Consider the following 117733-nt stretch of genomic DNA (forward strand, 5'->3'; position numbering starts at 1 on the left):
AGAGAATGGGCCCAAACATTGAGAAGATTCCCAAATCCCAGGTGAAATTGTTTACCAAGAACTTCTTGACTCTGAGTTCAGTTCATCACTTCAAGATGGGCCTGGTCCACCCTGGCCCTGGCCTCAAACCCCAGGGGCCCTTGTATCTGAGAAGAGTCTAGAGTGAAATGAAAAGGTGCACGAGTACAAACAGAAGTACGAAGTATAGCAATATTTTGCGGCCCAAGAGCAACGGCAACCCAGAGAGGGGGCGGGAGTGTGCTTCAGGAGCAGCACTTTGTTGTTCAAGTCTTAGGGTGGTACCAAGGCCCGCTTTCCACCAGCAGTTAGGACAACCTCCTGCCCCAAGAAACCTCATGACAAAGAAAACCATACCTGGAACCACAGGAGGTGTTGTGCTGAAGGTCATTCTAAGGTCTTAGAAGCTCACAAGGAAGAAAATGGAGGTGTCTCAAAGGAGAGACCTGGCACTACAGCCACCAGACCACTATTGCCTCATTTCTTAGTGAAAATGGGGAGACAAAAATTTCAGAGCATGTAGGCAGTCACATGCAAAGAAACAGGGACTGGATATCACTAAAGAATGAAAAAAAAAAGGGCAGAGGAAATGGCAAACAACCTTGATTAGAAGTCTGAGGATGACTGCATTTTGAATTAATCATCACATTATAGGTGAATCATACAGACCTGATTGGGCACTGAGATCAAGATTCACATTTCATACAGAAGGTATGGGACCCAGAACACTGTGATCATTTTGTTTGCTTTTGAGACAGAATTCTGGCTGCATTGCCCAGACTGGCCTCCAGTTCGTGATCCTCCTGCCTCAGCCACTCAGTAGCTGGACAGGTCTCCACACCACTGCTCAGTAAGATCATCTTATTTATGAAGTTATTAAAAATATATGTGGATAAAGAAACACTAATGGAACTGATCCCCAAGAATTTTGTCCCGTAATTGAGAAGTCTTATTTAATTGTTCATAACACAAATTAAGGCCCATGAAAGATATTACAGCTATATGTTATTCTATTTTACTGGTGTACCAAATTTCCCATTCTCCCTTGCTAAGGACAGCCCAATGACTAAATGAAATGTTATCATAAGTGATATATGTAATTTTCTTTCTATTGGTACTGAGGAATGAACCCAGGGGTACTTTAGCACTCACTTACATCCCCAGTCCTCTTTTTTTAATTTTTAAATTTTTATTTGTAGATGGACACCTTTATTTTATTTATTTTTATGCGGTGCTGAGGAGTGAATCCAGTGCCTTACACATGCTAGGCAAGTGCTCTACCACTGAGCTACAACCCCAGCCCTATATTTTATTTTGAGACAGGGTCTCACTGAGTTGCTGAGGGCCTAAGTTGCTGAGGTGCCCTTGAACTTGTAGTCCTCTTGTCTCAACCTCCGAGTTGCTGGAATTAAAGATATGCACCACCATACCTAGCTGTAAGTTCTTAAGTAATTTCCAGTCTTCTCTGTTGATAGCCATGTTTATACCCACGTTTAAACCCATGTGTATGGCAGCACATTTCACGATAGCCAAATTATGGAATGAGCTTAAGTGTCTGTCAGTGAATGACTAGATAAAGAAAATGTGATATAACTAAAAAGAATAAAAGAAAAAAGAAAAAAAGAAAATGTGGTATACATAAAGAATTAAATTGTGTCATTTGCAGGAAAACCAAACTCAAAATGTGGAGTCATATGTTCTCTCTTATGTGGAAGCTAGAAATGAAAAAGGAAAAGCGTATGTACGTGTGAAGGGAGATTTCATGAAAATCAAAGGCAGATCAGTTCAGAAAAGGAGGACTAGGGGAAGGAGGAGAGGAAAAGGCAAAATACTGGGGAATGATATTGGCTAAATTATATTGTTATCATCATGTGCATGTGCCATTATGTAACAGCAAATTCCACCATTATGTATAAAAATATGGAAAAATCTTTTAATAAAGCCTAATAACTAGATGGACAACTTGACTGGATGTGAAATCCTTGGTCCTCTTGATAATCTCAATTATTCGGGTTATTAGTTCTAGAGCCTCTCAAATTCAGTTGTAATTTCTTCAGTATTCTTAATTGCTTCTTTTTCCATTTAACTTGTAAACAAAAATATTGTGAAAAATGTTAGACTGTCAAAATCTCGATATTGATTATGACTGCAGTGACTAAGTTAATTTAGGCATACATCTTTTAATCCAGTTACTGTGTGTCTTCATTCTTGTATGGGACCCACCATCTGAAGTGAATTTGTCTCTACCCCCTGCTTCTACTGTAATGGCCTCATACCATTTCCCTGCCACAGTTTTCTTTCGCCACTCCCCAAATATTTTATAAAATATTAATATAACTACCATTAAGTACTGCTAGGAATTAAAGTGTATTATGATTCCATGCAACAGCTCTAAGTCAAAGGTAGAATCATCCCCTTTTCCATTTGGGAAAAAATGATTTCAGAAAGGATGGTAATTGACCCATTACAGTTCTAGGTATTTAAGCTGGCACGAAAGGAAATTAATAAGTCATGGTGCGTACAGAATAGGGCGCTGTAAACATTAAAATGATAATGGGAAAGCTAACGAGGCTTACAAAGCTCTTAGGCTTTATAAAAGCCTTAGAATTTATAAAAAATCTCAAATAGGGAAGAAGTCTTCAAATTGTCAACTGTGGTTGCCTCTGGGAATTGATTATATGTGAACTTCTTTTTGAAGAAAATGGTGAATGTGAGAACACCACAGACATGACAGAGGCATAGTAAGGAGATAGCTGACAAAAGCAAACATCATCTACTCTTTATTTTTTATTATGAAATAAATAGACACAGAGAATTAGAAACCACCCATAAACCCACAACCAGCTTTCTCAAATTTTAATAACTATTTGCTTATTTTAAAAAGAAATACATAAAGAGATTTCCCACTGCATCCTTTCCCCAATTTCATTTTTCTTCCATCCTAGAGATCACCTGTTCCAGGTTGGATGATTATTTCCATGAATGCATTTACATTCTTCCTATATTTAGTCATGAAAAATATAAGTAACATTGATTTACATATTTTCAAGCTTTGTATAAATATGTCATACTCTATCATACAAAATACTCTCTACTTCAATTTCATTAATACTATTTTTGAGATTTATCCATTTTAACTTGCATTGTAACTTCTATTCAGTGTAATGATTATTTGCTTTTGGTTTTTCATTCTCACAAACAATGCTTCAGAGGGCCTTCATGGGTACCTCCCTGAGACATGAGGAGATAGAGGAAATGCTGGGTCAAAGATTAAATCCTCATCTTTACTAGATAATGCCAATTTTGGTTAAATACAAGCACTTCCAATAGCATTGTATGAATGCTCCTAAAGCTTTACATCTTTCCAGTAATTGACACTGTGATTTAAAACAGTTCATTGTGGTTCCATTTTGCAAGTCCCTTACTAGTAATGACGTATAAAGTCAATTTTCCTAATGCTCCCAAAATCCTTTCTCTGGTGTGAATCATCATTAACATATGCAAAGTTTTTAAAAATATATTAGATTCAATAATTTGCTTGCTGTTCTTAAGAATTTACACTTCAGGGCTGGGGTTGTGGCTCAGGGGTAGAGCACTCGCCTAGCATGTGTGAGGCACTGTGTTCGATTCTCAGCACCACATAAATAAAATAAAAATAAAAAGGTCCACTGACAACTAAACAAATGATATTAAAAAATTATAAAAATAAAAAAAAGAATTTACACTTCAGCCAGGTGCAGTGGCGCACAGCTGTAATCCCCGACTAGGGAGGCTGAGGCAAGAAGATTCAGAGTTCAAAGCCAGCCTCAGCAATTTAGTGAGGCCTTAAGCAAATTAGTGAGATGTGTTTCAAAATAAAAAATAAAAAGGGCTGGGGATATGGCTCAGTGGTTACCTGGATTCAATCTCAGTACAAAAAAGAAAGAAAGAAAGAAAGAAAAAAGGGTTTATATTTCATAAGTAAATTTCAGAACAACTTGTAAAATTAAAGGGCTAATGGGTCCATTGAGGAATTCTAGCTGGAATTGCAATGAATTCATGAATTAGGAAGAACAGCTAACTTTGTTAGGTTGAGTCTTTTCAGTCTAGGCTATATTTTCTTGTTATTCTTCAGTTTTCTGGGATTAGAAAATCTATTGTTTTATATTTAAGTAGTAATATAACTGTCTCAGCCTCTGGAATTTAACTCCATTGAGCACATGATTTTCACATTGTTCAATGTTGTCTTCTCATGCCTCAAATAGTATCTAGCAAATACTAGCTACTCCATACTCACTCAATGAAAACATATATATCTATATTGGCCTATTGTTTTCCTCATTTGATTACCTTTCAAATTTGATTCCAATTTTGAAATCCACTGGATAAAAACTTAAAAACTTTACATTTTTTTGTGTTGTATAAGACAATTTATATGTTTTTAAAATTACCTGAATTCACCCATACAATCAGTTGGTTTGGTGCTTTTTTAATGGCACCTATGAATTTTTTTAAAGAATTAATTGTAATCATTTCTATTATTTCCTAGACCTAAATTTAAGTTTTGTATTCTTTCCAGTGAATCCTTATTTTATTTTAGTGTTTATACAAGTCATTCTCTTTAGAAACTTTCTAAAACTGGTTATAATAATTCTACTACCTGTGTCTATATTGATTATTCACTTGGAGTACAAAGACTCCCTTATGTTCTAAAATTTTTATGTTTTTCCAACTTTGATCTGATGTTTTCCGGGGATACTGTCTACCTTGTCCACTAATGAATATTGTTTTCAGTGTGGGATTGAATGAGTTAACATATGAGTTACGTATAACAAAGCCTCTTGCATAATAGGCACCCAATACATATTAGGTTATCTGCTATAGTTGACATACTATGTGAAGTACTTTACATGCAAATTCCTCATTTAATAAGCATCAATTTACAACAGACAATTTCATTTAATGCTCACATTTTTACAATATAGTATCTTTTATCATCCCTATTTAAAGAATGAAAGAAAAAATCCTGAGGTTTAGATAAGTCAAACAAGTTGTTCAAAGTCACACAATGCCATTAGTAGTGATTTTCCAAAATCTAAGTTCTTAGTCCTCGGAAGTACCTAGTGCCTAGAAGAGACTGGACTAAAATAAGGCTGCGTGGTATGTAAGAACCAGATAATGGAGAGTCTCACTGACAATTTAAAAGGCTGTGGATATTAGTTTAAGAACAATAGCTAGTAAAAAAACTGTTTTAACTAGAACTATGTTAATTCTTAAAACTTTAAAACATCAATTTGGGTGCATTATGGAAAATGGATTTAAGGGTAGCAAAAGGGAATACTGGAATACCCATTAGAAAGCTGTGACACTGATCTATGTGAGATGAACCCTAGACTTAAGGTAACAACATTAAAAAGTTCCAGAACTATTTAGGAGATTGGATTTATAAGACTTGGTGATTGGTTGGATTGGGTGGTGAGAGGGATTCCCCAATGTGAATTCTCTGATGATGAGCAAGGTGTGCATGCTGCCTGAAGGTTTTCTTGCATTCTTTACATTCATAGGGTCTCTCTCCGGTATGAATTCTTTGATGCTGGGCAAGGGATCCACAGTAACTAAAAGCCTTTCCGCAAACATTACATTCATAAGGTTTTTCTCCAGTATGAACTCTCTGATGTTGAGTAAGGGATGAGTCATTGCTAAAAGCCTTCCCACATTTAATACATTCATAGGGTTTCTCTCCAGTATGAACTCTTTGATGTTGAGCAAGGTAGGCAATCTGGCTGAATGCTTTCCTACATTCCTGACATTTATAAGGTTTTTCTCCTGTATGAATTCTCTGATGTTGAGCAAGGTGTGAATTCTGACTGAAGGCTTTCCCACATTCCTTACATTCATAAGGTCTCTCTCCAGTATGTATTCTCTGATGTACAGTAAGGTATGCACGAAGGCTAAATGCTTTTCCACAAACATTACATTCATAAGGTTTCTCTCCAGTATGAACTCTCTGGTGTTGAGCAATGGATGACCTATTGCTAAATGCTTTTCCACATTCAATACATTCATAAGGTTTCTCTCCAGTGTGAACTCTCTGATGTTGAGCAAGATAGGCAAACTGGCTGAAGGCTTTCCTACATACCTTACATTCGTAAGGTTTTTCTCCAGTATGAACTCTCAGATGTTGAACTAGATGTGCATTCTGACTGAAAGCTTTTCTACATTCCTTACATTCATAGGGTTTTTCTCCAGTATGAATCCTGTGATGTTGAACAAGGTTTGATCTCTGGCTGAAGGCTTTCCCACATTCCACACATTTATAGGGTTTCTCTCCAGTATGAATTCTTTGATGAAGAGTAAGGGATGAGCTCTGGCTAAAGACTTTTTCACAATCATTACATTTCAAAAGTTTCTTCTCTGCATAGACATTCTTGGGTTTAATACTCACCAAATTGTTTCTTAAGCTTTTCTTGCATGTTTCATGTTTATACACTTTCTCCTCTTTGGGGATTATTTGTTGTGTATGAAGCAGTGTGTCCTGATGGAAACTTCCCCAAGATTTGTTATGTTCTTCTTTTCCCTCATCAACAAGGGCTTCTTCATAAGGGATTGTCTCTTTCTTCAAACATGCCTTCTGATTTTCTGATTGTCTTTCGAAAGGGCCCTCACATTTCCAATCTTCTCTCAAACTGGAGTACTCAAGGCCAAAGCTTGTAAGTTTTTCTATTATATTCTGGGATGACTGTTCTTCAAAAAGTTCCTGCTTTGGCATTAATTCTTCAGTCTCACACATAGATTCCCAGCCTGAAAAAGTTATAATAAGAAAAAGAGTCTCTTCTATTCTGTGTCAGAAAGATCATTTATTAAATTACATTTATAAAGCTACCCATGTAAGCTGGGCATGGTGGCACATGTCTGTAATCCCAGTGACTTGGGAGACTGAGGCAGGAGGATTGTCAGTTCGAAGCCAACCTCAGGAACTTAGTGAGGCCCTAAGCAACTTACTTAGACCCTATAGAAAAATAAAAAAATAAAAAAGGGCTGGGGAATTCTTGGTATTAAAATAAAGTTAATCATGTGAATTTCATTGCAAATAAATCCAAAGGAACATTGACTTTCATAGTTTTGAAGTTGGCAAGAACCGAAATTGAAATGGATCATTTAGAAACCTATGGAGGAATGATTAGAATTATAAGAAAATAAGTAAGGTAAATCTCAGGGTGAGAAGAAATTATATGGATATGGTTGGACTCAGATATAATTTTAGGCCTACTTTAAGAATACAGATATTGAAATGGTCTCCATTCTTATAGCTGTTTCATTTAAGAACATTCATTGAATAAATATTTAGGTTGTACCAGATACTGTCCTACATGCTTTTTCAATGCCATAAAAAATAAAGATCCTTACCTTCATGGACTTTATTCTCTTAGAAAAGTCCGAAAATAAATAAGCAAATTTTATTGTACATTAGAAGATACAAAATATTCAGGAAGAGGAAAACAGGGTAAGTAAGGGAAATCAGGAGTGCTGGTGAAGTCAAAGGTAAGAATCATTAATTAGTTAGCTGTGTGTGGTGGTGCATGCCTGTAATCCCAGCAATTTAAGAGGCTGAGGCAGGAGGATGGCAAGTTCAAGGTCAGACTGGGCAATTTAGTGAGACCCTGACTTGAAATAAAAAATAAAAAGGGGTAGGGATGTGGCTCCGTGGTAAAGCATACCTATGCTCACTACATAGTACAAAAAAAAAAAAAAAAAAAGTAATTCATAAATTAACATTCAAGCAAAGATTTGAAGGAAGTGAAGAAGTTAGTCACCTAACTATAGGTGCAGAAGAGAGCTGGTTTGAAAAGGTTCAAAAGTAGAAGCATGCCTGGAGTATTTAGTAAACAGTGAGAAGGACTATTCCTTTTCACACTAGAAATATGGCTAGAAAGGACTGAGTAGTAGGAGATGAAGTTAGGAGGCAAAAGGTGACCAGGTTATTTAAGTTTTATAGACCTTTTAAGGAATTTGGCTTTTGCTCTGTATAGATGGAGTGATCTGAGTACAGGCTGCTGTATTATGAAATTACTCTAAGGTAGGAAGCAAGGGGAAAGGTAAGGAGACCTATTACAGTAATCCTGGTGAGAGATGATAGTCATTCAGCCCAGGGAGACATCAGTGGAGGTTTGGAGAGGTGGTAAGATCCTAGGTATATTTTATAGGTATATCCAAGAGGATATCCTGACAGGATATGGAATGTGATAGAAAGACATGAATCAAGCATGATTTCAAAGTTTATGGTCTGAGCACTGGAAGCTATCAATAATGATAGAGGAGGATGATGGGTATTGCAGGTTTGGGCAAAAAGGTATGGAAGATCTGGAGTTCAGTTTTAAACATATTTAAGGTATCCTTTAGAGTGGGCAAGTGGACACATGATGCTGGAACTTAAGAGGTAATTGTGGACTAGGATTTAAAATTGGAAGTTGTCAGCATATAGAGAGTATTTAAAGATATCATATATCTGAAAAAATAAGTGTAGCTAAAGAGAAAAGAACACTCCCAACATTAAAATATATGGCAAAAGAGAATAAGTTAGTCAAAGAGAAGTGGCAAATGTAAATAAAAAGGAGTCAGGACTGCAATAATACCACATGATATTAAAGGTTATAATACAAACCAACTTGTTTCATGATTACTCTGAATAAGAATCAAATATACTATTACATAAAAAACAAGGTATTAAGATATATTAGGCAAGGAATGTCCAAAAATAATTAATAGTAATAAAAATAAAGTAGCTATTAAAAAGAATTTTGTTTATGTGGTGGTTGAAAAAAAACCCACGAGTGATTTTTAAAAAGAGGGCACATAATAGAACATAGGAGCTATGGGAGAGGTTATTGTTTATGCATCTACATTTTTATTAAATAAAAATATAAAAAATATATTTTGGGGCTGGGATATAGCTCAGTGGCAAAGTATCAGCCTCGTATTTGCAAAGCCCTGGGTTTGACCCCCAGTTCCAAAAAAAGATTTAAAAGAAGAACCCCACCAAAAAAAAAAAAAAAAAAGGATTAAAAATTGTATATTCCAGTGGTAGAGCACTTGCCTTGCATATATGAGGCACTGGGTTTGATTCTTAGCACCACATAAAAATGAGTAAATAAAGTATTATGTCCACCTACAACTAAAAATATTAAAATAAAAATATTAAAAGAAAGAAAGATACTTTTAACATTGACAACCACCATCACCAAATGGGGAAAATGCCCCAGAAATAAACTACATGAAATGAGCAAAATCAAGTCAGACGAGAGTGGTGCATGCCTGCAATCCCAGCAACTCAGGAGGCTGAGGTGGAAGGAACAAGACCCTGTCTCAAAATAACAAAAAGTAAAAAGGGCTGGGGAATGTGGCTCAGTGGTAAAGCACATCTTAGTTAAATCCCCTGTACCAAAAGAAAAAAATACTTGAAAAAATAAAAGGCCTGGTGGGGTGCAGGCCAGTGGTAGAGTGCTTGCCTCACATGCACGAGGCCCTTGGGTTCAATAACCAGGTCTGTGCAGGAGTAGAGGGGAAAGAAAGAAAAAACAAAAACAATGAAACCAAGAATTCATGCTTTAAAAAGATCAGCAAAACTGATAAGCCTTTAGCTAAAATGACTATTAAAAAAAAAAAAAAGAAAGAAAGAGAGAAGACCTAATTAAAATCAGGAATAGTGACATTACTGTCACTTTTACAGACAAAATTACAAGAAGGCACAATGAATGGCTGTACATCAACAAACTGGGTAACTTGAATGAAGTGGACAAATACTTGGAAGCACACAACTCAAAGTCATAACAATAGGAAATCTGAAGAACACTACAATAAATAAGGAGACTGAGTCAATAATTTAAAACTTCCCAACAAAGAAAAGGCCAGGATCAGATGGCTTACCTGAAGACTTCTATCAATATTCAAAGAAGAAATAACATCAATACTCTTCAAACAGAAAATTGAAGAGCAAACATATCTAAACTCATTTATGAGGCCAGCATTATCTTGATACCAAGGCCAAACATATTATTAAGAAAACCATAAATCGATATCTCATAAGAATACTGACACAAAAATCCTCAACAAAATGCTGCCAAACAGACTTCAACTGCATACTGAAAGAATCACACAATATGACAAAGTTTGAGTCATTCCTGAAACATAAGGAAGATTCAACATATGAAGACCGATCAATACAAAACATCACAATAACAGAATGAAAGAAATCACATGCACATCTCAATTAATGCAGAAAAACAGCTGACAAAATTCAACAACGCTTTGTATCCTTTCAACTTTTCATGGTAAAAATTCTCAACAAACTAAAACTACAGGAAAACTTCTGAAACATAATAAAATTGTACAGGTATAAAAATCCCACAGCAAAGATCACATTCAATGAAGAAAGACTGAAAGTTTTTTAAAAAATATTTGCTAGATGTCAACAGACCTTTATTTTATTCATTTACTTATATGTGGTGCTGAGAATAGAACCCAGTGCTTCACACATACTAGGCAAGCACTCTACCACTGAGCCACAACCCCAGCCCAAGACTGAAAGTTTTCTTCCAAGATCAGAAACAAGGCAAGGATGTCTCCTATGCCCTTTCTACTAAGTCACAGTATTTGAAGTCCTAGCTGAAGCAATGAGGAAAGATATAGAAATTAAAAGCACCCAAATTGGTAAAGAAGTAAAATTATCCTCACAGATGTCATGATCTTATATGTAGAAACCCTAAAAATTCTACAAAAAAACTAGAGCCAATAAAAGAATTCAGCAGGGCTTGAGGTATAGCTCAGTGTCAGGACGCAAAACAAACACACAAAAATCAGGTGCATTTCATACATTAATAATGAATACTCTGAAAAGAAAATTAGGAAATAAGGAATAAATTTAAAGTGGTGAAATACTTATACACTGAAAATTATATAACACTGCTGTAAGAAATTAAAGATACCAATATATGGAAAGATATCCTCTGTTCATTCATTGTAAGATTTAATATTAAGATGTCAAAACTTCCCAAAGTGATTATATGTTCAATGCAATTCATATTAAAATCCCAATAATCTTCTTCCAGAAATAGAAAGTCTGATTTTGAAATTTATATGGCACCTCAAAGGATTATGAATAGCCACAACAATTTTGAAAAAGAAAAATGTTGGAGTTCTTGCATTTCCTGATTTCAAAATTTACTACAAAAGTACAGTAACTAAAACAGTATACTCCTGGCATAAAGACAGACACACAAACCAATGAAATAGAACAGGAAACACACAAGTAAACCCTCATATATGTGGTTGAATTATTTTCCACAAGAGTGCCAAGATCATTCAATGAAAAAGGACACTTTTCAATAAATGGTTCTGGGAAAATTGGGTATCTACATGAAAAATAATGAAGATGGGCTCTTATCTTACATGGTATACAAAATTGAACTCAAAATGAAAAAAGAAGACCTAAACTACAAAACTTGCAGAAAGAGGTGAAAAGATTCATAACATCAGATTTGGCAATAATTTCTTAGTTATAACACTAAAAGCAAGACAACAAAAGAATACCTAAACAAACTGGACTTCAAATTTAAAACTTTTGAGAGTGAAAAAGCAAGTAACAGAATCAAAGAAAATATTTGCAAATCATTTATCAGATAAGATATTAATATTCAGAATATATAAAGAACTCCTACAACTCAACAACGAAAACCCAATCCAAAAACAGACAAAGGACTTGAATAGCCATTTCTCCAAAGATATACAAATGGCCAACAAACAAGCACATGAAAATATGTTCAACATCACTAATCACTAGGTAAATGCAAATGAAAACCGTAATATGCTACCTCACATTCATTAGGATGGCCACTATTAAAACAAAATGAAACAAAACCAGAAAGTTGGTGAGGATGTGGAGAAAAACACCTGTGCATCGCTGGTAAGAATGCACAATGGTGCAGCCACTATGGAAAACAGTATGAAAGTATGAAAATTTCTTAAAAAATTAAAAGTAGAATTGTTGCTGCCTGCGGCAACAATTGCACAGGTATTTATCGAAGGTGGACTGAAATAAACTACTTTTCCTATATTCACTAATTTATAGAGGAAGAGAGACTTTGCTTAAAGGAAGTTTTAGAGAAAGACAGGCTTCTACGCTTATCAGAGATCTATTTCTTCTTAGAGTTCTACTGCTTCTTCTTAGAGGTGCGTCCTGCATCCTGTGAACTAAAGGGTGCCACCTAGAGGTGTGTTCTCAGTTCTCCGCTCTATGATCTGCCTTCTGCCGCGGCCTACTGCTTCTTACTGCTAGCTGCTTCTCTTCTCTGCTAGCTGCTGCTCTCCTCTGCTAGCTGCTGTTTCTCCTAGCTGCTTCTTCTTACTGCTGCTAATTGCCTTCCACCTACTGCCCGCTTATATTCCCTCCAGGAGGCAGAGGGCGGGGCCACGCCAGTTGAGATCAGGCGAGGAGCCAGCTGCCCTATCACGGCAAAGGTCAAAAAGAGCAGGCACAAGCAGGAGCACTGGGAACACCTGTGCACCCGTTGTGTGCATGGACTTAATTGAATATGGCCAATGATAAATCACCTGGGTGTGCTTATGTTAATCAACCTCCTCACTGCCGATGTGATCAAAACAACCTTCAGCTGGCTGCCAGGCGCCATTCCAGCGCAGCCCACATAGCACGGCCCCCAACATAGAATACCATATGATCTAACAGTTCTACTTCTGGGTATGTGCCCCAAAGAATCTAAAACAGAGAACTGCATTATTCACAATAGCTAAAAGGTGGAAGCAACCAAAGTATCCAACAATGGGTCAATAGAAAAACAACGTGGTATACACATAAAATGGACTTTAATTCAGACTTAAAAGGGGAAAAATGGGCTGGGGATATAGCTCAGTTGGTGGAGGGCTTGCCTCGCATGCACAAGGCCCTGGGTTCAATCTCCACCACCGCAAAATAAATAAATAAATAAATAAATAAATAAATAAATAAAAGGGTAAAAATTCTGACATATGCTACTACATGAATGAATCTTTAAAACCTTATGTTAAATAAGACAGTCACAACAAGATAAATATCATATGATTCCACTTATATGAGGTACTTTGAGAAGTCCAGCAAAAAAGCAGGTTAGTTACAATGACAAGACTGCCTAGTTCATAAAAGGCTTACAATGCTGCACAAATTACAGAAAATATAGTTTTAGATGCATTTTCAAGCTGGCAAGATGCAGGTCAAAACGACTCCATGAGGTACTTTCAAGTAAGGAAGAATTGAAGCTAGGAGCATCAATTTACCTTGAGTTGGAAGGTCTTAAGCACATTTAACTGGAGTTTTTGCTGTTGTTTTGTGGTACTGGGTGTGGAACCCAAGGCCTTGCACATGCTAGGCAAGAGCGCTACACCCTCAGCTCTTTTTGATACAGGGTCATGCTAAGTTGCCCCAATTGTCCTTGAACGTGCAATCCTCCTGCCTCAGCCTTGTGAGTAGCTGGGATTATTGTGAGAACTCTAGTAATGGCTTAAATGGAAATTTAGGAAAAGAAGAATGGCACTATGTAAAGAAATAACAGCCAATGATTACCCAGAGTTCATAAAAATAATGAGAAAGGTCAGACACAAAAATCATACTAAATCTCAAATTCAGCAGTTAAAATGAAATTTATATCAAGAGGACCATGTGCATTAGCATGTGTGAGGCCCTGGGTTTTATCCACAGCATCGAGAAAACAACGAATTTATATCTAGATACAACACTGAAAATACAATAACAAGGGAAAAAAGAAAGATCTCAAAAATAGTAAGGAAGAATATATTAATGAGAGCTGATTTCTTAATATCAACAACAAAAGTCAGAAATGTACGGAAAGATATTTTTAAAGAGATGACATAAATATCTGTCAATTTGTTCTTGTATGCAAGACAGAAAAATCAACATACAAAACAAATGAACGTGGGCTGGGATTGTGGCTTCATGGTAGAGTGCTTGCCTACATGCATGGGGCACAGGGTTCGAATCCCAGCACCATATATCAATCAATCAATAAATAAAATAAAGGTCCATCAACAAGTAAAAAAATATAAAAACAAAAACAAAAAAAACCCCACAAATGAACAAAGCAATAACAATAGCAAGAGAATTAATATGAATAGTATACCTCTAAAATATTTATAAAGAATTTGCCTTGGCAAAAATTTCTGGCATAGAATGATTGAAAAAAATGACAAACATATATCTAAACAACACAACAAAATATAACTTTATAGAACAAAATCAATTGTAAGATTAAAAGAAAGCTTGGTATGGTGGTGCATGCCTGAAATCTGATCGGCTTAGGACTCTGCACCAAGAGAACTGCAAGTTCAAAGCCAGCCTCAGCAACTTAGCAAGACTCTAAGAAACTGAGCAAGACTCTGTCTCAAAATAAAATATGAAAAGGGCTGGTGACGTGGCTCAGTGGTTAAGAGCCTCTGGGTTTAAGCCCAGGTACTCCCCGCTCCAAAAAAAAAAAAAAAAAAAAAAAGATTAAAAGAAAATAAGGAAGAACTGAAATGAGGATAATGAAGTTAATAAAGTGTAAGGCTCTTGCATTTTTAAGGAAAGAAAATAGAAGGCTTAATTTCAGATTTTGTTAGAGTGATTATAAATGTTAAATTTTCTAAGGAAATCAGTACTAAATAGAAATATCATTTTCAAATTAGCAGATGGAGAAAAGTCAAGAAACAAGAAAAAACTGAAAAAGCACCAATTGATAAGCAAAAATAAGATGGTGAAAATAAAAACTGTTGGTAATACTAAAAAATTTGACTGATCATTTATTTCAAAGACAAAGATTATCAGATTGGACTAAAAAGAACATTGATCTATATACTGTTTACAAGATAAACACGTAAAAATAAGAGCAAAGAAGTAAAAAAAAACTATCAAGTAAATTTTAACAAAAGAAGACTAATACTGCTCTAATAACAAACAAAATTTTTTTTTGCTTAATTAGATCATCACTAGATTTAAGGATCATCACTAAATTTAACAATAAAGAAAAATTCACCAGAAAGATGAAATGATTCCAAAAATACATGACAAAATTAAATACCTTCAAAATATAAAGAACCAGTTGTCAGACTTACATATTTACTATATAATTAGCACCAAAGTAGAAACTTTTTTCAATAATTACCACCAAAGTAGAAATTTTTAATATATCTCTTTCAGAAACATTGCTTAAGCAGATAAAAAAAATCATTAAGGACACAGATTTGACCAGAGCAGCTAATGAGATTAATCAAATGAACATATATCAAAAACTATGCTCAGCTGTGGTAGTGTATGCCTGTAATCCCAGTGACTTGGGAGGCTGAGACAGAAGGATCACAAGTTCAAGGCCAGCTCTCAGCAATTTAGTGAGGCCATAAGCAACTTAGTAAGACCCTGTTTCAAAATAAAAGAATAAAAAGGACTGGGGATATGATTCAGTGGTAAAGTCCCTGGGTTCAATCCCCAGTACCAAAACAAACAAAAAATGTTAGGGATAACGAACAGAAATATACATTATTTAGAATATTTACCTAAATTAGCCCCTAAGACATAAAGTAAGTCTCAAAAATTTCAAAGAACACATATTGAACAGACCACATTCTCTAACCACAATGCAATTAAGTCAATACCAAATAACTTAAAACTCCAAATAACTTATGGATCAAGAAGAAATCAATGAGAATTAGAAGATGCTTAGCTAAACATAATGAAAAAATATTACATTATCAAAACACATGCACTATGTTGCTCATATAGCCTTAAATACTTATTATAGAAATGAAAAGCCTCAAAAACCATGAATCATCTACTTTAAAAGTTAAAAATAAAAGGGCTTAGTGGTAGAGTGCTTGTATAGCATGTGCTAGGCCCTTGGTTTGAAGCCTACCCAACTGGGGCAGGGGGAAGACATTAGAATAAATAAATAGAAGGGAAATTCAATAAAGCAGAGAAACGTGAAATTTAAAAAGATAAATTACAGAGAATTAGAGAAGAAAAATATGTCTGAAAACACAAGCAAAAAGATAAACCCCTGTGAGCCCTCTTCTACCTATTTGGAAGGAGAAAGGGGTCAAAATGACATATCCTGTCAACTTTAGATAAGAGAAAATGATGAACAATTTTATTCAATAAATTTTGTGACTCAGTGATGGAGTGCTTGCCTAGAATGTGTGAGGCACTGAGTTTGATTCTCAGCACAATATAAATAAATAAAAATAAATAAATAAAGGTTCATCAACAACTAAAAAAATGCTTAAAAATAAATAAATAAATTTGAAAACTGTAAATTCTTAGAAAAAATCATAATTTACAGTAGGAGAAATAGAAAACCTAAAATATAACAAGTTGAATTATTAGTTTAAATTATTTTCACAAAGATTAACCAAATTCTACCAAACAATCAAAAGACAATTTTGAGGGGTTGGGGCTGTAGCTCAGTGGCAGAGCGCTTGCCTAGCACATGTGAGGCACTGGGTTTGATTCTTAGCATCACATAAAATAAATAAAATATAGGTATTCTGCCCATCTACAACTACAAAAAAATTTAAAAATTTTTTTTGATTTTGTACAAATTCTTCTAAAAAAGAATTCATGAAAGTAGTACCACCTTGATTCCAAAATCTAACAAGAATATATGAGGGGAAAAATAAAGGAGTAATTATAAAAATAGCCATGAAACACCTAAACAAAACTCTGGCAAAAAACAACTATCAATAAATGAAAAGCATATTAAGATGAGTTCAGGGCGTTTCAAGATGGCAGACTAGAGGGTGGCTGCATTTCATGTTGCTCCAGGACTCAGGATTCAAAAGAGGAGATATTGAGAGACTTGGGACCAACTCAAAGCAGCCGGGTCAGTCTCTCCCGTTAGGGAGGCATCCCGGATGGGATGGTGGTCCCGGAACGCAGGGAACTTTGTGAAGTAGAGCTGCCGGCGAGACACCCCTCCCCCCGCTGGAGCAGTGAACTCGGACAACTGGGAGCATCGTAGAGGAGGCCGCACAGCACAGCGCTGGGACTCGGAGCAACCACTGGGGCTCCGGTGGCTGCCCAGGGGAGGAGCGGCGAGGAGAGCTGTGTGGACTCAGAACACCGGGGCCTGCCCTGAGGAGGAGGAGGAGGAGCGTGGCTGCTTGGATTCGGAGTGGCTATACCAGAGCTACAGGCAGTTGCCAGAGGAGGAGCTGCGCGGCAAGCTGTTTGGACTCAGAGCGACTGCTTCTGAATACCGGGCCTGCCCTGAGTAGGAGGAGGAGGAGGAGCGCGGCCGCTTGGATTCGGAGTGACTATACCAGAGCTATAGGCGGTTGCCAGAGGAGGAGCTGCGTGGCGAGCTGTTTGGACTCAGACCGCTTCTGAACACCGGGGCCTGCCGGGAAGAGTAGTAGAGGAGGAGGAGGAGCGCGGCGGGTCGTTTGGACTCCCAGTGACTGCATTAGAGCTCCAGGTGGCTGCTCAGAGGAGGAGGCAATTGGTGAGTTGTTTGGACTTAAAGTGACCGCTCCTGAACACAGGGGGGCTGCCTGGAGGAGGAGCGCGGTGGGTCACTTGGTCTCGAGTGGCCGCACCAGAGCTCCGGGCGGCCGCCCAGAGGAGGCGTGCAGTGGGTCACGTGGATTCAGAGCTACTTAGAGTGACTGCTCCTGAACACCGGGGGGGTTACCTGGAGGAGGAGGAGGAACGGGGTGAGTCACTTCGACTCAGAGTGATTGCCCAGGGCTACGGGCAGTTGGTGGGAGGAGGAGGCAGGCAGTGAGTTGCTTGGACTCCTAGTGACCGCACTGGAACACTGGGTGGCTGTCTGGAGGAAGAGGCGTGCGGCGGGTCTCTGGGACGCACAGCGATTGTACGGGGGGGCCCCAGGTGGCTGCTCAGAGGAGGGGCCGCATAGCCAGGCGATTAGGTGCAGAGCAGGGTCCCAGGATCTAGGAGGCTTCTTGGTGGAAGAGCCGCACAGAGACACACTTAGGGGCGGAGCGAAAGTTCCAGGACTGCGGGCAGATTCTCTGAGGAGGGGCAGCCCAAGGAGATTCATCTGCGAAGGGTGAGGCTCCCAGGCCCAGGAGGTAGGGCCGGGCCCCTGGGAACTTTGCAGAGGAAGGCAGCCCAGCCCAGGTGGTAGCTGTAAATTGAGGGGAACCTCTAGGAGGGGAACTGACCAGCGAGACCTCCCCACCGGTGAGTCTTCCCTGCCGGGTGAGGTTTCCCCACAAGGACGGTAAAACCAGAGACACAGGCCCAAACAGGCCTTGCCTTAGCCCGCAGCCTAGTTCCCCTTTGGATGACCATTGGTTAACAAGTGGAGGCACCTCTGCCCACTAGCAGGGAATATACCCCACCTGAAGGCCACCACTCCTAGAGAGGCAGCTTCCTTGAGGAGCACCGCAGTATCAACTTCCTCCAAGACTTCAGCCTACTGAAGGCTAAGAGGGGATATATATAGAAATCTTCAGGGACATTGTAAGTCAACAGAGGAAATCTGCAATATCTCAGCGGTCCACTGATACCTGAACAATATGAGAAAACAAGGAAAGAAAATGCCGCAAACAAATCTAGATGTTACATCAATAAAACCCAATGACAGCATGGCAGAAGAAATGACAGAAAAGGAGTTCAGAATGTACATAATTAAAATGATCAGGGAAGCAAATGATGAGATGAAAGAGCAAATGCATGCAATGAATGATGAGATGAAAGAGCAAATGCAGGCATTGAATGATCGCACCAATCGACAGTAAAAAGAGCAAACACAGGAAGCAAAAGATCATTTCAATAAAGAGTTAGAGATATTGAAAAAAAAACAAACAGAAATCCTTGACATGAAGGAAACAATAAACCAAATTAAGAACTCCATAGAAAGCATATCCAGTAGGATAGAACACCTGGAAGACAGAACCTCAGACATTGAAGACAAAATATTTAACCTTGAGAACAAAGTTGAACAAACAGAGAAGATGGTAAGAAATCATGAACAGAATCTACAAGAACTATGGGATATCATGAAAAGGTCAAATTTAAGAATTATTGGGATTGAGGAAGGCCTAGAGAAACAAACCAAAGGAATGAACAATCTATTCAATGAAATAATATCAGAAAATTTCCCATATCTGAAGACTGAAATGGAAAATCAAGTTCAAGAGGCTTATAGGACTCCAAATACACAAAATTACAACAGACCCACACCAAGGCACATTATAATGAAAATACCTAACATACAAAATAAAGACAGAATTTTAAAGGCTGTGAGAGAAATGAACCAAATTACATTCAGGGGGAAACCAATACGGATATCAGCAGATATTTCAATGCAGACCCTAAAAGCTAGAAGGGCCTGGAACAATATTTTTCAAGCCCTGAAAGAAAATGGATGCCAACCAAGAATCTTATACCCAGCAAAACTTACCTTCAAATTTGACGATGAAATAAAATACTTCCATGATAAACAAAAGCTAAAAGAATTTACAAACAGAAAGCCAGCATTACAGAACATTCTCAGCAAAATATTCCATGAGGAAGAGATGAAAAACAAAGAAGCAAATCAGCAAAGGGAGGAATTATCCTAAAGGAATTGTCAAATAAAGGAGGAACCAAGTTGTGTCAAATAAATAAATAAATAAAAATTTAAAAATGAACCAAATGACCGAGAAACCAAATCATATCTCAATAATAACCCTGAATGTTAATGGCCTGAATTCATCAATCAAAAGACATAGACTGGCAGATTGGATCAAAAAGAAAGATCCAACAATATGTTGCCTGCAAGAGACTCACCTCATAGAAAAAGATACCCATAGACTAAAAGTGAAAGGATGGGGAAAAACATACCATGCACATGGACTCAGCAAAAAAGCTGGAGTATCCATCCTCATTTCCGATAATGTGGACTTCAAGCCAAAGTTAGTCAGAAGGGATAAAGATGGACATTTCATACTGCTTAAGGGAAGCATAAATCAGCAAGATATAACAATCATAAACATCTATGCCCCAAACAGTGGCTCATCCATGTATGTCAAACAAATCCTTCTCAATTTCAGAAACCAAATAGACCATAACACAATAATACTAGGTGATTTTAACACGCCTCTCTCACCACTGGACAGATCTTCCAGACAAAAATTGAACAAAGAAACCATAGATCTCAATAACACAATCAATAATTTAAACTTACGGACATTTATAGAATATACCATCCAACCAAGAGCGAATACACTTTCTTCTCAGCAGCACATGGATCCTTCTCTAAAATAGACCATATATTATGCCACAAAGCTAATGTTAGCAAATACAAGAAGATAGAGACACTACCATGTATTCTATCAGATCATAATGGATTGAAGTTAGAAATAAATGAAAGAGTAAAACACAGAAACTATTCCAACATCTGGAGATTAAACAATATGCTATTATATGATGAATGGATAACCGAAGATATTAGGAAGGAAATTAAAAAATTCTTAGAGGTAAATGAGAACAAAGAAACATCATATCAAAATCTCTGGGACACTATGAAAGCTGTACTTAGAGGGAAATTTATTTCATGGAGCGCATTTAATAAAAGAAGTAAAACTCAACAAATAAACGACCTAACACTACAGCTCAAAGCCCTAGAAAAAGAAGAACAGACCAGCACCAAAAGCAGTAGAAGACAGGAAATAGTTAAACTCAGAGCTGAAATCAATGAAATTGAAACAAAAGAAACAATACAAAAAATTGAAAAAATAAATAGTTGGTTCTTTGGAAAAATAAACAAAATTGATAAGCCTTTAGCCACACAAACAAAGAGAAGACGAGAGAAAACCCAAATCACTAAAATTCGGAATGAACAAGGAAATATCACAACAGACAGGATTGAAATACAAAACATAATTAGAAGCTATTTTGAAAATCTATACTCCAACAAATAGAAAATTTCGAAGACATCAACAGGTTTCTAGATGCATATGAATTGCCTAAACTGAATGAGGAGGATATACACAATTTAAATAGACCAATCTCAAGTTCTGAAATAGAAGAAGTCATCAAAAGCCTACCAACAAAGAAAAGTCCGGGACCAGATGGGTTCTCAGCCAAGTTCTACAAAACCTTTAAAGAAAAGCTCATTCCAATACTTCTCAAAGTATTCCATAAAATAGAAGAGGAGGGAACCCTCCCAAACTCATTCTATGAAGCCAATATCACACTGATACCTAAACCAGACAGAGACTCATCAAGGAAAGAAAATTTCAGACCATATCCTTAATGAACATCGACACACAAAATTCTCAACAAAATTTTAGCAAATCGCATAGAAAACATATTAAAAAGATAGTGCACCATGATCAAGTGGGCTTCATCCCAGGGATGCAAGGTTGGTTCAACATCAGGAAATCAATAAACGTAATTCACCATATTAATAGACTTAAAGTCAAGAATCACATGATTATTTCAACAGATGCAGAAAAAGCATTTGATAAATACAGCACCCCTTCATGCTCAAAACACTAGAAAAAATAGGGATAGTGGGAACATTCCTTAACATTGTAAAGGCCATTTATGTTAAGCCCACGGCTAATATCATTCTAAATGGTGAAAAACTGAAGCATTCCCCCTAAAACTGGAACAAGACAGGGATGCCCTCTTCACCACTTCTATTCAATATCGTTCTTGAGACTCTAGCCAGAGCAATTAGACAACCAAAGAAATTAAAAGGGATACCGAATTGGAAAAGAGGAACTCAAACTATCCCTCTTCACTGATGACAGATTATATATTAGAGGAACCTGGAAATTCCACCAGAAAAACTCTTAGAAATCATAAGTGAATTCAGTAAAGTAGCAGGTCACAAGATCAATGCTCATAATATCCAACGCATTTTATACAATAAGTGATGAATCTTCAGGAAGAGAAATTAGGAAAACTACCCCATTCACAATAGCCTCGAAAAAAATAAATACTTGGAATCATCTCATAAAAGAGGTGAAAGACTCTACAAACGAGAACTACAGAACACTAACGAAAGAAATTAAAGAACACATTAGAAGATGGAAAGATCTTCCATGGTCTTGGATAGGAAGAATTAATATTGTCAAAATGGCATACTACCTAAGTGCTATACAAAATTCAATGCAATTCCAATTAAAATCCCAATGACGTACCTTACAGAAATAGAGCAAGCAATTATGAAATTCATCTGGAAGAATAAGAAACCCAGAATAGCTAAGCAATCCTTAGCAGAAGAGTGAACAGGGGGTATTGCAATACCAGATCTTCAACTCTACTACAAAGCAATAGTAACAAAAACGGCATGGTATTGGTACCAAACTAGAAAGGTAGAGCAATGGTACAGAACAGAGGACACGGACACAAACCCAATAAATACAATTTTCTCATAGTAGACAAAGGTGCCAAAAATATGCAATGGAGAAAAGATAGCCTCTTCAACAAATGGTGCTGGGAGAATTGGAAATCCATATGCAACAGAATGAAACTAAACCCATATCTCTCACCATGCACGAAACTAAACTCAAAATGGATTAAGGACCTCGGAATCAGACCAGAGACCCTGCAGATGATAGAAGAAAAAGTAGGTCCAGATCTTCAACATGTTGGCTTAGGACCAGACTTCCTTAATAGGACTCCCATAGCACAAGAAATAAAAGCAGGAATCAATAACTGGGACAGATTCAAAGTAAAAAGCTTTCTCTCAGCAAAGGAAACTATCAGCAATGCGAAGAAAGAGCCTACAGAGTGGGAGAATATCTTTGCCAATCATACTTCAGATAGAGCACTAATCTCCAGAATCTATGAAGAACTCAAAAAACTCTACACCAAGAATACAAATAATCCAGTTGACAAATGGGCTAAGGAAATGAATAGACACTTCACAGAAGAAGATCTACAAGCAATCAACAAACATACAGAAAAATGTTCAACATCTCTAGTAATAAGAGAAATGCAAATCAAAACTACACTAAGATTCCATCTCACCCCAATAGAATGGCGATATCAAGAATACAAGCAAACAACATGTGGTTGGGGAGGATGTGGGGAGAAAGGTACACTCATTACATGTTGGTGAGGCTGCAAATTAGTGCAGCCACTCTGGAACGCAGGTGGAGATTCCTTAGAAAACTTGGAATGGACTCCATTTTGACCCAGCTATCCCACTCCTTGGCCTATACCCAAAGGACTTAAAATCAGCATGCTACAGAGATACAGCCACATCAATGTTCATAGCTGCTCAATTCACAATAGCCAGACTGTGGAACCAACCTAGATGTCCTTCGATTGATGAATGGATAAAGAAGCTGTGGTATATATATACAATGGAATATTACTCAGCCATAAAGAATGATAAAATTATGGCATTTGCAGGCAAATGGATGAAATTGGAGAATATCATGCTAAGTGAGATAAGCCAATCTCAAAAAGCCAAAGGAAGAATGATCTCGCTAATAAGTGGATGATGACACATAATTGGGGGAGGGAAGGGTTAGTGTTAGGGTTAGAGTTAGGGTTAGGGAGGGGGGCAAGTATGGAGGAAGGAAGGATTGTATAGAGGGAAAAGAGGGGTGGGAGGGGTGGGGGAAGGAAAAAATTAACAGAATGAATCAAACAACATTATTCTACGTAAATTTATGATTACACAAATGGTACGCCTTTACGCCATGTTCAAACAGAGAAACAACATGCATTCCATTTGTTTACAATAGAAAAATAAAAAAAAAGATGAGTTTATCTCATTGATTCAGTGTCAAAAATATAATATGTAATCCACTAAATTAACAATCAAAAATTAAAAGCACTTAATCATATACAGATAAAGAAAAACGTTTAGTAAAACTTAAAAGTTTGCCATGATCAAAACTCTAGCTAATAGGAAAGAAAGGGTATCTACCAAAACTTTTAAACATCAGAATATTTTTTTAAGTTTCTTTTAGTTGTCAATGCATTTTTATTTTATTTATTTATATATGGTGCTGAGAATCAAACCCAGCGCTTCATGCATGCTAGGCAAGCGCTCTACCACTGAGCTACAACCTCAGCCCCTACATCAGAATTATTGATAATAAAATATTACAGTACTCTCACAGAGACCAGAAGTACACAAGAATACCTACTATTTCCACTTGAATTCATACTGTGCTAGAGATACAAGGCAGAGCAATGGGAAAAGGAAATTAAAGGTATAAAAATTTAAAATGAAGAAACTGCTATTGTTCACAGATATGTCTGGCCACATAGAAAATTCAAAGAAATTTAAAAATTATTAGCATTAACAGGAGAGACTGGCAAGGTAGCTGAATATAAAAGGTCAATGAATAAATTCAATTTCATTTCTATAAATGAACAACAGAAGACAGACAACATTTAACACAGCAACAAAACTAAGATGCCTTGGAGTTAATTTACAGAAAATGTTACACAGCTATTAGGGATTAAATTATAAAACACTGGAAAAAATGAAAAAAAACCTAAATAATTTGCAAGCTACATGTTTATGAATAGCGAAATTTCCAAAATTGATTATGAATAAAATTTGAATCACAGTCAATAGCTTTTTGTTGTTTTCTGGGAGAAACTGACAGGTTAATTCTAAAGTTTATTTAGATGGGCAAAAAGGAAACTAAAAATGCTGAAGAATGTAAACAAGGTGTAGTGATTTTTTTTTTTTGTAAACATGATGTTGGGGTAACAGTCTTATAGTAAAGTATTTTTAAGATAGTATAGTACTCATCATGGAATAGAATGAACCTCAAAATCAGACACATAAATATAGTAAAATTTGATATATTACAAGGTAACATTCAGAACAACAGAAAAAAGGGATCATTTATTCAAAAAGCATCTGGGACACTTGGTACTTCAAATAATCCTCAAAAATCAATTCCTACTGGATCATGGGCCTAAATACATAAGGAAAATCTTTAGATGACAAATTTGGAATATGATCTCACAAGATATCTGAGAAAAATTTCTTAAAACTATTATCAAAAATATGAACTATAAATATGTATGTGAAAGATATATATTGTCATATATATTGGCAAATAACAACTAGCAATAAATGAAAAAGATCTTATGATGAGTTTATCTCATTGGTTCAATATTTTATATGTATATGTATATAGTACATGGTGATCTCCTTAAAATGAGCAAATGACTTGAGCAGCCACTTCGCAAAAGAAGAAATCCCAACGGCTATTATAAATGGGAAACATGGTCAATTTCTTTAGTAATCAAGGATGTTCACATTGTAAATATAAGGGTATCATCTACCTGACAGGTTGTCAAAAAATTCTGAACTTACAAATTATGAGTGTGAGCATCAGGTACTCTCACACACCACTTTTTGAAATGTAAATTAATACAAGCATTGTCTGATAAATTCATGGCTATATTATCCACATGAATTCCAGCATGTGTGTACCAGCAGTCATGTATAATGTGCATAGCAGTGGCATTTATAATAACATAAATGTAACAACTGAAGTGACCATCAATGGATAAAATCCACAATGGAGGGTATGTAAAATTTTTTTTAATCAATCAATGGATCACAGCTACAAAAGTCAACATGGATTAAATCTCAGGAACATAATTTCAAGTATGAAAGAAAAAAGGTCACTGAATCACATGCATAGTATGTTTTTATCCAAAAAAAGAATGAAAATATATATACATACATATATGTGTGTATATATATACACACCCACAGAAAACATAAATAAAAATAAATATATAAAATTGAATATATTGTACATATTCAACTTCTAATGAATGAATATACACTATGCATAAAAAGTATATATATTCTCAACTTTATATTTATATATTTCTCTCTATATATACATACATGTATGTGTACATATTTTCACTTTTTTTTTTTTTTTTTTTTGTATTGGGGATTGAACCCAGGGATATTTAACCACTGAGACACATCTCCAGCCCTTTTTATTTTTTAAGACAGGGTCTCACTAAGTTGTAGAAGTTGGCCTTAAACTTGTGATCCTTCTGCCTCAATCTCCTGAGTTGCTGTGTGCCACCGTGCTGTTATGTTCTCAACTTTTTTTCCCTGACTTATTATGGAGATTTTTACTTATTTTTTTAGATATATCTGACACTGGAGTGTACTTTAATATATTACACATACATGGAACATAACTTAGTCTAATTAGGCACCCATTCTTGCAGTTGTACATGCTGTGGAGTTTCACTGGTATATTCTCGACTTTTTATGGATGAAAACACACTGTGTTTAAATACACACACATGTACATTTTGTTTTGGAATCTCATAACTATAAAGAAAAGCCAGGACATGATAAACAAAATCATAAGATAACAGACACCCCAGAGAGGGGTGGGGATGGGACATGGATAAAGGAGTCATGTATCATCATAAAGAGGCCCTCAAGGACTTGAAATAGCATGGACAATTTTCTCTTTCTTAAGCTAAGAAGCAGTTATGTGGAGCCTAGCATAGTGGTACATACCTATCATCCCAGCTACTCAGAACGCTGAGGCAGGAGGATTGCAAATCTGAGGCAAACTTGGGCAACTTATCAAGACCCTGTCTCAAAATAAAAGTATAAAAAGGGGTGCATTGTAGCTCAGTGGTAGAGTGCTTGCATAGAATGTGCAAGGCCCTGAGTTCAATTCCCTGTACCACAAAAGAAGAAAAAAAAAAAAAGTAATACATAGGTTTTTGTTCTATTATTTAAACCACAATAGAACAAAAACCTATGTATTACTTTTTTTGTGCTAATGTATTTTTGAGTGATGCACTTAATATTAATGAAATTTAACCATAAATTCTTTGATACTATAATTGCACATCAAAGATGTTTTCTTAGAAAATTGATCAAGGACACAAAGGATTGGGTAGAGGCAACTGGGGAGTGACCTGGGGAGGGGGTTGACAGAACGTTTACAAAGAATAAACATTTGTCTTTCATTTTACCTATTTCCTATGTCTATCTGAAAATCCTTCCCATGTTGCAATCCTAAACTCTTAGTCTCTTCTTCCTTAAATGTTTTCCAGCTGCTGATCTCTGTTTTCATTAAAGACCAACATCTTCAGTTACCCACACTCCGCTGCCTCTCACCTTTTCTCTGAGTTTCTTTTATGTCAGCTTTCTCTTCCTATGTGTTGTTCTATAGCTATATCATATCCCTGCAACTAGCCTATCAATTGTTTGATTATTTGTACACACATATAACACCCTAGCATCTTGGGGAGTGAGTTGGGGAATGGAATTCAAAATATTCTGTTTAAATTGAAAATTCAAAAATGTTGATTAAAGGTAAATGAAGTAATCATTCAGAGAAAAATGAGTTTGGAAACATACTACTACTATTATTAATAGCAGCTAATAGGTATTGAGTTCATACTATAAGATGGAAGTTTTAAAAGTATTATCCCATTGTGGAGATGACAAAACAAAAAAGCACAGGTGAAGGGGCTGGGGTTGTAGCTCAGTGGTAGAACACTTGGGCTTTGGGTTCGAACCTCAGCACCAAATAAAAATAAATAAATGTGTGCCAGGTGCCATGGCGCATGCTTAATCCCAGTGACTCAGGAGTCTGAGATAGGTTGATCACGAATTCAAAGCCAGCCTCAGCAAAAGTGAGACAATAAGCAACTCAGTGAGACCCTGCCTCTAAATAAAATACAAAATAGGGCTGGGGAGGTGGCTCAGTGGTCGAGTGCCCCTAAGTTCAATCCCCGGCACCCCCCCACAAAAAAATTGATTAATTAATTAATTAAAGGTATTGTGTCCATCCACAACTAAACACACACACACACACACACACACACACACACACACACACACACACACACAGGTTAAGCAACATTCCTAAAATTTCACTGGCATGTAAATGTCAGGCAGGATTTGAGTCTGGTACTTCATTTATGGCTATCTGTATGGTTTAAGCTTATCAAATTGGAAAAAGTTGTTCTGTTTTGTTTTGTTTTGTTTTGTACTGACAATTGAACCTAGGGGCAGTCTACCACCACTTTTACTTGTTTTTTACTTTGAGACAGGGTCATATTAAGTTGCTCAGGCTAGCCTTGAACTGGTGGTCCTCCTGCCTCAGCTTCCTGAGTCACTGGAATTACAGGCATGTGTCCCTGTACCTGGGCTGAGAAAAGATTTTTTTAAAAAACATTGGAAGAGGAGGGCTGGGGATATAACTTTAGTAGTAGAACACTTGCCTAGCTAGCATGTGTGAAGCCCTGGATACAATCCCTAGTGTCAAAAGAAAAAAGAAAAAAAAAAAAAATACTAGGATAGGATTATGAAACAAAAAGGAACAGGACTCAGAGAATAGTAAATAAGTTACAAGAAAGGAGAGGAAGAAGTGTGAAAAGGAGAGTTAACAATAACAAATGTGGGAGAACATCCTAGAAGGCCCTAAGTTTCTGTTAAGCCCTAGAACATGTGAGAATATGCCTACAAAGAGAGAAGAGGTGATTTCTTTGAATCAAACTGAGCTGTAACTTACAAAGGTTTTGTTTGTTTGTTTTTCAGTGCTAGGGATGGAACCCAGGGTCTTGCATGTGTTAGACAAATGCTCTGCCAATGAGCCACACCCCCATCCTATCTGCAAAGGGTTTTGCCTGCCTATTTCCTCTTCACTCACCTGAGCACAAGCCACTTGTGAACTCTCTCTTCACCATCCACGGTTCTTTTCCTTGTTCCAACAATAATATCACACTTGGCTTAGAAAAGCAAAGACCTGCACATATGGAAAGAAACAGTACTTGGTCATCTGTGGATAGCTCAAAACTCAGATTCAATTCTTGGCCAGTCAGGGAAGATGGAGCTTACAGGAATTCAAAGAAAAATGTTGAAAGGACACGTATCAGAAGGACAAGGAAGATAAAGTTTCAGACGTAGCTTTATTGTCTTGTCCCCTGCCAACGCCACAAACATTAAACCATTTGTTTGGCACAGGGAGCAGACACTTTTGGATAGCAGCTACCCAGAAGTTCACAGAGGTGGTAGCAAATAGCCCTTTATGAATAGAAGTACAATTCTGCAAGGGGGAGATATCCTTACCCAGTGACACCAAGATCCTATAGTTTTCCAACATCACATTACTGTATAAATGCCTCTGAGAGGAATTCAGACAGTTCCACTCCTCTTGGGAGAAGTCCACAGCCACATCTCTGAATGTCACCAACTCCTGAAAGGAAATAAATTAATTAACTTTCTCTCTGACCATACTCACCTCATTTACTCTGACCCAGGCATACAGGATTCTCCCTTATACTACAACCTTAAATATGTCAACCATGTTCCCCCTGAGGGCTGATGTACTTCTCAGATTACTCTGAATGAAAGAGCAATGCTGGTCAGGCATGAGGGTTCACACCTGTAATCCCAGCTATTAACGAGGCTAAGGGAGAAGGATCGCAAGTTTGAGGCCAACCTCAGCAACTTAGCAAGATCCTGTCTCAAAATAAAAAATAAGAACTAGGGATGTAATTCAGTGGTGAGCACCCCTGTGCCTCTGTGTTCAATCCCCTAAATCTCTCTCTCTCTCCTCTTCTTTTCTTCCTCTCTCTCTCTCTTTCTCTCTCTCTCTCTCTCTCTCTCTCTCTCTCTCTCTCACACACACACACACAGATCAATGCTCCTAACCCAATTCCCTGTTCTCATAATCCTGCTTTATTTTTCTACACAGTACTTATTTTGTTATTAATTGTCTATACTCTTCCCCCACCACTACTATATCCTCAAAGGATGGCATCTGATCCACATGAGGCATCCAGCTACTTACTGAATAAATTGAATTAATGAATGAATTGTTTGAAAATTTCAATAAGCTAGAAGCTATACAGGGATACAAAGTGACATAAGGTGGGCTGGAGTTGTGGCTCAGTGGTAGAGCACTTGCCTGGCATGTATGCGACCCTGGGTTCAATACTCAGCACCACATATAAATAAATAAAATAAAAGATCTATTGACAACTAAAAATATATTTTTTTAAAAAAGTGACATAAGGAAGTACTTCATATATTTCTGAAAACTATGCTACACTAAGCACAGCAAATCATCAATTCCATTGAAATTCAAATACTTTAACCCAGATTTTTGAATTTTTGTGTAAAGAACTGTATATTTCTTTAATGTGACCACTTGTTGATGAAACTAACATATGTTATGGGTATTTTTAATTAAATTTTTTTACCAAAATAAAAAATGTGAACATGTCAAGGCAATAAAAAGACATGACTTCTTTTCACATTTGATAGTTTTGTCTCCATTAAAGAAACTGTCCTAGTCGGGTGCAGTGGTGCATGCCTGTGATCCCAGTGGCTCAGGAGGCTAAGCCAGGAGAATCACAAATTCAAAGCCATCCTCAGCAAAAGTGAGGCACTAAGCAACTCAGGGAGACCCTGTCTCTAAATAAAATACAAAATAAGGCTTAGGGTGAGGCTCAGTAGCTGAGTGCCCCTGAGTTCAATTCCTGGTTACCCCCGCTCCCCTGGAGAAAAGAAAAGAAACTGTCCCTAAAGAAACAAAGGTCTCCAAGAATTTTTCAACTCAGTAACATTTTTTTCTTACTTAATTACATGACAGATAATGTGAATAGTTCCCTCTCTGCAACTGCTAACAGTTTGGCTGGTATGGTATAAATGCTTACCAAAATGTTTTCCTCAGCTTATGTAAATATATGTAGTAAATGTATACATATTTATATATGACATTTTCCACTAATTCTTTAAGTTAATCTATGGAGTCAACAAAAATAAAAACCAAGTCAATATAAGGAGTTTAAATTCTAAAAACACTTATTCCCTAACAAATTATGATAACAGTTATCCCTCCACATTTGTGGGCTCCACATCTGCAAATTCAACTGAGATAAAAATATTTTGGGGGAAAATTGTGTTGAATAGGTACAGACAATTTTTTCTTATTATTATTCCCTAAACAATGCGGTATAGCATACATAGGATTTAGCATGTATTAAGTATTATAAGTAAATCTAGTGATGATTTAAAGTATATGGGAGGATTTGCATAGGTTATATAGAAATACTACACTAATTTATGACAGAGACTTGAGCATCCGTAGGTTTTCATATTGGCAGGGGTTCTAGAACCAATACCCCAGGGATTCTGAAGGACAACTATACTTCAAAATTCATTCATAATTATCAGTCAAATCAGTCTGAAGCAAAAAATAGTTCCCTTCACCTTTTTGCCCTTAGAAAAACAATGCTTTCAGCTGAGTGGACTACTCCCCTGATGCCCTGTCATCTGGTGACTCTTATTTTCCACATTCCTTGTGCCACGGTATTTGGAGGTGATGCAGGTGACCTCTTTGCTTCTCACATTGTTTCCAGACCATTTTTCCCTTCCTTCTTTCTAAAAGACAGTTTTAAATCTCATTAAATTAGACCATGTCACTCACTATCCCTCCTTATTTTAGTTGTCTTAACAATTCTGGTAGGTATCAATTCTCTCTCATTCCTGGAACACTTCAGCAACTGGCTCATTGTCCTCTCAAATGCTATTCCTAGCATAATATTTGGCTATTTCAATATCCATATAAGTAACTCCCAACAACTTGGTCTGTTAGTCCTCCTGTTACAATTACCTTGTCCTCCATACTTCCACAGTCATTCACGTCCATGATCATGACCAGATCTTATCATTGCCAGTAAGTACCAATGCCTCCATAATTTCAACTGCCCTACTCTGATTTATACCTCCTATATTTCAACTATTACCCTCTAATACCCAATCAGGATAACTCTTTGACTCCACTAGAACCTATAAGTCATTGATCTAACCACATTTTCACTATTCCTCATCCCCACACAACCTCACTTTGTACCACAACAATTTGTTATATCCACCCCTTGCATATACCCTCAACTTCCCTGCCCTTCCCTCGACTGTATTCATTTGGTTAAACCACAGCCATCTGTCCACTTACTCTGTACCTATAACCAGCAGAGGTGAACTTCACTGGAGAAAAATCACACCAACTATGCTAACTAGTCTCACTTTAAATTCATGATCACTAATCTCAAGTGAGTCAAAATGCTGTCTTCCATGATACATTTCCCTAGGACATTTGTTTCCCCACTCCTTTAAGTGACCACTTGATACTTTCCCTTTTCCCTCAAATCTTTAATACATCCTCCTCCTCCATCCTCACTCTCATGTGATGATCTGGTGTTCTGTTACACTGAAAAAACAAGTCCTTTGAACAGAAATTCCACAAACTCCCTTAACACCTATACATTGACTACATCTATATACTCTAACTTGCCCTTATTACTATAAATGAAAGCTCACTTTCCTAGCAAAGGTCAACCTCGCAGCTCCTCTCACCTACTCAAGCACATTTTTTCCAGCAATTCCCTCCTCTCCCTTCGTCTTCAAAATGTCCCTTCCTACTGAAATGTTAACATCAGGCTACCCACTGTGTGAGTCATTTTTCTGCCACTGAAACAAAATACCTGAGATAATCAGCTCATAAGGAAGAAAAGTTTTTATTTCAGCTCCGGGTTTCAGAGGTTTCAGTTCATGGTTGGCCCTACTGTGCTGGAAACTGTGATTGTGCAGCATGTTATAGTATACTCATTTGGTGTGTGGCAGAGGAGCTGCTTACCTGATGGCAGAGAGAGAGAGAGAGAGAGAGAAGAGAGAGAGAGATGGAGAGAGAGAGATAGATATGGGGGGGGCGCCAAAAGAAAGAGAGAGTGGGGGTGACAGGAAGGGGCCAAGGTCTCAGTGTCCCCTTCCAGGGCATACCACCAATGACCTAAGATCTTCTACTACCTCCCACTAGTCCACAGGCTAGGGACCAAGATCTCAACACATGGGCCTTTGGGGGACTCAAGATCCAAACTTTAGCACCCACCATTCTGAAACTTAGTCAATTACACATTTTCCTTAAGTTATCATTCATTTTTTCCTACCCTTACAATAATTTGACTATGCTCTTTATTATTTCCATTCACTCCCCACCGCTGTGAAGAATATCAAATGTGTTAACAGGATCACTATGACTGCTCTGATGAGAACAGACTAAAAGAGGACAAGAATGGAAGGTGAAATTCAAGTTAGGAGACTAGCATTAATCCAAATGAGAGATGATTCAGAACAGAATGGAAATGGTGGTAGTAAAAAGTAGTCCGATTCTGGATATATTTTGAAGGCAGAACAAGCAGAACTCTGTAATGGAAGATTTTTACTTGTTATAGGAGTGTAATATAAGAGTTTCTTAGTTAATTTCCCGGTCTCTAATCTTGTCCCATTCAGTTTATTTTCAACAGCAATCACAGTGGGCTTACTAAAATGAGAATCAGATCATGTCACGCATGCTCCCAAACTTCCACTGTCTCGTTTCACTCAATTTGATAGATGTTTGCATTTGAGATATTATGAAACCAAATGAAGATGTTGAGTAGGCAGTTAGATATAAAAGTCAAGTTCAGGAGAGAGGTCTAAACTATATACAATTTGGTGGTTGTTGGCATAATAGATAGTATGTCAAGCTATGAGACAGGATGAGATCATCCAAGAGTGAGTTTAGATAGAGGATGGAAGAGGACCAGGACTAAGCCCTGTGGTATCCAAAGTTAAAAAGTGCTTAATAAAAATTGAATGTTTGCATGATGTTTGGGCAGGGACGAGAATGAAGAAGTTGACTTGTATTTGTTATCTGAGGGAACAGCATGCCAGGAAGTTTGCTCAGCGCTTGGCTCAGGAAGTAGAGTGCTTGCCTGGTATGTGTGAGGCACTGGGTTCAAGTCTTAGCACTGCACATAAATAAATGAATAAAATAAAGGTCCATCAACAACTAAAATATATATATATATATATAACACTTTTTTAAAAAGAATGTATTTAACTCATTACAAGGAAGCTAGTAAGAACTGACTGAGTGGGTGAAATTAGATAAGGTCAAGAGGGATAGTCAGTAGGGTCCTGCAGGCCATTCATTTATCCTGAAAGAGATAGGAATACCAAGGGAGGGTTTTCAGAAGTGACATGATTGGTTATTCAGAAAAGTTTCAGCAGAAGGAAAGTTAATATTTGCTTGTTTTCAAAAGCAAGAAGGTACTTCAGGAAAGAGAAAAATCCTAACTCACCTGGTACATGGCATTAAGAAGTCCAAAAGCCATTCCTTCTTCCTCCTGGCTCTTCCCTTGAGAAATGGCAGTGACCTCAGTTGACTGACATGGGAAAGGGAACATGAGAAACTTCCCTTGCAGCATCCAGAATTACCAGTCTAGACTTTTAGACTTCTCTTTCCTCTGGTTGCAATCTTCCCTCAAATACAGAAAGCATAATGGAGACCTAGGAATTTGTTTGCATACAGTTTCACTCATTTCTAAATCACTTCCCAATTTATCATTTTAACAGATGACTTTCAGATTTAACAAAGACTCCGTGGAATGCAATCATTTATATAACAAATAAGAGTTAGCAAGATCAGATAAAGGTTTGATTGAGTCCACAGTCCTTCTTCCCAACAGATTAGTGATTCTGAAACTTGGTGGCACATTGACATCACTTGGCTAAAAGACACTGGGTGGGACACAATCTCACTTACTTCCTTCACATACCCCGAATCTTAAAAACTACTACAGTGTCAACCGACATACACCAGTTAAAGGCCAGGGGCATACAAGGTCTCTCACACCTTAAGCCTCAAACAGGGTATCACAACCCGGGGTCTCACTCTAGTCACAAAGAGGCCGCGGGTACTGGTACCACAGGGGGCGGAGAACACCCACCCACTCCCGCCTTTCTCACTCACCCTCTAGGGTACTAACCATTGATTCACTCGCACCCACAGTCACACAGACACGACCTGGTCACGCACATCGGGTGGCGGTCTCACAGGTTCGGTACGGACCACTGTCTTACACTCAGAGTCACCCAGGGCACCCAGGTAGGGGCGTCGGGGAAACCCACAGGCCACTCCTCAGCCCACACCCTCACCTGCAGAACTGAACCGCGGGAAGATCCAGTTCGCGCCCCAAGGCTCAGGGAATCTCCTCCACTCGGGCCTCGCCCGCCACCCTCAGTTGGACGGAACCCAGCCTCAGCCGGCCAGGAATGAAGCACCTCAGCTCCTCAGCCCCCGGAGGACACAAAGGGGCCGCCGGCCCAGCTCCCGCGGGGGCCGCTGGGAAACGTAGTCCGAGGCGAAAAAGGCCGCAGCGTTGCGGAGTCGGGCTCCGCGGGCGCCGCTCTGCGCCGGGTCCTCCCACTCCTCTTCTCTCTGGCTTTCCAGAGCGGAGTCCGAAAGTCTTGATTTCTCTGGACTCTGACTGGGCCGGGCACCGGGACTGGGCGGAATGTCACATTGGATGGTCTGGGTTTGAAGTGCGCAGACCCAAGCGGGAGACCCACCTCCCTTGGCCACCTGGGCGGGGAACTTAGAGTGCGCGCTCGCCGCGGGGGAAGAGGTTTGCGCCTGGACCGCAGAGGGTGAGTGCGGAGCGCACGGCTGTGCGGGAACACCGTAGGAATGCGGGGCGCGGGTGCGGGGAGGTGAAGGGCGTAGGCATACGGTGCTTCTGCCCAGTCCTGCTTCCTCGCCCAGGGCCTCTGTCGCGGGATCGTTACCTTGAAGACTGAGAGCGGCGGGGATAGGACAGAGAATGTCACCCGTGGCATGTGGTTCCTTTATTTGTGATTTGGTGACGGTGGGTGTGAATAGTTCCCCTTTCTATAATGGCTCTTCTACCAGGTTTCTTTGAAGTTTCCCTTTAAAGTGCATACATACAGATACAAATGTCACATCTCCAAAGAGGCTGTTCCTAATGGCACCTCTTCCCCTCACACTCCACAGATCCTTAATCTGACTGTATACTCTTAGAACACTTAGTGTTTATATGTAAAGTTCTTATTTATCGTCTCCCCTCAAACCATTTGATTGTGCTCTTGCGTGTGAATACAGGACCATTTATGTCATTGTATGTGGTTCTGAGTGTAATTGTGTGAAACTTTGTGCTGGGGTGGGCAAACTGCATTTCTGTGATCATGTGTATGATTGTTTCTTTTTCGTATGTGACATTTTTAATGTTAACTGTGGAACTGTGCTGTGATAGGGACTGATTTGTGGAAGTGGAGTAGGAATGTATATAACGTACCGTGCAATTGTGCCCTGTGGTATAAAATTAGAAACCACCTACTGTGTGCCAGATGCCATTTGAGGTGCTGGGATACAGAGAAACTTTAAAAAATAGTGATGAAGGTTAACTTCAAGAGACCTAATAGATGTATAATTGGGTAGTACATGGAAATATGGATGTACACAAATAAAAAGTACAGAAGGGCTGGGGCTATGGCTTAGTGGTGGAGCGCTTGCCCCTCAACCGTGAGGCACTGAGTTAGATCCTCAGCACCACATAAAAATAAATAGATAAATAAAATAAAGGTATTGTGTCCATCTACAACCAAATGAACTACATGGTAAAACATGAAATGGTAACTACATGGTAAAAAAAAATAAGACTCATAAGACTCCCCAAGAGATTAATTACTGTTTAAACAAAAATAAAAACAATTTAATTTTGAGTTTGTAACATATATAGAAGAAATTTTGTGAAAATTATAGCCTTAAGGCCAAAAGAGGAATAGAATTATTAAGCTTCCTAAATTCTATGTAAAGTAATATCACTTAAACAGTTATTGGGGTAGGTGAAAGATGTACACTATAAATCCTTTGAAAAAGATTAATAAATGTCAATAAAACACTAGCCATATCAATAATGAAAAAAAAAACACCTGGTGTACATACTCTAGATACCCAAAAGAATAAGAGGAAGTTACTAGCTTTTCAACAATAACTGAAAAATTGGATAAAATGTATAAATTCTTGGGAAAATACGATTTGCTAAAACCTACCTAAAAAAATCTCAAAAGTGACTGGATGCCATGCCACATAACTGTAATCCCAGCAACTCTGGAGGTGGAGGCAGCAGGATCACAGGTTCTAGGCTAACCTCAGCAACTTAGTGAGGCCCTAAGTGACCTCACTAAATATAAATCTCAAAATATAAAATAAAAAGCTGGGGATATAGCTCAGTGGCAAAGTACCCCTGGGCTCAATTCCCAATACCAAAAGAATTTTTAAAAAATCTGATAAATTAATCTATTATTTAAAAAGAAAAAAAAAACAGAGCTGGGAGTTATAGCTCATGGTAGAGTGCCCTGCTCTAGCATGCACATACACAAAGCACTATGTTTAACCCTGAGTATTGCAATAACAAAATAAAAAGAAAAAAGTTCTGACAAAGAAATGATGATAACCAGTGGGCTTTATCCATAAAGTACTGCAAGCCTTTAAGAAAGAAAGCAATAAAACCAGCCAGATATGGTGGTGTGCCCTGTAGTCCCAGATACTCAGGAGGCTGTGGCAGGAGGATCCCAAGTTTGAGGCCAGCCTGAGCAATTTAGACTCTGTCTCAAAATTCAAAACTAAAAGGATTGGGAGTGAATTCCACTGGTGGAGTGCTAGCCCTAACCCTTGAGTTCAATCCTTAGTAACATAACATATATAGAGAGACAGAAAAACAATAAAATCAATGTTATAGTAATATAGCTCAGTGGTAGAGCACTTGCCTACCATGAGAGAGGCCCTAGATTTGATCCCCAGTACCATAAAGACACCATTAAAAGACTGCAAAACCAACTTTCAAAGAGGGAGAATATATTTACAGTATATATATGTGGCAGAGGATACTCATCCAGAATCTTTAAATAACTCATACAAATCAATAAGAAAAAAGTTACCCACTAGATACTCATATATTGCTGGTGGGACTGCAAATTGGTGCAACCACTATGGAAAGCAGTATGGAGATTCCTAAGAAAACTTGGAGTGGAACTACCATTTGGCCCAGTCATCCCACTCCTAGGTTTATACCCAAAGGACCTTAAATTGGGATACCACCACTAAACAGCCACATCAATGTTTTAGCAGCTCAGATCACAATAGCCAAAGCTAAGGAACCAACCTAGTTGCCCTTCAACAGATGAATGGATACAGAAACTGTGGTATATATACACCATGGAATATTATTAACTTTAAAGAAGAATGAAAATTATAGCATTTGCCGGTAAATGGATGGAACTGACGAATATATGCTATTGAAATAAGCCAATCCCAAAGAACGGAATGTTTTCTCTGATATGCGGATGCTAATTGACAATAGGGAGTGGGGAAAATAGAGATATTTTGGACTAGATAGAGGGGAGTGAAGGGAGGGGAGGATGCATGGGGGTAGGAATGATAGTAGAATGAATTGGATATTATTACCCTATGTGCATATGTGATTACATCACCTGTGTAACCCTATATCATGTACAATCAGATGAATGAGAAGTTGTACTCCGTTTATGGATGATGTGTCAAAATGCATTGTACTGTCATGTATAACTAATTAGAACAAATAAAAATATATTTAGAAAAAGTACCCACTACATAAATGAGCAAAAAAATTTAAAAAAAAATTTTTAGTGTCAATGGATCTTTCATTTTATTTATTTATATGTGGTGTGAGTATGAACCCAGGGCCTTTACACATGCCAGGGCAAGCCTCTCTACCACTGAGCCACAACTCAACTCCAAGCCAAATGAGCAAAAATTTAAAAGCACTCAATGATAAAACTAGTAAAGTTAATCAAGGGAATGCAAATTAAAACCAACTTGTAGTAATACATACAACCCATCACAGGTGCCGAAAAGGCAACTACCAAATGTAGCAACGATGTAGAGTACTAGAATCCTTACACTACTAATAGGAATTTTACTTGGTAGAAATATTGTGGGCAACTGTTAGTATCTACTGCAATTTACATGTGGCAATATGATACAGTAATCCCACACTTAGCATATATCCCACAGAAATGAATACAATTTTGCCCAGATAATGTTGTAAAAATTAATCAAAGCAAAAGTAACAATAGCACTCAAATTCCCATTGATACATTTATGCGTTCCAATGAAGTAAGTCTTTTGGCATCTACATTTTTTTTTTTTTTGGTACTGGGAATTGAAACTTGGGGCATTTTGCCACTGGACCAAGTCCCCAGCCCTTTTTATTTTTTGTTTTGAGATAGGGTCTTGCTACATTGCTTAGGACCTGGCTAAGTTGTTGAAACTGACCTTGAACTTATGATCCTCCTGTCACAACCTCCTGAATCACCAGCATTATACCCCAGCCCCACATTCTTTTTTTTAAAAATTTATTTTTATTGTAAACAAATGGCATACATGGCGTTTCTGTTTGTACATGGAGTAACAGCATACCATTTGCGTAATCATACATTTACATAGGGTAATGATGTTTGAATCATTCTGTTATTTTTTTCCTTCCCTCCCACCCCTCTTTTCCCACTATACAGTCCCTCCTTCCTCCATTCTTGCACCCCTCCCAACCCCCATAATATGTCATCATCCGCTTATCAGTGAGATCATTCATCCTTTGGATTTTTGAGATTGGCTTATCTCACTTAGCATGATGTTCTACAATTTCATCCATTTGCCTGCAAATGCCATAATTTTATTATTCTTTATAGCTCAGTAATATTCCATTGTATATATATATACCACAGTTTCTTTATCCATTCATCAATTGAAGGACATCTGGGTTGGTTCCACAGTCTGGCTATTGTGAATTGAGCAGCTATGAACATTGATGTGACTGTATCTCTGTAGTATGGTGATTTTAAGTTCTTTGGGTATATATAGGCCGAGGAGTGGGATAGCTGGGTCAAATGGTGGTTCCATTCCAAGTTTTCTAAGGAATCTTCACACTACTTTCCAGAGTGGCTGCACTAATTTGCAGTCCCACCAGCAGTGTATGAGTGTACCTTTTTCCCCACATCCTCTCCAACGCCTATTGTTGCTTGTATTCTTGATAATCGCCATTCTAATTGGGGTGAGATGGAATCTTAGTGTAGTTTTGATTTGCATTTCTCTTATTACTAAAGATGGTGAACATTTTTTCATATGTTTGTTGATTGCTTGTAGATCTTCTTCTGTGAAGTGTCTATTCATTTCCTTAGCCCATTTGTTGATTAGATTATTTGTATTCTTGGTGTAGAGTTTTTTGAGTTCTTTATAGATTCTGGAAATTAGTGCTCTATCTGAAGTATGAGTGGCAAAGATTTTTCTCCCACTCTGTAGGCTCTCTCTTCATATTGCTGATAGTTTCCTTTGCTGAGAGAAAGCTATTTAGTTTGAATCTATCCCAGTTATTGATTCTTGCATTTATTTCTTGTGCTATGGGAGTCCTGTTAAAGAAGTCTGATCCTAAGCCAACAAGTTGAAGATTTGGATCTACTTATTCTTCTATAAGATGCAGGGTCTCTGGTCTGATTTCGAGGTCCTTGATCCATTGTGAGTTGATTTTTGTGCAGGGTGAGAGATAGGGGTTTAATTTCATTCTGCTGCATATGGATTTCCAGTTTTCCCAGCACCATTTGTTGAAGAGGCTATCTTTTCTCCATTGCATATTTTTGGCATCTTTGTCTACTATGAGAAAATTGTATTTATTTGGGTTTGTGTCCGTGTCCTCTATTCTATACCATTGATCTGCCTGTCTATTTTGGGGCTAATATCATGCCGTTTTTGTTACTATTGCTTTGTAGTATAGTTGAAGATCTGGTATTGTGATACTCCCTGTTTCATTCTTCCTGCTAAGGATTGCTTTAGCTATTCTGGGTTTCTTATTCTTCCAGATGAATTTCATGATTGCTTGTTCTATTTCTGTAAGGTACATCATTGGGATTTTAATTGGAAATTAAATTACCTGTATAGCTCTTTTGGTAGTATGACCATTTTGACAATATTAATTCTGCCTATCCAAGAACATGGGAGATCTTTACATCTTCTAAGGTCTTCCTCAATTTCTTTCTTCAGTATTTTGTAGTTTTCATTGTAGAGATCTTTTATCTCTTTGATTAGATTGATTCCCAAGTATTTTTTTTTTGAGGCTATTGCAAATGGAGTTGTTGTCCTCATTTCCCTTTCAGCTGTTTCGTTGCTTGTGAATAAAAATGCTTTAGATTTATGCGTATTGATTTTATAGCCTGCTATTTTGCTGAGTTCATTGATGAGGTCTAGAAGTTTTCTGGAGGAGTTTTTTGGATCCTCTAAATATAGAATCATGTCATCAGCAAATAGTGACAGCTTAAGTTCCTCTTTTCCTTTTTGTATCCCTTTAGTTTCTTTAGTCTGTCTTAATTGCTCTGGCTAGAGTTTCGAGGACAATGTTGAATAGAACTGGTGAAAGTGGCCGAGTTCTACAAGACCTTCAAAGAAGAACTCATTCCAATACTTCTCAAAGTATTCCAGGAAATAGAAAGGGAGGGTACCCTACCAAACTCATTCTATGAAGCTAATATCACCCTCATACGCAAACCAGGCAAAGACACATCAAAGAAAGAAAATTTTAGACCAATATCCTTGATGAATATAGATGCAAAGGTCTTTAACAAAATACTGGCAACCATATCCAAAACATATTAAGAAATTGTGCACCACGATCAAGTGGGGTTCATCCCTGGAATGCAAGGATGGTTTAACATCTGTAAATCAATAAATGTAATCCATCATGTCAATACACTTAAGGATAAGAATCATATGGTTATTTCAATTGATGCAGAAAAAGTGTTCGACAAAATACAACACCCCTTCATGCTCAAAACACTAGAAAAAATAGGGATAGTAGGAACATACCTGAACATTGTAAAGGCTATTTATGCTAAGCCCATGGCCAACATCATTCTTAATGGAGAAAAACTGAAACCATTCCCTTTAAAAATGGGAACAAGACAGGCATGTCCTCTTTTACCACTTCTATTCAATGTTGTCCTTGAAACTCTAGCCAGAGCAATTAGGCAGATTAAAGAAATTAAAGGGATACGAATAGGAAAAGAGGAACTTAAGCTGGTTACTATTTGCTGATGACATGATTCTGTTTTTAGAGGATCCAAAAAACTCCCCCACATTCTTTTTGTATCCCACATTGACTTTGAGCTTAGCTTTTGATTTGATGCAGTTGGAGACTTGGAAAACACTTTTATCTTGAGGTCCTCTCCCTCTTAATTGTATCTGCTATCACATGAAGAAGCCATGTTTCTAAAGGATAAGAGGCTACATGAAAGAGAATAAAGAATCACCATAGTAACAGCTATGGGATAGTTTAAAAAAATGGAGAATCTTCGTAATAAACCCAAGTATCTACTAATAAGGGAACATTTAAATAAGCTATGATATATCTCTACAATGGAATATTATTCACTATTTTTTTTATTAGAAGGAGATATTCTATCTATGTATGTGCAAAGAACTCCAGGATGTATCAGTAATGTGAAAAGAAAGGAAGGTGCAAAAGAATGTGTATAGTACACCACCTTCTACATAAAATAGGAATGGCAGTAAATATAAGGGTATAATAGAAGCATCAGTTATATAGAGAGAAGAAAATTATATTCCACCACTAGAATTTAGAAAGGATTAAGCTTATGTTCATGAAATGGAGCAGTGTGAAGAGGAACTGTAGTGATAAAATGAGAAAGATAACAGGTTTGCTTCTATTGTCTATTACCACCCATAGACAAAAAGCACCCCAGGAGTGAGGATATTCTCTTGTTTCCCATAGCACTCTGCTACTCCTCCATCTTAATTCAGCTAACCCCCCTGAATTTTCAGGGAACTATGAGCAAGAACAATTCTTGGAGAAGCTTGTAAGGAAAATGAAGTTTAGGCTTCTGACTTTTGGACATTTTTTATGGTGTCCTGGGGTGCAGGGCTCTCCCAACTAACGATGCCAGTGAATGTCTAGCTCAGAAACACTACCTTTTGGGAGTTGGGTACTGTCCTACTGGGTGTATTATGCATTTGGAACCAGTAACTTATGTATAACGATGTTTCTCCCACAGGTGAAATGCAAGATCCAGGAACCTTGTACTATGATACACTCTAGATGATTCATGTATTTAAATGGGAAGAAGAAAACCATGAAAGTACTAGATGAAGCCAGGCACGTTGGCACAGTCCTATAATCCCAGCTACTCTGCAGGCTGAGGCAGGAGGATCAAAAGTTCAAAGCCAGCCCCAGCCACTTAGTGAGGCCCTAAGCAACTTAGTGAGATCCTGCCTCAAAATAAAAAATAAAAAGAGCGGTGGATGTGGTTCAGTGGTTATGTACCCCTGGGTACAATCCTTGGTACCTTCCCCTCCCCAAAAGTACTAGATGAAAATATCGTAGATTTTTTAATACCTAAGACAGGGGAAGGCCTGTCTAATTATGGCTCAAAAAATCAGACATTACTAAGTGAGATGGTATAGCCCTGTAATCCCAGCTACACCAAAGACTGCAGCAGGGGATCTCAAGTTTGAGGCCAGCCACCGCAACTTAGCAAGATCCCCCATCTCAAAAGGGTTGGGGATGTAGCTCAGTGGTAGAGTTGTCCTGAATTTAATCCTAATATCAAAATAATAAACAAACTCCCAAAACCTCTAAAGTCAGAAAGACAGAAAAGATGGATGAATTTAATGGTACATTTTTTTTTTTATGTCTGCATTGGTAAGTGATATAAACATAATGTCCTTCTGGCATTGCAAGTGGAAAGGGCTTTAGCTTTATCCATAGGTCTGAGCGTTACAGTCCAAGAACAAAAGATAGTCATCCAAAATCTTTAACTCATATAGATTAATAAGGAAAAGAGGAGTTGGCAGAGTTAGGGGGCTCTTCAGGCAGTTTGATCATAACAGATCAATTCAATTCCATATGACAATATGTAGTCATTAGAAGTAAATTATGGGCTGGACACGGTGGTGCACTCCTATAATCCCAATGGCTTGGGAGGCTGAGGCAGGAGGATGGTGAGTTCACAGCCAGCCTCAGCAACTTAGTGAGACGCTAAGCAACTCAGTGAGACCCTGTCTCCAAATAAAATATAAAATATAAAAAAGCACCCCAGGGGGTTCAATACTTAGTACCCCCCCAAAATAAATAAATAAATAAATAAATAAAGTAATCTTATCACATGCATTACATGCCAATATGTTGTAAAAGATATGAGTACTTTTTGTAAATCATAACTAGCTATAAATAGATATACTTAGGAAGGTTGCTAGAAAAATCAGGAATAGATCCACCACAATGACCTAAAGTGATGTTATTACTGCATTTTATCATTTTAAATGGGCAATTTCCCCTTTATCAACTTTTTTTATCCAGTTATATATTTAGCAGTACTGGGGATTGAACTAGGGCATTACAAGGCGAGGCAAGTTCTCTACTACAGAGCTATACCCCCAACCCTTTTTGTTTTTTTTGAGACAGGGTCTCAAATTTGTAATCCCCTTGAGTAGCTGGGATTATAAGTGTGTGCTAAAGACTTTTTAACTTAATGTGCATGACTAGTTTTGTCATTATTGATTATGGAATGATTAGCAGTGCAAAAATTAATAAAAGTTGGTCTTCAAATAGTAGTTGAAGCCAAAGAAACTTTTACTTTCATGGATTCTCAGGGTATTTTATCAACAGTTGCTCCATCATGTGTAATGAATGGCTTTACTGTTGTCTAAAGTTCTAAAATTCTAAACAAACTATATTTCTATAGTTAAGCAGAAATAGCTTTTAATCTGAAAGTAATGGCTAAAAGCAATTTTAGTTACTCTGCCTATATGAGGAATGGATTCTCTGGTTGCCTTTTCACACTCATATAAATACATTTATTTTGCCCTGTAGTCACAATGATTTCCAAACAGCTGTAGATTTATCTTATACCAGTGTTCTTACTTTATATATATCATCATAATAAAATCTGTGAGGAAAATGTTTTATTGCTGTTCTTTAAAAAAAAAAAATCCATTCATCTCTACTAGGTTGCCATTGGCTCAGAAAAATACGTTGGTTATTACTTGACCTACCAAGGACTCCAGCAATGAAAATATTGCCTTTTTCTTCAAAATTTCTGTGGTGTATTGCTTATATGTCCCTGGATGTGCTCACCACAGTGTATTGGCAATACCTGAATATATACGTTAATTTTCTTACTGGGCTACAATAATTTCAGGGAGCAAATGTGTCTACTTTTATTTTTTTTCATGGTGCTAGGGTCTCATGCATGCGAGGCAAGCACTCTACCAACTGAGCTGCTTCCCCAACCCTCTACTTTACTTTTTAAAAAAGTTTTTTGTAGTAGTAGATGAACAGAATGCCTTTATTTTGTTTATTTTTATGTGGTGCTAAGGATTGAACCCAGTCCCTCACACTGCTTGGCAAGCGCTCTGCCACTGAGCTACATTCCCAGCCCCATCTACTTTACTTTTGAATGCCTCTAAAATCTCCTGACCATGGGGCCATGACCTTCCTAAATTTCTGATATTTGAGCTAGAGAATCCATTTTCAGAAATTAGACTATTAATTAGACTATGGAAATAACTGTACATATGCTGAAACACATATGTACAAGGTAAATTCCATAAAACATGATTAAAATTTTTTTTGATACCAGAGATTGAGTCCAAGGGTCCTTAACCACTGAGCCATATCCCTAGTCCTTTTTATGTTTTATTTTGAGACCGGGTCTTGCTAAGTTGCTTAGGGCCTTTCTAAGTTGCGGAGTCTGGCTTTGAACTTGCAATCCTCCTGCTTCAGTCTGAGGAATCACTGGGATTACAGGCGTGCTCCACCATGCCCAGCCATAAAGTGTGATTTAAGACAATTTTTACAAAATTGAATCGGAAACATCAGATTGTGTTGCATAAACTGTGATATACCAGAAGGAATGCTTCTAAGCTTAAGAACAGTGTCCCAGGGACATCGAGGAAGGACAGGGACCAGACTCCTAAATGTATCACTATCTGCCACCAAGTTAAAAAATATAGGAAATGTTTTGTCCTGAAATACAAGCAGGTCTCAATGGTAATTTAATTTTTAAAAAAAGGAAAAACTAACACTTAGATACATCTTTGAGATGTGTAATGCCTTTTTGTTTCCTCCTGTGATCCCTCTCTTGGAGAAAAGTAGAGCTGAGGGAGGAAGTAGGAGTCATGAGTCACCAGGCTTTCACTAGTAACTCTCCCACAGACCAAGTCTGATGGGGCTCCACATCCAACCACCTGCATTAAGAGAGATTAAAACCATTTTGTTCCTTATTATGAAAGAGAAAGGTCAGATTCCCTTCTCTGTGGGGCTCGTTCTTCCCCAGATTCACAGTAGCATACTGAAGTACATTAGGCTTATGTAGGCGGTCCAGTGTAAAATTTCAATGGGGGGGGGGGGGGACGCGGGATGAGAATTCCTGAATTTGTGCCTCCTTTATTCTCAAAGAGCCTACTTTGGGTTTTAGACTAAGGTCTAAACTTCTGATCTGATTTAAACTCCTGATGAGATCTGTAAATCATGGCCTCAGATAAAAACTGTTACACTCAAACTGTCTGTCACTCTTGGGAACTGAGCATTACACGAATCAATCCTTTCAATGCTCACCAAACCCTTTAAGGAGTTACTATTTTCTCAAATTAAGAGTATTAAGAACAAAGGCAGAAAAGTTAACCCGCTAGTCCAAAATAAATGTAGTAAATGGCTGAGTCTGTTTAGAATCCAGGTAGTCAGGTGACACTACTCCATCAATCATGCACAATTTCAGGTCATCAGTTCAGTAGCACTGTCCGACACAATCCAGGATTTCAGAAAGAACAGACCAGTCGGGTTAGGTGGAACATGCCTGTAATACCGAAACTAAGAAGGTTGGGGCAGGAGGATAGCAAGTTGGAGGCCAGCCTGGGCAAATTAGTAAGATCCGTGTAAAAATATAAATATAAAGGACTAAGAATGTAGCTCGGCGGTAGAGCGCATTCCTACCATTGTGTGAGGCCCTGGGTTCAATCTCCAGCACTGGGGTGGGGGTGGGGAGAAAAAGGAAAAAAAGTAATACCGTTTCTGACCATATTGCACGGTCACAATTAAACAGTGACGAGAACACATGACGCGACCATTGGGTCACAATATGATTGTAATTTCGCACAATCTCAAAACTCCAGACCCCCAAATTCCGTGGCAGAAGTCTCTCTCTCACACACACACACACACAGTCACATAACATCAGTCCTCCCTCTTCTGAGTGCCGCCCGAAGCTTGAAGCTCAGACCAACCCGGCCTCCAAGAAGATCTTTTCCCATCTTCACCCCAAAAGAGTTTGTCAGTCCAGGGTGGAGCCCGATCAGACGGAACTAAACTGAGCGAGCTGTGCTTGTTTCACGGACCAGATAGCCTAACGCTTCCAACCTGCCCATCCAGCCAACGTAAAGAGGAAGTGATTTTTTACAGAAAAATAGAGTTGGACCGCGAAGGGCTCTGGGAGCTGTAGTCCTCAGTAAGAAAGCGGCGGACCTATTCAGGTTCTCAGTACCAACTTGCACTCCCAGGATCCTGAGAAGGGGCTTCAAGAGTGGCAGCTCCCACAACATCTCTAGATGATCCTCCAGCGCGGAGCCGCGTGCCCTTAAATGCCGCCTTTGGCATTCACACAGCTCGTAAATAGGAGGACCGGTCCTGTCCGGGTGAGCCGCGGGGTCCTCTGGGAAGTGTTGCCCAGCTTCTAACGGATCCGAGCTAGTGCTACCCTCCGCACCACCACTGCCACCGCCGACCTCGGTAGCTCCTATCAGAATCCTCACGGGCTGTGCCCCTTGGGCGGCGCTGGGGCGTGAAGTCGCGGCCTGTGTTGGTGGCCTGGGTGGTGAGTCCTCGGAAGGTCTGGAGCTCTGAGGCCGGGACTCTTTGTGCTGGGTGGGAGTACGGGCCTGCGGACCCGGCGCAGGTGTCGTTGGAGGAGGAACGCGGTGAGGGGCGACGCCTGTGCGGTTGGTTTCCTGAGACCGTGGCAGTGGCGTGTGAAGGACCGTGACCGACTGGCGTGCTGTGATTGGCATTTGTGCTTTCCCTTTTATGTTTCGTTGTGAACGTGGTTGCGAACATGCAGGACTGTGGACTCGTGAGTGAATGAGAACCTCTGAGGATAGAAGGTAGGGTTGGGTTGTGTGGGTTGGTGAGACTGAACGAGGGCTGCATTTCTTTCGTTTTGGTAATTGGAAGTATGTTTCTATATGAAACATCAGTAGCCCCAACAATATTCAACTTTGTTTTCATATATTAGTCAGTTGGTTTTATGTATTTGCAAAATTCATTCTTCTTACACCCCTTCATTCCCCAAGTCGCAAATTACAGAAAATAAAAACCATTCATAATTCTACCAACTTTGCTACCACTGCCAAAATTTATTAACCATCTTTTTACCCTACCTTTTGTAAATGTATAGGCATGCATTTGTTTTTACGTTTGTGCATAATGACTTAAATATTGCAAGCATACTTATTCTATAACCTATGTTTTTCATTTAACAATATATAATTAGTACCATTAAAACTATTACAAATTTATGCCCTCAATTTAGTTTTTTAGTATACCTTTCAATACACTTATCCCTGTTGAGTAGTTTGGATCTTTTCAACTTCTTGCAATTATAAACACTGTGCTTATCAGGAACTATTTGGCACATTTTATAGTGCTCTTTTTTTGTTATTATTTTTTTTTTTTTTGGAGGAGGTGGGTAGGCTCCTAGAAATGGAATTGATAATTCAAAATGTATTTTAAAGAATTCCTAAATCTCTCCAAGTATTCCCAGCCCAAGATTCTAATAATCTGCAATTATTGGCATACTATAAGACTGCCTGTATCCATACACCCATGATAACAGTGGATATTATAAAATAATAGTAATCTTTGTTAACCTCATGGCCACAATTTTTTTGCATAAAAATTTAATTTTCAATTATTGGGTTACTACTGAAGTCAAGTATTTTTAGAAATCTTTTTTATTTTGGGTGAATATTTTCTGAAGTAGTGTTCTACTTTCAAATTTCTTTCCAGAGTTGTTCTATTAAGGATCACTCGTAGAGTCACCATGTATTAAATGTTGTGTAGCAAGTACAAATTTTAGGTGCTTGGGACATAGGAGTGAACAAGAGACAAACCTCCTAATATGGTACTTACACTGTTGTGGGCCAGATAATAAACAAGGTAAGTAAACTAAATATAAAATTTATTAAATGGTGAAAAATGCTAAGAGAAAATATAATGTGGGAGCATATTTAGAATTAGAGATGGGAATTAGAGTTTTAGATGGGGCAGCCAGAGAAGGCATCTTAAGAAGATAGTAATAAAGACATGGAGGAATAAAGGAACAATTTATGTGTATAACTGAGGAAGGGTTATCACATGCAGAAGGAATAAGAGTTGTAAAAGATTCTGAGCTGGCAACATGCTTCTTACAGTGAGGAAGCTGATGTGGCTGAAATAAAGCAAATGAGGCAGGGGAAGTTGTGGAAGAAGAGAGAAGAAAACTGAGTGGAGAGAAGGGCAGATCAAGTTTGGCCTGTGGCCCTTAGAAGTGATTTTGACTTTGATGGGAAGCTGTTGGAGAGTTTTGTGCATGCGAGTGATAATATTATCTGTTTACACTTTGCTAGTCATGCTTTGTCTGCTCTGGTGAGAATGGACTGTGGAGAAAGAATGAAGAAAAGGTAGGGAGGGAACAAAGCAAGAAGCCAAAAGACCAGTTAGGAAGCTATTGTAATAATCAGGATATTCAAATTGTCATGCCTGATTCATTTACTTGCCAGAAAAATTTCCTGAGAAATAAATTTTCTTCATCAACTTTTACTCACTCTTCTGTATTATTTGTGCAAGAAAGCCCGAATAAATGGGTTCTTTCCATTTGTAGGGTTTTGGGATATCGAATTGGTTCCTCTCATCTCTTAGTTCTTCTTATTACCATTATATATTCATCAATTTTAACATCTTTTTCATGTTTCAAATATTTAGTTACTTTCTTTTAGAAGCTCAAATTCCTCATCTTTGACCACCCTTCAAGATGGCTTCTGAGTCCTTGTAACACATCCCCAGTGGTCTTTTTTTTTTTTTTTTAATTTTTTAGATGTTGATAGACCTTTATTTTATTCATTTTTTTTTTAAATGTGGTGCTAGAATCGAACCCGGTGCCTCACTTGTGCTGAGCAAGGCTCTGCCACTGAGCCACAACCCCAGCCCACCCGAGTGGTCTTTGATAGTGTCCTACATTTCTGTGATGACAGGATACCACAGGTCATTTTGAATATTTCCTGCCCTACCTAGGCATGAAATCAGAGTTTTTTCTGTGGTACCCTGATGTCTTTTAGTGGGAATGATATTTTAAGACTACAGTTATCGAGCTGGGGTTGTGGCTTAGTAGTAGAGTGCCTGCCTGGCATGTGAGGTACTGGGTTCTATCCTCAGCACCACATTAAAAATAAATAAATAAAATAAATAGATAAAATAAAGGTATTACCTAGGCCTAAAAAATAATAATAATCCCACAGTTATAGTGCTTATTACTATTATTTCTAGTTTTTGTGTGTTTATGTGAACAGAGTTAAGAGATTTTTTAACAGCTCAATTAAGGTATAATTCATATATATTTTACCCATTTAAAGTAAACAAACCCAAGACTCTGTCTCAAAATAAAAACTAAAAAGGGCTGGCTGGTGATGTAGCTTAGTGGTAGAGTGCCCCTGGTTTCAACCTCCAGTTCCTAAATAAATGAAGTGTGCAATTCCATTTAAAACATACACACACACACCAGGTTTTGGAACTATCCACAATAAAATTTTAGAGCATTTTCGTCCTTGCTAAAAGAGACATTGTACTCATTAGCAGTTATTCCAGTAGCATTTCCTCATTCCCATTCAGCCTAATCAACCATTTACCTGTTTTCTGTCCCTTTATTTTTTTTTTTTTTTTTTTTTTTTTTTTTGAGGTGCTGGGGATTGAACCCAGGGCCTTGTGTTGGCAAGGCAGGCACTCTACCAACTGAGCCATATCCCCAGCCCCCTTTACTCTTTTTTTAAGCCTTTTCCAGATGTTTCATAATGCATGATGTCAGATATGTGTGACCTTTTTGGACAGACTTCTTTCACTTGCTATGTGTTCATTAATCTTGTAGCAGGAAATATATTCTTAACAAAATAGACATCATGAGTTCATACTGTTCTTTCTATTATTTAACATTACCACTGCAGAATTTTAAGTTTTTTGAGTTTTTTTTTTTTTTTGTATTTTTTATTGACTCACCTATGTATCCATATATGTATATACAAATAAGATAGTTTCAGGCTGGTCTCTGGAGCACACCTGTAATCCCAGCAGCTTGGGAGAAATAAGGTAGGAGGATCAAAAGTTCAAAACTAGCCTCAGCAATTTAGCAAGACTCTAAGCAATTTAGTGAGACCCTATCTCAAATTAAAAAAATAAAAATACAAAAGGACTGGAGATGTGACTCAGTGGTTTAAGTGCCTCTGGGTTCAATCCCTGGTCAAAAAAAAAAAAAAAAAAAAGTTTCAGAACAACTTTATCAGTATTTACATTCCTACTGAATATAATTTCACTTTCACTTTTTGTTGTTGTTGTTGTTGTTGTTTTTGGGTACTGGGAACTGAACCCAGGGGCACTCAACCACTGAGCCATATCCATATCTCCTTTTTTGTATTTTATTTAGAGACAGGGTCTCACTGAGTTGTTTAGGGCCTCACTAAATTGCTGAGGCTGGCTTTGAACTTGTGATCCTCCTTCCTCAGCTTTGTGAGCCACTGGAATTACAAGCATGCACCACTGCCTCTGGCTCACATTTCTTTTTTTTTTTTTTTATTGTAAACAAATGGGATACATGTTGTTTCTCTGTTTGTACATGGCGTAAAGGCATACCATTTGTGTATTCATAAATTTACATAGAGTAATGTTGTTTGATTCATTCTGTTATTTTTTCCCTTCCCCCCACCCCTCCCACCCCTCTTTACCCTCTATACAGTACTTCCTTCCTCCATACTTGCCCCCCTCCCTAACCCTAACTCTAACCCTAACACTAACCCTTCCCTCCCCCCCATTATGTGTCATCCTCCACTTATTAGTGATATCATTCGTCCTTTGGCTTTTTGAGATTGGCTTATCTCACTTAGCATGATATTCTCCAATTTCATCCATTTGCCTGCAAATGCCATAATTTTGTCATTCTTTATGGCTGAGTAATATTCCATTGTGTATATATACCACAGTTTCTTTATCTACTCATCAATTGAAGGGCATCTAGGTTGGTTCCATAGTCTGGCTATTGTGAATTGAGCAGCTATTCACATTTCTTTATAGGTCTATTTGTTGTAAGGATAGATCCCTCTAAGGAAGTATAATCCAATTATTGTGCTTTTAAAAAAACTAGAAGTAATTTCTTTCCTTAAGCTATAAACTTGATACATGATTCACTTTATTTTGCTTTTGATTTTTAGGTATAGCTTTTATTTTAATGTGATTTAACTTTGTTTTATAATTGTTTAAAGCAACATTTACATGGTTGGAAAGTCAAATATATAAAACCAAGTATCTTAAAATATATATATATATATATAACAAATATAAAAAGCAAAGAGAAGTTTTGAGTTTATTCTCTTTGTGTCTCTACCACCTTGGTCCTTCCATACTCCTTTTAGTAACTTCTAAAAATTTGTTAGTGTTTTGGTTTTTATTTATTTATTTATTTAAGTTGTAGATGGATACAACACCTGTACTTATTTTTATGTGTTGCTGAGGATCAAACCCAGGACCTTATACATGCCAGACAAGCACTCTACCACTGAGCCACAACTCCAGCTGAATTTTTCTGGCTTTTAAATTTAAGCAAATATTTGTAAAGCGGTAGTTTTCTAACCTTGTTTTTCCATCTCACTTTGTCCAGCCCTTTTATCTTACATAAATTTGAGGGTTGGCTTGACAAATTGAGTGACAATTTTTTGCTAATTATGATTGAAATTATGTTAATTTTATAGATAATATTGGGAAAATGGGCATCTTTGCCAAACTGACTTTTTGTATTTTTCAAAGTTGAGTGTAGGAGGCAAACACCTGTGATCCCAGTGACTCTGTAGAGACTGAGGCAGAAGAATCGCAAGTTCAAGACCAGCTTCAGCAACTTAGTGAGACTCTGTCTTAAAATAACAAAATAAATAGGGTTGGGGATGTGGCTCAGTGGTAGAGCATCCCTGGGTTCAATCCCTGGTAAACCCTCCCCTCCCCACCCCTCCAAAAAAAGAGTGCTTTTACTCATTTAGTTCACTTTTATGAACTTTAATCAATGGAAGAAGTTTTCTTGGTTAGGATCTTACATAGCTTTTGTTTGAATTATTTCTTTTGTCTTACTTGTGAATTCTGAATAGATTAGTTAAAATGGCACCCAGATCTCCTACAGTGTTTCATCACCTTTCTTCTGGTGTTTGCTTTGGTGTAATTTTGTCTCCTAGAGATCCTGTAAAGTTGATTCTGACAGTATTTTTTTTTTTTTTTGCCGGGGGGCGGGGCACCAGGATGCTTTACCACTCGGGGGAAGACCCTCAGAGTTCCCTCTTATTTCATTTTTGTTGATGTTACTCCCATCCCCCCCCCTTTCTTTTTGTAGTACTGGGATTGAACTGGGGATTGAATTACCATTGAGCTACATTCCCAACCATTTTTATTTTTTATTCTGAGACAGTGTCTCACTAAGTTGCTGAAGCTGGCCTCCAACTTGTGATTCTCTTGCCTCAGCTTCCCAAGTAACTGAGATTTAAGGCATGTACCAACACAACTGATCCATGCCTTTTTTAAAAAACTTTATGTTTAAAGTGGGGCTTTTTTGTGGACACATAATTGAGTCTTGATTTCTCATCTCCTCTAACAGTCTTAATTGGTGTGTTCAGAACATTTACCCTTGTAATTTTGTTTTGTACCACCAATTAAATCCAGTGGCATTTAACCACTGAGCCACATCCCCAGCCTTTTTTTGTTTTTATTGTTTTGAGACAGGATCTCACTAAGTTGCTTAGAATCTTCCTAAGTTGCTGAGGCTGACCTTGATCTAGGCACGTGTCACTGTGCATGGCTACCCTTCTAATTTTTTATGTAGTTAGATTGATATCTACTGTCTTCCTAATTAAATTATTTTGTTCCATTTGTTCCACTTTTGTTTCCTCTTCTTTGTCTCATCTTAATTGAAATTTTTGCGATTTAATTTAATCCAATTTATCTAATTTATACTTTTTAAAACTTTTTAATGTTTTTTTTTTTTTGGTGCTGGGGATTGAACCCGGGGTCTTCTGCATGCAAGGCATGCACTCTACCAACTAAGCTATCTCCCCAGCCCTAAAACTTTTTGATGTTGCCTCCGAATTTTCAATATTATTTTTAACTAATCTAAGTACACTTTCCAAAAATGCTAGACTGCCTTGCACAGTATGGGAGCCTTATAACTGAGTGTTCCCAAACCTCTCTCCCATCCTTTTGACATTCCTGTTATTCAGTTCACTTATCTATGTGCTATAATCAGCCAGGACATTGTTATCACTTTTGCTTTAAATAAACAATTATCTTTTAGATCAATTAAGGATAAAAGAGGACTGGGGTTGTAGCTCAGTGGTAGAACATTTGCCTGGCATGTGTGAGACACTGGGTTTGGTTCTCAGCACCACATATAAAGAAATAAAATAAAGCTCCATTGACAACTAAAACAATTTTTTAAAGATTTTTTAAAAAAAGAATAAAAGACCCAAAATATTTTTACTTTACTTTCACTTTTCCTTCTCTGTCTTCCTTTCTTTATGTAGATCAATTTTTTAATATATAGCAATTTTCTTCTTCCTGAAGAATTCCTATTTATTTTGTTCAGTGTAGGTCATCTTGGTAAATTACCTTAGTTTTTTTTGTTTGAGAAAGCATTTTTCCCATTCATGTTTGAAGAATAATTCTCTTGGACAGAGAATTCTAGGTTGGTGGGTTTTTTTTAATTCCACTCTTCTTGCTTGGGTGCCACACTTTTTTTTTGAGTACTTCCAATATAGTTATCATACTTAAGTTAATTGCACAAACTTTACTATATCTTTTCATATGTAAATTATTGTGCTAGGCCCAAAATCATGAAGCCATATGAGCAGTCCATGCCATAAATGGTTCATAGTCCTAGGGAAACAGACAAATCAACTGATACTGTTGCAGAGTGAGAAATGCCACAAATTGGGCAAGCTTATAGGGTACAGGAATATAATTAGGTTCTCCAGAGAGGTATCCCACTCAGGTTGATAAAATTTTTTTTTTATTTCTTTAAGAACATGAAAGCACTGATCAAAGGAAAGATGGAGCTTATCAGGAATCAGGAGATGGTTCTAGGTAGGGGACATGATATGCAGTGCTGCTAAGAAGCAGTGATAAGGGTTGGGGATATAGCTCAGTTGGTAGAGTGCTTACCTTGCAAGCCTGCAATCCCCAGCACTTCAAAAAAAAAAAAAAAAGTGATGTTTTGTATGTTTTAAGAAAGGCATGTCATTTTATATGGCTGGATTTTAATTTCAGGTATTGAAAGGTGAACTAATAAGGCATTCAGAAACAAAATTTTTAAAGGAGTCATTGAAGAAATGTAAGCAAGAGAGTGTTAATATATGTCTTATGGGTATAGAATTCTTGATGAAATCCTGGAATTTTTTTTAAATTTATTTTTATTGTAAACAAATGGGATACATGTTGTTTCTCTGTTTGTACATGGAGTAAAGGCATACCATTTCTGTAATCATACATTTACATAGGGTAATAGTGTTTGATTCATTCTGGTTTTTTTTCCTTCCCCCCCACCCCTCCCATCCCTCTTTTCCCACTATACAGTCCCTCTTTCCTCCATTTTTGCCCCCTCCTACCCCCCAGTATCTGTCATCATCCACTTATCAGCAAGATCATTCGTCCTTTGGTTTTTTTGAGATTGGCTTATCTCACTTAGCATGATATTCTACAATTTCATCCATTTGCCTGCAAATGCCATAATTTTATTATTCTTTATAGCTCAGTAATATTCCATTGTATATATATATATATACCACAGTTTCTTTACACATTCATCAATTGAAGGACATCTAGGTTGGTTCCACAGTCTGGCTATTGTGAGTTGAGCAGCTATGAACATTGATGTGGCTGTATCTCTGTAGTATGGTGATTTTAAGTCCTTTGGGTATATATAGGCCAAGGAGTGGGATAGCTGGGTCAAATGGTGGTTCCATTCTAAGCTTTCTGAGGAATCTCCACACTACTTTCCAGAGTGGCTGCACTAATTTGCAGCCCCACCAGCAGTGTATGAGTGTACCTTTTTCCCCACATCCTCTCCAACGCCTATTGTTGCTTGTATTCTTGATAATCGCCATTTTAATTGGGGTGAGATGGAATCTTAGTGTAGTTTTGATTTGCATTTCTCTTATTACTAAAGATGGTGAACATTTTTTCATATGTTTGTTGATTGCTTGTAGATCTTCTTCTGTGAAGTGTCTATTCATTTCCTTAGCCCATTTGTTGATTAGATTATTTGTATTCTTGGTGTAGAGTTTTTTGAGTTCTTTATAGATTCTGGAGATTAGTGCTCTATCTGAAGTATGAGTGGCAAAGATTTTCTCCCACTCTGTAGGCTCTCTCTTCATATTGCTGATAGTTTCCTTTGCTGAGAGAAAGCTATTTAGTTTGAATCTATCCCAGTTATTGATTCTTGCATTTATTTCTTGTGCTATGGGAGTCCTGTTAAAGAAGTCTGATCCTAAGCCAACAAGTTGAAGATTTGGACCTACTTATTCTTCTATAAGATGCAGGGTCTCTGGTCTGATTTCGAGGTCCTTGATCCATTGTGAGTTGATTTTTGTGCAGGGTGAGAGATAGGGGTTTAATTTCATTCTGCTGCATATGGATTTCCAGTTTTCCCAGCACCATTTGTTGAAGAGGCTATCTTTTCTCCATTGCATATTTTTGGCATCTTTGTCTACTATGAGAAAATTGTATTTATTTGGGTTTGTGTCTGTGTCCTCTATTCTATACCATTGATCTGCCTGTCTATTTTGGGGCCAATGTCATGCCGTTTTTGTTACTATTGCTTTGTAGTATAGTTGAAGATCTGGTATTGTGATATCCCCTGTTTCATTCTTCCTGCTAAGGATTGCTTTAGCTATTCTGGGTTTCTTATTCTTCCAGATGAATTTCATGATTGCTTGTTCTATTTCTGTAAGGTACATCATTGGGATTTTAATTGGAAATTAAATTACCTGTATAGCTCTTTTGGTAGTATGACCATTTTGACAATATTAATTCTGCCTATCCAAGAACATGGGAGATCTTTCCATCTTCTAAGGTTTTCTTTAATTTCTTTCTTTAGTGTTCTGTAGTTCTCGTTGTAGAGGTCTTTCACTTCTTTGATTAGATTTATTCCCAAGTATTTTTTTTTCGAGGATATTGTGAATGGGGTAGTTTTCCTAACTTCTCTTTCTGAACATTCATCACTTATGTATAAAAATGCGTTGGATTTATGAGCATTGATCTTGTAACCTGCTACTTTACTGAATTCACTTATGAGTTCTAAGAGTTTTCTGGTGGAATTTCCAGGTTCCTCTAAATATATAATCATGTCATCAGCGAACAGGGATAGTTTGAGTTCTTCTTTTCCTATTCGTATCCCTTTAATTTCTTTGGTCTGTCTAATTGCTCTGGCTAGAGTTTCAAGGACAATGTTGAATAGAAGTGGTGAAAGAGGGCATCCCTGCCTTGTTCCAGTTTTTAGGGGGAATGCTTTCCGTTTTTCACCATTTAGAATGGCCATGGGTTTAGCGTAGATGGCCTTTACAATGTTAAGGAATGTTCCCACTATCCCTATTTTTTCTAGTGTTTTGAGCATGAAGGGGTGCTGCATTTTATCAAATGCTTTTTCTGCATCTATTGAAATAATTATGTGATTCTTGACTTTAAGTCTATTGATATGGTGAATTACATTTATTGATTTCCGGATGTTGAGCCAACCTTGCATCCCTGGGTTAAAACCCACTTGATCGTGGTACACTATCTTTTTAATATATTTTTGTATGCGATTTGCTAAAATTTTGTTGAGAATTTTTGCATCAGTGTTCATTAAGGATAATGGTCTGAAATTTTCTTTCTTTGGTGTGTCTCTGTCTGGTTTAGGTATCAGGGTGATATTGGCTTTATAGAATGAGTTTGGGAGGGTTCCCTCCTCTTCTATTTCATGGAATACTTTGAGGAGTATTGGAATGAGCTCTTTAAAGGTTTTGTAGAACTCGGCTGAGAACCCATCTGGTCCCAGACGTTTCTTTGTTGGTAGGCTTTTGATGACTTCTTCTATTTCGTTACTTGAAATTGATCTATTTAAATTGTGTATATCCTCCTGGTTCAGTTTAGGTAGTTCATATGTCTCTAGAAACCTGTTGATGTCTTCGAGATTTTCTGTTTTGTTGGAGTATAGATTTTCAAAATAGCTTCTAATTATGTTTTGTATTTCACTTGTGTCTAGTGATATTTCCTTGTTCATTCCAAATTTTAGTAAGTTGAGTTTTCTCTCTCCTTCTCTCTGTTAGTGTGGTTAAGGATTTATCAATTTTATTTTTTCAAAGAACCAACTTTATTTTGTTAATTTTTCTATTGTTTCTTTTGTTCCAATTTCATTGATTTCAGCTCTGATTTTAACTGTTTCCTGTCTTCTACTACTTTTGGTGTTGGTCTGTTCTTCTTCTAGGGCTTTGAGCTGTAGTGTTAAGTCATTTATTTGTTGATTTTCTTCTTCTTTTATTGAATGCACTCCACGAAATAAATCTTCCTCTAAGTACTACTTTCATAGTGTCCCAGAGATTTTGATATGATGTCTTTGTTCTTGTTTACTTCTAAGAATTTGTTTCCCTCCTGATGTTTTCTGTTATCCAATCATCATAAAATTGTGTATTATTTAATCTCCAGGTGTTGGAGTAGTTTCTGTTTTTTATTCTGTCATTTATTTCTAATTTCAATCCATTATGATCTGATAGAATACACGGTAGTATCTCTATCTTCTTGTACTTGCTAACATTAGCTTTATGGCATAAGACATGGTCTATTTTAGAGAAGGATCCATGTGCTGCTGAGAAGAAATTGTATTCCCTCTTTATTGGATGGTATATTCTATATACGTCCATTAAGTCTAAATTATTGATTGTGTTATTGAGATCTATGGTTTCTTTATTCAGTTTTTGTTTGGAAGATCTATCTGTTCATTGATGAGAGAGATGTGTTAAAATCGCCTAGTATTAATGTGTTTTGATCTATTTGATTTCTGGAATTGAGAAGGACTTGTTTGACGTACATGGATGAGCCAATGTTTGGGGAATAGATATTTATGATTGTTATGTCTTGCTGATTTATGTTTCCCTTAAGCAGTATGAAATGACCTTTAACCCTTCTGACTAACTTTGGCTTGAAGTCCACATTATCTGAAATGAGGATAGATACTCCAGCTTCTTTGCTGTGTCCATGTGCATAGTGTGTTTTTTCCCATCCTTTCACCTTTAGTCTATGGGTATCTCTTCCTATGAGATGAGTTTCTTGCAGGCAGCATATTATTGGATTTTTCTTTTTAATCCAATCTGCCAGTCTATGTCTTTTTTTTTTTTTTTTTTTTGAAAAATTTTTTTTTTTTTAGATTTTTTTTTTTATTGTAAACATATGGGATACATGTTGTTTCTCTGTTTGTACATGGCATAAAGGCATACCATTTGTGTAATCATAAATTTACATAGAGTAATGTTGTTTGATTCATTCTGTTATTTTTCCCTTCCCCCCACCCCTCCCACCCCTCTTTACCCTCTATACAGTACTTCCTTCCTCCATACTTGCCCCCCTCCCTAACCCTAACTCTAACCCTAACACTAACCCTTCCCTCCCCCCCATTATGTGTCATCCTCCACTTATTAGCAATATCATTCATCCTTTGGTTTTTTGAGATTGGCTTATCTCACTTAGCATGATATTCTCCAATTTCATCCATTTGCCTGCAAATGCCATAATTTTATCATTCTTTATGGCTGAGTAATATTCCATTGTATATATATATATATATATACCACAGTTTCTTTATCACCTCATCAATTGAAGGGCATCTAGGTTGGTTCCACAGTCTGGCTATTGTGAATTGAGCAGCTATGAACATTGATGTGGCTGTATCTCTGTAGTATGCTGATTGTAAGTCCTTTGGGTATAGGCCAAGGAGTGGGATAGCTGGGTCAAACGGAGGGTCCATTCCAAGTTTTCTAAGGAATCTCCACACTACTTTCCAGAGTGGCTGCACTAATTTACAGCCCCACCAGCAATGTGTGAGTGTACCTTTCTCCCCACATCCTCGCCAACACCTGTTGTTGCTCGTATTCTTGATAATCGCCATTCTAATTGGGGTGAGATGGAATCTTAGGGTGGTTTTGATTTGCATTTCTCTTATTACTAGAGATGTTGAACATTTTTCCATATGTTTGTTGATTGCTTGTAGATCTTCTTCTGTGAAGTGTCTATTCATTTCCTTAGCCCATTTGTCCACTGGATTATTTGAATTCTTGGAGTAGAGTTTTTTGAGTTCTTTATAGATTCTGGAGATTAGTGCTCTATCTGAAGTATGATTGGCAAAGATATTCTCCCACTCTGTAGGCTCTTTCTTCGCATTGCTGATAGTTTCCTTTGCTGAGAGAAAGCATTTTAGTTTGAATCTATCCCAGTGGTTGATTCTAGCTTTTATTTCTTGTGCTATGGGAGTCCTGTTAAGGAAATCTGATCCTAGACCAACAAGGTGAAGATTTGGACCTACTTTTTCTTCTATAATCTGCAGGGTCTCTGGTCTGATTCCGGGGTCCTTAATCCATTTTGAGTTTAGTTTCGTGCATGGTGAGAGATATGGGTTTAGTTTCATTCTGTTGCATATGGATTTCCAATTCTCCCAGCACCATTTGTTGAAGAGGCTATCTTTTCTCCATTGCATATTTTTGGCACCTTTGTCTAGTATGAGAAAATTGTATTTATTTGGATTTGTGTCCGTGTCCTCTGTTCTGCACCATTGATCTACCTTTCTATTTTGATACCAATACCATGCCGTTTTTGTTACTATTGCTTTGTAGTAGAGTTGAAGATCTGGTATTGCAATACCCCCTGTTTCACTCTTCCTGCTAAGGATTGCTTTAGCTATTCTGGGTTTCTTATTCTTCCAGATGAATTTCATAATTGCTTGCTCTATTTCTGTAAGGTACGTCATTGGGATTTTAATTGGAATTGCATTGAATTTGTATAGCACTTTAGCTAGTATGGCCATTTTGACAATATTAATTCTTCCTATCCAAGAACATGGAAGATCTTTCCATCTTCTAAGGTGTTCTTTAATTTCTTTCTTTAGTGTTGTATAGTTCTCATTGTAGAGGTCTTTCACCTCTTTTGTGAGATTGATTCCCAAGTATTTTATTTTTTTTGAGGCTATTTTGAATGGGGTAGTTTTCCTAATTTCTCTTTCTGAAGATTCATCACTTATGTATAAAAATGTGTTGGATTTATGGGCATTGATCTTGTAACCTGCTACTTTACTGAATTCACTTATGAGTTCTAAGAGTTTTCTGGTGGAATTTCCAGGTTCCTCTAAATATATAATCATGTCATCAGCGAACAGGGATAGTTTCAGTTCTTCTTTTCCAATTCGTATCCCTTTAATTTCTTTTGTTTGTCTAATTGCTCTGGCCAGAGTCTCAAGAACGATGTTGAATAGAAGTGGTGAAAGAGGGCATCCCTGTCTTGTTCCAGTTTTTAGGGGGAATGCTTTCAGTTTTTCACCATTTAGAATGATATTAGCCATGGGCTTAGCATAAATGGCCTTTACAATGTTAAGGAATGTTCCCACTATCCCTATTTTTTCTAGTGTTTTGAGCATGAAGGGGTGCTGTATTTTATCAAATGCTTTTTCTGCATCTATTGAAATAATCATGTGATTCTTGACTTTAAGTCTATTAATACGGTGAATTACGTTTATTGATTTCCTGATGTTGAACCAACCTTGCATCCCTGGGATAAAACCCACTTGATCATGGTGCACTATCTTTTTAATATGTTTTTGTATGCGATTTGCTAAAATTTTGTTGAGAATTTTTGCATCGATGTTCATTAAGGATATTGGTCTGAAATTTTCTTTCCTTGATGAGTCTCTGTCTGGTTTAGGTATCAGTGTAATATTGGCTTCATAGAATGAGTTTGGGAGGGTTCCCTCCTCTTCTATTTTATGGAATACTTTGAGAAGTATTGGAATGAGCTCTTCTTTAAAGGTTTTGTAGAACTCGGCTGAGACCCCATCTGGTCCCGGACTTTTCTTTGTTGGTAGGCTTTTGATGACTTCTTCTATTTCAGTACTTGAAATTGGTCTATTTAAATTGTTTGTCCTCCTCGTTCAGTTTAGGCAATTCATATGTCTCTAGAAACCTGTTGATGTCTTCGAAATTTTCTATTTTGTTGGAGTATAGATTTTCAAAATAGCTTCTAATTATGTTTTGTATTTCAATCCTGTCTGTTGTGATATTTCCTTGTTCATTCCAAATTTTAGTGATTTGGGTTTTCTCTCGTCTTCTCTTTGTTAGTGTGGCTAAAGGTTTATCAATTTTGTTTATTTTTTCGAAGAACCAACTATTTATTTTGTCAATTTTTTGTATTGTTTCTTTTGTTTCAATTTCATTGATTTCAGCTCTGAGTTTAACTATTTCCTGTCTTCTACTACTTTTGGTGCTGGTCTGTTCTTCTTTTTCTAGGGCTTTGAGCTGTAGTGTTAGGTCGTTTATTTGTTGAGTTTTACTTCTTTTATTAAATGCGCTCCATGAAATAAATTTCCCTCTAAGTACTGCTTTCATAGTGTCCCAGAGATTTTGATATGATGTTTCTTTGTTCTCATTTACCTCTAAGAATTTTTTAATTTCCTTCCTAATATCTTCTGTTATCCATTCATCATATAATAGCATATTGTTTAATCTCCAGATGTTGGAATAGTTTCTGTGTTTTACTCTTTCATTTATTTCTAACTTCAATCCATTATGATCTGATAGAATACATGCTAGGGTCTCTATCTTCTTGTATTTGCTAACATTAGCTTTGTGGCCTAATTATATGGTCTATTTTAGAGAAGGATCCATGTGCTGCTGAGAAGAAAGTGTATTCGCTCTTGGTTGGATGGTATATTCTATAAATGTCCGTTACGTCTAAATTATTGATTGTGTTATTGAGATCTATGGTTTCTTTGTTCAATTTTTGTCTGGAAGATCTGTCCAGTGGTGAGAGAGGCGTGTTAAAATCACCTAGTATTATTGTGTTATGGTCTATTTGGTTTCTGAAATTGAGAAGGATTTGTTTGACATACATGGATGAGCCACTGTTTGGGGCATAGATGTTTATGATTGTTATATCTTGGTGATTTATGCTTCCCTTAAGCAGTATGAAATGTCCTTCTTTATCCCTTCTGACTAACTTTGGCTTGAAGTCCACATTATCGGAAATGAGGATGGATACTCCAGCTTTTTTGCTGAGTCCATGTGCATGGTATGTTTTTCCCCATCCTTTCACCTTTAGTCTATGCGTATCTTTTTCTATGAGGTGAGTCTCTTGCAGGCAACATATTGTTGGATCTTTCTTTTTAATCCAGTCTGCCAGTCTATGTCGTTTGATTGATGAATTCAGGCCATTAACATTCAGGGTTATTATAGAGAAATGATTTGGTTTCCCGGTCATTTGGTTCATTTTTTAAATTTTGTTTATTTATTTGTTTGACACAACTTGTTTCCTCCTTTATTTGACAATTCCTTTAGGATAATTCCTCCCTTTGCTGATTTGCTTCTTTTTTTTTCATCTCTTCCTCATGGAATATTTTGCTGAGAATGTTCTGTAGTGCTGGCTTTCTTTTTGTAAATTCTTTTAGCTTTTGTTTATCATGGAAGGATTTTATTTCATCGTCCAATTTGAAGGTAAGTTTTACTGGGTATAAGATTCTTGGTTGGCATCCATTTTCTTTCAGGGCTTGAAAAATGTTGTTCCAGGCCCTTCTAGCTTTTAGGGTCTGGATTGAAAAATCTGCTGATATCCGTATTGGTTTCCCCCTGAATGTAATTTGGTTCTTTTCTCTCACAGCCTTTAAAATTCTGTCTTTATTTTGTATGTTAGGTATTTTCATTATAATGTGCCTTGGTGTGGGTCTGTTGTAATTTTGTGTATTTGGAGTCCTATAAGCCTCTTGAACTTGATTTTCCATTTCATTCTTCAGCTTTGGGAAATTTTCTGATATTATTTCATTGAATAAATTGTTCATTCCTTTGGCTTGTTTCTCTAGGCCTTCTTCAATCCCAATAATTCTTAAATTTGGCCTTTTCATGATATCCCATAGTTCTTGTAGATTCTGTTCATGATTTCTTACCATCTTCTCTGTTTGTCCAACTTTGTTTTCAAGGTTAAATATTTTGTCTTCAATGTCTGAGGTTCTGTCTTCCAGGTGTTCTATCCTATTGGATATGCTTTCTATGGAGTTCTTAGTTTGGTTTATTGTTTCCTTCATGTCAAGGATTTCTGTTTGGTTTTTTTTCAATATCTCTAACTCTTTATTGAAATGATCTTTTGCTTCCTGTATTTGCTCTTTTAACTGTTGATTGGTGTGATCTTTTCATGCCTGCATTTGCTCTCTCATCTCCTCCTTCAATGCCTGCATTTGCTCTTTCATCTCCTCGTTTGCTTCCCTGATCGTTTTAATCATGTACATTCTGAACTCCCTTTCTTACATTTCTTCTGCCTTGCTGTCATTGGGTTTTATTGGTACATCATCTAGGTTTGTTTGGGACATTTTCTTCCCTTGTTTTCTCATATTGGTCAGATGTCAGTGGGACGCTGAGATATTGCAGATTTCCTCTATTGGCTTATAGTGTCCCTGTAGATTTCCAGTATATCACCTCCTAGCCTTCAGTAGCCTAAAGTCTTGGAGGAACTTGATAATGCAGTGCTCCCAAAAAAGCTTCCCGTGGCCTGCCGCTGGGTCCTGGGGTGGGGTCTGGCTGTGCGGAAAGCCTCTCACTGGGTGGGCCTGCTTGCAGCAGCTGCCCGTGGACCCGGCCTGCCACAGGAGGGAGGCCGGCCGTTCACAGAAGGGGTAGCCCGGCTGCTCTGGGAAGCCTCTCGCTGCCCATCCCTGCTCTGAGAAGCTGCCCACTGTCCAGACCTGCCGCCTGGGCCGAGCTTCGCCCAGTGGGAGAGACTCACCCAGCAGCTCTGCGTTGGTTCAGGTCTCTCAATACCTCCCCTTCTTAAATGCTGAGTTTTGGAGCAACATGAGATACAGTCACCCTCTAGTCCGCCATCTTGGTCCCCTCAAATCCTGGAGTTTTTTTAAGAAGTGGTTTTAAAGGATATTTTTGGTATAATTAGTAAAGTAGAAATAGCAATAATGTATTAGCTTTTATTACTTTGGCAGAGTTCAGTAATTTTGGTGTGAAAATGGCAATACACGTAGGAGGATATTTTAATTTTTGATGTACAAGCTGAAAGAGTTAAGGGTAAAGTTTGTATGCTTTTAGATAAGGAAAGAATAAATATGGTAAAATGAAAGCAATTGTTAAATGTACGTGAAGGATTTTACAGTATTATTTTCCCTTTCAACATTTCTTTAGTTTGAATTTTTAAAAATAGATACAAATTGGGAGAAAAATATGAAGAATGTATGCATACGAGTGTGTTTATAGTGAACTAGAGGAAAGGAGTTTGGAGATAAACTGTTTTAGGAAGCTTATCTCTCATTTTCAATCTCCTATCTAAAGAAAAAGTTTTGTTAATAGGGAGTTCTTAATGCTTAACAACGATGCGTGGGAAACTTCCTTATCAAATACGAGGGCCCTGAAATTCCCTAAGAGCAAGGACAGGCTTATAAACAAACCTTGGTCCTTTCATTATTGACTTTGTTTTGGAACAGCCTATTTCTATTTATTTATTTTAAACTAGAGATTTTATTATCTGAAGTAAATAAACACACATGGATGTACATATGTATTCATACCTAAATGTACACACACATCTGTATCTCTATATATTCACATATGCACAGACCCAAGTATATATTCTCTTTCTACATATGTTATTTTCCCTGAAGAAAAATTTTGCATTTTAACTGTATCAGAACTCATTTCAGGAAGGAATTGTGCATGACATTCCAAAAACTGAACAAACTGATATACCTGGAAGTTAAGTTCATTGCAAGGGGAAAGAAAAATAACACTTGTTATCAGTATAATATCTAGGCTATGGATTTGTTTCTGAAATATTTTCCCAATTAGTCTGCTTAACTTTGAGCTTCTCTAATATATTGTATTCTCTTTTCCCTTAGGCCTTGCCAATTGCCACTGCTTTGCCTATAATACTTTCTCATCCTGCACTCCACCCCAGTGACTTAACTTAATTTTATACTATTATCTTAATCCTAACTTCATGTAGTGGGTATTTGTGCCCAGTGTCAAAATAAACTGAGGGTCTTTTGCTGAGTGCCTTCCAAGCATACACGTCTCAAAGGTTTGTTGTATTGAGAAGTTTTAATGTTTGAGAAGTCTGTCAGTGGTGTAGAGACCTAGAAAGAGCTTTGCTTTCATCCTTACAATGAGGAAAAAACTGGATGAACTGCAAAATACTGACTTTTCTTGAACCTGTCAGAGAACTGAGGTCACAAGACAACCAAGTAATTTTAAATCTGGGGGAGAACAGATGGCCTGCTGGGAAAAACAGAACTCTAAGTTATACTTTCCTAGTATGAACACTTCCAGACAGCATATAAGCTAGAAAGAAAACTTTTTAGTAAATCATTAAAGGTTGGATGCAAGCTAGTAAGAATGTGAGACCACTAGGGTAGTTGCAAAATTTGAGTTTTCAACTTCTTGTAGACTTCCCCTCCAAAAATGTCAACAGGACACTCACAGGTAAGATGAGGTGAAGTCCTGAGAAATCTTTCCTTGTGGTTCTAGCTGGAAGAGAGGAACAGCAGTCCAAACCTGTCTTCCCTATCTCCAAAGAAAAGCAGCAAAAACTGTTGCCTTAGGGTACTTGTGAAAACTGCAGTTTATGAAGGGAACAACAAAAAAGCACTACCTCTGGGATGGGGGGGAATGTGTGCTAGGCCCAACACTATAGCTGGAGGAGAGGCAAGAGCACTTGTGAAGGTCACATATCCAAGATTCAGGGACCCAAGCCTGTCTTAAGACTGAGGTTAGTGATAAGTCTTACCTGGCCCCAGACCAAGACAATAATCAAGTAAAAACAATAGAAGAATGCAGCTGGGAGGTCTTCAAGAGAGATTTCTCTGAAAGCAAAGAATACCCAAAGCCAAAGAAGAATCATGCATTGAGAAAACAAGCATGGCAAACCAACCCTTTCCTTAAACAAAAATATTATAAGAATTTGAAACCACTAGTGCATTGGGGATAATGATAGCCATGACAGATACATTGACTAGATTATCATAAACTCATTCAAAGGAAAGGCATGTCCACTCAATGCATAAAAATACTTACCTTCTTATCTTCTTTGGTATCCAAAGTGTCTAGCTTTCAACAAAAATTTTGAGGCATGTAAAAAGCCAAGAAAAAACAAACTTCAAAGATACAAAGGAAATAATCATAACCAGACTTAGATATGACATAGATGTTTGAAGAAACCATCAGGAATTTAAAATAACTATGACTAGTCAGGTACAGTGACACATGTCTATAATCCCAGTGACTCAGGAGGCTGAGTCAGGAGGATTGCAACTTTGAGACCAGCCTCAGACACTTAGCAAGGTCCTAAGCAACTTAATGAGACCCTGTCTCAAAATAAAAAATAAAAGGATTGGGGATGTAACTCGGTGGTAAACTCAGGCTTTATCCCCAGGACATGAATAAATAAAGTAATTAATAAAATAACTGACTAATATATAATAAACCAGATAGTTAATTGCAACAGAAATGGAAACTATATGGAAGAATCAAATAGAAATATTAGAAATCAAAACACAGTTAACAGAGATCAGTAATGCTTACAATAGGCTCATTAGTAGATTGGACACAGATGAGGGAAGAAGAATCTGAATTTAAAGGTAGGTCAATAGAAATTATTCATACTGAAGCACAATGCAAAAAAGGAGGGGGGAACAGCGTAGAGCCTCCAGGAGCAATGGAACATACCAACAGTCTCACATAACTGTAATTGGAATCCTAGGAAAGAACAAGGAAGAAAAAAAAAATGAAGAAATAATGGCTGAGGATTTTCCAAAATTGGTGACAGTAAACCATAGATCCAAGAAACTCAGAGGAAAACAAGCAGGATTTAATACTAAAACAAACATGTGTCTAGGTATATCTTATTTATTTAAACAACTGAAAACCAAATAACAGAATGAATCAAACATTACCCTATGTAAATTTATGATTACACAAATGGTATGCCTTTATGCCATGTAGAAACAGAGAAACAACATGTATCCCATTTGTTTACAATAAAAAAAAAAAACTGAAAACCAAAGATAAAGAAGAAATCTTGAAGGTTAAAAAAAAAAAATTGCCTATTAAGGAACAAAGATAAGATATAACAAACCTCAGATCTATGCAAGCAAGAAAACATTGAAGAATATATCTTTTAGTTGTAGGTGGACACAATACCTTTATTTAATTGTTATATGGTGCTGAGGAACAAACCCAGGGCCTCAGGCGTGCTATGCAAGCACTCTACCACTGAGCTCCAAGAAATATTTTTAAAGCACAGAAAGAAAAAGTTGTTAATCCAGAATTCTATACCAAGCAAAAATAAAAATAAAAATAAAAAAATAAAAAAAAATCCTTCAAAAACGAAGAGGGGAAGTGACATCAAGATGATGGAGTAGGAAATTTCCTTGGACCCTTCCCCATTTCCCCAAACTCTTCCATTCAGTAACAATTCATGGCAGATTTCTTTTGTGAGAAAACAAAGCAATGGAAAAAGCTGCTACATTGAGAAGAACATAAAACCAGACTCACTGAAGCCTCAAGGCAGATTCAGTACACCTACTTGGTGGAGACTCTGCCCTGGTACGGAGCTGTTCATTAAGGCACAGGATGCCTTAATTCTCAGCCTTACCCAAGGGAGGGGAGGGGTTCATTTCCAGGTCCACTGCCACATCTTCTGAGTGGGTTTGTCAAAGGACAAGCTGAGCATGGGTAGTACATGCCTGTAATCCTAATCACTTGGGAAGCTGAGGCAGGAGATTTGCAAATTCAAGGCCAGCCTCAGCAATTTAGTAAGGCACTAAGCAGCTTAGTGAGACCTTGTCTCAAAATTTAAAAAATAAAATAAAACAGGCTTGGGATGTGGCTAAGTGGTTCAGTACCCTGGGTTCAATCCCTGGTACCAAAAAAAAAAAAAAAAAAAAAAAAAAAAAGTAGGAAACTTATTATAAAAGTAAATATACAGACAAATATGTACTGTATTACTGTAAAGACAGGCAAATCACTTTCAATTCTAGTATAACTGTTAAGAGACAAAAGTATTAAAACATATTAAAGGATACATAATATGAGTAGATGTAAATTATAACTAATAAAGCGTGGAAGAAAAGTTAAAATGTATTTTTGAACTTAAGCTGTTATAAGCTTAATATAGACTTTCGTATATATAAAATGTTTTATGTAAGACTAATAGAAAACAACTAACAAAATAGTAATAGAAAATCCTCTCCAGCAATAATTACAGTAAATGTAAACGGATTAAACTCCTCAACCAAGAGACATAGACTGAGTAGATGGATGTAAAAACAAAATTGAAGTATATGCTGCCTAAGAAACTCACTTAAGAGGTAAGGACGTATATAGGCTGAAAATGAAGGGATGGAAAAATAATAATCCAAATTATAATTGTAACCCAAAGAAAGCAGGGTGACTATACTTAGACAAAAAAACTATGTTTGTGAGTCAAAAACTATCTCAAGTTGAAGGACATTTTATAATGAGAAAAGGAAGATATAACAGTTATAAATATATATACATTTAATACCAGAACACCCAGATATATAAAGGAAACACTGACAGAACTAAAGGGAGAATTACATGGAAATAACATATAGTTAGAAACTTAAATATCACATTTTCTTCTTTTTTTCTCTTCTTCCTCTTCTTTTTTCTCCTTCTCCTTCTCCTCTTCATTGGGTCAGGTACTACCACACCCAGTAAATACCTTTTTTAATAATAAATGATACAACCATTGAGAAGATCAATAAGGAAATAGGGTTTTAATAACACTGTTGGCCAACTGGACTTAACATACACATAGAACATTCTACCCAACAGCAACAGAATACCTATTCTTTAGCACAAATGGACCTTTCTTCAGGATACATCACATATTAGATCACAAAACAAATCTCAACAAATTTAAGAGTACTGAAATCATACCAAAAATCCTTTCTGACTGTAGTGGAATGAAACTTGAAATCAATATCAGAAAGAAAACTGAAAAATTCACAAATATGTTGAAATTAACAGTCTTGAACAACCATTAGCTCAAAGAGGAAAAAAGATAATTTGAAATAAATGAAACCAAAAATACAACATGTGAACACTTATGGGATATAGCAAAAGCACTAAGAGTGGTTCACAGCAATAAACCACTACATTAAAAAGAAAAAATGGCCAGGTGGGTGACCCACCTGTAATCCCAACCTCTTAGGAGGCTGAGGCAGGAGGATTGCAAGAGGCCAGCCTCAGAAACTTAGTAAGGCCCTAAACAAATTAGTGAGACCCTGTCTCAAAATGAAAAAGGGGCCTAGGGATATAGCTCAGTGGTAAAGTGTCCCTGGGTTCAATTTCCAGTACTGGGGAAAAAAAAGAAAACAGGGCTGGGGTTGTGGCTCAGTGGTAGAGTGCTTGCCTAGCATTTGTGAGGCACTGGGTTTGATCCTCAGTACCACATAAAAATAAATAAACAAAATAAGGATATTGTATCCACCTACAATTTAAAAAAGTTTTTAAAAAATGATCTTAAATAGTAAACAGCCTAACTTTAAACCTCAAGGAATTAGAAGAACAAACTCAGATCAAAGATAGCAAAAAGGTAAAATAAGAGATGAAATAGAACAATTACATGAATGAAAAATAACAGTTGGTATTTTTTGACTAAATAAAATTAACAAACCCTTGGTTAGACTGAGGAAAAATTAAAAAACAGAAGATTTAGATAAGTGAAATTGGAAATGAAAAATGAAACTTATACGACTGATGACACAGAAATAAAAGGACATAAGAGTACTGTGAACAGTACTCAGCAAACAGGATGACCTAGAAGTAAATTCATAGAAATTTAGCACCTATCAGGACTAAATCATGAAGAAACCAAAAGTCTTGAACAGACTTATATCTACTATTGAGATGCAGTCAGTTACCAAAAACCTCACCCCTGTCAAAAGAAAACAGCTCAGGACCAAATGACTTCACTGGTGAATTATACAAAACATTTAAAGAAGGGTACAAATCCTCAGACGTCTCTTAACATTGAAAAGAACAGAATACTTCCAAATTCATGAGACCAGAATTAACAAGATAACAAAGCCAGACAAAGACACCACAAGAAAAGAAAATTACAGGCTAGTGTTCCTTAGGAATACAAGAGCAAAACAAAATATTAGAAAACTGAATCAGGTCATAGAGTGGCCAGGTGTGGTGGCGCATGCCTGTAATCCCAGCGACTCAGGAGGCTGAGGCAGGAGGATTACCAGTTCAAAACCAGCCTCCTCAAAAGTGAGATGGTAAGCAACTCAGTGAGACCCTCTCTAAATAAAATGCAAAATTGGGCTGGGGATGTGGGGGATGTGGCTCAGTGGTCGAATGCTCCTGAGTTCAATCCCCAGTACCCCCCCACACACACACACAAAAAGTCATAGAGCATGAGCAAATGGAATTTATCCTTAGGATGGTTCAAAATATGAGAAATCAGTTTATGCAACATACCATGTTACCAGAATAAAGTCACATGATGATCTCAATAGATGCTGAAAAAACATTTAACAAAATTTGACACTCTTTTATGAAAAAAGATCTAAACAAATTAGGTATTCAAGGAATGTACCTCAACATAATAAAGGCCATATACGACAAGTTCATGGATGACTCCATACTTAACTATAAAATATTGAGAACTTTGTCTCTAAAATCAAGATTAAGATAAGCCAGTCTTGCCAATTCTGTTTAACATTTGGATATATACCCAGAGCAATTAGACAAAACAAAGAAAGAAAAGGTGTCTAAATCAGAAAGGAAAAATAACCCACTCAGGAGGCCGAGGCAGGTGAATTGCAGGTTTGAAGCCAGCCTCAGCAACTTCAAGAGACTGTAAGCAACCTAGTGAGACTCCCTCTGAAAATAAAAAATAAAAAGGACTGGGGATGTGGCTCAGTGGTTGAGTGCCCTTAGGTTCAATCCCCAGTCCCCACTCTGCCCCCCAGGAAAAAAAAAAAAAATTGTCTCTGTTTGCAGTATAACATGGTCACTCATTTTATGTGTGTGTGTGTGTGTGTGTGTGAACTTTTGAAAGGAATAAATGAATTCACTAAAATTGCAGGATAAAAAAATCAACATACAAAACTACTTGCATTTTTGTATGTTAATTATGAACTATTAGAAATTAAGAAAACATACAATAGCACTAAAAGGATTAAGATACCTAGGACAAACTTAAATAAGGAAGTGAAAGACTAATATACTGAAAACCACAAAACCTTGGGGAAAAAAATTTAACAACCCAAGGGGAAAGATGTACACTGTTAATGGGTTATAAAAATATTGTCAAAATGTCCGTACTAATTAAAGTGATCTACAGATTCAGTGCAATCCCTACCAAAATCCCAATGCAAAATAGAAAAGCAATTCTATAATTCATATGAAACCACAAAAGACTACAAATAGGCAAATCAATCTTGAAACATGACAAAGCTGAATGGATCACACTGATTTCAAAATAGAGTGAGTATAGGGGCCTGGGATTGTGGCTCAGTGGTGGAGCGCTTGCCTTGCATGTGTGAGGCACTGGGTTCAATTCTCAGCACCACATAAAATGAATAAATGAAATAAAGGTATTGTATCTATGTACAACTAAAAATTTTTTTTAAATGGAGTGTAGAACTTCATTAATCAAAACAGTATGGTTTAGGCATAAAGGCAGACATCTAGCCCATTAGAAGAGAGAGCCCAGAATAAATCTACTCTTGTATGATCAGTTGATCTTTAGCAAAGCTGCCAAGAGTACATATGGGGAAAGGATGTTCTTTTCAATAAATGTTGGGAAGATTGAATTTAATATAAATGTAGAGTAATTAAATTGAAACTTTATCTTATGCACAAAAATCAAATAAAAATGGATTAAATGCTTAAACATAACACCTGAAACTAAATCTCCTAGAAGAAAACAGGAAAAGCTTTATGACCATGATTTAATGGATATGACTCTAAAATCACAGGTAAGAAAAACTAAAATAAGTGAGACTACATCAAAATGAAAGGTTTCTCCACAGCAGAGACAACCACAGAGGGAAAAGTCAGACTATGAGAAGGGAATAAATATTTGCATGCCATATGTCTGAGAAAAAGTTTGTCCTCAAAATGTATAAGAAACTTCTACAACTCAGTTGTAAAAAAAGAAATAGAATACATGCAGATGACCAGCAGGTATATGAAAAGATGCTTGACAACATTACTTATCAGGGAAAATGCAAATAAAAAACAAAATGAGATGTCAGCTCTCACCTATTAAGATGGTTATTATAAAAAAAAAAGGTAACAAGTGTTGGTGAGAATATGGAGAAATTAGGATCTTTGTACTGTTGGTGGGGATATCAAATGGTGCAGGCATTTTGAAGCTCCTTAAAAAATTAAAAATAGAACTACCATATATGATTCAAGAATCCCACTTCTGGGTGTATGTTCTTAATGACTGAAATCAGAACTTTGAAGAGATTTTAGCACTGCTGTGTTCATTTCAGCACTCTTCACAATAACCAAGATATGGAAAAAACCTAAACATCCAAAAGCAGATTAATGGATAAAGAACATGTGGTACACAAGAATGAAATTTGAAGAAATTATGCTAAAGTGAAATATATCAGCCACATATAAATAGTGCATGTTGCACTTGAGGTATCTTAAATAGTCAGATTCACAGAATTAAATGTGGAATGGAGGTTGCCAGGGATTGAAGACAGGGGAAATAAGGAGTTATCAGTGGATACAATGTTTGAGTCAAACATGATTTATAAACTCTGTAGATCTGTTGTACATTGTACCTGTCATCAACAAAAATGTATCATACACTTAAAAATTGTTGAGAGTAGATATCAAGTTTTCTGGCCATAATGAAATAAAATTTTAAAATGAAAGTAAAATAAGGACTTCCTTTAGACAAAGAAAATTTATTTTCAGCAGACCTTCTCTATAAGAAATGCTAAAGGAAGTTTTTATTTTGTTTGTTTCCAGCAAATAGAAAATAGCTAGGAAGATGGTGGATCTGAATTCAATTATATCAATAATAAATTTAAATATCACTATTTTAAACACAAGTTAAAAGATAAGAAAAAGTTTACCGTTTTCCAAAAAAGCATTCATTTAACTGCTCTCTAAGAAACCGTTTTAAACATACGTATGTGGGGCTGGGATTGTGACTCAGTGGTAGAGCACTTACCTAGCATGTGTGAGGTACTGGGTTTGATCCTCAGCACCATATAAAATAAATAAAATAAAGGTATTGTGTCCATCTACAACTAAAAATATTTGAAAAAAAAATACAGATGTGGTTGGAGTGTAGCTTACTGGTAGAGTGTGTGCTTTAAAAATGCAAGGTCCTGGGTTCGATCTGCAGCATGTGCGCGCTCACACACACACACACACACACATTAAAACTGAATGATAGAGAAAAGTATACCACAGAAATACAGTAATAACCAAAAGAAAAATGGAATATCGATTTTTAATATTAGACAAAGTAGGCTTTAAAACAAGTAATATCAGGGATGAAAAGAGACATTACATAGTTATGGAGGAAGCAGTTTTCTAAGAAGGGACAGTACTCCTTAATATGTATGCAGTTCACAATAGAGCTTCAAAATAAATGAAGAACTGAAAGGAGAAATAGGCAAACAGTTATAGTTGGGGACTTAAAAATTCCTTTCTCATAACAGAGAAAGAATAATTTAAAAAATCCTCTTTCATTAATTGATGAAAAATGAAAGCAGAAAATCAATAAGATTTCAGAAGACCCCCCCCAAAACATCAGTATTCAAGTGTTGAATGTTAGCTTTAGTGATCAAATGTCAATGACTTTTATAGACACCAAACAGCAGAATACTTGTCTTCCTCAAATAATGTGGACATTCACCAAGATAGATCATATATTGGAACATAAAACAAGCCTCAACAATTTTCAAGCAATGGAAGTCATTCAAAGCATGTTCTCAGACCAAAGCAGAATAAAAGTAGAAATCAAGAACAGAAAGATGTCTAGAAAATGTCCAAATAATTGGCTTATATATTTCAAAACAGTGCATGGATCAATGGGGAAATCTCAGAAGAAAAAAATACTTTGAGATACTTTGAAAATGAAAATCCAATATATCAAAATATGCGGGATACTGTAAATTAGTGCATAGATGAAAATTTACAGCATTAAATGGTATAATTGGAGCTCAAATTAGTACTACACTTCTACCTTAAGAAACTAGATGGGAGGCATTCTTGCAAAACCAAGAAAGCAAGAAGCAATGCACGCTTCTCTTTCTACCCTAAGACTTTGCCTCCTTCCCATTGTCCCACCCCTCCTATCTATAGCCCATATAGGAAGGTGCTAACTGAAGTTCAAGGAGTGAGAAGTATTATCTGAAGTTTTACAGAAATGCCTGAGAAATAATGTGCCTCTGCATGATCCTATTCAAATCCAACGAGAATGTTCTGTCCTGCCACACCAGGCCCAGCTCCCACCACACGTTCCTGTATTGCCCCTGGACTAGGTTGCAGCACGTATTTTCTTCATGAACTCAACTGGATACTTATAGAAAAGATGGAAAGTCCTGACATAAACCACCCTAAGTGACAATTTGGGGAAGAGCAAGAAACTATCGAACATGACTACACATTCTCCTTTGTGTTCTTCCAAGAATCCATCTATTTCACTTAAATAGTCAAACAGACTGACATGTCCATAATACACCATTATTAATATTTTAACTTGTACAAAATCTAGAGGATTTACACTCTTCTTTCTTCTACTAAGTTTGGGCTTACTTTGTTTTTCCACGTTAGAAGTGTCAATTTTAAAATAGGGAAAGGCAAATCAAAACTATACTGAGATTCCATCTCACGCCAGTCAGAATGGCAGTCATCAAGAATACAAGTAATAATAAATGCTTAAGAGGATGTGAAGAAAAAGGTACACTTTTACACTGTTGGGATTAGAAATTAGTACAATTACTAGGGAAATCAATATCAAGGTTCCTCAAGACTAGGAAGGGAACCACCATATGACCCAAGTATACCACTCCTTGGTATTTATCCTGAAGAGTTAAAGTCATCATACTACAAACATAACCTTGTTTTTATAGCAGCACAATAGCCAAACTATGGAACCAGCCTAGGAGTCCATCTATGAATGAATGGATAAAGAAAATATGGTATACACACAATGGAGTTTTATTCAGCCATAGAGAAAAATGAAATTATGATATTTGCAGGAAAATGAATGGAACTAGAGACCATTATATTAAGTGAGATAAGTCAAACTTGGAAGGTTTAGGGTCATGTGTTTTCTCTCATATGGAAGCTAGAGAGGAAAAAGGAAAAGATATGTGGGGGTGGATCTCTTGAAAGGGAGATCAGTAGAGGAAAGGAACCAGGGTTGGGAGATGAGGAGGAAGGGGGAAAGTGCTGGGGAGTGATATTGGTCAAATTCTAATTATCCTTTATGTGCATGTACAGATATGCAACAACAAACCCCATCAGTATGTACGACTGTAATGCACCAGTAAATGTGGCGACAAAAAGGGTCTCTTCTAAGGTAAACATTAAGCATGCAAGGACATATATTTCTGAGAAAGACCTAATTGCATGGCACAATTTTTTTAAAGTTATGTTCTAATTTTCATTGAATTTGTAACTTCTTTTGTGTTTGGGAATAAGATAAGAATATACCTCTCACCTCTTCTATTAGCATTGTAGTGATATTCCTAACCTGTACATTAGGGAAGAAAAAATAGACATACAGATTAGAAAGTAAAGGGCTACAGAGGGAGAAAGAGCAAATCAAACCCAAAGCAAATAAAAGGAAGGGGATTTTTTTTTTTTCCTCACAATACAGAGGATCAAAGCCAGGCCTCCTGCATGCTAGACTAGGGAAAGGAATATTAATTAGAGCAGAATTCTATTTAAAAAAAAAAAAGAAAGAAAGAAAAGAAAAATCAGTGAACCAGAATCATGTTGAAAATCAATTACTGTAATTCACCATAAAGAAGACTGAAGAACCATATGAACATCATCTCAATTGATGCAGAAAAAGCACCTGCCAAAATTCCTTGATTCATATAACAAAAATAAAAACAAGAACCTCTTGGCAAATGAGAATAGACAGGAACTACCTTTACTAAAGGGTATCTACATTATAACTTCAATCATTAACTCATCTTTCTGCACTTGAGATCCTGAATAAACAATGCCTGGCCTCATCCAAACTGTTGGATAGTTTTTTATTTTTTATTTTTTAAAATAACAACAGCAAAACCCTCATCTTGCGACAGAAGCCCAGCATACTAACTTGTGTCATGTTCAGTGCACGACAACAGATACTGTGAACCATCACACTTTGTTTTCATTTCCTGTGCTCCCGATGGTCAATCCCAAGCCTCCTTTTCTTCTCAATAAGACTGATTTTTACATTAATGTCCGATTGAATTCCTTCCACAGGATTGCTCTCGGGCCTCTATGGGTAACTGTGTGTCTCTTCAGAGTAATGACAGTATTTTTCTGGAATGTTGACACTGATTGCTGGGCTAAGAAGAGTCTTCATTCTAGCAGTAGATGCAGCCTATAAAAGTTTTAACTAGATACTATAAAGCCAAAGAAAAAAGAAGTTACACAAACACTGTAATCTAATTGGTTTAGGTAAGTGGATTATGAACTCCAACACTATTTTATTTGTATATTAATGTTGAACAAATAAGTATATTGTAGAGAGAATAGCCAGATTTGCTAGAAAAAGGAGTCACAAATAAGCCAAAAAGGAACACCACAATGAACCCCAAGGGGCTGGATTAGAGTTCAAAATAAGTTTGAAGTTGTGTTTTTTTGCTTTTTGTTTTGAGTGTTTTTTGGGAATTGAACTCAGGGGCACCTGACCACTGAGCCACATCCCCAGCCCTGCTTTGTATTTTTATTTAGAGACAGGGTCTCACTGAGTTGCTTAGTGCCTCACCATTACTGAGGCTGGCTTTGAACTCAGGATCCTCCTGCCTCAGCCTCCCAAGCCTACAGGCGTGTGCCACTGTGAAGTTGTGTTTAATATAAAAGAAGGTAGGTAGGTTCAGAAATATCAATACGTGTTTTTCACACAAGGGGTGGGTGCTTGTCGGCTTTAGAAGTGCACTTGCTCAGAGATGAGGTGAGGTGGAGGAAGGGAAGCGGATGAGGAGAGGGAGATGAAGAAACATGATGATAGAACAGGGCAAGGGATCCAGGCCTCAACCTGAGAGAACTTATCTGCCCTCAAACAGACATGCCACCCCAATTTATTAGTGTTCTGGTTTGTTCAAATTTTGAGACATGTACCATTTTTTACCACCAAACTTGTACTTAGAATTAATTTTGGCTGAACGTAATAGGGTATTAGACAATGAAGGCATTTTTTTATGTCACTTGAGACACTATGTTGGCTTCCACCTGTAACCCCAGCAACCCAGGAGGCCGAGGCAGGAGGATCTCAAGTTCAAAGCAGCCTCAGCAATTTAGCGACACACTGAGCAACTTAATGAGACCATATCGCTAAATAAAAAATAAAAAGGGCTGGGGTCGTGGCTAGGTGGCTAAGCACCCCATGGGGTTCAATCCCCAGTACCAAAAAAAAAAAAAAAAAAAAACCAAAAGAACCCCCCAAAAAACCAGATTACTGTAAATGTGTACTGGATGATGACCTAAATCAACATGACATGCTGACCCGAGTCAATGAGTCTCTGCATTTGAATCTGACAAAGATCAAAAAGCGACTCAGGGACTGCTTATTATGGGTGCATGGACAGGCCGTTCCCTCTCCATTGCTTGAAGAAAGTGAAATTCCAAGCTAATCTAGAACACGAATATATCCAGAACTTTCAGAATATTACAAGCAGGTTTTAAGAGGATGGGAGTTGACAAAGTAGTTCCTGTAGATAAATTAGTAAGGGGAAACTTGACGCCGTCCAGCGGAGTCAATTTGGGGTGGGAGACAAAAGAGTCGCGAGGCTCTTGAATTCGGAATGGTTTATTGTAGATTCAGGAAACCCGGGAACCCTGGCGCTGGAGAAGAGCGGGTTTATATCCCTCCAGGAGGCGAAGGGTAGGGCTGACGCCAATTCTGCGAAGATTAGGCGAGGAGCTAGATGTCCGAGCAGGCACGATTAGGAGCACTCGAACATGCACTAGCTCTCATTGTGTGAGTGGACTTAATTGAATACCGCCAATGACAAACCACCTGGGTGTGCTTATGTTAATCAACCTCCTCACCACCGATGTGATCAAAAGAACGTCTGGCTGGCTGCTAGGCGCCATCTTGTCCTAGTCTGTATGGCATAGCCCCCAGCAGAAACTTTCAATACAGTTTTGAGTGTTCAATGGTTCAAGAAGTTTTTTGATGTAAACTTTAATGGAAAAGAGCTGCCAGACAAGGTCAAGAAACTATTGGCTTCCATATCGCCCCAATTCTGAAGAAACTGCTAGAGCAGTGCAGCTCCACGGAAACCTTCAACACAGAACCACTGTGACCCCTGAGACTGGCCCAGGGATGGTGTGAAAGAATCCTGGTGTGGACCATAGCCACCAGAAATGACCAAATTGATGCAGCAGGTCAACATGTTGAAACTTACTGTTAAGACTTGGAGAAAGAGATTTCTACTTCAGGAAGCTAAGGAACTTGAATTGATTTGTCAGCAGAATGATGGGGGAAAGGTCTCTGTATTGCAGAGGATTGTAGACATTCCCTGCCACAGATGAAGGCTTTGTGATACTTGATGAAGGAAGCCCATGGGAGAAACAAGAAGAGTATTAAAAGCCTGGACCAGCAGAGCAGCATCAGAAGTTTTTACTCTAAATCATGTGCTTAATTGTAAAATACACCCTTTTATAATTCTTGGAAGACTACTGTTTGTTTGTTTTGTTCCAGGGGTTGAACCACTGAGCCACGTCCCCAGCCCTTTTTATATTTTATTCAGAGACAGGGTCTCATTGAGTTGCTTAGGGCTTGCTAAATTGCTGAGGCTGGCTTTGAACTCTCGATCCTCCTGCCTTAGCCTCCAGAGCTGGGATTACAGGCATGCACCACAGCATCTGGATCACTGTTTTCATAAACAAAGAGTACCTCTTAAGTACACTTTGAGGGCTGGGTTGTGGCTCGGGGTTGTGACTCAGTGGTAGAGCAGTTGCCTAGCATGTGTAAGGCACTGGGTTTGATTCTCAGCACCGCATATTTCAGTTGTTGTCCATCAACAACTGAAAAAAAAAAAAAAAAAAAAAAAAGATGCACTTCGCATCAGGCTTGTTGGTACATGCCTATAATCCCAGTGGCTCAGGATGAGGCTTTGAACCTAAGTTCAAAGCCAGCCTCAGCAATTTAGCAAGACCCTAAGTAACTGAATGAAACCCTGTCTCTAAATACAAAAAAGGGTTGGGTATGTGATTCAGTGGTGAAGTGCCCTTGGGTTCAATCCCCTGTAAGAAAAGTGCACCTTGCAGAAGTTTTCCTTTTCCATTAAGTTTGAGTTAGGGGCTTTTACCTTGTAGCAGACTAGTACTAATATCTAGTTGGTTTACCTAGGGGACAAAGAGGCTGACCACACTGATAGCTAGAGAAGGTGTTATTGTGTAATACACTGAGATGGCGACCTCAGTAGAGAAATGTAAAAATTAAATTGAATTTTAAGCTAATGTGAAATCTTGTCAGAAAACATTTTAATAAATGCCTTAAGAGTAAATTGTGCTTCCATATTTCAAAATATAAAATATTACATGCCAGGAAGTTTTATGCATATGACCTTATGTCTGGGAAGGAAGGGTCAGGCCCTGGAACCTTTGGAACCTGCGGTTGCAGACCTCACAGACTTGCTCGAATCCTCACAGGCCTACACTTTGGCCCAAAGTTGCTCTGTAAAGCCACTTAGTGTCATTGACTGATTGCTAAAAGCAAGCAGCATGGTTACTTGGATGAATTGAGGGTGTGTCTCAGTCCTGAGATGTTGGAGGTGAAGAGTTTTTCATTGAGCATTTCTGATGAATTTTCCATTTATTCCTGAAATTTCTGTGCATTGTGTTTTTTAAGAAATGAAGTATGTCTAGTTTTTTTTAACAACTACTTTTGGGCACTTGCCCACATCTCCGGGATTCAAATCACATTTGTGTCCCATTTTACTATCTTTAAATCTACATGTAACAAGTTTCTCTTCTGTGTTCACCTGACCCACTGGGGACTCTGACTCCTTAAGTTTGCTGCTTAGCATCGAAAGTGCAGCAGGCAGTGATCTTGCTGCTGGCTCTTGCTGAACCTCTAGTAAAAAGAATGATCAGTGAAGACCATCACTACCTTGGGATCCACAAGGCTAGAGTGTTTTCAGTGTCTGCCATCCACAGCTCTCCACTATATCTGAATACTTTGCCAGTGCACTAATCTCTTTGAAGATAAATTTCACTAGTGTGTTACTAATGTTAATTTCGTTTACAGAAAATACATTACCACGTCTGAGTTAATTATTAATATTTAAAATATTTTCTTCTTTAACTCTCCCTCATTTGCTTTGTCCATGGTCTATTCTTTCCCTTTGGCAAAATTCTGCAAAATGTATGTTACCCACTTTGAGATTGTTCAGCCTATGATGCGTGTGTATGGATTTGTTTACGGTGGTAGCTTGTCCTGAAATGTATGCAGAAAACAGGTGTTTTATAAAAATTACCAGATAGGGCATATTCTGTGTGGAATTCAAAGAAAAACCCAGATTCATTCATTAATAATTCAAAAAACTGTAGGTAACTAAGTATTGTTCTAGTGATAATGGTATTTTTTCTCTTTTGTGACCTTTTAGACTTTTGTTGCCCTAAAATTTCATTTTATCAGGAACCCATTTTCCACCTGGTCTTTCTTGATAGGATTTCTGTCTACTTTTAAATAGTTTCTAAATAAAACTCTGTATTTCAAGAAAAAGAATAATACTATAAGATTCCAGACTATTTTAGTGGCTCCTTTTATTAGTAAATCTTGGCTTTTTCTATCTTTGATCCACCATCTTTAACTGGTCATTGTTGGTTCCTGTACCTAACACTTCAAGGTTATAAAGATAATTACCAAATATCCATTTTGATGTGAGCCATTGTCATATCCATGTCCAAGTCAAAAGGAAGGAGCTGAGCTTGTTCATAATGCTTTTTTTTTAAATCAGAAAACAGCTGAGGATATACCAATTATTGGTAGAATGTTTGCCTGGTATGTGGCCCTGGGTTTGATCCCTAGAGCTACTACAACTACTACTATTTATAATATTAATATCAGACTGCTACTACTACTAATAATAATACCAGAAAACAAGTTTTCATAACTCCTTCCCCTAGCAGACGTTACCTCTTATGAGCCAATACTGTTTCACATGGTAACTCTTAACTGTAAGGGAACATAACTGGCAAAAGGAGGTAAGATTGCCCTCCTTGACCTAGATTAATCATAGTTCATCCCCAGGAGAAGGCAGATTGCCACTGTGGCAAAATTGAGGATTAATTTGCAAGGAAGAATGTGGAAGCAATGGCAATGGTGTTTGTCATATCTGCCCTCTAGGCATGAAGGTTCTCTATCCTTAGGGAGATACCAAGTTTCTCACAACATCCAAACTTTCTCTATGTCCTGAGGTGACAGTATATCATAAAAAGTAGAGCTATTGAATTAGCCAACCTGTAAATATCTTTTGTTATACTTGATAGAAAAGCTGCCCTGGACATGGATTTGTTATGCCTCTGGGCAGTGTGTACCAGGACTGTGGATTAGGCTGCAGCAGAGAGGCACAGGGAAAGGCCGGAGTAAGTGCTCGAAGATTTACATTTGCTGTGAGCCATTGACATGTGTGCATCTTCTGGCTGTGCTGTAGGATGCGAATTCGCTGGGAACATGCTTTCTTGCTGATATTTTACTAGTAGAAATCTCATAATGAACCCTCTTAGAAATGTGCTTGCTGTACTCTGTTGCTTTCTCTTATTTTAAATTCAGAATTAAGGGAATGCATTATTTTAGTTGTAATTCTGCCAATATTTCTCTCTAGAGGCCTCTTGTCATTTCTGTCTTCACTGAAATTTTTTGTCCCCAAGAAAGGCAGGACAGTTTTCTCTAAGAAGTTGAGTTGGTGTAGTGGATTCTTTGTTATTAAAACATATATAATTGTAGGGGCTGGCGTTGTAGCTCAGTGGGAGAGTGCTTGCCTAGCATGTGTGAGGCACTGGGTTCCATCCTTGGCACCATGTGAAAAATAAGCAAATAAAATAAAGGTATTATGTCCATATGTAACTAAAAATATCTTTTTAAAAAAGAGTATTTGGACTCATAGTAACCACTATGTAACTACTAGTTTAATAAAGTTTAAAACAAAAAAGAACAAAAAAACTCCTCATGTAGCCCTAGGATTTTCAATTGGTAAATATTCATGATGTATGGGAAAGCACAATACACACTATGATCTCAGTCATGCAAAATGGGATACTGTGTGCCTACGTAGGACTTGGAAGGATGCATCCAGCTAAGCTGCTTGTGAATGGATGACTTTGTTCTTTGGTTTTGTTTTTCTGTTTCCTGTAATGCACATATTAACTTTGCTCTGAGGCAAATTTCTTTGCTTTTTTGTCTTTTTCTCACTATAATTTATCTGGCCAAATTTTCTTTTAAAAATTTCCGTTAGGTAAAATCTTCACATGAATGACAAAAATCATTTCAAATAAGTCAACAACAAAAATTACTAGACAGTAAAGTAATAGAGGTAGACTTGGTACATGCCTATAATTTCAGAGACTCAAGAGGCTGAGGCAGGAGGATCACAAGTTCCAGACCAGCCTCAGCAATTTAGTGAGATCCTATCTCAAAATAAAAAATAAAAAGGACCATGGATGTAGGTCAGTGGTAAAGTGCTCCTGGGTTCAAGCCCCAGTACCAAAAAATAAAAATTAAAAAATTTTTTAAAAATGATATGCATGCTTTCATGAAGCTATATGTTTTCTCTGGCACAGAAGTATTGATAAATTCATGGCATATCTCTCACATACACATTCCTGTTCCAATCCACCCCACATGTAAGCGCCATAGTACCATATTAGTTACACTTATTATCACCTGTGTGTTGTGAATATTTTTGACCTTTCTGATGGATCCAGGTATCATTCTGCTACAGGGTGGTCTTTAATCTTTATGTAGATACAGGTTTCTGAAACACAAGACAAGCCTCTCCTAATTAATGACTTTTACTCTCTTCCCCCAGCTCTGCCTCCTTGGAACCCTGTCCCTTCCTAGAAAGAAGAGGAAATGACTGAGTCCCAGGTAAATATTAACTTGTCTCTTTGTTACCTATCTTATTCTGGAATGCAGTTTTAAGGGGACAGTTGTAATCCATACAGTAAATCAGAAGGACCTATGTACATAAAACATTTTCAGAGGAAATAGAAGAGTAAAACTAGGGAAGAGTTCAGATGTGACTATTTTATGAAATGAGTCCATTCAAAGAGGTTAGTTTTCAAATATGAATATCATTTTTATAAGTACAGCAAATGAGAGCAGAAATTCATTACTTAATTTTCATTGTATGTACACATAAAAACAAACATTTCCTAACATAAATAAGCTTTTCATTGGCACTTAGGTCAGTGAAACTGTGTGACTTCTTATAATTGATAAGCTGGCTTTTGCTTAATATGTTTTGATTGGATAAAATAATATTTATGTCTAAATAGCCTAGCATTAAAATTCAAGTGAACATCAAAAGGAAATTTGGAATAAAATATAGGATTTCGAGGCTGAGTTGTGGCTCAGTGGTAGAGCACTTGCCTACCATGTGTGAGGCACTGGGTTTGATTCTCAGCATCACATAAAAATAAATGAATAATATAAAGGTCTATCAACATCTAAAAAAATTTTTGTTTTAAATATATAGGATTTCATATGATAGATTACCATACAATAAAAAAAGATGAGATTGCTGCTACATGTAACAAGATGGTTAAATCTCACCAACATGGAGCAAAAGAAGCCAGAAACAAAAAGTATATACCAAATGGTTCCATTTATATAAAGTTCAAAAACTGGCAAAACTAATCTACTGTGATAGAAGTCAGAATAGTGGTTACGTTTGAGAGGGTATTTACTGGGAAAAGGTATGAGGTAAGCTGGAGTGTTGAAAATATTTAGTGTTTTGACTTGAGTAACATGTCTATTAAGTATCTTAAAAGTGTATCAGGTTGTGGGCTGGGGATACAGCTCAGTTGGTAGAGTGCTTGCCTTGCATGCACAAGGCTCTGGGTTTAAAGAAGAAGTAAATTTTGGGCTGGGGTTATGGCTCAGTGGTAGAGTGCTGGCCTAGTACATGGGAGGCCCTAGGTTCTATCCTCAATACCACATAAACATAAATAAATAAAATAAAGGTATTTTTAAAAAAGAAATGTTACTAATAACTTTAAGTATATCAGGTTGTATACTTACAATCAGCACATTGTACCACATTAATCTATGCATCCCATACTTCAATTTAAAAATAAAATTAGATTATCTGAAGAAAGAGGTGGGCTGTGTGGCTTTCAAATGGCCCTATGTAATTATTGTTTTCAGTGAGCATTTGCTGCTGATGTAGCAACAATATAAAGTAATAATTTCTGATAAGTTCTTATAATTTTAGTCTACTAGATTGTGAGCAGGGAGCATGTTGTACTTTTTTCTGCCATATCTCTAGTCCCTGGAACATAATCTAGTACACATTTTGTTTGAATATTCATAGTTTTAATGAGTTGAACCCACAATCCGTATTTCTTTTTTATTTATCCTTAGAATAAGTGATATTCTATCTCCTCTTCAAGGATAATTCCTTTTCCTCAGAACTTAACCCTTTTGCTTCACACTTCTTTTGTGATCTTTCTCTTTCACATTTACCCTCCACTCAGATATTGAACATCTCTCTCACTCTACTGCCTTCTCGCCCTCAGTTTAAAGCTTTCATGTGCTGAGATATAGTGTTATCTTTGACCATCTACCAGCTTCCCTAGTTTTTGTCTCAGGCATGCACATTCATTAATTTTGAAAGTGAATACATGTATGCTACTGACAGGAAATAACATGCAATGTCATGGGTAAATCCAGAAACACATTATTATCCTAGCAAACCCTAGCCATTACCCCTACCCCAGTTTGATCACCATAGATTATTTCTGCCTGTCTTTTAATTTTACGTAATCTGTGTACTTGGTATTGGGCTTCTTTCGTTTGACAACATATTTGTCAAATTCATCTATGAATTAACCATTCAATTTAATTATATATTATTATTTAGTTATGTGAATAAACCACATTTTATTCATATGAGCATTAATGGGCATTTAAGTGATTTTTATTTTAGAGAAATTATAAATAGTTGCTGTAAACTTTCTTATAGATGTTCTTTTTTGCACATATGTACACATTCCTTAGGATATATACCAAAAGATGAACTGCTGGACCATAAGTTATATATGAGACCAGCTTTTATTGAAAACAAATAGTTTTCCAAAGTGATAGTCCACGATTATACCCTAACAGTATCTGAGGGCTCCCAGTTGCTCCAAGATAACCTTCTTGAGTATTTTCTATACTCACTAGTTTGCCTTTTTGATATAGTAAGAACTCAGGTGATAAAAGAGAAAATTAAATCTGGGTCCATAAAAATTGTATTCTTTTTGATACAATAACCATAAATTATATAAATCAATAATAATTTTAGTAATACATATGGCAGACTCTATTATGTAAATATATTTATAAGCCAGTAATTAGAATGAAATTCAGTAGAAAACTGTATGTAAGATATGAAAGAAATAATTTTCAATTGAAAAAATAAAAAAGGTAATAAAAGTTATAAATAATAATATAAATAATGTCAAAGTTTTACATAGATTATAAATCTTCATAAGGAGTCCAAGAAGTGAATACTTTATTTCCACTATTCAAATAAAATAGATTTAAAGAAAAGAGAAAGATTAAGAAAGTTGCTCAAGGTTGCAGATTCTATTAAAACCAGGAGTCCAAACGGTTTGACTGTGGGACGTTTATTCCTGACCATTTTTCTGTGTGGCTTCAGTTACCCTCATGATTAATAAAATGCAAATAAGGGGGGGCGGGGTTGTGGCTCAGTGGTGGAACGCTTGCCTAGCATGTGTAGGCATTGGGTTTGATTCTCAGCATCACATTAAAATAAAATAAAGGTATTGTGTCCATCTGCATCTAAAAAAATACTAAAAAATAAAATAGGGGCTGGGATTGTGGCTCAGTGGCAGAGCACCTCCCTAGCATGTGTTGAGGCACTGGGTTCAATTCTTAGCACCACATATAAATAAAATAAAGGTCCATCAACAACTAAAGAAATATTTTTTAAAAATGAAATTAATAAAATAGAAGGGAAACCAGTAGGAAAAAGGGAACAGAGGAGGGAAGATGGTAGAGAAAGCGAAGGTACTGGGAAATGAAATTGAATAATTTATGTTAGGACCATGTATGAGTATATCACAGTGAATCCCACTATTTATAATTATAATGCACCAATAGAACATTAAAACAAATGGATGATAACTGGAAAACAATATCTACCAAAGAATCTTTTAAAGGATTAAATCTCGGTCCCTTTTCTATTGGCTTCTCTTGCCTAGCTTTTTTGAAAAATGACTTTCCTAAATATTTAGAATCTTTGTTAATAGCCGCTTTTTTTTCTTTCAACACTTTGAATATATCGTCCCTTTATTATTGGACCTCCAATGATTCCACTGTTAATTTTATCGTTATTCCCTTGAAGATAACGATTTTTTTCTCTTGCTGCTGTGAAGCTTTTCTCTTTATATTTACTTCAGCCTTTGACTATGATGTGTCTAGGTGTGTACCACATTGTTTATCCTACTGGAAGTTTGTTGAGCTCCTTAGATATCTGTGTTAGTGTTTTTCACCAAATTTAGGAAGTTTTCAGTTATTATTTCTTTGAATATTTTTCTATCCTTTCCTCTATTTAAAATTTAATACTTTAGTACTTAAATCGTGTATATGTTGATGCTTTTATTGCTGTCTCCTATTCCTCTGAGTCTATAATTTTTCTTCATGCTTTTTTCCTTCTTCAAATTGCATAATTTGTTTATATGATAGATAACTGATCTGACTTCAAGTTTGCTGATTCTTCCTTTTTTTGTATTTTATTGACACATTATAATTATGCACAAGAGTGGGATTTGTTGTTACATATTTGTACATGCACACAATATAACAATTTCATCAGTTTCTTTCCCAAGGATCTCCCCTTTCCTTCCCCTCTTCTCTTTCCCTGGTCCTCTTCCTCTATTCTTCTGGTCTCCCTTCTATTTTCATGAGCTCCCCACATCTTCCACCTGCCCCCTTTTTCTCTAGCTTCTGCTTTCAAGAGAAAACGACCCTTGACGGAGATCAGCTTATTTCAGTCAACATAATGCTCTCAAGTTCCATCCATTTTCTTGCAAATGACATAATTGCAGATTCTTTCTTCTGGCAACTCAGACTGTCATGCATCTGTGAGGAAATCTCAGCTTGGGCAGTGAGGAGTTGCTAACCAAAACTTTCCTATTAGAAGAATACCATGTCAGATAGAAATAGTCTACTGTCTAATAGCTTCCCCCGTTAACCTTTGGCTAGGTACAATGTGTGACTCTTGAACTGGAGGCTGTTTGCCAACTGTAGTTGGGAATCTCATTAGTATACCTCCATGGCTACCACAAAGGTAGTACTTGAAGTGTTTTCTGACTGACATGAGTATTTTTATTTGTCAGGATTGTAGTTAACTGCCTGTGGTAGAAGTCCCATAACCCATTTGCTTAAACAGGACAGAAGTTTATTTCTTGTGTTTAAGTTTAGTTGACAATAGACTAGGGCTGGTCCTGTATCTTAAAATAGAAGGAATCTGGCCAGGGAACCAGGTTCCTTCTATTTTATTGCTCTGCCCTTCTCAATAGTTGACTTCTACCTCATTATTCCATATGGCTATTTTTGCCATAGCATCATAATTATTTCAAATGCCTTAACCTTCATCAGGAAAGATTTCTTGGAGATAATATCCCATTGGTGCCACAGCTTTCTCTGAACCCTTAGTATTAGTGGATATTAATGCTCATTGGGTCCTAAAAGGTCCTAAAATAAATTCTCAGAAACACTGGGATTAGCTGTTGAGGACTTTCTTCTGTCTCATCCTATTTCTGGTAGAAATTCCTCAAAAGATAAGGAAATATGCTTTCCTCTCCTTTTTCCAGTGCCATTTAAGGATTTTTCTTATGTTCACATTCTTTTGGGCATTTTAATTTTGAACTAGGAAGGGAGTATTAGATTTCTGTATTCAGATCACATTGCTTTTAAGAAATTTTTCTTGAAAAATCTCTCATTTCTGAAACTCATTCTATAACTTTCTTCATACTATTTTCTCATAGTTGCAGTTCTAATTTTAGTGCTGACCATTTATCAGGACATCTTTTCTTTTTTATCTGTAGGATTCTGTGACCCTCTTTTTTCAAAGTATACAAGCTCTTTGAGCAATCAGATCTCATTTTCATGGCTATAGACACATAGTAAAGGCTAATAATTAATTTCCAACAAAGATTTCTCCTCTTCTTGCCAGCACATGGTGGCACATGACCATAATCCTAGCTACTTGAGAGGCTGAGGCAGGAGGATTACAAATTCCAGGCCGGTCTCAGCAATTTAGCGAGGCCCTAAGCAACTTAGCAAGACCATGTCTCAAAATAAAAAATAAAAAATAAAAAGGAATGGGAATGTTGGTCAAGGGTTAAGGTACCCTGGGTTCAATCCCTGGTACCAAAAAAAATAAGTAAAAATATTTCTCCTCTTCTTGAACAGTATGTGCAACTGCTAAATTAGTGTCCTATTGTACCTCAAATCTCATGACTCTTTCTCTCCCTGCCTTTGCTTCCATTTTTCCTGCCCTTGGTATTTAGGAGGTCCCAATGAGTTAATGTGAAAGTTTTATTTTTCCATTTCTTTTAAACTCAGAATAAATTGGTACCCAATGTTTTCTCTTTAACCCTTGATAGTTATTAAAGAGATATGCTTGCTAAATCAGTGAATGAACATACACTGACAGAATGTTGCTAATATGATTGTTGTTTTTTTGTTTTGGTTGTTTGGAAAATAATAATAGGCCAGGTTCTTTTTTATAACCTCTTACTTCTGATAATATCTGAACAAGGTTCAATATGTTGTGTCAATATCCCCTGAAATGGAGACTTCCGATTGAATAGGAATGTGTTGTTACAGGAAACAGTGACATTCAAAGATGTGGCTATTGACTTCACCCAGGAGGAATGGAAACAACTGGATCCTGCTCAGAGGAACCTGTACCGGAATGTGATGTTAGAAAACTATAACAACTTAATCACAGTAGGTAAGACTAGTTTACTGTATAATTCAAATTCTAAAAATAAAGTACCTTTTTTCCCAAATATGCTTTAAATATATGGAACTTTTAATTTTTTTCTTTGTCATAGTTCTAGGGATTGAGCCCAGGGGCACTTAACCACTGAACTGTCCCAACCCCAGCCCTTTTAATTTTTTATTTAGAGACAGGGTCTTGCTAAGTTGCTCAGGCTGTCCTTGAACTTGTGATCCTCTTGCCTTAGCCTCCCAAGTCACTGGGATTACAGGTGTGTTGACCACTGTGCCCAGTGGGAACTTTTAGATGTTATTTTTTGACCTTGAGATGCTTTTGCTCATGTAACTGCTCATATTGCACCTTTCAAAGCAAAAGATCATCATTGGTTATGATCAGCACTCCCAGAAGCCTCATTTTCTTGTCCTTCACAAAGCCAAGTTGCCCTGGATCAGCCAATATTCCTGGTTTGTTCTTTGTTCCTGGTGTATATGTATGCCCAAACCTATGTCATTTCTCTTGACAGGCTATCCATTCACCAAACCTGATGTGATTTTCAAGTTGGAGCAAGAAGAAGAACCATGGGTGGTAGAAGAAGAAGTATTTAGGAGACATTGTTCAGGTTAGTGGGAGGGAACCCGTCAGGTAAGGAGGCGGGTAAAACCCTGTTAATGTTTAATCAGTGAGCAGTTGATCCAACTGAAGTGTTCTCCAGAGGTATTTTCTAAAAACCTGTAGACTTTTGTAGTAATAACTGGTATGGATTCTATAAACCAAGATGTCATTTTTTGATAGTATTCTTAACTTCTTTCCTCAGAACTTAGAGGTCTGGTTGGCCTTCTAACCTGGGTGCTAGGCAATAACCTTTCCTAATCAATTTCCAACCTGATTCCAATAAAGTTCTGTTATTAAATCTGAAGTCTCTCTGCCCACATTTTTACATAGGATTCTTTACTTTTGTATACTGACATCAATTTTGAGTTGGTCAGATAGACCTACTGACATTTATAGCCCTTTACTTAATTGTCCTTTTGATCACAGTCACACTTTCTACTGTAGTTCTAGCTTTTGCTTTCAATCATGATTACCCCTTTATCTTCAGTAAAAATTTTAGTCAATGCTGACTTTGTTAGTTTCCATTTTGTTCTATTTTTGTCATGTGTATATGCTCATGTGTGTGATGTGCATACACATATACATGGATACACAGACATATATATGCATTTAATGTATGCATAACATGCATAAACGCATATACATGTACATTTTTGGAGGGTTTTACCCTCCAAAGAGACTGTAATAATTTATATTTCTACCAATAATTTCTGCCAACATAGTCTGTTAGCATTTTTAAAAGTCTTTGCCAATGTGATAGGTTAAAAAAAATTGATTTGGGGGCTGGGGAGATAGCTCAGTTGTTAAGGTGCTTGCCTTACAATCATAGGGCCCTGGGTTTGAAAAAACAAAACAAAACTAATTCGAATTTACATTTCCTTTATTATGAGTGAAAGCAAGTATTTTTTCATATTTTTAAAAATCTATATTTATTTTTAATGAACAGTATGTCTTTTGCCCTTTAAGTTCTTAATCTGTATGACCCTTTAACATGGCAATGTGACTGGCCTTCTATGTGTTATATGTGTGTTTTCATATTTTTCCTCAGCTACTCTTTGATATACTTTTTACTACCATGGCTTTTTAAAAAAAATTCATCTAGTTAAAAGCAATCTTTCCTACAGATTACCCTGTTTTTCTCTTCTTTTATGTATGTGGATTAATTATATTTATATATTTGTTAATAATGATTCATCCTCACATTTGCTCTGAAATTACATAATTGTTCCAACATTGTAAGACTTTGATGTCATTGTTACACAGGTTTCATAAATAGAATTTGGGAACTTTCTTTCATTCTGTAGAATACTTACATGGCATTGATATTATGATTCCCCTAAAACTTAGGTAGATCTTAAGTGTTGAACTATTTGGACCATGTGGATCTTTTTGTTGTTGTTGTTTTATTTTTTGGGAGGTACTGGGGATTGAACTCAGGGGCCCTTGGCCACTGAGCCACATCCTCAGCCCTATTTTGTATTTTATTTAGAGACAGGGTCTCACCGAGTTGCTTGGTGCCTTACTTTTGGTGAGGCTATCTTTGAACTCTCGGTCCTCCTGTCTCAGCCTCCTGGGCCACTGGAATTACAAGTATGTGCAACTATGCCTGGCAACCATGTGGACTTTTTAGGGAAAGATTTTTTGACAACCCTTTTCTTTCTTTCTTTCTTTTCTTTTTTTTTTTTTTTTTAATAATTGTCCTATACAGATGTTTTTGTCTTTTTTGGCATTAACTTTTTTTAAAAAATATTTTGTTTTAGTTGTAGGTGGACTCAATACCTTTATTTTATTTTATGTGGTGCTGAGGATCGAACCCAGGGCCTCGCACATGCTAGGCAAGCACTCCACCTTTGAGCTACAACCCTAGCCTCTGGCATTAACTTTTGATTATCACTCTGTGTTGCCTTCTCAATAATTACTTTATGTATAGCCTCCAATTTACCAATTCCCCATCAGACTATGTTTATTGAACTTTTTAACCCCTCTACTATTTAAAAAAATTTTTTTTAGTTGTAGATGGACACAGTACCTTTATTTTATTTATTTATTTTTATGTGGTGCTGAGGATCAAACCCAGTGCCTTGCTAGGCAAGGGCTCTACCACTGAGCTACAACCCCACCCCCGTCTACGATTTTTTAAAGTCAGCAGTTGTATTTTGTATATTTATAAATTCTTCCTTTTCTTTTTTAGAATCTTTCTGGGTAGTCCCAATAATTTCTGTATTTTATTTCCCTTCATGTTTTTATTTTTTATTTCTTTAGATATATTATACATTATTCTTTTGTATTCTATATCTGACAACTCCAGTATTTTAAACTCTCAGATTTATTTTTTTAAAGATTTTTTTAAAAATTTAGTTATAGATGGACATAATAATTTTACTTTATTTATTTTTATGTGGTGCTGAGGATCACACCCAGTGCCTCATGCACGGTAGGCAACACTCCAACCCCTACAAAGAGCCACAACCCCAGCCCCTCAGATTTAATTTTGCTGTCTCGTTTTTAGTTGCTTCTTCACATACGTGATGATTGCTGATTGTGAGCTCAAAAGGTTTTTATCTTGATTCATAATAATCTTGTCCTAAATTGAGGTTGCTTTCTCCTGAGGATTATTTGCACATGCTTCTGTGGGATAGCAAGAAGCATTGCCAATTCCTTCTTTGTGGGGAGCCTCAGTTAAGTCTCTACTACCGGCCAAAGGCTTATAATAACTTCATTTATTCAGTTAGCAGGCTTTCTGGTTTTTTTCGGCCTGGATGTATTCAAATCATCCTCCAGCTTGCTTACTAATTCCCTCTCCCAGATGTGGTTTTAGCTAATAATAGTAGTCTTTGGTTTGTTCTTTTTTTTTTTAAACTAGGGATTTAAAGGGGAGCTTTACCATGGAGCTACATCCCCAGCCCTTTTTATTTTTTTATTTTATTTTTTTATTTTAATTAAAAATCATAAATTTACATAGGGCAATGTTGTTTGATTCTGTTATTTTTTCCCTTCCCTCCATCCCTCCCACCCCTCTTTTCCCTCTATACAGTCCTTCCTTCCTCCATTCTTAAACCATCCTTATCCCTAACCCTAAACCTAACCCTAACCCTAATGCTAACCCCTCCTACCCCCCCTTATATGTCCTCATCTGCTTATCAGCGAGATCATTTGTCCTTTAGTTTTTTGAGATTGGCTTATCTCACTTAGCATGATATCCTCCAATTTCATCCATTTGCCTGCAAATGCCATAATTTTATCATTCTTCATGGCAGACTAATATTCCATTGTGTATATATGCCACAGTTTCTTTATCCATTCATCAACTGAAGGGCATCTAGGTTGGTTCCACAATCTGGCTATAGTGAATTGAGCCGCTATGAACATTGATGTGGCTGTTTCTCTGTAGTATGCTGATTTTAAATCCTTTGGGTATAGGCCAAGGAGTGGGATAGCTCGGTCAAATGGTGGTTCCATTCCAAGCTTTCTGAGGAATCTCCATACTGCTTTCCAGAGTGGCTGCACTAATTTGCAACCCCACCAGCAATGTATGAGTGTACCTTTTTCCCCACATCCTCACCAACACCTATTGTTGCTTGTGTTCTTGATAATCGCCATTCTAATTGGGGTGAGATGAAATCTTAGTGTAGTTTTGATTTGCATTTCTCTTATTACTAGAGATGTTGAACATTTTTTCATATATCTGTTGATTGCTTGTACATCTTCTTCTGGAAGTGTCTGTTCATTTCCTTAGCCCGTTTGTTGATTAGATTATTTGTATTCTTGGTGTAGAGTTTTTTGAGTTCTTTATAGATTCTGGAAATTAGCGCTCTATCTGAAGTATGAGTGGCAAAGATATTCTCCCACTCTGTAGGCTGTCTTCACATTACTGATAGTTTCCTTTGCTGAGAGAAAGCTTTTTAGTTTGAATCTATCCCAGTTATTGATTCTTGCATTTATTTCTTGTGCTATGGGAGTCCTGTAAAGGAAGTCAGATCCTAAGCCGACATGTTGAAGATTTGGACCTACCTTTTCTTCTATAAGATGCAGGGTCTCTGGTTTGATTTCGAGGTCCTTGATCCATTTTGAGTTGAGTTTTGTGCAGGGTGAGAGATAGGGATTTAGTTTCATTCTGTGGCATATGGATTTCCAGTTTTCCCAGCACCATTTGTTGAAGAGGCTATCTTTTCTCCATTGCATATTTTTGGCACCTTTGTCTAGTATGAGAAAATTGTATTTATTTGGGTTTGTGTCCATGTCCTCTATTCTGTACCATTGATCTACCTGTCTATTTTGGTACCAATACCATGCCGTTTTTGTTACTATTGCTTTGTAATAGAGTTGAAGATCTGGTATTGCGATACCCCCTGCTTGGCTCTTTCTACTGAGGATTGCTTTAGCTATTCTGGGTTTCTTATTCTTCCAGATGAATTTCATAATTGCTTGCTCTATTTCTCTAAGGTACACCATTGGGATTTTAATTGGAATTGCATTGAATCTGTATAGCACTTTAGGTAGTATGGCCATTTTGACAATATTAATTCTGCCTATCCAAGAACATGGGAGATCTTTCCATCTTCTAAGGTTTTCTTTAATTTCTTTCTTTAGTTTTCTGTAGTTCTCATTGTAGAGGTCTTTCACCTCTTTTGTGAGATTGATTCCCAAGTATTTTATTTTTTTCGATGCTATTGTGAATTGGGTAGTTTTCCTACTTTCTCTTTCTGAAGATTCATCACTTATGTATAAAAATGCATTGAATTTATGAGCATTGATCTTGTAACCTGCTACTTTACTGAATTCACTTATGAGTTCTAAGAGTTTTCTGGTAGAATTTCCAGGTTCCTCTAAATATATAATCATGTCATCAGTGAAGAGGGATAGTTTGAGTTCCTCTTTTCCAATTCGTATCCCTTTAATTTCTTTGGTTTGTCTAATTGCTCTGGCCAGAGTCTCAAGAACGATGTTGAATAGAAGTGGTGAAAGAGGGCATCCCTGTCTTGTTCCAGTTTTTAGGGGGAATGCTTTCAGTTTTTCACCATTTAGAATGATATTGGCCATGGGCTTAGCGTAGATGGCCTTTACAATGTTAAGGAATGTTCCCACTACCCCAATTTTCTCTAGTGTTTTGAGCATTAAGGGATGCTGTATTTTATCAAATGCTTTTTCTGCATCTATTGAAATAATCATGTGCTTCTTAACTTTTAGTCTGTTGATATGATGAATGACATTTACTGATTTCCAGATGTTGAACCAACCTTGCATCCGTGGGATAAAACCCACTTGATCGTGGTGCACTATCTTTTTAATATATTTTTGTATGCGGTTTGCTAAAATTTTGTTGAGAATTTTTGCATCGATGTTCATTAAGGATATTGGTCTGAAATTTTCTTTCCTTGATGTGTCTCTGTCTAGTTTAGGTATCAGGGTGATATTGGCTGCATAGAATGAGTTTGGGAGGGTCCCTCCTCTTCTATTTTATGGAATACTTTGAGAAATATTGGAATGAGCTTTTCTTTAAAGGTTTTGTAGAACTCGGCTGAGAACCCATCTGGTGCGGACTTTTCTTTGTTGGTAGGCTTTTGATGACCTCTTCTATTTCATTGCTTGAAATTGATTTATTTAAGTTGTGTATGTCCTCCTTTTTCAGTTTAGGTAGTTCATATGTCTCTAGAAACTTGTTGATGTCTTCGAGGTTTTCTGTTTTGTTGGAGTATAGATTTTCAAAATAGCTTCTAATTATGTTTTGTATTTCACTCGTGTCTGTTGTGATATTTCCTTGTTCATTCCGAATTTTAGTAATTTGAGTTTTCTCCCTCTTTCTCTTTGTTAGTGTGGCTAAGGGTTTATCAATTTTGTTTATTTTTTCAAAGAACCAACTATTTATTTTGTTAATTTTTCCAATTGTTTCTTTTGTTTCAATTTCGTTGATTTCAGCTCTGATTTTAACTATTTCCTTTCTTCTACTACTTTTGGTGTTGGTCTGCTCTTCTTTTTCTAGGGCTTTGAGCTGTAATGTTAAGTCATTTATTTGTTGATTTCTACTTCTTTTGTTGAATGCACCCCATGAAATAAATCTTCCTCTAAGTACTGCTTTCATAGTGTCCCAGAGATTTTGATATGATGTGTCTTAGTTCTCGTTTACTTCTAAAAATTTTTTACTTCCCTCCTGATGTCTTCTGTTATCCATTCATCATATTATAGTGTATTATTTAATCTCCAGGTATTGGAGAAGTTTCTGTTTTTTATTCTGTCATTTCTAATTTAATCCATTATAATCTGATAGAATACACGGTAGTATCTCTATCTTCTTGTATTTGCTAACAGTAGCTTTGTGGCATAAGACATGGTCTATTTTAGAGAAGGATCCATGTGCTGCTGAGAAGAAAGTGTATTTGTTCTTTGTTGGATGGTATATTCTATTTAAGTCGGTTAAGTCTAAATTGTTGATCGTGTTATTGAGATCTATAGTTTCTTTATTCAATTTTTGTTTGGATGATCTATTCAGCGGTGAGAGAGGTGTGTTAAAATTGCCTAGTATTATTGTGTTGTGGTCTATTTGATTTCTGGAATTGAGAAGGATTTGTTTGACATACATGGATGAGCCAATGTTCAGGGCATAGATATTTATGATTGTTATGTCTTGCTGATTTATGCTTCCCTTAAGCAGTATGTAATGTCCTTCTTTATCCCTTCTGACTAGTTTTGGCTTGAAGTCCATATTATCTGAAATGAGGATGGATACTCCACCTTTTTTGCTGTGTCCGTGTGCATGGTATTTTTTTCCCATCCTTTCACCTTTAGTCTATGGGTATCTCTTTCTATGAGATGAGTCTCTTGCAGGCAGCAAATTGTTGGATTTTTTTTTTTAATCCATTCTGCCGTCTATGTCTTTTGATTGGTGAGTTCAGGCCATTAACATTCAGGGTTACTATTGTGATATGATTTGTATTCCCAGTCATTTGACTCATTTTTGTTTTTTGACATGATTTGGTTTCCCCTTTAGTAGGCTATTCCTTTAGGCTAGTTCCTCCCGTTGCTGATTTGCATCATTGTTTTTCATCTCTTCCTCATGGAATATTTTGCTGAGAATGTTCTGCAATGCTGGCTTTCTTTTTGTCAATTCCTTTAGCTTTTGTTTATCATGGAAGGATCTTATTTCATCATCAAATCTGAAAGTAAGTTTTGCTGGTTATAAGATTCTTGGTTGGCATCCATTTTCTTTCAGGGCTTGGAAAATGTTGTTCTAGGCCCTTCTAGCTTTTAGGATCTGGATTGAAAAATCTGCTGATATTCTTATTGGTTTCCCCCTGAATGTAATTTGATTCTTTTCTCTTGCGGCCTGTAAAATTCTGTCTTTATTTTGTATGTTATGTATTTTCATAATAATGTGCCTTGGTGTGGGTCTGTTGTAATTTTGTATATTTGGGGTCCTATAAGCCTCTTGTACTTGGTTTTCCATTTCATTCTTCAGATTTGGGAAATTTTCTGATATTATTTCATTGAATAGATTGTTCATTCATTTGGTTTGTTTCTCTAAGCCTTCCTCAATCCCAATAATTCTTAAATTTGGCCTTTTCATGATATCCCATAATTTTTGTAGATTCTGTTCATGATTTCTTACCATCTTCTCTGTTTGGTCAACTTTGTTTTCAAGATTAAATATTTTGTCTTCAATATCTGAGGTTCTGTCTTCCAGGTGTTCTATCCTATTGGTTATGGTTTCTATGGAGTTTTTAATTTGGTTTATTGTTTCCTTCATTTCAAGGATTTCTGTTTGTTTTTTTTTCAATATCTCTAACTCTTTATTGAAATGATCTCTTGCTTCCTGTATTTGCTCCTTTAACTGTTGATTGGTGCGATCATTTAATGCCTGCATTTGCTCTTTCATCTCCTCGTTTGCTTCCCTGATTGTTTTAACTATGTACATTCTGAACTCCCTTTCTGACATTTCTTCTGCTGTGCTGTCATTGGGTTTTATTGATATAGTATCTAGGTGTGTTTGGGACATTTTCTTCCCTTGTTTTCTCATATTGGTCAGATGTCAGTGAGACTTTGTGATATTGCAAAATTCTTCTTTTGGCTTATATTGTCCCTGTAGATTTCCAGTGTATCACCTTCCTGCCTTCAGTAGCCTGAAGTCTTGGAGGAACTTGATAATGCAGTGCTTCCAAGGAAAGCTGCCCCTAGCCTCTACTGGTTCCAGGACTTGGAGCTGGCTCTGTGTGGAAAGGCTCTCACTGGGGGGTCTGCTCTGAGAAGATAGACTGGAAAGGCACTTCCCGCCAGAGGGGGCCGGCTACGGGCTGCTTGGGGAAGTCCCTGGTGCCCTGTCCTGGTCCTTGAAGCAACCTGTGGGCAGGAACTTGTCACCCTGGTTCAGGACTTGAAGCTTGGTTCTGTGCAGAAAGGCTCTCACTGGGGGGCCTGCTCCAAGATGCTGGAGAATCTGGCCCTGTCGGAGGAGCCCACCGCCGGAGTGCTCAGGGCTGCCTGGGGAAGACTCTAGCTGCTCTGCCTTACTCTAATAAGCCCTGACCTCAAACTTGGGATCTTCTTGCTTTCTTGATTATGGGAGCATGCCTCCACTCCCAGATTCTTCATTTTGTATGTTAGATAGGTGGGTGCTTTATAGATAAAAAGATTAATGCTACTTTGTATAAGCTTAGTTTTTGCAAGATGAGGTTATCATACCATACATAATTCTGATAGTAAAGGTCTTACTTTTTTCCTACTTGCATAGTATTGTCCATTTCAGTGGTGGCTTTGCTTTCTTCTCTTCCAGTTATTTCCTTGGTTCTGCTTGTAAGCATTTTATCCCTTTTTGTTTTCTTGTTGTTTCTTCCTCATGTATGCAAATTTCTGTTTGGAGCCCTAGATTTACAAACATTACCCATTTTTTTTTTTTTTTTTTTTTTTGCGGTGCTGGGGATCGAACCCAGGGCCTTATGCTTGCAAGGCAAGCACTCTACCAACTGAGCTATATCCCCAGCCCAGCTTTAAAACATTAAGCTTTTAAAAATTCATGGCAATATTTCATTTAGTCAGGATTATCACTTAGGGATTTTTAACTTGTATTTTTGTCTGCTTTCTTTATATTCTTTTCTTTCTATTATAATTTTTTATAGATCCAATTCCAATTCCTTCTCATTTCTCAGTTTTTCTTTGACCTACTATTTTAAAAAGGATAATGTTGGGGAAGAAAAAGGAGTATTCTGCTCTAAAGCAGAGGTCAGCAACTAACCAAGTCTAAGCCAGGTACTTTCTATTGTAAATAAAGTTTTATTTGGAATATAGCCACACCCAATTAATTATATATTGTCTGTAACTGCTTTCACATTACAATAGCAAATTGAATAGTTGCAACAGACTATGTAGCCCACAAAGCCTAAAATATTTACTAAGAGTTTAAGAAAAAGTTTGCCAAACATTATCTATAGAAATGAATCTCTACTTCATTTTGAAGTCCTTCATTCTTTTTTTTTAATTTTTTTTGTTCTTTTTGTTATATGTGACAATAGAATGTATTTTGACATATCATACATACATGAAGTATAACTTCTCATTTTTGTGGTTGAACATGATGTGGAGTTACACTGGTGGTGTATTTGTGTATGAACATTGGGAAAGTTATATCCAATTCATTCCACTGTCTTTCCCATTCACATCCTCCCTCCCTTCCCCCCACTCCTTCCTGTCCAGTCCAGTGAACCTACATGCCTCCCTCCCCACTGAAACCTTTTGATGGTTGATGGTTGTGGGTAAATAAGTATGTTTAGGCTTTATTTCTCATTCAGAAAGGACTTGTAGCTGCAAGTCTAAATTTTAAACCCTCTGTAATGTTACAATAAACCAAACTTATGTCCTCACTTCAACAGATGTTTTCCTAAGAAGATAGTTATGTTGAAGTATTTCCTTGTTTAGTCCTGCCTTTTCTCATACATCTTGGGCTATCAAGTCTCTGGTAACCAATCTATACTCACAAATTTCAACACTGTTAGCACTGGTTAATTTATTCTGACATTCAAGGTGTCATTTTTTTTTTCTTTTGATACTTCAACTGTTTATTGTGCCCAAGATCAGCATGAATAGGTGGCTTCTCTTGGAATTCTTCTTCCCCTGATCCAGTCTTCATATTATTTATCAATGTCAACTCATTTATTATAACTGGGTCTCCAGCTCCTTCTTAGGTCATATTCCTTGTTTGTAGAAAGGAAAAGATAACACAGACTTTTTGTACTCCATCATCTAAAACATGAAATCTTTAAAAAAAATTTTATTTTAGTTGTAGATAGACCTTTATTTTATTTATTTACATGCGATGGTGAGGATGGAACCCAGTGCCTCACATGTTAGGCAAGCACTCTACCACTGAGCTACAGCACCAGCCCTAAAACATGGAATCTTTTCTGTCACATTTGATATTTTGGTCTTGCCTTTGAGATTTTCTCCTGCTTGGATAATACCCTGATGACCTGATTTTGTCTTTTCCTTCCACATCTTTTGCTTGATTATGCTCTTCTTCTTTCCAGTAACTTAGGTGACCCAAGAGCTTAGCATTCTGTCTTTATAACCTGCAGCCATTGTCTCTTTTATTACCTGCTTCTAGAACAATTTCACAGGAATTTTTCCCACTGGCAGAGAGGGAGAAAAATCTCCATTTCCCCATTGGAAATATTTTGTGTCACTCTTTAGTATATAGACTTTCACTTATTCTCCCTGTGTTCAAGCCAGTTTCTTTTCTTCATATTCCTCTGCCTGGTGTCTGACCCTAAAGTCTTTCTGATTTCATTTCTCCAAACTAACCAAAGAGTACTCTCCCATCTGCTCTAGGGTAAAGGAATAATAGGCATCTCATTGCACAATGTAGGCATCTGTTTGACATTTGGACTTGCAATCAGCCCTCTAGTTTTTAGCCACTTCATTCTCATCTTTCATGGTACATGATTTCTCTCTCTCTCTCTCTCTCTTGTCGTTCCAGGGATTGAATCTAGGGTTGCTTAACCAAGCCACATCCTCAGCCTTTTTTTTTTAATACTTCATTTAGAGACAGAGTCTAAGTTGCTCAGGGCCTCGCTAAATTGCTGAGGCTGACTTTGAACTTAGACTCCTCTTGTCTCTGCCTCCCAAGCTGCTGGGATTACAGGCATGCACTACTGTGCCCATCTGATCTCTCTAATTCTTGAGTCTTTATCTAGTTATGTCATACGATTTTGCTTTTTGATATTGTCCTCTGCAGACACTTAAGTTTCAGCTTTCTAAATTCTTCTTTCAGGTTCTTCATCTTCTATCAGCTAAAAATTAGCTTTACATTGATCATCCGTTGTTGTCTTGTTTTTGTTTTTGTTAACTTATGGCTTTTTGTTTATCTTATTGTTGCTCCCTGATGAGCAACAAGGTCCGATGTATCACCTTAGGGCCCACCCAAAGGAGAATACCGGGCAAGCAGGATGATGAGTGTCAGCAGCTAAGGAACCACACCAGAGCCCGGAGGTCTATCAGCACACGTGGCGAAGTAGGAACTTGTTTATTGAGGAGGTTATACAGGTTTTATGTAGGATGGGGGCTAGGTGGGAGCTAATTAGCTTAAAAATTAACAAGGCACGGGGGGATTCACACAGGGGAGAGTTCCATAGGACTATATGGCAAGCACGAGTTGATCACGTTGGCAGAATTGCTACTAACCAATGCCTGACAGTAGGAGGTGGAGATAAGCAGGCCAACCAGGGAGTTACACATAACTGGTTGCTGCATAAGAACATACCTCCCAGGTTTCAGGGGAGGGCGTAAGTGCAAGGAGGTCTGAGTAAACTGTTGGTGAGTCAGGCAGTGCCACGTATGAGGAGGGGGTTGCCATGAGGGTGCAGTCGCCATTATAGGGTGTGTCCCCTATATCTTATGTTATTATAGTCTGGGGTGGAATCAGAGAAAAACTCATGTATTTATTGTAAGCACATTTAACCTTAGTTTTCCACCATTTTTTACCTCCCACCCCCAGCTCACTATTTGTGCTCTACTCTGTCAACCTAGGTGGGCTCCTCCAGTTTTATGCTCCAATTCTTATATTTACTTTTTACCTTCCTTTTGTTTTTTCTTATTGTTTTGATTACTACAGTGTTCAGAACAATTTTATTTATCCACTTTTTTGAATATACAGCACATGCTCATAGTACAAAAATTTATATACATACATATATAGTTTTAGATGCACACAATACCTTTATTTTATTTACTCGTTGAACACAGTGCCTCACACATGCTAGACAAGTGCTCTACAACTAAGCTACAATCCCAGCCCCTCATAGTACAAAATTTTTAAAGTAGAAAAGCCAATAATATTGAAAGGTAATTCTTCTCTTACCTATTTCTCCTCTGGGACGGCCACCTCTAGGATCATTTCCTTTGAGCTATTACATATATTTTCAAAAATTTATATTGAAATCTCTTTAATAGATGTCATCTTTATGCTAGTGAATATTCTTTTCCAAGAGTGTTATACCTTCTGTCTTAGATTCCTAGGACTACTGAAACAAAGTACCACAAACTGGGTAGTTAAAATAATAGAAATTTACTCTTACCGTTCTGGAGGCTAGAAGTCCAAAATTAAGGTGTCATCTGGAGGCTAGAAGTCCAAAATCAGGGTGTCAGTAGGGCCATGTTCTCTCTGAAAGCCAAAGAAGTATCCTTCCTTGTCTCTTAGCTTCTCCTTCACAAACCAGATGTTCCTTGGTTTGTGACAGCATGACTCCAGTCTGTGTCTCTGTCTCATGTAGCATTCTTTTTTAAAACACCAGTCACATTGTATTAGTGGTTTAGCCTACTCTAGTGTGACCTATCTAACTAATCTGCAATGACCCTAATGGCCAATTGAGGCCATATTTTGAAGTTAGGACTTCACCATATTTTTGGTGGGGCACACACACCACCTTTCCATTTGTTCAGGTGTGTATGTTCATTTAGTTTTCTTCTTAAGATTTCTGGGAATTTCTTTTTTCCTTTATTTTTTCATATATTTATAGTCTGTGTAAATGTGGTTATTTCTTCTATTGTTTGTCCTAAGTAGTTGTTTCTATATACAAAGATTATTGAAACTGAGTATTAATTAGTATTTAGTGAATTTATTTATTTTTTTTCTTTTTCTTTCTTTCTTTTTTTTTTTTTTTTTTTTTTTGCGGTACTGGGGATCAAACTCAGGGCCTTGTGCTTGTGAGGCAAGCACTCTACCAGCTGAGCTATCTCCCCAGCCCGTGAATTTCTTTTTATAATAACTTTTCAGGTGACTTGACTTTTCAGGACAAATAATTATACCTTTCTAAATTTTTATATCTCTGATTTATGTAGTTGCACTTACAGTGTAAGAGTACTGGTGATAATACTCATCTTTTCTTACTCTTGACTTTGATTTCTTTCTGGATTTTACCCAGGAAGTATAGGGCTGCTGTTTGTGTTGTACATTACTTTTTTCTCCAGTATCTATCTAGTCCCATTTCATAAAGATTTTTTTAATGAAAATAAGTGTTGTTTTAACATCTTTTTAATTATCTATGGGTTATTTCCTTTTTTCTTATTGACCTGTGAACATACTTCCTTATAAAATAGGGCTTCTGATATTGAAACATACTTATATTCTTAGAAAAAATCTACACAATTATGATATATTTTATACTTAATGTGCATCTGGGTCACTTCTTTCCCTCTGGGTCACTCTGACATTTTACATATTTTAATCATAAATGAAACTGGTATGTAGTTTGCTTTTTTAGTGTATTATCTTGGTGAAGTTTAGTATTAATATGTTTCAGACACAAAAATAGGGAATTCTTCTATTTTCTATTTTCTTTGTCTGTTTACTTATTTTTTGTAACATTTTACACAGAATAGGATTTGATCCTAAATGCTTTATGGAATGCCTATGTAAATCTCTCTGGACAAATTGTCTTTATGTTCCTTCTTTTTTAAAAATATTCTGTTTTAGTTGTAGGTGGACATAATACCTTTGTTTTATTGTTATGTGGTGCTGAGAATTGAACCCAGGGCCTCATGCATGCTAGGCGAGTGCTATACCACTAAGCCACAACCCTAGCCCCTTTATGTTCTCTTTTTAGGAAGTTTTTATATTTTCCTCTTCATTTAATGGAAATTGGTGTGTGTAAGTTTTCTATATCTTCGAGAATCAGTTTTCATAATTTACATTTTCCAGAAAAGGATTCACATCAGTATATAAAACCACATTTTAATTGAATACTATACAGTGGTCATGATTTTTTTTTAGGGTTTCTCTATCATTATTTCCTCTTATTTTATTTGTGCATTATCTAACAGATTATTTTCTTTCAGATCCCATTTAAAAAGTCAAAACCATTTGAATTTATAAATATTTGCCTTCACTCACATTTACTTTCCTGAAATTTCATTCTTAAAACTGAGGAGGTAGGAGATAGAGGTGCTTGAAGTTTGTTTAATAATGGGAGACAAAACATTCAATAAGAATCAATCCCATTGTAACATTTGTTGACATTATAATATTAAAAAAATTCACAAGTGACATTTATTTGCAATCTGTTTTAGGAGAAATATGGGGAAATGATGAGCATCAGAAAACCCAAGACAGACTTTTGAGACAAGTTTTCAAGAAAACACTGACTGAAGAAAAAGTCAATGAATATCCTAAGAAATTTGCAAATGCATTTACTGCAAACTCAGATTTTATTCCTACCAGACATAATCTCTATGAATATGACTTGTTTGGAAAGTGTCTAGAACATAATTTTGACTGTCATAATAATATGAAATGCCTTATAAGAAAGGAACATTTTGAATACAGTGAAGCTGTGAAAAAATATGACAATAGGTCAACCCTCCTTGTAGTAACCCCCTTTAAGTGTAACCATTGTGGAACAGGCTTTAGTCAAACATTGGACCTCATCAGACACCTAAGAATTCATACTGGAGAGAAATCCTATGAATGTAACAAATGTAGAAAAGTTTTCAGTCACAAGGAAAAACTAACTAAACATCATAAAATTCATAGTAGGGAACAGTGTTTTGAATGTAATGAATGTGGGAAAGTTTTCATTAAAATGTCAAATCTGATTAGACACCAAAGAATTCATACTGGAGAGAAGCCCTATGCATGTAAGGAATGTGGGAAATCCTTCAGCCAGAAATCGAATCTCATTGATCATGAAAAAATCCATACTGGAGAGAAACCTTATGAATGTAATGAGTGTGGAAAAGCCTTCAGCCAGAAGCAAAGCCTCATTGCACATCAGAAGGTTCACACTGGGGAGAAACCTTATGCATGTAATGAATGTGGCAAAGCCTTCCCTCGAATTGCCTCCCTTGCTCTTCACATGAGAAGTCATACAGGGGAAAAACCTTATAAGTGTGATAAGTGTGGAAAAGCCTTCTCTCAGTTTTCAATGCTTATTATACATGTGAGAATCCATACAGGTGAGAAACCCTATGAATGCAATGAATGTGGAAAAGCCTTTTCTCAAAGTTCAGCCCTTACTGTACATATGAGAAGTCACACTGGTGAGAAACCCTATGAATGTAAGGAATGTAGAAAAGCCTTCAGCCACAAGAAAAACTTCATTACACACCAGAAAATTCACACTAGAGAGAAACCTTATGAATGTAATGAATGTGGGAAAGCTTTTATTCAGATGTCAAATCTTGTCAGACACCAGAGAATTCATACTGGAGAAAAACCCTATATATGTAAGGAATGTGGCAAAGCTTTTAGCCAGAAGTCAAATCTCATTGCTCATGAAAAAATTCATTCTGGAGAGAAACCCTATGAATGTAATGAATGTGGTAAAGCCTTCAGCCAAAAGCAAAACTTTATTACACATCAGAAAGTTCATACTGGAGAGAAACCTTATGATTGTAATAAATGTGGTAAAGCCTTCTCTCAAATTGCATCCCTTACTCTTCATTTGAGAAGTCACACAGGGGAAAAGCCTTATGAATGCGATAAGTGTGGGAAAGCCTTCTCTCAGTGCTCACTGCTTAATTTACATATGAGAAGTCATACTGGTGAGAAGCCCTATGTGTGTAATGAATGTGGAAAAGCCTTCTCTCAGAGAACTTCCCTTATCGTGCATATGAGAGGTCACACAGGTGAGAAACCTTACGAATGTAATAAATGTGGAAAAGCCTTCTCCCAGAGCTCGTCCCTTACCATACACATACGAGGTCATACAGGTGAGAAACCCTTTGACTGTAGTAAATGTGGAAAAGCCTTCTCTCAGATCTCATCCCTTACTCTTCATATGAGAAAACATACAGGTGAAAAGCCCTATCACTGTATTGAGTGTGGGAAAGCTTTCAGCCAAAAGTCACACCTTGTTAGACACCAGAGAATTCACACTCATTAGGACCCCTGTGCTATGGGAAAGCCTTCAAAGGAAGGAATACCTCATGGCATATTACACAATTGATTCTAGAACAGAGAACTATGAACGTGGGAAACCTTCATGAAGATGTCATGAATTTATGAAACATTAGAGAATTCCTTTCCAATGTGATCGAATGTCAGAGAAAGCTGACTGTCAAAACCTTCAGCAGACACCTTACTTATTCATAATCATGTTCTCATTTAACTCTGAAAGAAAATACCTGCTTTCAGCATATCAGCATTATAGTTGAGTTCTTAGCAGTGTACTAAGCAAGAAAAAGAAGACAGGGATAAAAATAACATTTTATGTAAGATTAGAAAATGTGTTGATAGAAAATATCCCAAAATAACACAATAATGAAAATGAGACATCTGTAAAGTTATAAACCAGGTTGAAGGGCACAAAGGAACATCTGAAAGTGGAGGGAAATGAAATAATGTCTGAAAAGACTTGACATTTGTAAGAATACATGTTCTCTCCCAACTCTTTAAAGTACTTCCCCTCAAAATTTAGAGTTAGTTATATTTTAAAGAATTTCACAAACTGATTTGAAAAATTTATATGAATGGTAAAAGTCCACACATAGCTGAAACAAAACAATTAGGAAAGGATATACTCTATATCATCACCTGCTTTACATAAAGCTGTTGTCATTTAAACTGTTATTGAGTAAATAAATGAACCAGTGGAAACAAATTAAGGATTTACACAGAATTCCAGGAAGATATGGGAACTTTATATATGACAATTTTATTGAAATCGTCAGGGTAAGGATAGCCTGTTCATAAATGGAAGATTCACATGAGCAAGTTAGTGTTCTATCTTATACAATATACAAAAATAGAACCCAAAGAGATTAGACCCAGAATGTAAAAAGTAAAACTCTAAAACTATGTTGAATATATTAAAGTAAAAAGATTTCTTTCAAAATTCATAAACAAGGCTGGGATTGTGGCTCAGTGGTGGAGTGCTTGCCTAGCATGCGTGAGGGTGCTGGATTTGAACCTTAGCACCACATTCAAAACTAAACTACAAGTCATTAAAAAACACAAACATGGAACAATCAATTCTCTTTTGTTATATGTGCACCCACTGATATGTACAAGAGATCTATCACTGTGTTCACTGCATCATGACTTGTATTGCCCCAAATTGGACTATAACATATAAATTTGCATCAATAGAGGGATAGAGCAATACAATATGTTCATTTCTATGATAGAATGCTACACAGTATTTAGAAGATACAAAATTCACATAATTACATGGATTGATCACAATTGTAATATTGAGAGAAAAAAGCAAACTGTACTGAGACCTGGCGTAACATTTGTATAAGTAAACAGTGCCAAGGACAGTACTGTATGTTGATCCTGGGTCCATCTATTTATCAGTTGCCTTTTGAGATGTGGAAAGGTTTGCTGGGAGTTGTTACACTGATCTGTAATATTTCTTAATAAAAGAATGAAAGCAAATATGACAGTGGTAACAAGTCTGGTTGTCAAAATCAGTTATGTGGAGGTTTTAAAAATACCTTCTTGCCTTATGTTCCTTTTTTTTCTTATTATTTTTTTTTAACTAGGTGGGGGAAACATGGGCCTATAGAAACAATTTTAAAATGGGCTTTTAGGGGCTGGGAGATAGCTCAGTTGGTAGAGTGCGTGCCTTGTAAGCACAAGGCCCTGGGTTCGATCCCCAGCACCCAATAAATAAATAAATAAATAAAATGGGCTTTTATGCTTAATGGTTTATTAATATTCATAGAAAATTCTCTTTACACCAAACAAGCCTCACTTAAGGTATTGCTTTGTTTACTGTCTCTTCATAACATTAAATTGGGATGAAAAATGAGCAGAATATATATATATATATATATATATATATATATATATATATATATATATAGCATTAGTTTGAGGCTGAATTTTAAGCTTTTAAATAATTTTTAACACAAGTTCTTCCCCAAGTTGAAAGCAATGAAGAAACAAAAATTAATTTGGGGGATTTTTCTCATTTGGGAGAAGGAAAAAGTTCACCTACATTTCGGTTGCTGAACTATATATACTATAAAGTATAGTTAATATTCTAATGTCAGGACAAGAATAGTTACCAGCATCAGAACAGGAGCAGTTTCAGTATATCTCAACAAAGCTTTCTTCAGTTTCTAGATTCTTAAATGGTGCAGATAAGACAATTAGAGACCAGTTATACAGGGAAAAAATGCAAATGTGCTCCTGGACCTTAAATTGTGACCCAACAGCCAGTGAAAGAGAATAGCTGGAAGCACATACCTGTAATCCCAGTGACTCAGGAAGCTGAGGCAGGAGGATTGAAAATTCAAGGCCAGCCTCAGCAACTTAGCAAGATTCTGTCTTAAAATAAAAAATAAAAATGGCTGGGGATGTGGTTAAGTGCTCTGGGTTCAATCCCCAGTACCAGAAAATATATGTTTTCCCTCTCTCCCAACTTAACTCATAGCTTGTCTGCCATTAAAAGGTTCATGTGGCCGGACTAAATGGGGATGTGGCCCAGTGGTCAAGTGCCCCTGAATTCAATCCCTGGTACCCACTCCTGCCCCCCAAAAAAGCTTCACATGCTGGGCATGGTTCACATACCTGTAATCCCAGTGGCTTGGGAGGCTGAGACAGGAAGATGGCAAGTTCAAAGCCAGCCTCACAAACTTATTGAGGCCCTGAGCAACTTAGTAAGACCCTATCTCAAAATAAAAAAAATAAAAAAGGACTGGGGATGTGGCTCAGTGGCTAAGTGCTCCTGGGGTTCAATCTCCAGTCCAGAAAAGAAAACAAAAACAAATAAAAAAACTTTGTGTGTGCCTTACCCATCTCCATCAACCAACCTTATCAGTTTCAGGTACCAGGTGCGTCATTAGAGCCAGCATGCTCTGGCCATGACTCTGAGGACAAACAACATAAGCAATAAAAACTACTGAGGGGCCATCAAAATGGCAAATTCCCAGGGCCCTTCACTTGTTACTTGCCATGGTTCATTACTTCCATTTCCCACCTATTTGTTCTCTGAAGAGCTTCAGCAGCTCATCCTATCACAAGGCAGAGATGTTTATACAGAAGGTGGCGTTGATATGGAAACTAACATTTGGCTCCAGGATAACCAACTGACCATGCCTTCCTCAAGAGTTAAAGTGCCCTCACAGGAGAAGAAAAACACACCTTTGAAGTGTACCCAGAACCAACGAACATTTCTGAACCTCAGCCCTCCTTGCAAAGAGTCCTTGCACATGAATAAAACTCTCCCTTTGTACAAAGCCAGCCTGATCCTCTGTCAGTCCTGTCCCTTCTCAAGTAGAGCCCTAATAAAAGCCTTGCCTATATGCTTACTCGCCTGACTTACCTTTACTTCCTCCGTTACCAAGTCAAATTCCCATGTCCAGCATCACAGATATTGGAGATTTTGTTTGTTCTAGGTAAGGGCCCAGTGAATGTGCAAAGCTCACTTCCTGTTGGAAGAAGGTTGGGCATTCAACTTGCTTTTTCGAACACTTGGAAGCTCTGGGTTTGGTTTTCACGTGTCTCGGCTTTCCAACTGTAGGAGGTAAGGTTTCTCTGAGGAGAGACAAATTTTCACGTCATTTTATGCAGTATTTTGAGCTAGGAATTTAAAGTCCTGAGGTCAAGGGTTTTTTTTTTCCTTACCTTTTCTAGTCCAATTAGGAACAACTCCTTAGTCTCGTGATACTCATTAGTTTGGCCAAAAATATTCCAAGGTATCAAATAACATGTTCATTCAAAACCTTGCCTTTTTAAAGTATTCAATTACAAATACCCAATGGTAATATGCTTCCTATCTCTTACTACCTCTTTATCACTGAAAAGTAGAGTTGTTACTGCCTTAAAATATATCAGATTAGATAATCAAACCCCAGAACCTGTGAAAATTCATCTTTTATACTGTGTTCCTTGAGAGCCATTCTTGGTTTCAAAAATCTTCATCAGTCAGGGTTTTCCCACAGATTTATATATGATTACGTACATATATATTAATATGATATATGAACATTATACCATGTATTGTTACATATATATTTAATATATGATTTTAATGTACAATTTTATATCTTTAATTTTTTCTTTTTGGTACCAGGGATTGAACCCAGGGATGCTTAACCACTGAGCCACATCCCCAGCGTTTTTTTATATACTGTTTTGAGACAGAGGCTCACTAAGTTGCTTAGGGCCTCACTAAGTTGCTGAGGCTGCCTTGAACTTGCAATCCTCCTGCCTCAGCTTCCCAATTCACTGGGATTACAGGCATGTGCCACCACACCAGCCTACACTGATATTTTTTAGAAAATACATGTAGATAATACTTCTCAAATTCATTAGTTACTTCTGCAAGGATAGATTAGGAGAGGGGTGATACGAGGAGGTTTTTAAAAACATAGTGTCCCTGGTGGCACATGCCTGTAATCACAGCAACCTGGGAGCCTGAGACAGGAGGATCAAAGCCAGCCTCAGCAAAAGCAAAGTGCTAAGCAATTCAGTGAGACCCTGTCTCTAAATAATATACAAAATAAGAGTGGGGATGGGGCTCAGTGGTTGAGTGCCCCTGAGTTCAATCCCCAGTACCAAAAAAAGAAAAGAAAAATACTATGTATGTCTTACTTACTAGAAGCTAACAATGAAGAGGTTTTTAAGTTACATGATCTAGCAAAAGCAGCACAATGTCTCTGTTGGGAGAAAAACCATTACCCTTTTAAGACCTGGTGTAAGTGGAAGTACTTCACACCACTTATGCATAACTTAATAGCCCAGTGTGGCCAGTCAAAAGTCTCCCAGGCATGGAGGCCGACCATAGACTACTGCAGGCTGAATGCCAAGGCCCTGTGGTATTAACCATTATCACCATTACCAGTGGCACATACTGGAGGTTGGAATGTTGCCTTAGACTTGGTCAATCTCTTTCTCTCAATTTCCCTGAAGGAGGAATATTGATGTCAGTGCACTTTTACATAGAAAGGCTTGCAATTTACTTTTCACTGTCCTCCTGCAATGGGCACCTTAATTCTCGGCCTTTTGTCAACAAAGGGTGAGCTTGATTAAAGCCCAAGTCTTGTCACAGGTTTTGGTCATATATTATAAAGATGACTTTTTTTTTCTTTTCTTTTTTTGGTGCTTTATCCCTAAGCAACATCTCCAACCCCCCCCCCCTTTTTTTTTTAACTTTTTATTTTGAGATAGGATCTCATTAAGTTGCCAAAATTGACCTTGAACATGCAATCCTCTTGCCTTCCAAGTTGCTGAAATTTCTTTGGACTACCTGGAAAGGAAAAACAGAATATTCTAGAGAAAGTTAAACAGAATTTCCTGTTCCTGACTGCACCCACTAATAAGAAGGGTGCACAACAGCCGTGGGCCTCTTGTGATACTGAAGATAGTATGTGCTCCATCTAGGTAGCCTTTGGTGATATTTCAAGGTGACATGAAAGGTAGCCATCTTTGAAAGTGGCTTTTGTCAACAACAAGTCATGGTGGAGTCACTCACTGCCTATAAACTTTTTTTTAATATATATTTTTTAGTTGCCAATGGATCTTTTGTTCAATTTTTTATTTGAATGTGGTGCTGAGTATTGAACCCAGGGCCTCACACATGCCAGGCAAGTACTCTACCACTGAGCCACAACTCCAACCCTGCCTTTAAGACTTTTGCAGCCTGTTATCCCAATGGAAATATAGGTGTCCACAACCTTTATGCATGCTGATTGGGATCTGTGGCAGCAGGAACCTGCCACTGGGGTGTCAGGCCTCTGATATTTTACATGCCCACAACCTGAAGTTTCTCTTAGAAATATGCCCTTTTAATAGGAGCTTCTCACTTGCTATTGGACTCTGGTGAAGATGAATTGTCTCACCAGGGAAGCACCTTATTTAATTTTGAGGCCTGAGCTTCCCATCCTTTCCTTAGTTCTCACCAATAAAACTAGCCCTTAACTGGGTTCTGTAGTGCACACCTGTAATCCCAGCAACATGGGAGGCGGAGGCAGTAGGATCATGAGTCCCAGGTCAGCTTCAGTTACTTAGGGAGACCCTGACTCAAATTCAAAACTAAAAATGGTTGGGTATGTAGCTCAGTGATAGAGCTTTCCTGGGTTCAATCCCCAGTATCACCAAGAAATAAAATACCTGGACACGCCCAGAAGTTTCACCATAAAAGGGAAATAGTACATCCAAGATCGAGTTAGCCCAGGACCCCTAAGCTGGTGACCACCCTGCTGGAGGGAATAGAGCATCTCATAGGAGATGCCCTGGCCTCTCCCATAGTTCTTGGGGGAGGTAGTAACAATTTGACCAAGTTCTGATGAATACATGGCCTGGTTTATCAGTGGTTCTGATAAAATGAAAGGTGATGGAGTCTACTTGACCACTGGTGCCATCTGCCCCTTGGGTTGCCACTTCAACCAAAACTGGATGAGGAAAGCCCACCCAGTGCACTGAGTTACTGTGGTGTTGATGACTGTGAGTCGCCCCACCTGAAACTTCTTGTTACATCTCTATTCATTCCTGGATCAATGCAAATAGTCTAGCCATTTGGTCAGGAGACTGGCAACAAAAATATCAGATTATTAAGAAATCTCTGTATATTAGTCATCTTCGAATTACTACGATGAAATATGTGATAAAAGCTACATACGAAGTAAAGAGACTTCTATGTTCTATGGGTTAAGGCCCCTGGTAAGGGTAGCAAGAGTACATTGGAGCGAGTGCTCACATCTCAAGCAAAAAGCAGAGAGAGAAGATGATCTGGGTCCAGCAGTCACCTTTGGGGGCTTTCCCCACAATTACCTAAGCACCTCTCACTAGGTTCTACCTCCTAAGGGCACACAGAGACTCCCAAAACCACCATCCTGGGAACCAAGCCTTTACCTATGGACATTGTGGGAATATTCCTTCAAACCACAGCATTCTGTATGGGAACAAGGACTACAGCAACAATCTGCTACATGGAGTGAGCAGATCTTTATTGTTCATGTGTATGCTGAGAAGGGACTTTCAAACATGAACACAAATGGAGGTATTAAGCTGAAAGAGGCTGTGTACTAACTGCAATGGTTGCCAGCTGGGTACATCACTGGCCAGTCATGGAAGTCCACCTCAACTGCAGGAATGGGCCAAACCCAGGGAAGTAATCATTAAAGATACAGAAGTCAAGGATGTTATTCAATCTTGATTTCTGCCAATAAGCAAGAGAGGCACAACATGGGGAATTAGGATGCAGCAAGACATCAACTTGGATCTGGCATGTTGATCGCACTGGACCTTTAACACCAGTTATGAATTCCACTAGTGACTCACAGGACAACTACTATGGATATGGAAATTTCATGTTTTAGACAGTTTTGCATCACTGTTAACAAAATCCCCAATAGGAACAACTGAGAGAAGGAAAAGTTTATTTTGGCTCACAGTTTCAGAGGTCTTAGTCTACAGATAGCCGACTCCATTGCTCTGGACCCAAGGTGAGGCAGAACATCATGGGTAAAGGTTCTGGCAAAGGAAACAGCTCAGGACATGGCAAACAGGAATCAGAGAGAGCTATACTCATCAAGGACAAATATAAACCCCAAAGGAACACTCCCAGCAATCTACTTCCTTTAGACACCTCTGTGTGCCTACAGTTACCACCCAGTTAACCAATATCAATGGAGTAATCCATTGATTAGGTTACACCTGAAGTAATCTAGTCATTTCATCTCTGAAAATTCTTGAATTGCCTCACACATGAGATGTGAGAGAACACGTCATAGCTAAATCATAAAACCATTTGCATAATAATGCTTGCACCACTAGAAAATCTCTGCCACTTGTTTGGGTACTTTATAGGATTTCAGGCAGAAAAAGCATACTTACTACAACAGTGGGCACAATCAAACAGCATGTGCTGGACCTTCCATGCTCCATACCCACAAAGTAATGAAACTATTGAACAACAGAATGGAAAACTAAAGCAACCACTAAAAAAGGGACATCAAGAAAGATTGTTAGTGGGATGGTATTCTGGCCTCACTAGAAGCATCTGGACACTCAATACAGAGAAACAGCATTGGAATGCAGGTTAATGAACACTAAGTGTGGAGGGAGGACCAGGTGGTCACCTGACTGAGGCACCCCAATCAGTATACCCAACCACTCTTTTCCTCTTTTCTCCTCTGGAACCCTCTGCCCAAGGGTGGTTTGTGGTCCATGCAGCAGTAGTGTCATACACAGCTTCCCCTTCACTCAGAGTTGGAAACCATGCTTCCCCTGAGTGCTTACTTCCTTTAGAACCCTGTGGGGAAGGGAAGGGAAAGGGAGCTATAGACTGTCAATATAAGAATTACACTGGTTGTATCAGGAGTTCTCAACAGTCCTGGACAGGAGTACAGGTTGGTGGTGCTATATAACATGCAAAATGTGTACAGGACCTAACCTTATTGCCTGGATTCAGTGATCACAGCAGAAAGGGAACACACAGCAAGGGTGATGGGTCCATTTACATTAGGATACATCGGACACTTCAAACTTCAGCAGATAAGACAGGAGTTTCTCTAGCCTTGGAAGTTAACAGGGGCGAGGGTGGGAGCTGGGGAGGAACACTGATATCTTTTTTCCCCTCTCAAGGACTACTGATAATACTTGAATTGACAACGACCTCATCAAAACCAGCACATCCCTACAGATAGTTTAAAACTTGTCGCTTCCTTCACTAGCCTCTGATACAAATGGATCCAGGATGTGGGAGACCACCCCTAGGAAATTTAGTGGAAGTCTCAATGCTTCTCAACCATCCTCAGGAGACAAATGGAAAATAGTAATATTTGTATGGCACACTAGAGTTGTATATGTTAGGGAGAAAGTTAAGCTGATATAATAAAGATCCCAAAATATGATGATCTGAATAACCTATCTTTATTCCTACCTTATGTAAGATTCTAGGGGTGAACAGTCCAGGACTGGTAGGATATCTTTGCCTTCCTGAATAAGTATTTTTCATCTTTGGGGTAAGGAGGTTCTTAAAATTCTATATCTCCTAGCCAGCAGGGCAGGAGGAGGACAGCAGAAGCAGAAACAATGCTTCCTAGAGTTGCAACTCAGAAACAATTATCCTTTGTGCTTCTATGGAAAGAACCAAAGTAATGCCCTTTTGTCCTGACTTGACTCCATTGTATGCTTGCTTATAATGTTTTCTTTTCAGCTTCCTGAAGCTATATCTATGTTGACAGTACTGTAGGACCTTCCTGTGTCCCTTTGGCCTGATGTATAACAAAATGACTCTAAAATGTATAATCGGGCTGAGGATGTAACTGGTTGAGTGCTTGCCTCGCACTTGTGAGGCACTGGGTCCGATCCTCAGCAACACATAAACAACTAACAAAATATTTTTAAAAAAATCTGCCTCGACAGGGTCTGTCTGCCCTCCATGTGCCTCAATTGTTCTTGGGGGTTGCCTTTATAAACTCTACTTCCAAAATTTGGGTGCTGGGAGTTCTTACCAGGGATTGAACTCAGGGGCACTCCACCCCTGAGCCACATCTTCAGCCCTATTTTGTATTTTATTTAAAGACAGAGTCTCACTGAGTTGCTTAGCACCTCGCTTTTGCTGAGGCTGGCTTTGAACTTGCAATCCTTCTGCCTCAGCCTCCTGAGCCACTGGGATTACAGGTGTGCACCACCCTGCTTGGCTGGTGCCAGGAGTTCTTTGAGGCATTAGCCTGCTCTTAGCTGCTGCTTGCCTGGCATGCTCATTAATGGACCTTTTTTTCCCCTTTCAATTTGGCTCAATATGCATGGTGGTTTGTAATTCTCAATCACTCTGTAACATCTCATTGCT

The 117733-nt window shown here is 37.3% G+C and overlaps 2 protein-coding genes across 8 annotated transcripts; one reads left to right on the forward strand and one right to left on the reverse strand.

Annotated features, from left to right (window-relative positions):
• Positions 1-1288: 1288 nt before the first annotated feature.
• Positions 1289-35147, reverse strand: ZNF570 (zinc finger protein 570). Its single transcript, XM_079118838.1, has 5 exons — positions 35019-35147; positions 34163-34246; positions 29103-29229; positions 28684-28779; positions 1289-6798 (listed from the first exon to the last, which is right to left on the reverse strand). Exons 2-5 carry the CDS (start codon positions 34193-34195, stop codon positions 5441-5443), a joined length of 1614 nt encoding a protein of 537 aa, XP_078974964.1. The 5' UTR covers positions 34196-34246; positions 35019-35147; the 3' UTR covers positions 1289-5440.
• An 84-nt stretch (positions 35148-35231) lies between these two features.
• ZNF569 (zinc finger protein 569) lies at positions 35232-108736 on the forward strand. 7 transcript variants are annotated; one of them, XM_079118811.1, is made up of 7 exons: positions 47133-48078; positions 48983-49132; positions 76987-77065; positions 84747-84805; positions 90782-90908; positions 91420-91515; positions 106056-108736. In XM_079118811.1, exons 4-7 carry the CDS (start codon positions 84791-84793, stop codon positions 107867-107869), a joined length of 2052 nt encoding a protein of 683 aa, XP_078974937.1. In that variant the 5' UTR covers positions 47133-48078; positions 48983-49132; positions 76987-77065; positions 84747-84790; the 3' UTR covers positions 107870-108736. The 7 variants fall into 7 exon arrangements, with proteins under 7 accessions (XP_078974936.1, XP_078974935.1, XP_078974940.1 ...); XM_079118810.1 differs by lacking the exons at positions 47133-48078; positions 76987-77065 and adding an exon at positions 35232-35510; XM_079118808.1 differs by lacking the exon at positions 76987-77065.
• The last annotated feature ends 8997 nt before the right edge of the window (positions 108737-117733 follow it).

The sequence above is a fragment of the Sciurus vulgaris genome (genome assembly GCF_902686455.1).
Source record: "Sciurus vulgaris genome assembly, chromosome: 17".
NCBI classification, from domain to species: domain Eukaryota; kingdom Metazoa; phylum Chordata; class Mammalia; order Rodentia; family Sciuridae; genus Sciurus; species Sciurus vulgaris.

Excerpts from the sequence above, each read along its gene's own strand:
- ZNF570 (XM_079118838.1), bottom strand. The coding sequence starts at position 34,195 with ATGGCTTTTGGACTTCTTAATGCCATGTACCAG. Across the intron at positions 29,230-34,162 it reads TTCTTAATGCCATGTACCAG|GAGTTGGTGACATTCAGAGA; the intron begins GTGAGTTAGGAT and ends ATTTCCTTTCAG. Across the intron at positions 28,780-29,102 it reads TAGGATCTTGGTGTCACTGG|GTCTTTGCTTTTCTAAGCCA; the intron begins GTAAGGATATCT and ends CCATATGTGCAG.
- ZNF569 (XM_079118810.1), top strand. Across the intron at positions 90,909-91,419 it reads TAACAACTTAATCACAGTAG|GCTATCCATTCACCAAACCT; the intron begins GTAAGACTAGTT and ends TTCTCTTGACAG. Across the intron at positions 91,516-106,055 it reads ATTTAGGAGACATTGTTCAG|GAGAAATATGGGGAAATGAT; the intron begins GTTAGTGGGAGG and ends AATCTGTTTTAG.